At 34.1% G+C, this 119541-nt stretch overlaps 17 protein-coding genes across 19 annotated transcripts; 11 read left to right on the forward strand and 6 right to left on the reverse strand.

Moving 5' to 3' along the window:
* Positions 1-3642: 3642 nt before the first annotated feature.
* Positions 3643-5553, reverse strand: LOC130015598 (uncharacterized). The gene is made up of 2 exons (XM_056106025.1): positions 5470-5553; positions 3643-4741 (listed from the first exon to the last, which is right to left on the reverse strand). Exon 2 carries the CDS (start codon positions 4732-4734, stop codon positions 3691-3693), a length of 1044 nt encoding a protein of 347 aa, XP_055962000.1. The 5' UTR covers positions 4735-4741; positions 5470-5553; the 3' UTR covers positions 3643-3690.
* Positions 5554-11330: 5777 nt separating this feature from the next.
* LOC130015600 (L-type lectin-domain containing receptor kinase S.4-like) lies at positions 11331-13779 on the forward strand. The gene has a single exon (XM_056106027.1). It carries the CDS (start codon positions 11576-11578, stop codon positions 13589-13591), a length of 2016 nt encoding a protein of 671 aa, XP_055962002.1. The 5' UTR covers positions 11331-11575; the 3' UTR covers positions 13592-13779.
* Positions 13780-18705: 4926 nt separating this feature from the next.
* On the reverse strand, positions 18706-20313 carry LOC130014528 (subtilisin inhibitor CLSI-I-like). The gene is made up of 2 exons (XM_050373208.2): positions 20167-20313; positions 18706-19030 (listed from the first exon to the last, which is right to left on the reverse strand). Exons 1-2 carry the CDS (start codon positions 20240-20242, stop codon positions 18801-18803), a joined length of 306 nt encoding a protein of 101 aa, XP_050229165.1. The 5' UTR covers positions 20243-20313; the 3' UTR covers positions 18706-18800.
* A 5745-nt stretch (positions 20314-26058) lies between these two features.
* On the reverse strand, positions 26059-31511 carry LOC126660960 (disease resistance protein RPP2B-like). Its single transcript, XM_050354724.1, has 5 exons — positions 31506-31511; positions 28493-28819; positions 27165-28417; positions 26755-27034; positions 26059-26682 (listed from the first exon to the last, which is right to left on the reverse strand). The coding sequence occupies exons 1-5, from the start codon at positions 31509-31511 to the stop codon at positions 26059-26061; spliced, it is 2490 nt and encodes an 829-aa protein (XP_050210681.1).
* Positions 31512-43175: 11664 nt separating this feature from the next.
* Positions 43176-45401, forward strand: LOC126653779 (L-type lectin-domain containing receptor kinase IV.1). The gene has a single exon (XM_050347716.2). The coding sequence runs from the start codon at positions 43313-43315 to the stop codon at positions 45308-45310; it is 1998 nt and encodes a 665-aa protein (XP_050203673.1). The 5' UTR covers positions 43176-43312; the 3' UTR covers positions 45311-45401.
* A 97-nt stretch (positions 45402-45498) lies between these two features.
* Positions 45499-47725, reverse strand: LOC126653787 (L-type lectin-domain containing receptor kinase V.9-like). Its single transcript, XM_050347728.2, has one exon. The coding sequence runs from the start codon at positions 47590-47592 to the stop codon at positions 45613-45615; it is 1980 nt and encodes a 659-aa protein (XP_050203685.1). The 5' UTR covers positions 47593-47725; the 3' UTR covers positions 45499-45612.
* Positions 47726-47891: 166 nt separating this feature from the next.
* On the forward strand, positions 47892-49993 carry LOC126653798 (uncharacterized). 2 transcript variants are annotated; one of them, XM_050347738.2, is made up of 8 exons: positions 47892-48000; positions 48152-48210; positions 48315-48458; positions 48765-48838; positions 48979-49033; positions 49116-49178; positions 49278-49405; positions 49620-49993. In XM_050347738.2, exons 1-8 carry the CDS (start codon positions 47955-47957, stop codon positions 49696-49698), a joined length of 648 nt encoding a protein of 215 aa, XP_050203695.1. In that variant the 5' UTR covers positions 47892-47954; the 3' UTR covers positions 49699-49993. The 2 variants fall into 2 exon arrangements, with proteins under 2 accessions (XP_050203695.1, XP_050203703.1); XM_050347746.2 differs by having other exon boundaries at positions 49724-49993.
* A 1047-nt stretch (positions 49994-51040) lies between these two features.
* Positions 51041-53793, forward strand: LOC126665195 (putative cyclin-D7-1). Its single transcript, XM_050357918.2, has 6 exons — positions 51041-51507; positions 51753-51839; positions 51926-52024; positions 52275-52488; positions 53134-53270; positions 53355-53793. Exons 1-6 carry the CDS (start codon positions 51268-51270, stop codon positions 53544-53546), a joined length of 969 nt encoding a protein of 322 aa, XP_050213875.1. The 5' UTR covers positions 51041-51267; the 3' UTR covers positions 53547-53793.
* A 3428-nt stretch (positions 53794-57221) lies between these two features.
* On the forward strand, positions 57222-58270 carry LOC126664666 (light-harvesting complex-like protein OHP1, chloroplastic). Its single transcript, XM_050357173.2, has 3 exons — positions 57222-57469; positions 57552-57674; positions 58105-58270. Exons 1-3 carry the CDS (start codon positions 57311-57313, stop codon positions 58171-58173), a joined length of 351 nt encoding a protein of 116 aa, XP_050213130.1. The 5' UTR covers positions 57222-57310; the 3' UTR covers positions 58174-58270.
* Positions 58271-58317: 47 nt separating this feature from the next.
* On the reverse strand, positions 58318-61990 carry LOC126664665 (uncharacterized). The gene is made up of 12 exons (XM_050357172.2): positions 61724-61990; positions 61516-61648; positions 61127-61200; positions 60971-61017; positions 60726-60873; positions 60611-60655; positions 60333-60537; positions 60181-60242; positions 59974-60074; positions 59424-59478; positions 59283-59333; positions 58318-58840 (listed from the first exon to the last, which is right to left on the reverse strand). Exons 1-12 carry the CDS (start codon positions 61872-61874, stop codon positions 58662-58664), a joined length of 1251 nt encoding a protein of 416 aa, XP_050213129.1. The 5' UTR covers positions 61875-61990; the 3' UTR covers positions 58318-58661.
* Positions 61991-65773: 3783 nt separating this feature from the next.
* Positions 65774-66904, forward strand: LOC126664997 (thaumatin-like protein). Its single transcript, XM_050357644.2, has 2 exons — positions 65774-65965; positions 66057-66904. The coding sequence occupies exons 1-2, from the start codon at positions 65902-65904 to the stop codon at positions 66731-66733; spliced, it is 741 nt and encodes a 246-aa protein (XP_050213601.1). The 5' UTR covers positions 65774-65901; the 3' UTR covers positions 66734-66904.
* A 92-nt stretch (positions 66905-66996) lies between these two features.
* On the reverse strand, positions 66997-69424 carry LOC126664996 (uncharacterized). The gene is made up of 6 exons (XM_050357643.2): positions 69176-69424; positions 68867-69009; positions 68693-68743; positions 68115-68336; positions 67867-67969; positions 66997-67716 (listed from the first exon to the last, which is right to left on the reverse strand). The coding sequence occupies exons 1-6, from the start codon at positions 69259-69261 to the stop codon at positions 67206-67208; spliced, it is 1116 nt and encodes a 371-aa protein (XP_050213600.1). The 5' UTR covers positions 69262-69424; the 3' UTR covers positions 66997-67205.
* Positions 69425-77362: 7938 nt separating this feature from the next.
* LOC126654183 (E3 ubiquitin-protein ligase RDUF2-like) lies at positions 77363-79036 on the forward strand. The gene has a single exon (XM_050348250.2). The coding sequence runs from the start codon at positions 77500-77502 to the stop codon at positions 78565-78567; it is 1068 nt and encodes a 355-aa protein (XP_050204207.1). The 5' UTR covers positions 77363-77499; the 3' UTR covers positions 78568-79036.
* Positions 79037-82195: 3159 nt separating this feature from the next.
* Positions 82196-83119, forward strand: LOC126654220 (uncharacterized). Its single transcript, XM_050348253.2, has 2 exons — positions 82196-82569; positions 82778-83119. Exons 1-2 carry the CDS (start codon positions 82292-82294, stop codon positions 82917-82919), a joined length of 420 nt encoding a protein of 139 aa, XP_050204210.1. The 5' UTR covers positions 82196-82291; the 3' UTR covers positions 82920-83119.
* A 1839-nt stretch (positions 83120-84958) lies between these two features.
* On the forward strand, positions 84959-91556 carry LOC126665649 (amino acid transporter AVT1D). Of its 2 annotated transcripts, XM_050358505.2 has the most exons (12): positions 84959-85053; positions 87473-87661; positions 88009-88295; positions 88392-88606; positions 88817-88840; positions 88948-89128; positions 89596-89815; positions 89940-90075; positions 90404-90572; positions 90661-90704; positions 91105-91167; positions 91282-91556. In XM_050358505.2, exons 2-12 carry the CDS (start codon positions 87483-87485, stop codon positions 91375-91377), a joined length of 1614 nt encoding a protein of 537 aa, XP_050214462.1. In that variant the 5' UTR covers positions 84959-85053; positions 87473-87482; the 3' UTR covers positions 91378-91556. The 2 variants fall into 2 exon arrangements, with proteins under 2 accessions (XP_050214462.1, XP_050214461.1); XM_050358504.2 differs by lacking the exon at positions 84959-85053 and having other exon boundaries at positions 86930-87661.
* A 5567-nt stretch (positions 91557-97123) lies between these two features.
* Positions 97124-98887, forward strand: LOC126665650 (aspartic proteinase PCS1). Its single transcript, XM_050358506.2, has one exon. It carries the CDS (start codon positions 97208-97210, stop codon positions 98534-98536), a length of 1329 nt encoding a protein of 442 aa, XP_050214463.1. The 5' UTR covers positions 97124-97207; the 3' UTR covers positions 98537-98887.
* A 9400-nt stretch (positions 98888-108287) lies between these two features.
* Positions 108288-113675, forward strand: LOC126661119 (uncharacterized). Its single transcript, XM_050354946.1, has 2 exons — positions 108288-112922; positions 113034-113675. Exons 1-2 carry the CDS (start codon positions 108288-108290, stop codon positions 113673-113675), a joined length of 5277 nt encoding a protein of 1758 aa, XP_050210903.1.
* The last annotated feature ends 5866 nt before the right edge of the window (positions 113676-119541 follow it).

Below are 119541 nucleotides of genomic sequence, written 5' to 3' on the forward strand. Positions count from 1 at the left end.
ATTATCCTTCATGTATTTCGCAGATGGCGCATTCCAATATTATGAACATGTTTTCTAAATGTTGCTGTAGGAAGTGCCTTCGTGAAGAGATCAGATGAATTGTTATTTGATTGAACATACTGGATGTCAATTTCTTGATTCTTTATGAGTTCTTGAGTGTATGAAAAGAATTTTGGAGGTATATGTTTGGTTCTGTCACTCTTGACGTATCCTTCCTTGATTTGTGCTATACATGCAGCATTATCTTCGTATAGAATAGTTGGACTCATATGGACTGGAAAACCACAAGATTCTTGAATGTGTTGTGTTATTGATCTAAGCCACACACATTCCCTACTTGCTTCATGTAATGCAATAAGTTCAGCATGATTTGAGGAAGTGGCTACAATTGTTTGTTTCTGTGACCGCCAAGAAATTGCAGTACCTCCACTTGTAAATACATATCCAGTTTGAGACTTAACCTTATGAGGATCAGACAAATAACCTGCATCTGCATAACCAATCAATTCTAGATTTGAATCGTTAGAATAAAATAAACCAAGATCAGTGCTTCCACGAAGATAACGTAATATATGTTTGATTCCATTCCAATGTCTCTTCGTGGGAGCTGAACTGAATCTTGCCAATAAATTGACAGAAAAGGATATGTCAGGACGAGTGCAATTAGCGAGATACATAAGTGCTCCAATTGCACTGAGATATGGTACTTCAGGACCAAGAATATCCTCATTTTCTCCACAAGGACGAAATGGATCAGTTTCAACATTCAGTGATCGATTAACCATAGGAGTACTTAAAGGATTTGCTTTATCCATACCAAAACGTTTTAAGATCTTTTCTATATAATTTGACTGATGCACTAATACACCATTGTGCATATGTTCAATTTGTAAACCAAGACAATATTTGGTTTTTCCAAGATCTTTCATTTCAAATTCTTCCTTTAAGTTCACACTTGCTTCATTGATCTCACTGTCTGTTCCAATAATATTTAAATCGTCAACATAAACAGCTATAATCACAAATCCGGATGTTGATTTCTTGATAAAAACACATGGGCAAATAAGGTTATTCACATAGCCTTTATTTATCAAATAATCGCTTAAACGATTATACCACATGCGTCCTGATTGTTTTAACCCATACAAAGATCTTTGCAATTTGATTGAATACATTTCTTTGGGTTTTCTATTTAATGCTTCAGGCATTTTAAATCCTTCAGGGACCTTAATATAAATATCGCTATCTAGCGATCCATACAAGTATGCTGTTACAACATCCATGAGACGCATTTCTAATTTCTTAGAAACTGCAAGACTGATCAAATATCGAAATGTAATTGCATCCATGACAGGAGAATATGTTTCATCATAATCAATTCCAGGTCTTTGAGAAAAGCCTTGAGCAACAAGTCTAGCTTTATATCTTGTGATTTCATTTTTCTCATTTCGTTTTCGTACAAAGACCCATTTGTAACCTACCGGGTTCACATCTTTAGGTGTGAGGACAACAGGTCCAAACACACTTCTCTTGTTAAGAGATTCTAATTCAACTTGCATAGCGTCTTTCCATTTATCCCAATCATGTCTATTTTGACATTCAATAACCGATCTCGGTTCGGGATCCTCATTTCCATTTATGATATCACATGCAACAGCATAAGAGAAAATTTCGTCAATATTTTCCATTGTGTCTCGATTCCACACAATCTTTGAATTATTGTAATTAATTGAGATTTCTTCTTTATTCTCATTTGTATCCTCTTCTGGGGTACTGTCTTGATTAATTACATTCATATCCTCTTCTGGGGCATTGCCTTGGTTAACCTCATTTATTTCCTCTTCTGGAGTATTTTCTTTATCTTGTGTTTCTTCAGGAACACCTTTCTTTTTGCTAGCATGATCGAGATTGTCTGCTCCTTTTCTTTTCCGAGGATTTTTATTTTTTGAACCGATCGGTCTTCCACGCTTCTGGCGTGTCTTTGATTCATGAGCGACTTTATTTTCAGAATTCTCTTTTGGAATCTCAACTCTAGCAGGGGCATTAACTGCTGGTATATATGATTTAGTCACTCTTTTTGTATCTGTAAATGCATCAGGTAATTGATTTGCAACAGCTTGCAAATGCACAATCTTTTGAACTTCTGTTTCACATTGTTTTGTGCAAGGATCAAGATGCAATAATGAAGGTTCACACCATGCAATATTTTTATCTGATTGTTTATTTTCTCCCCCTAGTGGTGGGAACTCTTCTTCATTAAAATGACAATCGGCGAAACGTGCTGTAAAAACATCACCTGTTAAAGGTTCAAGATACCTAATTATGGATGCAGACACATAACCAACGTATATTCCCAATCTTCTTTGAGGACCCATTTTTGTGCGTTGTGGTGGTGCAATTGGCACGTATACAGCACAACCAAAAATTCTAAGATGGGCAATATTTGGTTCTTGACCAAATGCTAATTGTAATGGGGAGTATTTATGATATGCACTAGGTCTAACACGAATTAATGATGCAGCATGTAATATAGCATGTCCCCATATAGAGATAGGTAGCTTAGTTCTCATCATTAATGGTCTAGCAATAAGCTGAAGGCGCTTAATTAGAGATTCAGCTAAACCATTTTGTGTATGTACGTGTGCAACAGGATGCTCAACTGTGATTCCAATAGACATGCAATAATCATTGAATGTTTGAGATGTGAATTCACCAGCATTATCAAGTCTTACCCTTTTAATTGTGTAATCAGGAAATTGAACACGCAATTTAATAATTTGAGCAAGAAATCTTGCAAATGCAACATTGCGAGTTGATAATAAACAAACATGTGACCATCTGCTGGATGCGTCAATCAATACCATAAAGTATCTGAATGGTCCACATGGTGGATGAATTGGCCCACATATATCACCTTGAATTCTTTCAAGAAATAAAGGTGATTCATTTTCAATTTTAGCCGGTGAAGGTCTCACAATTAATTTTCCAATAGAACAAGCTGTACATGACATATTACTTACTTGGGGAATTTTTTCACCTTTCAATGGATGTCCTTGTGCACTGTCAATTATTCTCCGCATCATTATTGATCCTGGATGACCCAATCTTTCATGCCATAATTTTAGTATTGAAGCATCGCAATACTTTTTCTTTTCAGCCATATGTGACTCGACCACATTTATATATGTATAATATAAACCAGAAGAAAATGTGGGTAATTTTTCAATTACATGTTTCTTACCTGAAACATTTGTTGTAATATGAAGATATTCCATATTATCATCATTTTCTGTCTCAATATGAAATTTATTCAGACGAATATCTTTAAAACTTAACAAGTTTCTTTGAGACTTGGGGGAAAATAATGCTTCATTAATGGTAAGTATAGTTCCCCCTTGTAATAGAATAATAGCTCTTCCGGAGCCTTCAATTAATTTTACCTTACCAGATATTGTACTGACATTTGTCTGACATCTTTTAAGATTTGAAAAATATTTTTGGTGTTTGAGTATAGTGTGGGTTGTCGCACTATCCACAAGGCATATGTCTTCATTACTGAACTTGGACGAAACAATATGCTGAGAATTATCCATATGCTTCTTAATTCAAACAAAGAAAAATTCACCATAAGAAATTATAGAATAACATAACAATACATAAGTAAATAAAAACATTACAATACATGCTGGATTAGTTTTCATTATTATTGTTCTCAAGAAAATCAGAAACATCTAAATGTGTCATGTCTATAGAGTCATTATGCATCAGACTGTGGTCAAAATCATCATCAGAAACAAAATTTGTTTCTATATTCTTTCCATTTTCCTTGAGGGAAGCTTGGTAAAGCTCAACAAGATGTTTGGGCGTACGACAGGTACGCGACCAATGCCCAGTCATGCCACATCGATAACATTTACTATCGACATTTTTCACTTGATGTTTGTATTGTCCACTGTTCTTGTTTTCTTGTTTCTCCTCTTTCTTATCCCACTTCTGGTGGTGAATCTTATGCTTAAAGGAGTTATTATGACCGATATGGTTGTAATTATTTCCACCTCGACCATAACCATGACCACGACCACGACCATGGCCACGACCACGACCACGACCACGAGGAGATCTATATGCGCTCGCATTTACTTCAGGAAATGGAGCAGAACCAGTGGGTCGTGCCGCATGATTTTTCATTAACAGCTCGTTATTCTGCTCAGCCACTAGAAGGCAAGAAATCAGCTCTGAATATTTCTTAAAGCCTTTCTCACGATACTGCTGCTGGAGTACCACATTAGATGCATGAAAAGTGGAAAATGTTTTTTCTAATAAATCTTCATCAGTAATTGTTTCTCCACACAATTTTAGCTTTGAGCTAATTCGGAATATTGCAGAATTGTATTCACTAACACTTTTAAAATCCTGCAATCTTAAATGCATCCAGTCATAATGAGCTTTTGGAAGAATTACAGTCTTTTGATGGTCGAAGCGTTCTTTTAAACTATTCCAGAGAACAAGTGGATTATCTTCACTGAGATATTCATTTTTTAATCCTTCATCAAGATGATGGCGAAGGAAGATCATTGCTTTTGCACGATCTTGAGTAGAGGCATTATTTCCCTCTTTAATAGTGTCCTCATGACCTGAGGCTTGCAGATGTATTTTTGCATCTAGTATCCATGACAGATAATTTTTTCCAGATACATCAAGTGCCGTAAATTCAAGCTTTGTAAGGTTTGACATGATTAAACTATCACATGAAAAATAAATATAATTAGAAGTAATATTTATTTATGCGATAAAAACATAGAAATAATAATCATTTATTTTCAAGATTAAACAAACAAGTACAACCATCATATTTTGGCTTATAAATATGCATAATCAACAATTATTGCAGCAACTAATAAAGGTAGAACAATAAATACAAAAATACCTAAATATAAATAAAATTCTTCCCACGGAAGATTAAATATACCAATGAGTATTAAACTAAGTAACATAATAATAATAATCCAAAATAGCTTCATTTTTGAATTTTTGAAGATTAAGAGATGAAAAATTGTGTAGTGAAAATAAATAGTAAAGTGAGTATATATAGAGAAAAATATAGCCGTTTTATTACCGTTATATAGCCGTTTGTTACCGTTATGTAGCCGTTAGGTTATTTTTTTTTTGAATAAAATTATTTAGATGAAGACAACAATGAATTAAATTAATTATGATATAAAAATATGTATATTTATACTAATAGTGCCAACTAAATAAAATCGTTTATAGCAAGGGGATTACCACTCAAGCATCAACGATTAAAATTAAAGTATCAAATGATTATTTATAGGAGGCTTAGCCTTCCATATAAAAATTAATAACATAGATATAAACATAATAAATTAAATATTAAGCAAATAAAATTTGTAGGAGGTATAACCTTCCATTAATTAAATAATTAGACAAGTATTAAGGTTAGAGATTTACCTTTGAAATACTTTACCGAATTTTCTTGGATTAGGGAATCGTAAACTAATAGAACGATCGTGCTGATAACGTGTTATAAACTTAACGATAATATAGATAATGTTTATAGACTAAACTAATTAATAATTAGTGATCACTCAATAATGCAACAAGAGAGCAAATATTTAGGAGGAATTTTACTTCTTTTATGAGTATTTTCAATTGTGAAATTTACATGGATGGAAACCTATTTATAGGCAATTTCACCCACCATGTAATTAATGCATTTACATACATGTCAAAAATGGAGGGTTGAAATTTTTTCACCTAATTGGATAGGTAATTTTGTCATACACCATATTCACATTATATTCATAACAAGTTCACCATTATCTTATATTTAGAGTACATTTGGTTCAATTTTGTATAAAATTTTTGACTTATACTTTTTGAAAAAATCTATTTAAACATTCAGTGAAGTACTTTTTTTAAAATGGAATTTTTTAAACTTCCAACGTCTGCAGTTGGAAAAATTCTATTTTGTAGTTTTTCGCCAATAGCTAATACATATTTAATATACATAATTATTTAGACAAAATATTCTCTAATAAAATATATTGTTTTTATAATATATAGAATTATTATTCATCAAAAAATATATAAAATTATTTAAATTAGTTTGAAATATTTTAATCATTTATAAACTATATAAAATTATTTTATTTATATTAGAGTAGCTATATACAATTCATTATTTTTTTTAAATAAATTATAAATTTATCAAAAAATAAGTAATTTTAAATTAAATGTACCATTGAGTTATAACTCAAATGATATAAGCGCTAACTAGCAAACTGCTAAGTCGCGGGTTCGATTTCTCCAACAAACTCTCCCCTCTCCCCAAATTATCAAAAAAAAATTAAATTAAATGTTGTTTCTCATTGAAAAATTAATTTTTATTGTTTTTATTAAATATAATATAATATAACCTATTTATAATTTAATAAATAAAAATAAAAAATAATATCTTTTAAAGTCATTTTATATATAAATAGTAGAAGTTAATCAAATTTCACCAAATACGTATAGTCGATCAGCTACCAGCTATGAGCTAACAGCTATCATCAGCAACTAATAGCTATCAGTTATTAAAAAAACAACTGAACCAAATAGAGATATCTCCACCTCTATACTGGACTATAATATTTTGTGTCAAAGACAGAAGCTTTTGAGAATTACTGTCATAAATTCCATCCAACAGTAATTAGTGCTATAAATGTAACCGATCTGAATAACTATTGAGTTATTTGATATTGACTTTAAAATATTTAAAATAGATTTTACATTAATTGGTTCGAGTTTGAATTTTAACTATTAATGCCAACAACGACTGCACGATTCAACTGATTGATCAAGTTTAAACATCAAAAAAATTTGTTCGACAAGCTTATAATCTAATTAAACTTTGCTTAATTTACCTTTTTTATCTTTTCTAATAACACTTATTTATGATGCAATCATTGTTTTTACAATAATGTTATATAAACAAGGCCTTAATTCAAACCTTTAAAATTTGTTGTAATTTAATTCATATTTTTATAATTTTTATGATAATAGTCAAATTGTTTCTTTTCGTTGCAATAATAGTCAAATTGTATTTTTTGTGCAAAAGCTTTTGAGTAATTTTGAGTTTTTTTGCCACTTTTTGTAGTTTTTAATATATCGTTATTCATCAAATAATAATAATATAATTAAAATTAGCAAGTTTGCCATCAATCTAGCTATTATTGCAACCGGAAAATACAATTTGGCTATTATTATAAAAGTCAAAAATATTGAATTAAATTGCAAAAAGTCGTAAAGGTTTGAATTTTTTTCACCATTAAACCTATAAATAATCAAATTAAGTTTAATTTTTAATTATTTTTACTAATTTTGAATTCTATCTCTTAAATAAAAGTCGATCAAATTTACTTATAATTTATATTCAATCACATAGCTACTAAATGCAATGTGCTTGGTTAACATGCTTCCTAAATGTTTCCAAATCATTGCCTTATAAGATAACTTTAAGAATAAAAGGAAAACACAATTTAATTAAAGAATAAAAGGTATGAAATATCATATCTTCTTTATTTTTTTTTAATATTGCTTTTGTGAGTGATTGGAGAAAATGTTCGATGGATGAGCATCTTACTCCACTGGTTAGTGTTTTGTATAAACAATGAGCACGCATATTGACTTAGCTCTTTTTTGTGTGTGTTTAAATCATAAGCTTTCCTTTTTCTTTATGAGGAATTCTTTTCAGAAAACAAAGAATATTATACTACACAATAATATGAACAAAGCCAAATCCGTACTAAAATTCTTATACTTTACACATTTTTTTCGGTTGGTTCTTAACGTTCAACTTTACTTTATCTGGTCCTTGTACTTAGTATTTTCTTCGTCAAAATGTTCTTTTATGAATGCAATTTGCAGAATTACAAAAATGTCATTACACCATTTTGTGCTCCCTTTTCTCTATGTAGGCGAATTCTACTTCTACAACCGCATCACAAACATTACTTTATTTTAACATAAAAGTTGAATCATTGAGTTAAGCAGAGAATATTTAATATATAAATTTAATGTATAATTTTTGGTAAATAAATTCATTTTGCATTTCCTATAATTAATAAGATATTTTTGACTTACACTTCTATTTGAGAAAATTAATTTTTCAGTTAAAACTATACCAATTACATACAATACATTTACTATTTATGCACCATTTAAATGCATATTTATTAGAGAAAATAAGGATAAATATTCCTTTTTTATAAATAATTTAATTTTCTATCTCAATAAGAAAAAGTTAGAAAAATTATCTCATCATTTTAATGCTTTAATTTTTTTACTTTAAAACATGTTTATTTATATTATATATAAAAGCACGGATGGGAGGAGGAGGGGGGGAGGGGGGGGGGGGGGGGGACGGGCAAATTTACTGAATAATCCTTTTCAGTTTACTACTAAATAAAAGTTTTATAGTCATTAACTAATTAGTTATTTAATTAATCAATATTGTAATTAAAGTTCTAATTAGAATATGTAGCTAAATTATCTCCAATTTAATTTTTAGTATGTAAAAAATAACTAAATTATCTCCAAATTAGTAGGAATACCTATCTTTTAGTTTGATTGAACTACAAAATTAAAATAATATATTTGGTCAATATATTATTATTTAAATTTTTATCTTATATTTTTAAAGATATTATTAATAAAATTAAATTAATTATTTAATTATGGTTATTATAAAACTAAAAGAAGAATAAATTTAATATGGAAAAAAATTTAATAACCGAATATATTATATTTACTTTTACTATTAATTATAAATAAAAAATTGATATAATTATAATAAATTTAGTAATTTGTTCATTGATGAGTTACGTTACGAGCCACGTGCATAGCACGTAATGCGAAACTAGTATTATAGGTATATCTATTTTTTATTAATTTTTTTACTCTAATTATATATTTTTTTACTCTTATCATATCTTATGGCAACTGTCATTTTTAATATTTTCCTCTTTTTTTCTTTCTTTCTCCTCTCGCCTCTACTTCTTCATCTTCTTCTTTTTCTTCGTTTTCTTCTTCTCTATTCTCTTTTCTTCGCCAATTTTCTTCTTCTTTTTTATTTCTTATTTTCTTCTCCATTTTTTTCTTTCTTCTTTTTTGTTCCTTCATCGCTCCACCGTCGATGCACTGTTCTTTTTTTAGCAAATTTTTCTTTAATTCATGGTGATTATTGCGATTTTTTTAATATTCAGATCTAAATAAATTACTCTTGAATTTGTTTTTTAATTTTAGATTAATTGCATGAAAAACGAAGTTATGATTAAAAAAAACGATTTTCTGCAAAAAAACAAAATAACATATGATTATCATAACACTGCAGATCAAATAATTTTTTCATAAAAAAACAGCGTCTGGTTATCATATGGTTATCATATGAGTATCACTGTATTATTATGTTGTTATCATAACACTGCAGAAAAAAAAATTCTACATTGAAAAAAAATTAATTATCATATTATTCTCACTGTATTATCATCTCGTTATAGTACCTAAATAATAATGTTATGATAACGACATGATAATATCTATGATAATGTTATGATAAAACAGTTTCTGATTATCATGTCAGTATCATTATATTATCATGTTGTTATCATAACACTTTAGTGTGATAATGTTATGATAATGGAGTATGATAAGGTTATGATAACGTACGTAAAAAAAATTTATAGAAGGATTTCGTGATAGCAGAACGATAATGTTATGATAACTAAATCAGTTTCTGATTATTATGTTAGTATCACTATAATAATGTATGATAAAATAGTGTTTGATTATTATGTTAATATCACTACATTATCATGTCGTTATCATAACACTGCAGTATGATAACTAGATGAAAATGAAATATGACAATTGAATGATAACGTACGTGAAAATATAATTACAAAAAAATTCATGATATCAGTGATAACCTGATGATAATATAAAAATAAAGTTACGATAATATTATGATAATATGATACCTATACGGAAAAAAAATTACAAAAAAAATATGATAACGAGATGATAATGTGAAGATAATAGTATGATAATATGAAATATTGACAAAAAAGTATGATAACGAGATGATAATATGAAAATAATAGTATGATAAAGTTTTATGATAATAAAAATGATAATATGATACATGCATGAAAAAAATTACAAAAACATTATAATAACGAGATGATAACGTGATGATATCTACATAATTATATTAATGATATTGTTATGATAAGGTCATGATACCACGATAGTGTTTTGATTATGATAGGAAGGATGTTAAAAATATATAAAAAAAAATTAAGATATAATTATAAAATAAAAAAATTGAATATTTTTGATACTAAATATATTCAAATATTTTATAGGAACTTATTTTTTTATTATTAATATTCTTTTAAAGTAATTTAAAAAATTAAAAAATAAACTGTTTTATTTTTTTTTATGAAAATATTATGTTAATATTATTATAAAAATAACATATTATTTTAAAAAGTTAAAGAGATAAAAAAAACATCAAATATATATGAGAAAAAAAGAAAAAAGAAAGAAAAAAAAAGGTGCAGGTCATGTTTATATGATTGGAGTAAAATCATTAATTTATGGACACGGAGAGTAAAAACATAAAATGGCTAAATCATGGAGTATTTTTGTTGATTTTTCCGTGTTGAGGTAGAAACTCAAATTATTTTCTTTTTTTAGGTAAATTCATAAATCTCTCTATTTATTAAAGGTGTAATCCATTATTGGATCTCTCTGCTTTTCACTTTTTATTTATTTAATCCCTGGTCCATTTTGATTTTTTTAATTAGTTTTTATATTTTTTACTTTTTATTTACTTGGACTCTCTACAATCAAATTTAATTAATTTCAAAATAAAATGAAATTTATAATGTGAAACATCTAATATAGAAAGGGTTAATTACATATAAAATCACCACCTTTATACGATTTTTCAAAAATAACTCGACTTTTATAATGTGTCAATTCAGGGCATCACCTTTTATTTCTATTCAAAAACAATATGGGCACATTTGTAGGTAAAATTTCGCTAACTTCGACACTCGATGGGTCTGCCACGTCAGCAAAAACGCTACTAAAAATTGCCGATGTAGTTTTTGAAAAAAAAAACAAAAACTGGTGTCCTAAATTGACATATTTTAAAATTCGAGTTATTTTTAAAAATTTATGTAAAAATGGTGATTTTAACCCATATAGAAATCAGCCTATTAGTTATTTAGAGATGGAGTACTACTAAGAAATTGGTCTTAGACAAGAATATATGGTCTGCCGCATACCAACAATAACACATAAAGGTTCTGCATTTAATTCATTCTCCGTCACCCCATGTGACTCCTTTCATTTCACTTTCTTGTTCTTGCCCAGACACTCACCTCTTCCTTTCTCATAATCTTTCTTCTTCTTCTTTTCACCAACCGCTTTCACTTTCACTCAACACTTAAAATCTCACCAACCTCTTCAAAATATCAATGAATTGACTCTGTTTTCTCTGTCAATGGCCAATTCTCTTAGTTTTATCTTCTTTACCTTCCTCTTTGTTCATGCTTCTTCCCAACAAAATGAACTCTACTACCCTGGTTTTAAAAATCTTGATCCCAACATCACACTCACAGGCAATGCACAGATTCAAAAAAATGGTCTTCTTCGTTTAACTAATGAAACCAGCAGATTGTTGGGCCAAGCTTTTTATCCCACTCCATTTCAGTTCAAGAACTCAACTACCAACAAATCTTTCTCCTTCTCAACTTCTTTTGCTTTAGCTATAGTTCCTGAGTATCCGAAACTCGGTGGGCATGGCCTCGCGTTCGCAATCTCAGCTTCGAAGGTTCTATACGCTCTCCCGAGTCAGTATCTAGGTCTTCTCAATGCAACCGATTTTGGTAACTGGACGAATCATCTTCTCGCGGTTGAATTCGACACGGTTCAAGATTTCGAATTCGGGGACATTAATGATAACCATGTTGGTGTTGATATTAACAGCTTGAGGTCTAATGCCTCTGCTGTTGCTGCTTATTATACTGAGAGTTCTTCAAAGGTGGATTTGAATCTCAAGAGTGGTAAACCAATTCAGGTTTGGATTGATTATGATTCAACTCAGAATCTTCTCAATGTAACGATTTCACCAACTTCCAAGAAACCAAGATTGCCAATCTTGTCATATTCTGTAAATCTTTCACCAATTGTTCAAGATTATATGTATGTTGGATTCTCTGCTTCGACTGGTTTGCTTGCTAGCTCACATTATATCTTGGGATGGAGCTTTAAAATGAACGGAGAAGCTAAACCTTTGGATCTTTCTTCACTGCCTTCATTACCAGCAACTTCAAGAAACAAGCATTCAGGTTTAACAATTTTAATCATAGTCTCATCGGTTATTTTCGCGGCTATTGCGCTATCTTTCGCTGTCGTTTACGTGGTTAAAAAGATCAAAAATGCTGATGTTATTGAAGATTGGGAGCTTGAAATTGGGCCTCATAGATACTCCTATCAAGAACTGAAGCAGGCGACGAGTAATTTCAGCGAAAAACAGGTGCTGGGGCATGGCGGATTTGGTAAAGTGTATAAAGGTATTTTACCGGATACAAAGCTTCAAGTCGCAGTAAAGCGAATTTCGAACGAGTCGAAACAAGGCATACGCGAATTCGTCTCAGAAATCGCAAGTATTGGCAGACTTCGTCACCGAAATTTAGTTCAATTACTCGGTTGGTGTCGTCGAAAAGAGGATTTTCTTTTAGTTTATGAGTACATGGCTAATGCAAGTTTAGATAGATTCTTGTTTGATGAACCAAAGTTTATATTAAACTGGGATCAAAGATTCAAGATTATCAAAGATATTGCTTCTGGGCTGCTTTATTTACACGAAGGCTACGAACAAGTGGTAATTCACAGAGATATTAAGGCCAGCAATGTTCTACTAGACACTGAACTAACCGGCAAACTTGGTGATTTCGGGTTAGCAAGATTATATGAGCACGGGTCTAACCCGAATACAACTCGGGTCGTTGGGACACTAGGTTATCTAGCCCCGGAGATGCCTAGGACGGGAAAGGCAACGGCTAGTTCAGATGTGTATGCATTTGGTGCGGTTCTACTAGAGGTGGCTTGTGGGCGGAGGCCCATTGAACCTAAGTTGTCTGCGGAGGAGATGGTGTTGGTGGATCGGGTATGGGAAATGGTTAGGCAAGGGAAAGCGGGTGATGTGGTGGATCCAAGGCTAAATGGGGTGTTTAATGAGAGTGAAGTGATGATGGTGTTGAAATTAGGGTTAATGTGTTCGAATAATGGGCCCATGGGTAGGCCAACCATGAGAGAGGTGGTGAAGTATTTGGATGGTGAAGTCGGGTTGCCTGAGGATGTGACGGGTCGTGACGGTGATGGTGACGGCGGAAAGGGAATTATTAGTGGCGGATTTGATGAATTTGTAGAGTCGTTTGCTTCTTCTTCGTTTGATAAAACGACAAGGTCGTTTTCTCCGCTTTCACTTCTGCATGTTAGTGGAGAAACGAGGTAGTAGAGTAGTAGACTAGATATTGAATGGGAGATGAGGTGACATAAATTCTCTAGTGTCATGCTCTGTTTTGATAGGCGCATTAGCACTCATGAAATATCATGGGTTATAGTGAAATTTATTTCTCTTTTATTTTTTTTTCTTTTTGACCTTCTCAATGATTAATGATATGGCCAAATATTATGGACTAATTTGTTTATTTGAATTGTATATTTCTTAAATATATTAACGGTTCGTTGTTTTGTTTTGTTTTTTTTATTTTGATTGAACTATCCCGTAACCTACCATCATAATTAAGTTAATCGTTTTGATCGCAAAAAAGATTCAATGAATCGAGGATTAGGGTTTCAATCGGAAGTTATATTCGGATGCATATAAATGAATGAATTGTAGCATTGTTTTGTTTTATAGAATATTCACTTGTAAATTATGAACTCATTCAGTTTTGACTGACCCTGTTGTTTTAACCATTTTCAGTAAATAGTCTTTTGATATGACAGACTTCTATCCTTGCTTCAGAAGTTTGTGTTTAGAAGTATGTACAAAGAAGATTTTGATCGATAGCGCTGCAGTAGTCTAGTCCTAGATGTCTATGTGATTTTTGGTCAAAAGATTTTATGTATTACTTATACTATGATATTTTGTAAATTCATATAGTTTATCTGCGCTTTAAACCGTTTGTTTTTTATGTGCGAAACGGAAAAATGCATTATGTGGCATCGCATTGTAAGACCCTAGTTTATATGTATAGTTTTCAGAATGTGAGTAGATGTTTGCAATCGTATCGTTTAAAAGCCTTTCTGAAAACGTTTTGCATGATTGCTTATCTGATTAAATCGCGAAATGTTTATAGTTATTTTAGGCTTGTTACGGGTTTCGGAGCTATCACTCCCTTTCCCTAGCGCCAGTCTCGACTCGAGATTTCGAGTCATGACAATATCAGATGATATGGATGTGTTTTTTTTTAGTTTTTATGAGCCATATCATCACCTGTTAACGATATTATTCAAAATTTGGACAGAAAGAGCTCACTGGCTTTTAAATCAAAACTCAAAAGGTTTACATACCGAAAATGATTTTTAGAAACGTTAGTGCTAAAAAGCTTGAAAGTCAGAGGTGACGGTTGAAATTAAGTCATTTTAGTGTGAAAGATAGGGTAATGAATTGGAGTGAAAACACTATATAAAACCTCAAAAATAGAATTCCATACTATTTTAAATTTTTAGGTTGGAGATGCTTTTTTTTTAAATTGGTTGGAGATGCTTTTTTTTTTGAAACTGGTTGGAGATGCTCTTAATACAACTCAATACCTTTATTTCAATTGTTTTTCATAAAATTATATATTTAAATGAATTTTTAGGGAAAGCAAGTAATATGACCTAAACATAAGTAAAATTAAATTCTAATATCAAAGTATATTACATAAAAAAATATAAAAAACCTGTGGACAATACATTAAATTAATTATAGGAGTATTTGTTTTATTTTATATTTTTTCATGTTGTGAAAAAGTCAATTTTTTTGAACTTTTCAATAATTTATCAAGATTTTTTAAAAATTCTAAATCTATCATAATTTGATTAATTCGTTGAAAGTATATCCAATTGCTTTAAAATTGATTCATTTGTATTTACATGACATGTCAAGTTGGATTTAAATACGAAATTATAATTTATATGATAGCGTAGCATCTCAATTGTTAACTTTTTTTCCATTTTAAAAAAAAATTACACATTCATATGACCATGTAGGCACAACTAAATTAGTTTTAAAAAATTCGATAAAGTTCCAACAAATTTGCCGAATTAGGATACACTTATAATTTCTAAACAAAAAAAATTAAAATTTAAAAGATAAAAAATACTAGTATATTTTTAGTACCATTAAACCTTTTTAAATTGAAAAATATTATCTTGTAATATCAATTGTGTATTGTTTTTCTTTTGCTTAAGTGGTGGAAACTATTAGGTGGCAATCACCAAATTTGGGCGATTATTGGTGATGCTGTCCTCTTTATAGTGTGTCAAAGAGATCTTTATGAAAAGAAATACCAAAACAGTTTTAATAATGGAATTTTCTTTTTAACACATTTAATGAGTAATGCAAATTTCTCAATGCGAATGTGGAAAGGATGCCATAAAATGAGCGAGTTGTTAAAGTGAAGGGACTACATTTTCAACTTATGCCATCATCAAGAGCCACAGTTCCTATTTCTGTTTTGCAAATGCCAACTACACTGTCCATAAATTATCATCAATTTTGTTTCCCAATCTGAAATTCTATCCATCACTCCACTCGTAATCTATTCAAATTAATATAAAAAATATTTAAAACCGACGAAATATTAATTGAATCTAATTCAAATATGAGCCACTCGAATCAACTATCAAGTTTGTAAGTTAATTACCGATGAGCTATAACTCAAATATTATAAACGCTGAATAACAAACTGTCAAAGTTGTGAGATTATTTCCTTTCACAAGCGCTCTCTCCTTCTCAATTATCAATAAAAAAAATTATAAATTAATTAAATATTTAACCGTTTCAGATTCTTAAATTTGATTAATTTATTTTATATCTTTTATTATTATGCATATCAATTATAATATATCTTTACTTTTACATAAAATCTTTTATACAAATTATTAAGTAGCGGACCCGAAATCGGTTTTAATAATGTTTTAGTTTGATTAAAGTCGATCATGAACGTGCTATCAATTATACAAGCAAAAAATACATAATCAGTTACTGAATTCAAATGGCTTATAAAATGTTATTGAGTTCAGCTCGCGTATACTAAATTGGAATTTTTTGAAAAATATCCATGAAATGGCAAAATATTCTAAAAAATATGCTTTCACCAAAATTATTGCAAAAATACGATTTGACCAAAAATTATTGCAAAAATACAGTTTGCCAAAAAATTCACAATTTAAGTTTACTAACAATAGGGGTGAGTAACGGCCGGTTCGGTCACCAAAACGCACCTAAATTACAAACCGTTCGGTTATTAAAAAATTCGGTGATTGAAACAAATTAAGCAAAATTATACTAAAACTGAATTTGACCAAACCGAAATATTTCGGTTCGCCATGGTTGATGACCGAATTTTACATATACATGTATTATATTACACAAAAATCAATTTACTTACAATTTTTTTGTACCTGCGCACATTTTCAAGTTCAAGAATTTTCATCTAAATATCAATTTTAAAATACAAGAAGAATAAATATAAAAAAAGGAGAGAAAGATCTAGAATTGAAGCTACTGTTGGCTATAAATTTAGCAAGTGAAATTAATAATTAGGACGAGAAAAGAAGATAATAAAAAAAAGGCCTAATCACTCAAAAACCCCTCACCTTTAATTTTTTTTTCAATTCTACCCCGACGTTGAAAATTTGTCAATTTTACCCACTTTTGAATTTTCCGTTTTCAATTGTACCCCAATATTTTAATTTTTGTTAATTTTTTTACTTAAATGATGAAATCATTCAATTAATTAAGTCTAAACATAAAATTAAATTATTTTTTATTCAAAAAAATACAAATAAATCCTTTATTTTTAAAAACTAACTAAAAACTATAATCAAATTAACACTAATTTAAATTCTTAATTAATTTAACTAAATTTAAATAAATTTTAAAAATATACAATTAATATATGCGAGACATGTAGAATGTTTTAAACAAATTTCCAAACGCAAAAGACGTTAATTTAATTTTTCAGGGTACAATTGAAACACAAAAATGCAAAATAGGGTAAAATTGACAAATTTTCAACGTCAGGGTATGATTGAAAAGGGGCTAAAAGGTCGGGGTTTTTTAAGACATTATACCTAAAAAAAATGAAAGGAATGAATATAGATTTAGAAAGTGAAATTAGGGCTAGCACAGAGAAAAAAAATAAAGAAAAGGAGGAAAACAGTAAAGACTTTACAAAGTGGAAATATGTGACTAGTGAGAGATTTTTTTCTTAGGATTTGAGTAATTTAAAGTGTATATTTACAACAAAACTACGTCGTTTTGAATTTTTTCGTTTTGGTTATTAAGGTTATTTTTTAGTTGTGAGCGAAAACCAAACCGAATAATTGAAGTTTTAAAAGTTCTAACCGTAACCGAATCGAATTTTCAAATTATATTTCGGTTTGATTAACTCAGTTCTGTTCGGTATGGTTAATTGTTTTAAACGTTTAATGTGCACCCCTAACTGATGGTTTACTAGTATATTTACTAAAATTAAGTTCAACACTGTCTGTTTACTTTACAAACTAATTTACTATTAATTTATCTTTTACACTATAAAATTAAAATAAATTATTGCTTAATTTACTATTAGTATTATACAAAATATACGAAAATTAGTTTCAATTTGTTTACTTTTAGATTACTAAAAAACAAATTTACTATTGATTACTAACAGTTTACTATTAATTTATTATTGGTTTACCACGTTTACTTATTTTTTTTCAAAATCTGCAAATATGAAGTAACGGTTTGGTTAGAAATTTTATCAAACAGCTTATGTTCATTATCTTGCACATCAAACATTCAAAGTATGAAATACATGAAAAACCATATTTATAAGCAATTAGAAGAAATCAGAAAAGCAATTAATAAAAAATAAAAAATACCCATTAAATCAAAATTTAAAGGTTTAAATGCATCAAAAATCACCAAGTTTCGCGTGTTTTGCATATTTAACATAAATTTTTAATTTTGGCTACATGAACTTTCCAATTTTTACAATTAAATATGGGCTTTTATGTCGGTTTGGGATTGTGGGCAATGCTTGGTATTAGTTGGACTTAGTGACGTTTAAATTTTTTGAGGTTGTTTGACCCCTAATATGTTATCAGTTGCTTTTGATGATTGGGAAAGGCGTAAGTATTTTATATATCTACATTTTTGATCAAAATGTCAAATGTATTTTTAAAAAAATTGTGACGATCTGATGTGTCAATTTTGTAATTTGTGACAAATATATCAAACTCTATATTTTTGAGATTTATTTTTATAATTGATGATTCAATTTTGATTGCATGGGTGATTACAAAATAATTTTTGTTAAGTAGATTACATAAAATTGTTTTACCTAAACAAAGTACTACCACGTATGCATACAATTTATAAAATGATTATTCAGATTACAGATTTAGTGCCCAATCTTAATTATTATAATTTTCAATTTAATATCGAAATTGCAGAGATATCAGCCAATTATGGGGGGTTTTGCAACTTTTCCTGATGAATCAATGAACAGCCTGACTCTCCCTACCTTGAAATCCATGGTAATAAAGCAATCAGGAGGAACTACTTGAACTTCAGCTCCGGCCATGTCTTCCTTTATCTTTCTTTCCGCTTCCTCCGCCGTCACGCCGACTAGATCAGGCCATGTCCTTCTTCCAGTTGAAATAGGGCCAAGTAAATTCCCACAGGTCCCTGGAATTCTCTCCAACAGCAAATTGTGAACTTAAGAATTCAATTATTCATCTGTTGTGGGTTAAAACTTAAAAGTGTACGTGGTACTGTAAGCAAATTACTAAAAAGTTCCTCACATTTATTATAATTTCCATTTTAGTTTTTCTTATTGAAAATCAAACAATATGGTCCTTCATTTTTGTTTCTGTCAACGATTTAGTTCTTCCATCCATTTTTCGTGTTAACGAGTCAATGAAACTATATGGTCCTCCACTTTTATTTCTATCAACGATTTTGTCTATCAATTTTGTTTCTGTCAACAATTTCGTCCCTCACTTTTATTTCTGTCAATGATTTCATCCATCATGTTTGAAAATTAACTTACTCCTAAGTTTTTCGACTCCGGTGACTATCACCGAAAATGGACGGGTGGACTAAACTGTAGACGAAAACAAAAATGATGGAAAGTTTTCTTTTCACTAATCCGGACTGAAATAAGCCGGTTAAATAGGGAAAGAACTGGATTGATCATTTAATTTTAAACAGGAAGGACTAAAGTGCGAATTATGATAAATGTGAGGGACCTCATAATAACTTGCTCTTATATTAAGTTTATATCAAAACTTTAATTCGTACCTTAGTGTTATCTATATTTTTATTTTCATTTCAGGCGATAATATTTTATTACTTTCCGATCTAATATAATACTGGTGGAACATATTCTTATAATATATTGTTGTATAGGCGGAACCAAAACTCCAATATAAAGAGGGTCGAAATTTTTACATTCGGCTATTTAAAAAAAATGGTCTGTTAATTTATAGCTCTAACCGCCCCTACAAGGAAAGAAAACTGCCCCTAATACATGCAGGGGCGGTTCTTGAGGGTGGTTATACTAAAAAATCCCAAAAATTTTGTTTTTTTTTTAATTATTTTCCGTCGAGGAGGGTCGGCCGACCCTCCTCGACCCTCCCTAGTTCCGCCCCTGGCTGTATACATCTTGTCATGCCAATCGTTATATCACAGAGTTATATGACGGGCCTCCTTACATATCATTTTGATACGAAACAAAACAAAGTTTTAATACGAAATCGAAACATGAGATAAAGTTTGGTATATACATATATTTTTAACCCTCTGTTGTGTTATAAACTTACTTGGCAATAAGGGTGGTGTTGATTGGGCAGTTTCTTCTTCTTGAGAGGATTTAACGATCTCTTCTTTCTCTGCCATTTCAAAGATCAAAGATAGTATATGTTAATTTGGGAGAAGATAGTTTTTTTTCTTTTTAACATATTTAGAGTAACGTGTGCTAATATAGCAACTTCAACTTCAACGTCAATTTAATTAATTTCTTGATTTTGCCAATTGAAAAGTATTTGACTGGCTAATTCACAAAAGACCAAGATGATTGAATTGATATTTACGATTATCTTCCATTTGGCATTTGTAACTTTGATTGATGTGGACTTGTATGGAGCTTCTTGGTTTTGGAGACTAATTTGAGAACAAAATACAATAAAGGGGATCTTATTCCAACTCCAAGTTCTTATGCCGTTTTCTTTCATCCGCTACTCTTTCTTGCCGGCAATTATGCTATATGCTTTATTCATCCTAAGCTCATTCACTTGTTTACCATTTCATTTAGGGGGTGTGCACAACCAAAGAAGAAAAAAAATCACTAATCTAATTGAATCGATAAATTCAATTTGATATATTTTTAATAAAATTAGTTTAATTTAATTAATAAGAAGTACGAAAGATTCGGATGGGTTCGATTTGTACTTAATGCACATTCATTTTAAGTATAATAATCCAAAAAGGTCAAACGCTTAGTAATCTCATTATGTTCAAACGTTTAATCGTTCCGATAATGTCTATAGATAATTGAAAATAATCCAAAAATTCAAAACAATACTTCTCAAGATTCAAATTCGTTTTCAATCATATCACGTAAGTATTTTTTTGCTTGTTTATGTGTTTAATTCGAATTAATTATATGTTTATATTATTTTTGATGTTCTTCGTTCTTAAGTTGTGGAATCACAAAACTGCATATTATATCCATTATTGGATCCAAACTCCAGGATTTCAATGTTGTTTCTTGATTATACAATCATTTTAAAATTTTAATTAAGCTTGATTTGTTTCATTTGCGTGAAAATTAACCAAGAATGAATAATTTTGAATTTTTCTAGAACCAACTCGACCAAGAAGGCGTTGGTGTGATAGGAGTAAAATACTCCTATTTACTCGAGTCATTTCATCACGTTTTAATGTAATTTGTCTTGTATTTTAAGGTGTTTATGTATCTTATTGTGTGCTTGAACTTTTCAGGACATTAGAGCGTTTTGAAGCGTATTTAACCTAAGAAAGCGAAGAAATCGACAAAGAATCATTGCGGCAAAGTCTTAGAGCAAGGAAGCGATGAAGATGCTTAATCAAGGCATGTCACGATCGTGACCCGCAACCAGGGGAAGGTCACGATCCTGACCTATGGAGCAAATTGTACCGACGCTGACTTATTTACAAGAGTCACGGTCGTGACTCCCACTTAAAGAGGAGGTCATGATCGTGACCAGCACAAAAAGGGCTTTTCAGGATTCAAATTTTAAGGCTCAAGACATTAGACTCATTTTCTTATTTAGTCAAATACTATGTCTTTTCTTTTTCTTTTTGAAAAGTATTAAAAAAACAACTTTACTCTTGCTTTTGATCCATTTTTACTCTTGCTTTTAATCCAATAGTTAATTAATCATTTGCTTGATTAAGTAATTTTTAGATTTAGTCTTTGTTTACTTTAGTTGTTTTTATTTAATTATGATCTAAAATTCTTGCTCTTGCGTGCTAAACGAATTGAGTAACAACTAAACTCGTTGTCATCATAACTCCACATTTCTCGTGGGTTCGACGTCCGAATTTAAAGTCCATTATATTACGAGTTGGAATTAATACGCTTATGCCTTTTTATCTACATGTCGCCTTCTGAAAAAGGTGTCACAGCCCATAACTTTCAACATTTAAATTGTTTACTAAAATTGAAGGTGTACACAAATTAGGATGCAAAAAATGATAAAGTGATCTATTAATTTAGAATGGATGAAGTAATAATTTATAAAAATTATAAAAAAATTGTATCATTTAATGTAATTTTAATGATATTATTAATAAGAAAAAAAAGTAGTTGCAAAACAAATTCCAACGTTTCACTTATGTTGCGATTTAATTTTGATGTTTAAAACGTTACGAAATAAATCTCTATTTTTGTTATTTTTGTAATTTGTAGACCCAACCGTTTTCCGACAATTAATCTATATATATATATATATATATATATATATATAGATTATAATCTTAGCTCCAAAAGAGTTTTCACACAATTTCACCAAGTGTCTTTCTATATTTCATCCACGTGTACAACTATATTTAAATTTATTTTAATTTTTATTTATATAATTTAATTAACTTTTTCTTAAATACACAATAAATTTATAGTTATAAAATTCAAAGAGTTTAAATATAAGTTATAAAATTTGAAGAGTTTATTTTATTATTTACTTTTATGAATTATGACATAAAATACATTTTAAAAAAATAATTTTAACTTTTAAAAATGAAAGTTTAAATCCATTGCATTTTAATAAATGATAATTATGAAATTAAAATTTAAAAATCTAATTTATTTCTAATATTTAGTATATAGTATATTTGAATATTTTTAATCTTTACTATATTTTATTAATGTTTAAAAAGTTATATATTTAAAGAGTTTTTTTATGCATCATTAATGTTATAAATTATGAAATCAATTATTATTTTTAATTAATTATAAGTTTTTAAAGTCATTTATTATGAAATCTTAAAAGTCTTTTATATTAGAAATTTTTTTACAAATACCGAAAAAAATAAAAATATTTACAAAGATACTACTTGCATTTTTTTAACAGAAATATAAAAAATAATTATAAAAGTACAAATTTTCAAATAATAATTACAAAAATACAGTTTTTATATAAAAATTCGTATATAAAAATGCAGTTTTGTATATAATCTGTATATAATACGAATTATATATGTTTTTTTTAAAACATCAGATCTGAGAATGAGAATATCTCTGAAAAACGGAGAAGATGAAGATGAAGCCAAATTTTATATATAATCCGTATATAATACATATTGTATACAATTTAAAAAAGAAACAAATTCAGATATAAAAAATTAGATTTGAAATTTCAGATCTGATATTTTGAGATCCGATTTCATATTTAATCGACAAAGGAGGAGCAGAGAAGGATGGAGCGGCGGCAGATAGAGCGGTTGCGGCGAGCCGAGCAGAGCGGCAACGTTGGAGATTGCGTCAAATTCAATGGCGAAGGCGGTGAATGTAGCGAGAACGGAGGCGGAGCGAAGAGGAGAGTCAGGCGGCATGGGAAGAGAGCGGCGGCGGCGTGGGAGTAGAGCGGCGGAAACGTGAGGGAGAGCAGCGGCGAGGAGATAGCGGCGGCGTGAGGTGAAAGCGGCGGTGGCGGTAGAATGATGGTGGATGTGTGTTAATGGAATAAAATAAGAAAATAAATTAGGGTTTTGAGAGATGTAGAAGATGGAGAAGATGAAGTGTAAAATAATTTTTGTTAATAAAAGAAAAAAGGTGGTATATTTGAAAATATGAAAAACACTCTTGTAAAGAGAAAGTATAACACTACTACAAAACAGCGTTTTAGCGACGGATTTTAGTGACGGATCTAAAATCCGTCGCTATTTTTTCGATTAGCGACGGATTTAGCGACGGATCTAAACACCACATTAAATTGGCGGGAATGATCCCGCCAACTTTAGCGACGGATTTTCCGTCGCTAATGTTGGCGGGAGTAGTCCCGCCAATTGTTTTGATAAAATTTAGCGACGGATTTTAAAATCCGTCGCTAATTACTGGCGGGAATACTCCCGCCTTTTATTTTTCGCAATTAGCGACGGATTTTAAAATCCGTCGCTAAATTATGCCTTTTGCGACGGAATTTAGTGACGGATTTCAAATCCGTCGCTAATTTTCAATGTCAAAAAAAATTAAAAGGCATCTAATATTATTTAGGATAGTATTTAATAAAAAATAATTATTAATTTTTTAATTAAATTTATATTATTATAATATAACGTTTTTATTTATAAAATAATAATTAAATATTATTTATGAAATAATAATTATATATTATTTATTTATTTAAAGTATATAAATATTTTAATAAAATTATTAATTATAAAAAAATTATCTTAGAATGCGGGTTTAAATTATGAAAACAAATATTTGTTGTTTTTAGTTAACATTTAAGTATAATATACATAAATATATAACATGAATATGATCTGGTTAAGATGGAGTTGTGCGCGGGAGAACTACAAGGTTAAAGAGTCTTGAGTGGGAGTAACGGAAGGATGGGTGACCTACTGGGAAGTTAGCGAAAATTGACAGGTGGATGCGGGTGGTTGATTTAACTCGGGTGGGTGAGTGACGGAGGGCGCGGATGAGGGATTGATTAAATAAAAAATTTATTTTACGATGTAATTTTTAAATTTTTAAATTTTTTTAAAATTAGTGACGGATTTAAATCCGTCGCTAAATCCGTCGCTAATTAGCGACGGATTTAAAATTCCGTCGCTAAAACGGAGACCAAAATCCGTCGCAATTTTTTTTCCCGTCGTTATCAAACGTTGCGACCAAAAAGGTTGCGACGGACTGTTTCCATCGCAAATCCGTCGCTAAACGTGTTTAGCGACGGATTTTGGTCATTTAGCGACGGAAAAATCCGTCGCTAAATGACTGTTTTCTAGTAGTGTAAGATAGCATGTTTGTAAATATTTTACCTTATTATGGTATAGAGTGTAAATATTCATTTATATTATTAATATTTGTAAGTTTTGTAATACGAAAAGACTATTTTTCTATATATAAATGAGAAACATCAACAAAATTTTATATACATAGTTTCTTATCTTATATACATGTATGCACTTAAACAATAAAAACAAGGTACGTATTTTTCATTTTTTCAAATGACAAAATATATTTACATTTCACAAAAAATAAAATTACTTGATTTTTTTATTGTTTCTGCTCAATTGATGTGTTTTTATTATAAGAGAAAAATACGCACGCAAATTATTAATTTATAGTGAGAAAGCATGTTCGAATGATATTTTTTTTAGGCTTAAATGCACCAAAAATCACCAACTTTCGCGTGTTTTTAGTATTTAACATAATCTTTTAATTTTGGCAAAAAAGTAAACGAACTTTCAAAATTTTGCAATTAAAGACACCAGCACCGTTTTGGACGTAAAACGGCACCGTTTTACATTAAAACGACGCTGTTTTGGATGTAAAATAAAACTATTTTTCAAAATAAAACACACGTGGTCTTAATTGCAAAAAATTTGAAAGTTCATGTTAAATATGTCAAAATTAAAAGATTTAATTTTAAATACCAAAAACATGCGAAAGTTGGTGATTTTTAGTGCATTTAAACTTTTTTTTTATTTGCTTGGTGGTGATATGCATGAATCATATTCTATGTGTCTTAACTTTACAACTATATATGATCATGTAATAAAACAAAATTATTTAACTTTTTTACTGTTTAAATTTTTCATGTATTAAATAAGATAGTATAAGAAAAGATATTTATTGTACATTTTATTATTTAACCCGCGCAACGCGCGGGCATCGACCTAGTTAAGCTGAAATGCCAAAACATTGCTCATCTTGGTCTCTATGGCAGCTTCAAGTACACTACATTTCTTAGCCACCATCGCTTCACCTTTTTCCTTGTTCTTTCAATTCAATTAGAAATTAATATCTTTATATTTAGAGAAATTAGCATCATTCATAATAAAAAAAGTCAATTGTTCAGATATAGTTTTATGAACTTCCGTAGAATTATGTTTAGTACAATGAACAATATTTGATTGCTATGGTTTTAATCATACAATCAGTTAGTATTATGACATACAATTTCTTAAAGTATTCATTTTGTCATCTCCAATGTGATTCATCTGATTTAATTAAAACAATTGTCTTCACTTCTCATTTTCTTGTTAGCGTGAAAATCCATTACATGTTCTCCAAATTCTACATCCTGCATTGGATCATAAGAAGAGCTGGCTTGATCTATTTGATCCAGTCTCTTCTTCTCCTCATCGGCATATACCAGATTAAACCCGCATTTTTTAACTTTGAAACTGTTTGAACCCGGCAGCATTACCTTATAGTCGTCCTGGATGTAAGACTCGAACTCAAATCTAGCAGTGCATGAGTTCTTTCTAAGATGTTCGCATCTTTCCTTTTCAAAAATGTCGAAACAGCTAGTGTTCCAAATAAAAACATGATCCGACTCGAACATGATCTGGTCCCTCCATTCTCCTATCTCCTCGGATGTGAATGCGAGTTCCCCACCGTTTTCATTTTCAATGACACATTTGCATAGAAAAGTGAAACCATTTTCATACCGATGATTCTCCAATTCTATTACAGCACAAAATGTGAATCCCACGAATCTGTTATCGTACCAATTCGTAGATAGCAGGATGGTTATTGAATCCCCTGTAGTTTGATACCTGAACCATCCAGGGATTTCAGTTCCTGGGAAACACACAACCGGAGAAACCAAAATTTCTTCATCAGTCTGCAAAATCAGAATTTCTTTTGATGAGCATTGGTGTTTATGAGTATTAGAAGAGCGAAGAGTGATGCCTACCGCGAAATGTTGAAGTAGTGCAGTTGCCAAATGGTGGATTTTGAGCTTTACATTTTCGACAATGTAGTTAAGCGCATTCTTCTCCAGGCTCACGCAATTAGCAAATGTGAATCCGTATTTGGCATCCGGAGATTGTCCGTGTGAATCTTGAAATTGAATGAATGGACTTGAAACTGTCTTCAGAGATATACAGTTTAGTGCTATTACAGCTCTTATACGCTGAGGAAGCTCTGGTAAGGCCTTGAGTCTCTTGCAATATGATACGTCAATCACTTCCAACCTATGATGTTGCACGAAACATTAAACATCGAAAGGATACTTTTTAAATAAGCATTGGTTATAAATATAAACTTTCAGAATTTTAAAAACACCGAAACATAAAAGTAGACAAGTTTGTTTGCAATACAAACCATGTAAGATGTTTAATACTTGAAGGAATTCTCATGAAATTATTTCCCTTTAGAAGCAGAACCTGCAATGATGATAAGTCGCCTAGGCTGCGCGGGAGTTTCACTATTCCTGTGTAGCTTAGAACGAGATCTCTTACGGAACCGAGACCAGATAAAGAAGGCAATTTACTGAGCTTTGTACAGTGATTAAGATAAAGATCTTGCAGGAGTTTTAGTTCACAAATGCTGCTTCGAATACTCCTTAGTTTTCTATTACCGCAAAGATAAAACTTTTCAAGGCATTTCAGCTCACCAATGCTGCTAGGAAGTCTCTCAAGATTAGGACATTGGCTCAACTTCAACTCAACAAGTGAAGAGAGAGATCCAATTGATTGAGGTAATTCTTTTATCTCTGTAAATGCCAAATTCAGCTTAACAAGTGAAGCTAGGCATCCAATTGATGAAGGCAATGCTGTTAATGGAGTGTTCTTAAGATTCAATTCAACAAGCGAAGAGAGTTCTCCAATCGACGAGGGCAACTTTTTAATACGACAAAAAGCCTTATTCAGTTTCATCAGTGAAGAAAGACACCCAATTGATGATGGCAGTTCATCTATTGAACATTCTTTGAGATTCAACTCAACGAGTGAAGACAAATTTCCAATTGATGAAGGCAATTTTTTTATATCTGTCTCTCGCAGGTTCAAGTTGGCAAGCGAAGTGAGTGACCCTATTGATGATGGCAATTCTTCTAATGCAGTGTGTCCTACATTCAAGTTCTTGATATTCTTCCCCACAATGTCTGGAAAATTCTCGAGACTCGAGCACCAAGAGAGGTCAAGATTTTCCAGAGCATTCAAATGAATGCTGCTGGGCAGAGTCTTAAGCTCTTCACAATGATTTGTAGATAAGAATCTTAGCTTGTCAAGAAATGGAATAGAGGTTGGCCATTCTTCCAGTCCAGTCCCATCTAGATGCAGCTCTTCTATATCCCCTGAAACTTCTGGAAACTTCCTCAAACTCGAGCAGGTAGAGAGATTAAGGGTCCTTAGAGATTTCAAAAGACTCAGGCTTGGAACACTCTGCAGCATCTTGCAATTAGAAAAACTCAGATAAACAAGCCTGTTGAGGCATTGAATGGACAATGGAATTTCAACCAAGCTTGTGCAATTATCAAGAATTATTCTTTCCAAATTCAAAGCTGAAGAAAGGTCCGGAAGACTTGTCAGGTGATCGGAATCATGAAGATCAAGCAGCTTTAACTTCGGAACATGCTGCAAAAAAAGGAAGTAGATACAAGAACATGAGTAATTTGCTAATTTTGTCAGAAATGAAAAATGAGCATGTACCTTGACTCCATTCCAGAGTTCTTTAACTTGGCTGAACGGCAAGCTAAGTTCGACAAGATTCTCCATTGAAAAGTTAGAAGGCAATGATTCCCAAGGATATCCATGCCAATGGAGATAACATAGCTTATTAGGAAGAGATTGAAGACCATCACATGAAACCGTCGTAGTTTCTGATATAAAGCCAGTAGGATTTTTCCATGACATATAGGTGTTATGATAGAATTTGAGCAATCTCAGATTGTACATTCGTGAAAAGGCTGCAGGACTTAGGTTTATTTTTTCAATTTCGGAGATTTCCAGGAATATGCCTTCAGTTGCAATGGTCCCCTAAGAGAGAGGATAGAAGAAATTAAATGATTACGATGAAGAGAATATGAAGAATAACCTTAACTTATATTGCACAAATTCTATGCTGGAACTTTATTTTTAGAAGCTATTATTGTAAAAGAAATATGTTATGTTTGTTTTCTATTGTAGATCTATGATTTTTTTGTTTATAAAATTGTTTTATTATTTATATAATTATTTTGTGTTTCTTTTATTTATATATTTGTTTATTTATTTTAATGCTACTGATTTTATAAATAACGAATTGATTTATGGTGTATTTGCAGTGTTTTTATAATATATTTACGTTATAGTGTATTTTTGGTGTATTTATAATGTATTTTGGTGTTTTTCGGTAAATCTATGTTTTTTTAGTATATTTCTGCCCTTTTTTTATTATATATATGGTGCATTTGCAGTATTTATGGTGTATTTGCAGTGTTTTTATGAAACATCATAAAAACGCTACAAATATGCTATAAATATATTATATATACACTATAAAAACAACATAATTACACTAAAAAACATTATAATACACCATAATTACACTAAAAACACGATAAAAAAATAAAAAGTACCAAAAAAAATCTATAAAAAAAATATGTGAAATTAAAAAAGAAAAAGGTATTTTTTGTAAAAGAAAAAAAGTTAGAAAAATAAAGACAAAAAAAAAATATAGTTATAAATAAATTAGGAAATGGTGTAGTGTATGAAATTCCTTCAATTGTAAATAGATTAATTTATTAAAGACAATAATTTAATAGAATTGACACCAAACATTACAATTGACTTAGGCTGAAGACTTTTATTTTTATTTTATTGTATGATGTATGTTAATGCTTACTCTATCACCGATGTGTATATTTCATAATTAACTTATGATTAATAATATAATTAGTTCAAATTGACCTAATTTTAATTCAATTTATTAACATAAACATTAGAATTAATAATATATAATCGGTGGTTGTATAACTTAATTAAGATAGTTAAATTTAAAACAAACTTTTACATAGACTTATTAGGATTAGTTAACAGGCAACATTAACACAAATAAACTTAACATGGACATAGGAATAAATATGTCTTTAGAGGACAGTAATACTGCTGTGCAAATGGTATGATTACATGATTTACATTTTTTTAAACCGCATGCTATGTATTATTCTTCCATCCTAAAAAGATAAGCCATTTTTCTATTTTGTGCTTCTCAAATTATAAACTACCTTCTATTTTAAAGTTAAAAATCTTCTCTATTCATAATAATAATTGTTGGAAATCGACTTTCAGCATAAATAATGTGGAACCGTGTCGTACAAAATCTACTTTTCCGAGTAAATCGCAGGATTCACCTAAGGCGAAAACCTAACAATATTAGTACCTGAGTCCATGAGACTCGCCATGTCTAAAGACTAAAGAGGAATTCGCCAAAATCTCCAGCAAGACTGACTCCTTGAAAATTTGGTCAATATTTAGAATCTATTTCAAAACGCGTCGCCAGAGACCTGATTATGCGGAAAAGGAATAATATTAAAAGACCAGATTTACAGAATCATTTTTCTATTCTGAAACAAACTCTCAACTAGGAAGATAAGCCTATTCAAAAAGACATTTATGAGTAGGACTCTTTTTGAGTAAGGAATCGTTTTCCTATTCAAACACAAGCTATTAAATAGAAATTACATTTCTATTTGGATTCTATAAGGTTCCCTCACTACTATATAAAGAGCTTGAGTTATGTCTAAACACACAATTACATTCAATACGCAAAACGCTCCTAAAAGGCTAAACTTGTTGGACCTTAATTGATTCAATCTCTTCTATTTTGACCATGACAATTAACACCAAAGGTTCTAACACTCTAATTAAGTGTGTAGGAACCCCCCGGAACACTCGGAAAGCAAATCGGACATCTCTAGCGACAATCGAATTTTTCGATCACCAAGCTGTCCAGAGGAAGTTGGCGGGCACCAACATTAGTTCGCGGGAGCGAACTTAATCAGACATGAATAGGGGCTGAAGCTCGCGAGTGCCAGATTCAACAAGTGTTGAGAGCGAACTTAAGTTCGCGGATGCGAAGTGTACCTCGCGGGCGCGAAGTGTACCTCGCGGGCGCGAAGTTTAAATCTTAAAATGTTGAGTTGCAACGGTCATTTATTACACCCAACGAGGTGCTGGCACTTCAGCAGAGGACCGTTGAGGACTTTTCCCAAGGAGCCGTTCGCGGGCACGAACTGGAGTTGGCGGGCGCGAACTCCGTCTGGCAAGTCTTTTTCAAAAAGCTGATTTGTTACTCTTTTTCTTCACACAAAAAGAGTAACGGGAAGAATTGTTTGGAGGCCTATATATATCATACTGTTGTGTATGGAAAAGGGTTGACAACCAAAGCATTCAAACCTCTCAAGCAATCTTCAAATCTTGTGTGAAAAACCTTTGTAATTTGTTGGTTTAAGAGTGAACCCTAGAAACTCTTGTTGTTGTTTGGTTTGTAGTTTTGCCTAGAAAAACTATAGGTTGTTGTTGTTAGTTGTTGGTTTGGGTTGAGCCTTTGAAAACCTAAGTTGGGAGTGAACTTGTAAAAACTCCAAGTTTAGTGGAAACCTCTAGTTTGAGGGAAGTGGATGTAGGTGAGTGTGTTAATCACCGAACCACTATAAATCTTGTGTGTTCTTCCTTCTCAAACCTCCATTAGTTTAGTTTTAATCAAATCCTTAATCCGCAAAAGTTTTTAGTGGCAACTATTCAACCCCCCCCCCTTCTAGTTGCTATTGGGTTACAAGTGGTATCAGAGCTTGGTGCTCTAGTTGTGCTTAATTGCAAGAGTTTGAAGATCCAAAAGCAATGGAAGGGTTTCTCAACAATTCCATAAGACCATACTTTGATGGTACCGATTATGCGTATTGGAAGCAAAAGATGGAGAAGTATCTTGATAGTGAAAATGTGAATCTATGGCAATGCATAAGGAAGCCATGGGTTTGTCCTACAAATCTTGTTGATGGTGTTGAGGTGAATAAGCCAAGAGATGCTTGGACTCCCCTTGAGGAAATTGCCTACTTGAAAAACAATAAGTGCATGTCCACTCTCTATCATGCACTCTCTAGAGAAGAAGGAGGAAAAATTCTTCATTGTCAAACCGCAAAGGAGATATGGGTTACTCTTGAGAATCATCATGAAGGAACTAGTGAAGTGAAGTTCAAGAAGATTCAACTCCTAACTCAAGAATATGAGATGTTCTTCCACAAGGCCGGAGAGAAGGTGACCGAGATGACCAACCGACTTCTCAAGATTGTTGAGGCATTAAGGAAGTATGGGAAGCACTACTCCAAGGCGGATATCAATAGCAAAATCTTGAGGTCTTTGCCAAGGAGTCTCTATGAGTCAAAAGTCACCTCCATTAAGGAAGCAAATGATCTCACAAATCTCAACACCGATGAGCTAATTGGTAAGCTTCTTACCTTTGAAATGTACATTGAAAGGGAAGAGCCTAAAGAAGAAAAGAAAAAGGTGCTAGCTTTGAAGGCTAAGGAGACCAAGGTCAAAGAAACTAAGGCAAAGGAAGCTAAAGAGTCAAGCTACTCTAGTGATGATGAGTTTCTTGAATTGGACTCGGATGATGGGAGTGACAAAGAAATGGCTTTGTTCACCAAGAGATACAACAACTACATCAAGAGGAAGCAAGACAAAAGCAAGAGAGAATTTCACAAAAGACCCTTCAAGAAGGAAGATGTGAAATGCTATGAGTGTGGCAAGAAAGGCCATATGAAAAATGAGTGCAACAACAATGAGAAGAATCCACAAAGATCACATAGGAAAGATAAAGAAGTCAAGAAAAGGGCTTACAAAGTGACATGGGATGACTCTAGTGAAGAGGATGAGGACTATGAAAGTGAAAAAGCCAACATTTGTTTCATGGCCAATATAGAGGAAGCCTCTTCCACTAAGGTACACAATGACTCCTCTATTTCCTCTTCTTCTATTGATGATCTCTCTACCCATGATCATGAAAGTGATAGTGGGGATGAGAAGGTGGAAATGATGAAAACTATGGCTAAGAAAGTCAATAGCTATAAGAGAAAAATTGTGAAAAACAAAGAAGATTTTTCCTTACTTGAGGCTAAAATTAATGATTTTCAAAAACAAATTGTTAATTTGAATTTACAAAATGAATCCTTAAAAAATTCAATTTCTCTACTTAATACTTCCAATCTCACTTCTCTCAACTCTTTGAAAGAAGAGAATGAGAAATTAAAGAAGGAAGTGATTGAGTACAAAACTTCTTTGACTAAGTTTCAAAAGGGAAAACAATCTTTAGATGAGATGTTGACTTTTCAAAGACCTTCTTCTTCTAAGGAAGGATTGGGTTTTGTGGCTAGTTGCTCATCATCTCAATCCTCTAGAACCACCTTCAAGAGAGCTAGAATGATACAATCTTCTTCCATAGATGTGGAGTTCACAAAGGAGACAACACCCTCTAGTCCTTCTATGACTAAGATGGATGTTGATCCTCCACAAGCTAAGGCCAACACATCTAAGGATGATAAGCCTAAAGTTACCAAGTCAAGCATTCCAACAAATGCTAAGGCTAAGGACACTAGACCAAGCATTCCCAAGAATGCTAAGCCTAGAGGTCCCAACCCCAAGGGACAACCACCCAAGGGTAAGAATGCTCACACCAACCCAAGACAACCTCACACATGTTGCTCTTGTGGTAAGGATGCTCCTTCAACTCATTCTAAAACATGGAGACCTAAGCCCAAAAAGGCTAAGTCAACCATTAGATGTTTCTATTGCATGAAGGTTGGGCATACAAATGGAAGGTGCTATGTGAGGAAAATCCACTTGAACTTGATTCACTTGGATGATTCCAAGACTAACCCTCAAGGACCCAAGTACATTTGGGTACCTAAGAGTTCTTAATTTCCTTGTGTGTTTTAGGGCAAAGGAGTAGCCATCAAGGAAAATCGACCTTGGATTGTGGATAGTGGGTGCTCAAGGCACATGACCGGAACTTCAAAGCTATTCACAACCCTTCAATCAAAAGATGGTGGCTATGTAACCTTTGGTGACAATGCAAAAGGAAAAGTGGTTGGTATTGGTAAGATTGGTAAGACTTCAAACTCATCTTCTTGTATTAGAAATGTTCTATTAGTTGATGGTTTGAAGCATAACTTGATGAGTGTAAGTCAATTATGCGATAGTGGCTTAAGAGTCACTTTTGACTCTAAGGCTTGTTACATTACTCAAGTTAGTGATAACAAGACCATCCTTAGAGGAGAAAGGAGTGAAAATATTTACATAATTGACTTAGACTCAACTTCTAACAAGAATCTCAAGTGTCTTATGTCCACAAAGAACGAGCCTTGGCTTTGGCATAGAAGGCTTGCCCATGCTAACATGGAGTTGATAGACAACTTGAGAAAAGGAGAACTTGTGATTGGACTTCCAGATATTAAATTTGAGAAGGACAAAGTTTGTGCTTCATGTCAAATGGGGAAACAACACAAGTCATCCTTCAAATCCAAAAAGGTGGTAAGTACATCCAAACCTCTTCAATTGATTCATATGGATTTATTTGGACCATCTAGAGTTGCTAGTTTGGGTAGTAAGCACTATACCTATGTCCTTGTTGATGATTACTCTAGATATACTTGGGTTATTTTCATGGCTCATAAGGATGACACTTTTGATGCTTTTAAAAGTTTTTCAAAACTTGTTCAAAACAAAATGGGATATTATATTATGAGTATAAGAAGTGACAATGGTGGTGAATTTAAAAATCATCTTTTTGAAAGCTATTGTGAAGACCTTGGTATTTCTCATGAGTTCTCGTGTCCTAGAACTCCCCAACAAAATGGGGTAGTGGAAAGAAAGAATAGATCTCTTATAGAAATGGCAAGGACTATGCTAAATGAATTTAAATTACCAAGCTATTTTTGGGCGGAAGCCGTCAATACTTCTTGTTATGTGCAAAATCGTGTTTTGAAAAGATCCATTTTGAATAAAACACCTTATGAGTTATGGATGGGAAGAAAACCCAACATTTCATATCTAAGAGTTTTTGGGTGTAAATGCTTCATATTAAATACAAAGGATAACCTAGATAAATTTGCTTCTAAATCCAATGAAGGCATATTTTTAGGTTACTCTACATGTAGAAAAGCCTATAGAGTATTCAATAAGTCCACTTTGCTTGTTGAAGAATCTATGCATGTTGTTTTTGATAAAAACAATACACTTGATGGGAAAGGTATGAATTTTGTAGATCATTTTGGATCACTAGACATTGGAGAGGTTGATCCCACATTCAACAAGATGGATGATGAAGAGAAACCTCAAGAAAGTGCACCAATGCAAACAACACTTGAGGAAGACTTTCCACAAGAGGAAGATCCGCACCCGGAACTCCCTAAAGCGACAAGAACAACGAAGAAGCACCCAAGAGAGAAAGTACTTGATGGATTCCAAAGAGGTATATTCACTAGATCTCAAGCCTCTAACAACCTTGCATTTCTCTCTCAAATTGAGCCAAGGACCATTGAAGAGGCTATCAATGATGAGTGTTGGGTGATTGCAATGCAAGATGAACTCAACCAATTTGAGAGGAGTAATGTTTGGGAATTAGTCCCTAGGCCTAGCTTTGGTTCTATTATTGGCACAAAATGGGTCTTTAGAAATAAACTTGATGAGGATGGAGTCATTACTAGAAACAAAGCTAGACTTGTTGCCAAAGGATATAGCCAAGAGGAAGGTATCGATTATGATGAGACCTTTGCCCCCGTGGCTAGATTAGAGGCTATTAGAATTTTGCTTGCATTTGCATGTCATATGAATTTTAAACTTTATCAAATGGATGTAAAGAGTGCTTTCCTAAATGGTTTTATTCAAGAAGAAGTTTTTGTCTCTCAACCTCCGGGTTTTGAAAACTTTGAATTTCCTAACCATGTTTTTAAACTTAACAAGGCTCTCTACGGTTTGAAACAAGCACCTAAAGCTTGGTATGATAGGCTTAGCACATTCCTCATCATAAACGGTTTTACTAAGGGTAAAGTGGATACCACTCTTTTCATCAAAAGAAGTTTTAAAGACATTCTTGTTGTGCAAATTTATGTTGATGACATAATCTTTGGTGCTACTAATGAGTTGCTTTGTGAAGATTTTTCAAAGTGCATGACAAATGAATTTGAAATGAGTTTAATGGGAGAACTTAAGTTCTTCTTGGGGCTTCAAATCAAGCAAAGTAATGAGGGAATATTCATCAATCAAGCCAAATACACTAAAGAATTACTCAAGAGATTTGGCATGGATGGATGTAAGACAAGCAAAACCCCAATGCCCACCAATGTTAAAATTGACAAGGATGAAAGTGGTAAGAACTTTGATGAAAAGAAATATCGAGGTATGATTGGTTCCTTACTCTATCTTACCGCTAGTAGACCGGATATAATGTTTAGTGTTTGCCTTTGTGCTCGTTTTCAATCTTGTCCGAAAGAGTCTCATTATTTTCATGTCAAAAGAATTTTCAAATATCTCATGGGCACACAACACTTAGGTCTTTGGTATCCTAGGAATAACTCCTTTGACCTTATTTCTTATTCGGATGCGGACTATGCCGGTAGTGTCATAGATAGAAAAAGTACATCGGGAACTTGTCAATTCCTAGGCAATTGCCTTGTTTCTTGGCATAGTAAGAAACAAGTGTCGGTTGCCTTGTCCACGGCCGAAGCCAAATATGTAGCCGCGGGAAGTTGTTGTACCCAAGTTCTTTGGATTCGACAACATCTCAAGGACTATGGAATTGTGGTTGATCATATTCCTTTGAAATGTGACAATACTAGTGCGATCAATTTGTCCAAGAACCCGATCCAACACTCTAGATCCAAGCACATAGATATTAGACACCATTTTATGCGTGATCATGTCCAATTGGGAGATGTTGTATTAGAATTCATTAATACAAACAATCAATTGGCGGATATTTTCACAAAACCCTTAAATGAGGAAAGGATGTCTTTTATCTTAAGAGAAATTGGTATGATTGATGGGTCTACCTTATTGTGATTTGTTTGCTATGTATTTTAAGCATCCGAATTTATGTTTTCTTTGGTTATATGGTTGTTATTTTTCATGCTATTTATTGTTCTCTTATTGTGATAACATGATTAAATGATTGGACCTTAGCTAGTTGATTCTACTCATGAATTAAACTGAATAGTCCCTCATTTCACATCAAATGTGTTCCAACTTTTAAAAATCAAGGCTTAATTCCTTTTAATTGAAAATTTCAATTTTGTCAATTTTTTGTGTCCAGACAAACCTCGCGGGCGCTAACTCTTGTTCGCCCCCCGCGAAGTTTGATCTTCAAAAAGGAAATTTTCAGCAGTGAGAGTTCGTGGTCGCGAACCCTAGTTCGCGGGCGCGAACTCCTTCGAATTTTCAAAAAAAAATTAGTCGTTTGGTAACGGTTTTCAATGCATTTAATGGGTCAAACTAGCCGTTAACTAGCCGTTGGAGTCGTTTTTCATGCCTATAAATACTCCCCTTTAGTAGTTCTCTTGTTTACAACTTTCTACAACATTTCTAACACCTTTTGCTACCAAAATCACTCATTTTTCTCATCAAATACTCTTGTTCATCATCATTTTTCACTTGCATCATGGATTTCCCCCTTCGCTCATTGAGAAGAAAGACACAAAGTAAGAAATCTCAAGGCCCTTCTACTAGCCAAAGAGAAACAATTCCACCACAAGTGGAAATTCCAACACATGATCAAGAGACCTTGAACTTAAGGATTAGTAAGTTCCATGAGAGGCCCGTTTTGCCTAGTCGCTACATAGATTTTACGGGTTTAGAAGCAAGCAATGTGAAAAGAGATGTTTTGGAACTAATTGACAATCTCGGGTGGAGGAAATTTGTCTACTCTCATCACCATGATGGGTATGAAAATTTGACTCGCGAAGTACTCTCTTCACTCTACATCATTCGCAAGGAAGATGGAGAAGTTGGTTATTTTGGGGTCTCCTTTCGAGTTCAAGGAAGGCTTTACCGGCTATCAAGAGAAGAAGTTGATGATGCGTTTGGCTTTGAATGGGGGCATCCTACATGTCCTTCTCATGTTCGGTTCAACTTTGAGGATTTTTGGGGCGAAATTAGCACCATCACACCATATCGTTCCAATTCCGCAACCGCCAAGACATTGAAGACCCTACCATTATTCATCCTTCATCGCATCATCACTCACTCCATTCATGCAAGAAGTGAGGGCAATGAGAAAATTTCCAAGAAGGATGTGTTTTTCCTCTATCTTGCAACAAAAGGTATTAAATTTTCTTGTGGCTTCTACTTTATGAATTACCTTTTTGATCTTGATAAGAGAGGGGGTCACCTAAGGGTTGCCTCCTTTGTGACGTGCCTAGTCAAAAAGGCCAAAGCCCTCACTTCTCAAGTCAAGAATGCTAATCCTCAACCTTTTCATTGGAAATGTGCTCCCTTGGACCAAGAGCATTTTGAGCATTCTTCTAAAGCCATCTTGGTTCGTGACAACTCCATTCAATATTTGTTTGGTGAGAATGCCATTGGTGGTGAAATTGAAAGGCTAGCAAGAAAAAGAAGGATCTCCTCTACTAATATTGAGGAAGATGTTGAGGAAGCCGCAAGGGCAATGAGGCAAGAAGAGCGTGAATCATGGCCACATATAGATCCCCATGCCTCATCAAGTAACCCTCCACCTCCTTTTGCAACCATGTCTCAAGCTCAAATGTTTGAAACTATTTATGGACAAAATGTTCATATGATGTCAAGGATGACAGTGCTTGAGGGGGAGGTCAATACTATCAAGGAAGGGATGACATATCTCAAGAACAAATTTGACTCTCATTGGTCATTTTCACCCTCCACTTCACCTCCTCACAATGAAGACCCCGATGACGATGAAGATTGAACCTACCCATTGCATACTTTCACTTGCATGTCATGTTTTCTTTTCATAGTCTTTTTGTGTTGCTTGTTTTTCTAAGTGTGGTTGGAACACACATGTGTTTTCTTATGTTTATCATAATGTCATTGTGATTTTCATGTCGTATTCAAACTCGTGCAATTTATGCTTACGTCGTGTCTATTTTTGCTTTTTGATTTTGCCAAAGGGGGAGATATCTCAACTTGACTTAACTTTTCTCTTTTTGTATTATATGCATCAATTGAGGGGGAGACAAAGTTTAGTCTAAGTTGAGTCTTCAAGTTATTTTTTTGTGTTAATTGTCAAAGTCAAAAAGGGGGAGAATGTTGGACCTTAATTGATTCAATCTCTTCTATTTTGACCATGACAATTAACACCAAAGGTTCTAACACTCTAATTAAGTGTGTAGGAACCCCCCGGAACACTCGGAAAGCAAATCGGACATCTCTAGCGACAATCGAATTTTTCGATCACCAAGCTGTCCAGAGGAAGTTGGCGGGCGCCAACATTAGTTCGCGGGAGCGAACTTAATCAGACATGAATAGGGGCTGAAGCTCGCGAGTGCCAGATTCAACAAGTGTTGAGAGCGAACTTAAGTTCGTGGACGCGAAGTGTACCTCGCGGGCGCGAAGTTTAAATCTTAAAATGTTGAGTTGCAACGGTCATTTATTACACCCAACGAGGTGCTGACACTTCAGCAGAGGACCGTTGAGGACTTTGCCCAAGGAGCCGTTCGCGGGCGCGAACTGGAGTTGGCGGGCGCGAACTCCGTCTGGCAAGTCTTTTTCAAAAAGCTGATTTGTTACTCTTTTACTTCACACAAAAAGAGTAACGGGAAGAATTGTTTGGAGGCCTATATATATATCATATTGTTGTGTATGGAAAAGGGTTGACAACCAAAGCATTCAAACCTCTCAAGCAATCTTCAAATCTTGTGTGAAAAACCTTTGTAATTTGTTGGTTTAAGAGTGAACCCTAGAAACTCTTGTTGTTGTTTGGTTTGTAGTTTTGCCTAGAAAAACTATAGGTTGTTGTTGTTAGTTGTTGGTTTGGGTTGAGCCTTTGAAAACCTAAGTTGGGAGTGAACTTGTAAAAACTCCAAGTTTAGTGGAAACCTCTAGTTTGAGGGAAGTGGATGTAGGTGAGTGTGTTAATCACCGAACCACTATAAATCTTGTGTGTTCTTCCTTCTCAAACCTCCATTAGTTTAGTTTTAATCAAATCCTTAATCCGCAAAAGTTTTTAGTGGCAACTATTCAACCCCCCCCCCCTTCTAGTTGCTATTGGGTTACAAAACTAACTTTTATATTGGAATTGATAGCTGTATATAGCCATCAAAATTTCATAACATGCATCTCCTTTATTGTGTAATAAAGGAGACATGTTATAAAAATTAAATTGGCAAGTTACAAAATTTAAATTGACAAGTTAAAAAAAAATTAAACCGGGTGTTATATAATTTGAAAAAAAAATTAAAAACACAAAAATAAAACTTGCACGAAACTAGATTTGTCATGGCATTCGATGCAAAAATTAAATGCACATCCATTGTCTCTTAAAATTGGTTGATTGAATTGTGAGCACTTAAACTCACTAGCTTGTAACTAAGCTAATGGACAATTTAATATAAACCACATCAAGTGAAGTTTTCCAACCAATGTGAAATGGATAATTTTTTTTAAATTCATTTTTCAAAATATGACTTTTGAGCACCAATTTACATTCACCTTTTAACTATTTTGAGCATATAAATATACGGTTTTAATCTACTGACAGTAGAGAAAATAAAACCACCAAAATCTGATACTTTCGGATAGTGCCTACTCAAAATTAAACATCAAAATAAACAAATAATCATGTCATTTTAACACCCATGTTTAACATTTTCTAACAAAAAGTTCATGAAACAAACCAATCAAATATTAGAAATTTATCATGTTTTTCTCTCAATTCACATTTTGATAACATTTGATTGTTTTGGTCCATGAATTTATCATAAACCTGGTCTAGGTAAAAAAATTCCGTAATACATAGTATAAAAATATTAATTTTCCTAGATACAGCGAGTAATTTTGAAAATTAGTAGATTAAGATATCGAATGATTAATTCAAATAATCAATTTATATAAAAGTTAAACTTACAACAGTATAAGAAATTCTGTATTTGCTAACAATACTTTTGCAGCTAATTTTTTTTTGCTGCTAAAAGACATTTTGCAGCAATAATTTTAAAAAATTGCTGCCATTAGTTAAGTTATAGCAGCATTTTACAGTAAATTTTACTATTAATTACTTAAGACAAAATTTTATTAGCATCAACATGCCAGAATTTTTTTTTATATATAAGTTTATACTAACAACTTTAGCACTATTAGCAGCAAAAATATTTGCTGATAATTCTATTATTTTTATAGTGCAAAGGGAGGTTCAAATAATAAATATCATTTTCTTTAATAAAAACAATTATTCAATATTTGATTACAGTTAAAATCTAAAAAATATAAATTCTTTTATAGGTAAAAATATTTTTTAACAATATGAAACAAATTTTAAACGAAAAATATGAAATATTTTGAGATTTATATTGGTGTATAAGTCATAAGTCAAGGGTGGGCATACATGTTGACTTACATACTAGCTGCCATTTAGATTTTAAACTGTGTGGCGGCAGACGTGGCTCATGTTCTTCTCTTGCCAGTGGGGCATTACTCTAGAAGAATGACTTGACTTGTAGTTGATGCCAAAATCTGACTGCCTTTACTTCTTTTCCTCTAATTAACATTCTAATTTATCATCAACATACTTGACCGGAGTAGATAATTACAAAATCCAATATCATGTGGACAAAGACTAATCTAAATTATTAATATTAAAAAAAAACTATAAGATATAAGGACTAACTATATTTTAATTCATTACATGAAATATATGATTATAAAAGCATAAGTTTTGCTTTGTAAGTTAAAATACATATTTAACATAAGGATTTAATAGGAGAACAAGTTTGAAAGATAAACTTTAAAATCATCTAGGTATAGTAATTTAAAAAGGTTAATCGTTTCTAGATAGACAATTAAAACAATAGAATAATTAACCTTTTTAATTAGCTCAACTTTCATTTATAAATTCAAATTATTTGTGTGAAAGTTGGATTTCCCATGTTAATATATTTATATATTTTCACCGTACTATTTTAAAATTCTCATTGCATTATAAATAAAAAATTGAAAAAATATTTATTATTATATGTTTTGTATATTTTATCTTTATCAAGGATAGTACTCTAATTTTTGATAGGAATTTTTTAAGGTGACTAGAAGAATAAAAAACTAATATAAATTACTCTAGAAATAAAAATAAAATTTTAAAATAAAACATCTCAAAATGAGAAGCGAGATTTCTAAACTAGGACCGGAAATGTATTAATAATATGACAAATTTATATACATGTGTCATATCATTTATTATGTCACTAAAACAATTTCAATTGATTATCGTGGAATATGATGTGAAATCTGATCTAAACTCAATATACGAGCAAATTATTCTCTGGTCTTTTATATATGTAAGAATTTACATTTTCGTCTTTCTTATTTGAAAATCAAACGATATAATCTATTAATTATTATTTCGATAACATTTTAGTTCTTTCATTCAGTTCTGGTGTTAGTCAATTAAGTCAAAAGATTTAATTAAGAAAAATTAAGTTCAATAAAAAATTTCAACATATATTTTTAATATGTATAAATGAAAAGTAAATTCTATGAAATTTAATAACTATGACTTCAATTTAATTTTTTAATATTTATTAAAGTTTTAAATTTTTGAAAAAAATAATCAATTTAATTATTATTTGATTTTAGAAAGTCAATGAAGTAAGAAAATTAAAAATTTAATAAAAAAAACAAATTCAATTGAATTTATTTAATCATTAAATCTCAAAAATATAATTTTATTTATATTTATATTAAAACTAAGTTTAAGGATTAAATTGAAATATATTTTTTATTTAAGTTTTTTGACTTAGTTGACTAACACAAAATATAAACGAGATAACTAAAATGTTAACGAAAATAAAAATGGAAGATCATATTATTTGATTCTCAAACAAAGAGAATAAAATGTGAATTATGACACATAGAGAACCGAAAAATAATTCACTCTAAGTATAATAAAAAAATTAGGTTATTTAAACTATATAAATTAAGATTGAGATATAGAATTGGATACAACGTGTAAACTTGCGGTACTAGGCAGGAAGAATCTATTTATGTAAGCTCTAACCTCTCGTTGTCAACCAAGTTTGAAAAATATAAACAATTTGATGCATATTTGAATCTTCAAAGTTAGTACATAGCACCGTCACATGCGTTGAAAAATCAGTAAACTCCTTCAATAATTCATTCTTAAGCAAGAATGTCATGGTCAGGATTACATTCTTATGGACGGCTTGGATTAGATGACATTACATGTGGAGCGGTGCTTACTTAATCCTACCAAATTCAATAAAAGAAAACAGTTGAAAGAGAGAAGAAAAAATGTTATGCAAGCTTATAATTCTGCTCTCTCTGCTACTAAACTTAGCAGAATCCCAAGATCTTAACTTCACCTTCAATGGCTTCCGTTCAACTAATTTGAGCCTTGATGGTCTAGCTGAGATCACCTCTAAAGGCCTTTTAAGACTCACCAACGACACCAAACAACAAAAAGGCCACGCATTCTTTCCAAATCCCGTAGCCTTCAAAAGCTCATCAAACGCCTCTGCTTTCAGTTTCTCAACCACTTTCGTCTTCGCTATTTTATCAGAAAATCCCGATCTTAGCGGCCACGGGATTGCTTTTGTGATTGCACCAACGAGAGGACTACCGGACTCTCTTCCAAGTCAGTTTCTTGGTCTTTTTAATGATAAAAATAACGGTAATGAGACTAACCATGTTGTTGCAGTAGAGCTTGACACCATTCTTAGCAGCGAATTTGGCGACATCAACGATAACCATGTCGGGATTGATATTAATGGGCTACGGTCCCTTCAGTCTTCGGCAGCCGGATACTATGCCGACAGTCGTAGCAACAGGATGACAAATTTGAGCCTTTATAGCGGCCTACCGATGCAGCTTTGGGTGGATTATGATGGTTTAAAGAAGCAACTTAATGTCACTCTAGCTCCATTCAAGTTCGTTAAACCAAGTGTTCCACTCTTGTCTCTAACTCGTGATTTGTCGCCAGTTTTGCAAGAAACTATGTACGTTGGCTTCTCATCGTCTACTGGTTCTGTTCTAACATCTCATTATGTATTGGGTTGGAGCTTTATGATGAATGGTCAAGCTCAGCCTCTTGTTCTTTCTAATCTTCCTAAGCTTCCACGGATTGGACCCAAAAAGAAATCCAAGTTTTTAACAATTGGGGTGCCTGTTATTTCTATAAGTGTTGTTTTGTTAGCTATTTCAGGTTTGGTTTATTTCATAAGAAGGAGAAGGAAATATGCAGAAGTGCTTGAAGATTGGGAGCTTGATTACTGGCCTCATAGATTCAAATTCAAGGATTTGTACATAGGGACCAAAGGTTTCAAGGAGAAAGAATTACTGGGGAGCGGCGGATTTGGCCGGGTTTATAAATGTGTTTTACCAACTACAAAAATGGAGGTTGCTGTCAAAAAGGTGTCACATGAAACTAGACAGGGAATGAAGGTTTTCGTAGCGGAAATTGTTAGTATCGGGCGGCTTCGTCACCGGAATTTAGTCACTCTTTTAGGGTATTGCAGGCGTAAAGGAGAATTACTGCTTGTTTATGATTACATGCCGAATGGAAGTTTAGACAAGTATTTGTTTGATCAACCTAAGGTTACTCTAAATTGGAGCCAAAGATTTAAGGTGATCAAAGGTGTCGCTTCAGGGCTGCATTATCTTCACGAAGAATGGGAGCAAATTGTGATCCATAGAGACGTAAAGGCGAGCAATGTGTTGGTTGATGGCGAAATGAACGGAAGATTAGGCGATTTTGGTCTGGCAAGATTATATGACCATGGATCAGATCCTCAGACAACTCACATTGTCGGCACTTTAGGCTATCTTGCGCCTGAGCACACCCGAACAGGGAAGGCCACGACGAAGACTGATGTGTTCAGTTTTGGTGCATTTTTACTTGAGGTTGCTACTGGTAGAAGGCCAATAATGGAGGACTTAATATTGGTTGATTGGGTGTTTTCTTTTTGGACTAAAGGTGAAATTCTTCAGGCGAAGGATCCGAATATGGGTACAGATTATATAGTTGAAGAAGTTGAGTTGGTGTTGAAACTTGGCTTGTTATGTTCTCATTCAGAACCTGAAGGTAGGCCAAGCATGCGACAAGTCGTTCAGTTCTTAAATCGAGAGATGGAATTACCGGAGTTATCATCAATCGGGCTTTCTGCAAGTGGATTAACGTTTGCATATCGTGAAGGTTTCGATGATTTTGTCATGTCTTGTCCCTCTTCTATGGATAAGGCTTTCTCTCATGGTTCTTCTATAGCAGACTCTCTTCTTTCAGGAGGTCGCTGATTTTGTTTTTTCGCAGAAATACTTCTGAAACTCTCTATCCAATAACATATTCTTGTAAAACGGATAGTTTCAATCGTTTCCTGTTTCAGTATTTTCCATTTGAACGTTTTCATTTCCATGCAACATAGAACATACCTCATGGCACATCGTACAATTACTTTGCGATGATAAACTTGTACAATTACTACTTGGAAATAAAACTGTTCATATGATCAGCTTGTAAAAAAATTATTTTAACATATTTTATGATTATAATTTCATTTAAATTAGCTTGCAAGTACAGGGAGTGGTACTAGCTATATTCATCGACCAACAGATCTGAGAGATTCAGTGACTGTAAATGAAGCTATACTGTAATCCAAAATGGCAGGATTATAAGACTGTCCTTTCTGATCCGGTCCCGGAATTTGAAAATCAAAATTTTCAGGGATAGAAGCAATACCCTTAAGATACAATAGAACTTGTGATATTCTTGGCCTAACTTCTGCAACAGGGTGCGAGCAGAGTAGTCCAAGCTTCAAAACAAGTTCAACCTCTTCGACTTCGAAATCCATCTGCAATTTAGAATCCGCTGTACTTAAAATCTTTCCTTCCTTCCAACGCCTGTATACCCAATCCACCAAATTCGCCTCTTCCGGAGATGCTCGAGATTCAACAGGCCTTCTACCGCAAGCAACCTCCAGGCAAAAGACCCCGTATGCATAAATATCTGTGCTTGGGGTTGCTTTGCCATTTTTCGCCAGCTCTGGTGCAATGTATCCTAATGTTCCAGCTAGGTGAGTAGTTTCAGGATCCTGCGCACGTTTACAGCTTCTTGCAAGCCCGAAATCACCAAGTTTTCCATTAAATTCGCCATCTAATAGCACATTGCTCGGTTTGATATCTCTGTGAACAATAGTTTCTACCCATTCTTCATGAAGATAAGCTAATCCAGAAGCAACATCTTTAATAATTTTAAATCTTTGATTCCAACTCAGAGTTACCTCTGTCTTATATATGAACTTATCAAGACTGGCATTAGGCATATAGTCATAGACCAAAATGAGCTCGCCTTTACCGCGACAATAGCCAAGAAGTCGAACCAAGTTCGGGTGTCGGAGGCGCCCAATTGTAGCGATCTCAGCTACAAATTCTTTCATTCCTTGCTTCGAATTATGAGAAACTTTCTTCACCGCAACTTGGATTTTCGAAACGGGAAGAACACCTCGATAAACCTCGCCGAAACCCCCTTTTCCAAGCAACTCCTTCTCAGTAAAACCTTTGGTGGCCGCAAACAGATCTTTGTATGCGAATCTATGAGGTCCGTATTGAACCTCCCAATCTTCTAAAACCTCGTCGAATTTATCTTTTTCTTTCTTTTTCTTGAAAACAAGAATCAAAGAGACTATAATTACCGCTAATAATACAACTCCACTGACAGATAATCCGATTGCCAAATCCCTGTTCTTATTACTTTTGGACTGTTCTTCTTCACTAGAAAGCGATGGAAGTTTGGAAAGATCAAGCTGAGCTTTTCCGGCTACCTGAAAGCTCCAACCGAGAACATAATGAGACTGTACTAGCCGGCCGGTGGAAGAAGAAAATCCAACATACATCTGGTCTAAGATTATGGGAGAAATATCAATATCCAAAGATAAAAGTGGCAGATTAGGCTTGCTAACAAAAATCGGAGATAAACTAACATTAAGTTGGTTTCTTGCAGCATCATAATCTACCCAAACCTGTATTCTTTCGCCACTAGCAAGACTGATATTCTTGAACTCGCCCGTTTCATCTACGAAATAGCCTGCAGGTTCAGCTTTCACTGATCTTAAGCTATTTACGTCGATGCCGACATGGTTACCATTAATATCATGGAACTCTTGGTTTCGGAAATTGTCAAACTCTACGGCGATTATATGATTGTTTGGATCTCCATCATTTGTACTGTTGAACAAGCCCAGATGTTGAGCTGACGCTCCAGATATATTCTTCGACGGAGCTATCACAAACGCCATTCCATGGCCGTTAAAGCTTGACTTATCCACAACTATGGCTATTACAAAAGTTGTGGAGAAGGATAAAGCTTTACCGGTTGACGAATTCTTGAAGATGAGTGGCTGAGCATAAAACACGTGGCCGACTGCATAAGCTGTGGTGTTTGTTAGCCTGAAAAGACCATTGGTGGAGACCTCTGCCACTCCTTGCAGTTCTATATTGCCATTGAAGGTAAAACCGCCGGTAGTGGCTCCGGAGGCAACTCTGATCAGAAAAATAAGAGCTACGTACAAATTTAACATCATTTTCTTGTAATGGGAGATTGCATATCAGAAAAATGTTATCATTTCTATAAAATTGTTTAAGAATCAATCGTTGGACTAACTTCATTGGCAACTTGAATTTTCCAAGTTGAGTGTTTTGACCAACTTCATTGGCAAATTGGTTTGACAAGTGATAGCTGTTCTTTTCAATAATGCACTTTTGGTAAAAAGAAAACAACAGGGACCAAAATGCATATTAGAGTACGCTTCAGCACCTTTTAGTAATTTAATGTTAATCATCACCAAACGCAGCGTTTCAATTAGGAAAATACATATATAAATTAGAAATTCTTCAAGTGGGGAAATGGAAGTAAAAAAAAAATCAATTCATCAAGAAAGAAAAAATGCCAGTGAGAGTTGCAGAGACTTCTGCACCTTCTCAACATCCAGGTATTATTCTCTACTTTTTACCATTTCCAATTAGGGTTTTTGATTCTGTCAATTAATTTATTTTTATTTTGATGTGAACATATTTGAATAAATCCAATTTAATTTCATTTGATTTGATTCTGAAATAAAATACTTTTAAAATTTGGTAAAGGTGGTGCAAATTCTGGGCAGACTCCACAGCAATTTTGTTCTCTGTTGAGTGTTGGACAGGTTCCATATTAATAGTAGTAATTAATTAAAATCTTCTATTTTGCTTGTGAAATGTTGTTTTTTGTTGTGTTTTAATTGGAACTGTGAATCTGTAATTTTATCAGGGCTTTTCTGGTACCCAGAATGTGTCTAATATGCAGAAGGAGGAAGCTTGGAGAGTTAATGTTCGTATTCAAGGATGTGATCGCGATCATGGTTACTTATGTGGCACTATGGAAGCTCTCAATGTTCCTATGGCTGATACACCAGTAAGCTTTCTTCTTTCTCTCGAATTTAATTTTTGCTCGGAAATGGGGTGATGTTATTATTAGAAATGTGTTTTTGCTTTTTGTTATGTTCTTTCATCAGAGTCCATTTTGGTTGTCTAATAGGTATGTGGTTTTTTTATGTTTTTTCCCATTGAACTTGCTAGCATGGTAAAGGTGGGATCATAATTTCCATAGAATTTTTCAAAGGGATATAGGGCTTTTTAAAAGTTCAATTAAATATTTTCTCAGTAGATATGATTTTGTTTTCCGATTGAAATTTACTTCGGTTACATGTATGCACGCCAGGTAGTAACCTTCTGGGAAGGGGAGATTGTCGATGGCAAGAATTATACGTTTTTCACCGGAAAATGGGAAGCATCGTATGTGTCTTCTTTTGTTTCTGAGTTTAGATCATATTTCTATTTTATTGATGGTTAATGCTGATAGTGATGATTACTATATTATATGGATTTGAAATGGCATTTTTCCTTCTAAAAAATTTACAATATGCTCAACACAGACCGGAAGATGATATAAGGCATTGGACAAAGTTTTCATCTTTTTCCCCATTTTCGGTAAGTCGTGACCTATATCCATATGCATATGCAAAAGTATCTGCTCAATAGATTGACCTTGTCCCACCCTGTGTGATTTTAGGGCCAAGTGGAGGCTGATGGTGGCAAATCTTTGGAGTTGAGTAATTATCCTTACACATTTATGGTAATCACTCTCCATTCTTTGATCACTTGATGGGAATGAGAAAATCTTAATGTTTGGTATGCTAATGACATTACAATTTTTTATGTGATTCTCTTATAGAGATGGAAAGAGCAATATTTTGTGAATGTTGGAACAGACTGTGGCTTAACCATAGCTGGATTTTATTATGTTTGCTTCTCTTCCTCTGATGGCTCCATCAATGGCTTCTATTATGATCCGAATAGCAGGTAATTCAGGCCTTTTTTCCCTTGCTTCTGTAGCATTTTACATAGTATACTTCTCAGCCATCAGAAAGTAAAATGTCAATGTTTGTGATCATAAGCTCTTTGAAAAGTTTGGATATGTTTCCAGTCAGTAAATTGGTCTTGATACTAGGCTGCCATTTTCTATTTGTGTGGCCTTTGAAAGAAACTAATGAAATGCACGTAAATTAACCTGCAGCCCGTATCAGAAGCTTGAACTGAAATCCACCAATGAGGGTCGATCAGGATTTAGTTTTTCGACATATGAGTTACAGTAAATGAAAGACCGTTACCTGATTTCAGGATTTGCTCCCATCTTTAGCGAATAGGTTTGCTGGAGACTCGTGTACAGAACTACGTCTCTGAAAACCTGAAGAATTTGCTGGCAGAGACGGGTTCTATTTGAAAGATTGGAGAAGATATTCAGATAACATGGAACTGCTTCTTATCCTGTCAAGATTATACTGGTCTTAGTGAAAAAATGTGAACTGGTTACAAATATTTATTTCTGAAGAACATGTACTATTTGTACTATGTTGCTAATCTTAGATATCTGTTGGGGTTCTTGCTCAAGATCTTGTATTATCTAGATTTTGTTTGTTTTTGTCTGTTTTGTTCTTTAATGGTTTCTTATTTTGATCTTTATTCTATCGTTTGGAAAACAACATCATTTTCTGCTAAGTATCTGTAAGCCTGGAATGGCTAATAATCACTAATAACCCCTGATTTTAGGGCCATTTTATAAGAAGCCCCCTAAAATTTAAAAACGGTCACAAAACCCCTCAAATTGTGCATCACCGCTTACAAAATCTCTTCCGTCCAAAAACTGACCAAGCATTGTTAACTTTACTAAGCTTCCACTTTAAAAAAAAAAACACATACACAACTCCACATCAGGTTACATCTCACCAAAATATTCTAAAAACCCAAAATACCTCTAAAATTCTTAAAATTTTAGATTATTGTTATATTAGAACAATTATGTAATTTAAATTTTACTATTATAACACGCTCTGCATATAATGCTCTAAATATAATTATTTAAGCATTTTTTTCTAAATTATTAACTAAAAATAATTTTTAACTTTTTATGCTTACAATTGCTTCAAATTTATAAAAAATAAATATATCGTCAAATTGTTTTTTAACAAAATTGGAGAAATCAGTTAGACTCAGTTCATCACGTTATCCGTGTACTAAGCCTATCACATTATGACACCTCATTAAAATAGTGACACTATCGTAATATTACTATTCAAATGTGTAAAAAAAAAGAACAAATAAAATTACGGTAATACCACTATTTTAATGGTATATCATTAGGCGATATGCTTAGTCCACACATAACGTGATATATTGAGTCTACCTAAAAATATCACAAAATTATCATCATGAGCAAATATTGCCATTTAAATAATTTAACTCTAATTAGACCCTAATTTGACTCTATGTGAAATGAAAAAGGATTATTATTGGCAATGAGCAGTAAAAGCAGTTTGCTGAGGTGTCAACGTGGGTCCATGACCAGCTAAGAAAATGGGCAACAAATTACGTGAAATAAAGGGGTCCACAAATAACTTGGCTGTACTGTGTTGGCCAACTCAACTGCTTCTCCTACAATTACAACTACAATAAAACAGTGGTCATTCCCGACACTGAAAACTACCTATTTACTCCCCCATCATCCTCGTGCATTCACGCAATTGGTTACTGCTGCAGTCAAATTAGCATTTACCCCTTTTCATGAGCCTGCTCTCTTCTTTTTTAATTCTCTTTTATTCTCCATTTTCATGTCTCTTGGTTTATATATAGTTGTACAGCTTTGTAACTGTTAAGTTTCTTTTTTTATGGATAGTTTGCTTTGTGATGAGGTTTTGCTGTCCACTGATTGCTGCTGTAATAATAATCATGATAATGATAATGGCGATGGTTTTTCTTATACTGCCAAAGAAGATTGTGAGGAAGCTTTTTGTTTATGCTTGAAAAAGGAGTTCACTTACATGCCTTCACAAGGGTACTTTGTTCATCTTGATCAGTCTCAGGATTTGTTGTTTGCTAGAATCGAAGCGATTCGATGGCTTATTAAGGTTGGTGTTCTTGAGTATTGTTCATGTGATTTTATGTATCCCCTCTTCTATTAGCACGAACACTTCATTCAATCAAACGTATTCCGTTTTGAATATATTTCGGACACTTGACATTTCGGACTAGAAACTTCATCTTTTACATAAGAAACCTTAAAATCACAGTGTTTCGCCGTGTCTGTGTCTAAGTGTCCTATTTTTACATAATTATTTGATGATTCTGTTTCTGAAGATTCATTTTTTGCCAGTCTCGGAGTCGGTTGAATCTCTCATTTGAGACGATTTTCAATGCAGCTAACTATCTTGATCGGTTTCTATCGCGGAATCACTCACTTGTAAGGAATATATACCATCACTGGATTAGAATTCGTTTTCTGCTTATTTTTATCAGATTTTGATCAAAATTTGCATATATATATAGGGTTGGAAGAAGTGGATGGTTGAATTGTTGTCTGTGGCGTGTTTATCTGTTGCCTCAAAGTTTAATGAGACATCTGCTCCTTCCTTGCACGAAATCCAGGTGACAAATATATGACTAGTAATTATTTTACACCATGTTGTACTGAAACTTCTCGAGTCTTATATTTTTACATTTCCTTTCCATTTATAAAAATACTTTTAAAACACCAAAGTTGATTTATTTTTGTAAAAGATATCTTTTTATACTTTTTATCTCTATACATTTTCATTTCTACGTTTCCGTTTCCGTTTCCGTGTATCATTAAATGAGTTACTTACATGTGTGCATATGTTGTGGTGGATAAATGAAGATGGAGGAGATGGATCATATATTTCAGTCGATTACAGTTCAGCGGATGGAATTGACGGTGTTACAGGAACTAGACTGGCGCCTTGCTTCTACTACTGCTTATTCCTATTTAGAGATGACGGCGGTGATAATGAGCAATGACTTGCTGAAATCTCACTTGCAAAAGGATTCATTAGTTGCCCGAGTCACTGAGCTGCTTCTTGGAACTATGCTAGGTATGTGAAATGATATTAATAAATAAAAGTATAGTTTGAAAAATAAAAATTGTGTTGTATTATTTAATGCTATAATTAACTAAATACTATATTTTATAGTCTCTAAACAGTAAGTAATGACAATAGAAAAAATAAAAAAAATGTATCCAAAATATCTTAAATTAATGAAATAAATCTTTAATGATCCAAAAAGCCGAGAAATTCTTGTGTGAACCAAGTTCGCCAAGTAGGATTATGAACCGTCGACTCATCGTGTAACACGTGACAATAATAAATGTGATAAACAATGATTAAATATCACATTACTTATAGTTAAAATATGATTAATTAATATAGTATTTGATGATTGGTTATCATATATTATTATCACGTCTTACACAATGAATGGATAGTTCATAATCCTACATGCCGAACTTGGTTTACACAAGTATTTCAAGTGCCATAACGATGAAATATGAAAGAAATAAACCTAATAATTCATGTAACTCGCTTGATCAGGTTCTATTTGATATTTTATGATGCCCCCTTAATTTTAATTCAATTAAAAGTTATCGCCTATTTAAAATTATTGCTCGGTATCATATCAATTCCCTGTAAATAAATTGGAATATTGTGAAGGTTAAAAGATGATGAAATTACATGTAGATTGCAGTTTTGTGGAATATCGACCAAGTATAGTTGCTGTTTCTGCTATCTGGTGTGCACTTGAAGAGTTAGTTCCATCAAACATGTTGAGCACCAACCTCTCCTATATTACAGGATTTTTCAATCAACATCACAAGGTAATTATAAAACATACTAAAATATTAATTAGATGAGTATTATATTATAGGTCAAAGTACTGATATTTTTTGAATATATTATAGGATGATATTATGAAATGCCATACCATTATGAAAGAGAAGCTAGTTCCCAACTTGGGAAAATCTAATGGCTGCAGTCCTTCAAGTCCAGTGACGGTATTGTTGACGGAACGGGTTGATGTTTACGATTGCCATGTCGATCTGTCTCTCTTTAAGGTAGTCGAATCAACGGAGAAAAGAAGAAAGTTTGATTGAAAGAATTACCGAGATGATGATCTAACAATTTATTTGTACTTGTTAATTTTATAAGGGTGATTCATCAAAAAACAAAATTCTATAAGGGTGATAATGTATGACCCATGTAAACTGCAGCAGAATATTAATTTGCAGCCACAAAGTGGCAGTTTCTGTTGCAGCAGATTAACTTGTTATGCAATTTGCATTCATGTTTCGATACATTTACGCAAGATTGTTCAATTGCAACGAAAAGCAGCTAAATTTTTACCTGCCATATTTATTTTTGAATACAGTATTTTTACTTTTAGAATATATGAACATACTATTCTATTATTTCTTTGAATATATCATAATGTAAACTAAATTTACCATATCTTTTAAATAATCATTAGTTGAAATGTTCCCTTTTCAAAGAATATACATTTTTTAACAATACAAATTGAGCTATTTTTGGTTTAGTGTCTTAAGTTTTGGCTTAATCTCCATGATATGCCGGTTATTGGGTAGGTAAAAGACCTGACGGCTCGATAAAAGCTCGTCTCGATCCTCTTTGTTAGTCTAAAGAAACGAGTTCGAAATCTAGTTTGTATATGTTCATTTATTAAAGCAAATTAATTTTGACTTTACATTAATGAACATTCCAAACATGAACTTGCAAGAAGACTCGATTATAACTTCACAAACTAATTCATATATGAGCTCGCAAACAAACACGTACATGAGCTCAATTATAAATTTGTGAATTGTCTCATATATGAACTCGATTAAAAGCTCTTAAACTCGCTCGTATATAATTAAGTAAAACTATGTAATTTTAATAAAAAAAGACTATAAATTTTTAGTTAATTGGAAGCTCGAACTTGTTTAGATGCTAAACCAGATGAAATGGGTAAGTTTAGCACCTTAATAAACGAGCCACTACTAAAAAACAGCCATTTAGCGACGGATTTTTCCGTCGCTAAATGGCTAAATTACGTCGCTAAACGAGTTTAGCGACGGATTAGCGACGGACAACGTCCGTCGCTAAATATCCGGTCGCCAATTTTGCAGCAACCGAATAAATTTTTTTGCGACGGATTTTAAAAAATTTATAAAAAAAAATTATTTTTTAATTAAAATCGTAAAATGAAATATTATTTAAACGGTCAACCACCGTCACACACCCACCGGCTATACAACACACACCCGCACTGACCCGCAAATATTGCAAATTTTTCAACTTCCTAGTAGGTCACCCATCCTTCACATTACTCCCATCCACTCCTCTTTAACTTTGTAGTTCCACCGCGCGTGACTCCAGCTTATCCAGCTCAGATTCTTGTTTTATATCTATGTATATTATATTTAAATATAACAAAAAGGTACTCCCGCAATTTACTCCTGTATTATATAAAATAATTATTATTTCATACTAATTATTTTTAAATAAAATAAATTATTTTTTAATAATTATTTTAAATAAAAACAACAATTTATTACTATTACACTTTACTCCCACATTCTAATATAATAATTTTGTTACAAATAATTATTTTTAAATAAATAATTATTATTAATAAATAATTAAAATAAATAATTAAAATAAATAATTAATTATTTTTAAATAAATAATTATAATAAATAAATAATTATAATAAATAAATAATTATTTTATTAATAAATAATTATAATAAATAATTTTTTAATAAATTGTTTTATAATTAATATTGTTTTTATTAATAAATATTTTTTTTAATAAATATATTTTTTAATTATAATTTTTTTAATAAAAATAATACTTTTAGCGACGGATTTAGTAATCTGTCGCTAAAAGTAAGCATTTAGCGAAGGATGTGGTATTTTGTCGCTAAATGTATTACGTTTAGCGACGGATTACAAAATCTGTCGCTAAAAGTGAAAAACAAATTGTCGGGATTCATCCCGCCAATTTTCTTTAGGATTTAGCGACGGATTCAAAATCCGTCGCTAAATCCGTCGCAAAAATTGATTTTAGCGACTCGCTAAAATCTGTCGCAAATCGACTGTTTTCTAGTAGTGGAGGCCAAACTCGGCTCATTAAGCTTCTAGAGAATATCAACTAACCCGAGCCAAAACGTAAATACTATATAAAAATTAAATAAATTGAATATGAGCTCAGTATTCGAAGCTCGAATCGAGTTCGAGAAGTATATTATTAACCACTTTAGTCCTATATAACAAGTTAAATTTGAACTTAAATTTTGATTGGGTTTATTTACAGTTATATCAGTCACATATAAAACTAATAATAGTTATAGAATTTTTAATTATTTTCTCTTAGATATATATTATGTCTTATGGTTTCAACCAATTATAAGTCATAGTTGTCAAAAGATTGCTAAGTGTCACTTAACCCAAAAAATTAAGGGATTATGATAAAAATATCTAAAATTTTAAAAATATTTACAAAAGTATCTGTAAACTTTGTTTATTTACAAAAATATCGACTGATTTAAAATTATTTATAAAACTACCAAAAGATGAAAATTATATACAAAAATATGATGTGTATAATGTCGATATAATTATGATATAATTTTGGTATATTAAAACTATAAACCATAGAATTTAAAAATAGTATTCGGTTTATTATTGGTATAATTTCAGTATACTTTCGGTATATCGATAATAATTTTTTAATATATTTTATAATTGATAACATGTACATTTTTTTTTATATGTATTTACTATAGTTGGTAATGAACTAGATAATTTATATATTGTTAGTATAATTTTAGTATATTGTTAGTCTAATTTTTAGTATGCGATGTGGTATAATGTTGGTATAATTTTTATCTAACATTAATAAAATTTCAGTATATTTTGATGTGTATACTCTTAGTATACTATTAGTATAATTTTGGTATATTATTAGTCTACTTTTTAGTATACGATTTGATGTAATTTTAGTAATTTTTTTATTTAATATTAATAAATTTAAGTATGTTCTGATGTGTATAATGTTGGTATAATGTTAGTTTACTTTTAGTTTATTAGTATACTGACATTATATCAACAGTATACATCGTATGTTTGTGATTATTTTTTATTTTTTGGTATTTTTATAAATATTATTAAATCAACTAGGATTTTTGTAAATGAAAAAAATCAACATATATTTTTGTAATTATTTTCATTTAGTTGGTTAAATGGTTTAATTTCCTCAGAAAATAACTTTTGAAGCGTTTTCTTTTTTTGGCCCACATGTATGCAAAGTTTTTAAGATTTAGAAAAAAAAAAACACAAGTTTTTAATTTATTTCTTTCTCATGTAGCCCCTTAAAGTTTTTAGTTATTTATACAATTTTTGTTAAACATGGAAATTTATTTGCACTATTTAAAAATATTAAGACCCTAAAGGACAAAAAAAATTAAAAGAATTTATGTGTTTTTATAAACTTGGAGAATTTTTTTATACCTTTTACCTTTTTTATTTGGCTATTAATTTAGAGGTATTTCCGTTTGAAATGCCCGCATTTTATAATAAAAATATTAATAAACGATAAAAATGAAAAGTGAAAAGAAAAGAGGAGCAAGGAGCACCAAAACTTACAAGTTGGAGAAAATGACAATAATGATGAAGTTACTCTATTAACCGGTAATTGTATGGAAAGGTAAGCACCAAAGTGTATATAATAGAGTCATATTCATATCCTCCACAAAACTATTGTGGACCAACAGCAGGATGCGTAGGATAATCTAAACAAAGAAATAGAAGCAAGTGTGAGGTAGAAGAGAATTGTGAGAGCTCAAGTTACTCTAAAAATGGCGACTATGCCTTCCATTTCTTCATCTTTACTTCCTACCAAACCTCTAACATTTAACCCTCAAAACCGCCAAGTTTCGCTCTACAAGAATTCTGCTCAACGTACCAGAATAATCCCCACCAAGCCATTTGTTCGAGCTGCCAAGCTTCCTCCTGGGGTTCGTTCTTTAAATTTTTCTTGATTAAGAATCAGAAAATTATGGATTTTCTTGATTTGATGTGTTTGTTTGGTTTTTGCAGGTGGAACTGCCAAAAGTGCAGCCCAAATTTGAAGCACCATTTCTTGGATTTACAAAGACTGCTGAAGTATGGAATTCCAGGGCTTGTATGATTGGCCTCATCGGGACTTTCATTGTAGAGCTGGTCAGTTCTTTCTTTCTTTCCGTTTCAACTAAAAAACGAATTAGGATCATGTTCAATCAATTAATCTACACCAATCGTTATAAAATAAATAATAAAAAATCACATATTTTTTACAAAATGCATAGGTGTAGATTGATTAAACATGTCGTATCACGTTCGATCAAATTTGAGAGCATTCTAGACTTAAAACTAGTAAGGGTCATTGATATCATTAATGTAAAACTTACTATTTTTTCCTCTATATTTCTATAATAATTGTTTTTTTTCCTTATATTTTAATTTTGTTTAATTGATACCCTTGGGAATTTTAGTTATGTAAGATAATAATTTTGATTCAATATGAGGGAACAATAGTGATTATTTCAAATAATAAAGGGGTTAAGTTGGGTTAGAAATGTTTTCTCAGTAAAATTTAACTGTGATTTTGCAGATATTGAACAAAGGGATACTGCAATTGATTGGAGTGGAAATAGGGAAAGGCCTTGATCTTCCTCTCTGAAACATTAACCCTGCTTATGTATATCTCTTTGTTTATTTGTGACAGCAACACTTTTACTTCATTCAAATTCAAATATTTCTGAAATTTTTGTTTAAAACTCCGACTCTCTTGGTGCCGAAAAACATACTAGAAACATTTTCAGGATGCAAGAAAACATTTTTATTGCAAAATCTACAATCTTGCAGCCAATGTAAGTTATTTGTGAGTGTAAGAGATTCTGCAACAACCGGGTGTATATATTACAAAACTCTGGAGTTTGCACTTAACTTACAGAAGGTAAAACAGACCATATCAAGCATTAAATACCATGGCTGTATGCTTTTAGGCCTCTGGTGCAACCTCTCGCATAAACTTGTTCCGTACGTCAAATCCACAACTGATCGTCTTTGCCACCTTCAAAAAGGAATCGCGTTCAGCATATTCCATCACATCCTCTCAAGGTATTGTATATCGATGCTGTAACTGCTGTCGCCCCTTAGACAGAGAAACTACATGGCTCTACCAATTCGAGCATCTATAACTGGCAACTTGTTGGAGGATTCTGATAGTTTCAGCGCATCGGCCAATGAATAGTGGCTGTTCCTCCATGCCACGTCTGCCCACCTTTTCATCTTTTCTCCTTCGCTCTTCCTGCTCTGTTGAACACAAAGTGCTTCAGCATACCCACCTGTATGGTATCAGCATAAACCTCAAAGATTAGCACAAACCGCACATTTTGTAACACTTGAAAGTACGTACACTCGAGTAAATTCAAGTCAGTCTTGCTTGCAAGTTGCAACCACCTAGGCAAAGGGTAAAAATAATGGCAGATAAACTAACGCAAGTTCATGGGCTACCCCGCATCAAGGGAATACATAAAGGAGTAATAAGATTTGATAAATTGGCTAAGTAGGAGTAATTGGTTCAACTTTCAGATGTTTAAACAAATCTAATTTCAAAAGGCAATAGAACAGGCTGTGAATGCTTAATCATACCTCTTTTCAGGGGTAAATGATGCAAATCCATTAATGTAAAAAGTTTTTATCTAGGACTAAGTGATCCAAATATTCAATGTCAATACAAGACTATTCACAAAAAGAATTAGAAAACCCGGGAATACTAAACCATACCTCTTGCAAGGGCAATAACATCTCTCCATGGACTTCCCATCATTACATTGACTAGAAATCAGAAAAGAGAAAAACAGAAGCAGTAAATTATAACAATACTAGTTGAACAGGAGATCTACGACATTCAAAAATTTCTAGTACCTTCAGAGTCCAGTGGTGGAGCTTTCAACAAATCTATTGCTCTCCGATAAAGTCCCTGCAACAATACAAAGTTATAGCCATTTTAAAGCAGAGAAAGCATTACGTGACATGTAATACACCATAAACACAACTCATTGATAGTTATGAAACACCACACTTAATTGATAGTTTGTGTCAATAAATTGGCATTCTAGTATAACCCATAAAAAAACAGGAGACAGAAAGACAGAAGCATGTTTCACAGACCCAGGGTGTAACGTTCGACATTCTTCTGTAATTGGGTGAGGGCCTATAAGCTTATTCAAACATACTAGCATCATCAGAAGATAACATTCTGCAGCACTAGTTCCTTTAAACAAGATATGCAGGCTTAGTCATAAGACTCGATTAATAAACCTAAAACATGCATCCTTAATCTAAAGACACATTTCATAAACCCAATGAACAAAATCTAATATAGCAACAAAAGAAGATGGTAATGCAGTAAAGAATAGTAACACAAATCAGGATTTCCAAATTCTTACCAAGGGACAATTTTTGAAGTACTAACCTCTTGTATTAACAGAGAGCTTGAATGCTCTTGTACAGCTTTATGTCGAAACATGAGAGCCAGACAGGTCAAAACTATACCAACTTTTGGATGCCGAGAACCTACATGATATGAATAAAACCAGACACTTATTGACATACCATCCATAAATTGACTTCAATATTTCCAGGTTAATTAAAATAAATAAGAAATTACAAAGGAACCCACCGAAAAGCTGCTCTGCTATATTAAGTGCCTTTGTCAATGTTTCCTCGGCATTACTAAATTTCCTGAAACAGAAGTTGGGCAAATAGTAGGTATGGCATCAGAAGACCAAATTAGCAGAAATTACAAACAAATATGAACAACTCTAAGATTACCCTGTATGCGTCTCAAGCTGCCCCAAGGCACAGATGGCAGCTAGCCGAACTTCTTCTGCAGCCATATTACAAGCTGCTAAGGTATGCATATCAGTGAACTCTTTCTTTTCAGCTAACTCATTGATAACTTTTTGATAAAAGTCCTTGGCCAGTGAAAAGTTCCGTGTGGCATGCAAGAATTCTCCATATGATAAAGCAGCAGGTGCTGTATATGAACTGAACATTAGCATATTCTATAACAGCATACCCTGGAACTGAAGAACAAAAGAGATACTCACCAACACAACTTTCACTTCCCTGGAATTCTTGGTATATTGACTCAGCTGCACAGAAGCAGAAAATATTCAATAAATTTACAACCAGCAAGTAAAATCAGCAAGCGTTTAGCTGTACCTGATTCAAGGTTTCCACGAACAAGTTCAACTAGCCCTTTAACTGCTTTTGCACGAGCATTAGCAATGTCAACACCTTCAACAGTATCATGTTCATCTTTTTCCAAGAGTTCTAAGCATTTATCTGCGAGCACTGATGAAGCATCATCCTATATAAGGAGAACAATCTCCAGATAAATTTTAGATTCCATAAACAAACAATGTAAAGCTTAAAATCCTTCAGAATGAACACTTGTAAGAGCTTACATTCCCCAACTCTACATTGAGTCCAACAAGAGCTTCCATGGCGGCAACTGCAACAAAAATCAAAACTCTAAAAGATACCCTTTTGCCAAGTCGACCTAAACACCCTAGTACGACCAATGAAGGAACAAATTTGAATTAAAAACATCAAAATCCTACCTCTAACTCCCAAAGACGAACGCGCTAAATCCTCTATTCTCTTCAGCTTTTCCATAGCTTCATCATAATTTTCTCTACAACAATATAGTTCAATATCAACACACAACAATCCCATCTCAGTAATACCTAAATTCAGTGGCGGACCGAGAATTTTTTTATAAGATGGGCAAGATTGTACCGAAAGTTATAAAGTGAGAAAATTTGGCAAAATATAAATTTTAAAGTGGACAAATTATAAATATTGATGTGATAATCATAAAACTATAGTGTTCGATTCTACACTGATATTTTGCAAACGATTCGAAATTATAAAGTGGGCAACTATCCACCATAAGCTCTCTTCCTAGGTCGGCCTCTGCCAAAATTGAACTAATTAGTAAAGGGAAAACCTTTGATACAATAAGTTCGACATCGCGAGTAGGACCATTCCTTTGGAATTTTGGGTGATAATATCTTGAACTTCACTTGACTGAGAGGATAAGCATTGCTCTAAAACCAGCATAGCTTGACCATATGATTCCTCTGCTTATACATAATAAATTGTAAGCAATTTATACATGCCAATTACTGATAAATAACGGAAACCCTAAACAAAACCTGAATTCTGAGACTTGTGTAAGGACAGAGCATAATCAATCATCTGAAGAGCAACTGGGCTTGCATACGGACCGTTGATTCCCTCATGAATCAATCTCAGCGGTGAAACTTTCAATGCCGGTATTGAAAACTTGAGCAAGGACTGGATCATTGGTACTGGTGTTGGTTGAGATTGAAAAATGTTGTGAATTTGAAACCCTAATAACAGTGAAATGAAGAGTCATTTTGTTAGTTAGAATTGAGCATATAGCAGTTTGTACGGGTGACAGGAAGTACATACGTGTAAGCTTTCTAAAGCAAATGTAAAACTCTGAGGCTAAAATGGTGCCTTTTCTTTTCCCAAATATTCAATTGTATCCCTATTGATTTTTTTTTTAACTCGATTGATTTTTTAATAGGGGAGCTGAGAAGAAAGCAAACCGACCGAAAAATCATGCTTTAAAATAATATTATTTTATTAATATATACTCCCTTAGTTCAAAAATAATAAATCATTTAATTAAACACATTAATTATGAAAAATATAATTAAATTTGTTAAATTTGTTATTTTATAAATATTTTTATCCTTTTATAATTTTTAGAAGAATGAATAATATGTAAATCGTCTAGTTTTTTATTGGTTCATTTCACATTGATATTAAAAATGGCATTTATTTCATGTTCAAAAATAGCGTGTTTTTGGTATTTAACATAATTTTTTTTTCTTGGCATAAAAAATCATCAACTTTCAAATTTTGGCATATTTGTCCACGGGATGTGGAACGGCGCCGTTTTGAATGTAAAACGGCGCCGTTTTGTACTAAAACGGCGTCGTTTTGCGCTTAATTTTTCAAAGAAAACGGTTATGTGGACGAATATGTCAAAAAATGAAATTTGATGATTTTTTATGCCAAGAAAAAAATATTATGTTAAATACCAAAAACACGCGAAAGTTGTTGATTTTTGGTGCAATTAAGCCTTAGAAATATCACTAGGAATGAATAAGACCTTTAATATAAAATTATATAATAACAATAAAAAGGGGATATCATTTGAGACGGAAAAAAAAAACAGCCTGTTAATTAGAAAGAGAGTGAGTATGTATATATATATGTATGTGTGTGTGTTTTTTTTTAATATGTTATAATTTAAGTATTATATGTAATTTTTATCTACATATATATTATTCAATGAAACCGAAATTGTAAGCAGAGGATGGGTCCAACAGGAAAGCCTGATTCGCTTAGACTTATGACGATCTTTTGATTTTTCCTGAGAATAGAGTTGTCACCTAACTAAACTAAGAATGCCTTTTCACCGACTAAACGTCTCACTAACTTATGGATGTATAAGATGTCGTGCATTTAAATCGGGCTTGTGAACACAATTAACTCTTGTACTTGGTTTATTAATCATATCGATTTAACAGGCATATCTCAAGTAGATTAATTCAAGTTATAAATGAAATAACAATCTCATCAAATATGACGTCTTGACATAAGTGATGGATTGTAAATGACTGGAAATAAGTGAAAAAATAAATGTAAACGTACATTACAATCATAACTGGTATATGAATAGGTCTGGACCGATATGGCGAGTAAAAAGCAAATACTTCTAAATAAGCATTTAACCTTACAGGTTATTAACGCATAGCAGACAAAAGTAAAATTTTATTTTAATTATATGCACAAAGTTTAAACCGGATGTAAAAGTGAAATTGATTCTATTATTTTCTGTCTTAAATACCTACACACCCACTAATTACAAATCCTCTGATTAGTTTTAAACTAAATTAATATGATTATCTAATTAATCATGTTAATGTTGAATTTGAATATACATTTAGAGCTATACAATCTTTTTACATTTTCAATACAACAATTGATATATAAGGTTTGAAATATTTTTAAATCTTATTTATAGAGTTCTCTTTCGGTTATCTGTCATTACAGTTATATTCATGATCTGATCAAAACATGAAAGTTATTCCTCTGGCCGACACGAGTTCATTGATCCAAATGGGGGTTAATTTGGAGTCCTAACAAAGCGGAAAACACCAAAAAAATTATTGGACTGAAGATCTAGTTTCGTGACCCATGATATCATTGCTGACGTGGCATCACGCCGCCATCGCTAATGCGGCGACGACATGCTGACTGAAAATGTTTGCAAAAATAGATAAACACATTCTATAACTAATGACTCAAACAGTGAGTGATTTCAAGTTTAGATGAGCCTCTAAACACGAAAATAAGATTTGGGATCGGAATCGATAACTTGAAAATGTCGAAGGCTACAAGATCACGGAACCAACCAGAGTAGTAATATCGTGACATGAAGATGTGGCGCCGAGGCCACATCATTGTGACGACGGTGCCGCAACTCCTCCGCTAGAAACTGAGTTTTTGACCCGAAAATATGCAAAAACGACCAAAAATTAACATTTCATCCTCGACATGGAGAGATAGGTAAAAGTTTTAGAAGCAATTTTGAGAATCAACCCCAAACAAAGAAAAACAAGAAAACACACCACGAGAATCGACTGAACCAATCAACGATTCGTTCATCATTATATCCTGATAAATTATATGCGGCTGGCTTTTATCAAGGCATAAGAAGAAAATTAATGACGCGAGAGTCTCTCGATCATCTTTAGTTAGTATTAGAGCCCAGCTCAAAATTAAACTCAAGTAGCTCGAAGTCGATTCAAATTTTTAAAGATCAATCTCGAGTTTGTTGGAATCTACAGCGAGTAGTCCAATTTGTTCACGCTCCTAATTCTAAGTCCAAAGTTATATATGTTGATTGTCCACCCTGGTCCCTGATCAATATAAGGATCAAATAGAGTTTAAATGAAAGAGATTCATCTTAATCTCGTAGCGTGCTTCCAAAACACAAAAGAATTAAAGAACTATGCTAAAAGAACAAAGTAAGAGGTATGATTATGTTTCCTTGATAATCTTTTTTTATTTAATTGTTCATCATGTACCTTATCTAAATTGATGGATATATTTTAGATAAATTAAAAAAAAAAGCCAATTAACTTGATAGTTTGATATAATTATGTTTCCTTTTATAAAGAAATAGAGAAAACAAAAGCTAATAGATGTAAATTTTATTCTCAAATCACATGATTACCTTGATCTTGTTTAAGGTTCTCATGTGCAAGATGCTATATCAATTCTATTAGCATAACAAAGTTGGTGATTTTTTATATGGGAAATAGAGATAGTAGATCAAAATTTAGACTAAAGATTAATGGGTAATTAACTTGATAATTTGATCCAATCAAGGAATAAGATACTCATTTTGTTAGTTGTTCTTCTTTTTTTTCGTTTTTGGAGCATAAAATATACATAGATGAGTAGCCACTAGCTAGAAGAAATGATTGTTGGGTTTATAGCAATTTGGTTCTTTTTGCTTTTGGTTAAACAAAAAATAGTGATAGAGAAAAGAAACCCTACTTCCAAGCAATGCATATATACTATTTCTTTCTCATCAAAGTGAAAAGTGTTTAAAACAATAAAAATACCAAAAGAAAACCAAACATGGGTCACTAAACTACTCACTCGCTACTCACTAACCGTTTTTTATCAGAATAATTACACAAATACCTTCTGTATTCATTCCAATTTGCAAATTTGTATCCTAACTTCTTTTTTTGACCCAATTCCAATTATTGAACTTTCAAAAATTATACCAATATATGCCATTCATGGACTATTTAGCTTGACAAAAAACTAACATTACAAAATCAAACTCCAGAATAATTTGATTCATTTTTTAAATATACAAATTGAATTTATATTAAAAAAAAATAGAATATAGTCTTGCACGATTAACATTTCAATGAGATATTTTGAAACTCAATTTATACAACCAACTTTCTTGTGAAGGCAAATATCAGATAAAAACACCATATTTTATACAATTAATTAAAATTCAACAACTGATTTGACTAAAATATAGTTTAGGCACTAAATTGGTCAATTACAAAGAGTTCAAACACCAATAACACAATTGGCAGTTCCTTCCTTCCTTTATGGCGATATATTTGGAAGCTCTTTCTCACTAACTCACACACGCCCTCCACTCTTACCACAAACCTCCATTTCCATTAAGACTCCAAATAATACAAATTAAGCTTTTAATTTCCATATCTTTGAAATTAAACAACAAAAAACAATCACCACCATGCAGTCTTCTTCAGCTCTTTTTTCTCTTCTCATCTTCATTTCAACCTCATTTTTACCTATAAGTACTTGGTTTTATAGTTATATAATTTCATGTTTTCTTCGTATAATATATAGTTTTTATTCATTTGATTTATAATATTTTGTTGGTTGCAGATGGAGAACAGCTTATCATCGTTAACAACTGCAATGAAAACATATGGCCAGGTTTACTCGGAGGAGCCGGTCATCCGACGCTAAAGGACGGCGGGTTTCATCTCGGAAGCGGAGAGGAAGTCGTCGTTGATTTACCAGATAAGTGGTCAGGAAGATTATGGGGTAGACAAGGATGTTCGTTCGACGCCAATGGAAAAGGCTCATGTGATACCGGAGATTGTTCGGGATTACTTCACTGCCAAGGCACTGGAGGTGCACCACCAGCTACAGTGGTTGAAATGACACTCGGCTCTCCTACTTCTCCGTTACACTTCTACGACGTTAGTTTGGTCGACGGGTTTAATTTGCCTGTTTCGATGAAACCCGTTGGTGGCGGAATTGGATGCGGAGAAGCTTCGTGCGACGTTGATTTAAACATTTGTTGTCCTTCTGCTCTTGAAGTGAGAAAAAATGGAAAAATTGTTGGGTGTAAAAGTGCTTGTTTGGCTATGCAATCAGCAAAATATTGTTGCACAGGAGAATTTGGTAATCCGAAGAGTTGCAAGCCTACACTTTTTGCTAATTTGTTTAAGGCAATTTGTCCTAAGGCTTATAGCTATGCATTTGATGACTCTACTAGTCTTAATAAGTGTAGGGCTTCTCGGTATGTCATCACTTTTTGCCCTCCTAAATTGTGAATCAAAGCATTTGATTTCTTGATCATATTATATGGAATTAGGGTATGTTAGTAGTTTTGATGTTCTATTTTTAATGTCTATTTGTTGTTTTATTTTGATGTTTTTGTAATTATGTTCAATTTTATAAATAGAAGCGATGAAGCTATGGTTGAGAAAATATAATTTCTTTTAGTCTATTCGTTTCACATACTCTAACTTAAATCTAATTTGAGACTTATAATTATGGTGCTTTTGGAAAAACTATACATAACAAATCTCAAAAATAAAAAAAAATTGTAAAGATTTTCTTAACTATTTAGAAAGTGAAAAGGAAGCCCAAAACATGAAGCATTCCAAAATTTGAAACGTAACATACAATACAAGATATCTCTGGTACTCAAATCTGCTTAAACCTTTCTAACAGGAGCAGCCTGAGTTAACATGAACTACTTTATCCCAGATGCGCATCTGGTGCTGTCCGAGAGTTGGCAGCCTATGGTGCAGGTCCCAAACCAAGTAATAAAGGAGATTGTTTCTTGTCAGTTTTGTTGTCTTGGGTAGTATTCGGATTTGCTGCCGATGCTCTAAGAGGAGGTTCGAAATGTTCGCTAGCAACGTCAGGCGGTAAGGATAAGGAATCTTCTCCAGGGAGAACAAGAAGACCTTTCTCACCTAAGGACGATGGTTCGTTGTAGTAGACGTTCCAGAGGGAATCGATGAGCTGCCTTTCCTCTCTTGCTGCCCCAAGATCCTCGGGCGACATCAAACTGATACCCTTTATTCGTTCTTCAAGTACTTGCTTCAGTTTCTCATCTTCTTCTCCTAATTTACTGCCATTTGTCACTCTAGCTAGATCAAGAAGACTTCGAAGGGCAGCCTCTCGCACTTCACCGTCTTCACTCGATGCAAGGTGTAACATAATGCGTGGGAATCCTAGTTCACTAACTATGTTCCAATCTGACCTATTCTCGTGCACAAGGTAATTGATCAAGTTGAGAGCTTTCCTGGAAAGAAAACATAAACTAGTTAAACACAAAATATAACTTTACCATTTAAATTCACAAGCACCAATTCAGTCCTTCCCCGTAAGGATACTATACAATTAACAACATCCAAATTAGAAAGCATAGAAAAAATTTATCTCAAACCAATACCTTTGGAATCTAACACTCTCTGAGCTCAAAGCATCTCTCAAGACTGCATAACCATTAGCCAAACGAAATGCAGCAATACCTGGCTTGTTATGCTGGATTAAAGCTGAAAATCACCAAAACCATAAAGCAATTAAATTTTATTTGTTCCAAACTAGTAACATAGGACGCACAAAATCATTCTCAAGCTGGCAAAAGCAGATAATAATAACCATCACCAACATACAACTAAAACTAACTGCAGTACTTACATGATATTGCACCAAGTGATTTGGTTCGAACATTCACATCTGTGTCTGATGAGAAATTTGTAAGAAGGGGTTCTAAGCCATTTGCTTCCATAACTAATTGCTGACTGCGAGGATTATTCTGGACAATAGTGGTTACAACCTCAGCAGCCTTCGCCCTGATATTGGCATGGGAACTCTTCAGGTAACCAAGGAGAGGAACTAGACCACCAATAGAGTGCAGGTCTGTCAAAGAAGATAAGGAAAATGAAAACCTAATTAGACAAAGAGCCTATAAAAAACTCTTCTATTATCACAATGTTGAACTAGCAGATTGAACAACACATTTCAAAGCATATAACCCAACTGCCGTGATAATATTACAACCAAATTGCCTACCTAATAAGGACTTCATCAGAAGCATATAAATATCTAACAGCTCAAGATGAGAGCACATGTTCAATAATTTCAATGTGCGAAGGACTACTACATACTAAATGACCAAAGTATTAAGGACATGAATACTTCAAAAATTCAATATGCGAACATTACTAGCAATTACGTCATCTAAACATAAGCTAATATGAATTGGGAAAACTAACCATTTGCCATGTCAATAGACTCAACATGCTCCTGTAATTCTTCCAACATATCTGTCAAAAGAATCAAAAATGAACACAATCAGATAACTAAAGCAAGCACTCGAATTTTCATTTAATATAGAATAAGATTGCACAAATACTAATCAAAAACTCGAAGACCAAGATGAATATTACCTTCAATATCAGAAGGAGTAACACCTTGAGCCTCCAGTACATGCTCAGGAGCTTGCATAACCAGAGTAATCTCCTTCATTCTCTGAATAACATCCACATTTTGGGCTTGCATAGCTTCCATAAACCATTTTCTATCCTCCTCTCTGTCACATACCAAATCAATTTTACTCCTCAATCAAACACTTTACACTCACCAATTCAAACGAATTAATTCAAATACCAAATTTACATATTACATAGATTTTTAGAATACCCAATAATACAATTCGTCAAAAGCTTCAAACTTTACAAAATTAAGAGCATATATACCTAAGAGTGCGTGCGGAGGCAGTTCCATCGGAGTGAGCAAGGCTCCACTTTAACAATCCTTCCCAGTTGGGTCCGTCTTTAGCCATGTTTCTGTTTGATGCCGAGTAATTTGGAGAAGAATATCCAACAACGCTGAATAAAGACAATAAATTGAAGAGGTTTTAAGAAGAAGCTATGGAGACGGAGATTTAGTATAAATAAGAAAGTTATAATTAAAAAAAGTGTTGGAATGAGAGAAAAGGAATTCGGGAATTTTCTCCATGATTCGAGTACCTTTTAGAAGAAAAAGAAGAAATAACATTATGGACCTCTCTAAGGCCTCTCTAATTACAAGGGCCTGGCCTGCTTTCATTAGTTAGTCTATAGAAGGGAATATTTATATTTTTTATCTCAACATAAAAAAATTAAAAAAAATATCTCACGTTTTTTTTAAAATTTATCTGTCTATTCTCGATATTTGAAATAATACGATTTTACTCCGGTATTATATAAGTATCATAAAAATTATGATATCGGTATCATAATTTTTCTATAAAATTAGTTTACGTGCTTTACCATATTATTATCATAAACGTATAATATAAAAATAGTTTACATGCTTTATTATTATTACTGGCCTTTTTCGTTTGTAACAACAAGTGTGTGAAATGTGGGCGTGTCAGGAACAGATTCCAATTTGTAAACTGAACTTTTTAATCAAACAACTGGGGCTTGGTCAACCTTATTACAAGTACTCCAAAAAAGTAATGCTGAGAACTTGAATGAAAGCAAAAAAATTCAATCGTAAAGTTCTTTACTGATTGAAAATTGAGAATACAAGTGTTTGTGTGATTTTGCCTTTGGGCTGGTTTTTTGGATGATTGATCGCGCGTTTAAACTGTACTGCTGCTTTCCTATTTATAACCTTTGGAAAATTGCTGCTTCATTTTTACTTCTCAACTGCCCACTATCTCCATCACGATGCTTTCCACCTTCAGAAGTTCCAGAAGCTACTTCTTCAACTGCTTCTAAAAAAGGCATGTGGGTTTCTAGCTTCTGAGCTTTTAATTTCTGACATCAATATTGCGGGCTTCTGTGCTTTTAATCTTGGACATCAATATTGTGGACTTTTAACCTCTAGGATTTATGAGATTCAGCTTCTAAGTTAGCTTCCCAAGTTAAGTTGTTTGAACCTTTAAAATTTAACCTCTGAAATCATCTTCTGGTCAAAGGTCAAATTTTTGTCAAAGCCTCCGAAGTTAACCTCTAAAATTAGTCTTTTAGGTGTCAAACCTCTGAAATTACAATTATTGGTCAAACCCCTAAAATCAAAGGTCAAACCTCTAAAATCAAAAGTCAAACCTCTGAAATTAATGGTCAAACCTCAAAAGTCAAATCTTGGTCAAACCTTTGAAATTAATGGTCAAACCTTTGCAATTAATGGTCAAACCATTGAAATTAATGGTCAAACCTCTGAAATCAACCTCTGAAATTATCTTTGGCCAAATCTTGGTCTAAACCTCTGAAATCAACCTCTGAAATTATCTTTGATCAAATCTTGGTCAAAACCTCTCAAAATCAATCTCTGAAATTATCTTTGGTCAAACTTTAGCCAATTATTCACGGCAGCTTTGAAAAAATATAGGCTTTTATGGCCTTTTGGCCATATTTTTAATTTTGGTACAAACAATTATAAACTTACATAAAAAAATATTATTATATTATGATGTTAGGATACTGGTATGATAATGTTATTGATACTAATATAACAATCAATCACTATTTTCTACATAAAATTATTTTTTCTACAGTGTTATGATACTGATATGATAATATAAGTAATAGCGATATGATAACCGAGCACTGTTTTCTGTATAACATTGTTTTCTTTTACAAATTTTTAGATCTGAAACTGAAAAACTTCATAAGTAATTTTTTTAGATCTAAAAGTTAAATAAATCGTAATAATCACTACGAGTAAGGAAAAAAAATCACTAAAATTAAATAGGGTTAATTGCAAATTAATACACAAACTTTACCCTAATTTGCAATTACAACACGAACTTTAAAACTTGGCAAATTGGTACACCGATTTTCATTTTTTGGCGAATTGATACACCGAACTGGAAAAACACTAACGTGGACATTGTCATATACAGCCACGTGTTGTTGTATGATTGGTCGGTGTACTAATTTGCCAAAAAAATGAAAGGTGGTGTATTAATTTGCCAAGTTTCAAAGTTCGTGTTGTAATTGCAAATTAGGGTAAAGTTTGTGCATTATTTTGCAATTAACCCAATTAAATATGAAAGAACGATGGAGAGATGGTGGAGCGACGGCGGAGAAATGATGAAAAAGAAAAGAAAAAAATGGAAAAAAGGAGAGAAAATCTGGAGAGAGGGGGAGAGGGAGGGAGATAAATAGGGGGTACAAATGTTAGAGTAAAAATAAAAGTGTTTAGAGTAAAGAAAAATAAAAAAATAAAAATTATTATAATAAAAACAAGTCTTAGGGTAAAAAAATAAAAATGATAAAAAAATGAGGTATTTTCTTAATCTTTTTTTCGTTGAGATAAAAATTACAAAAATGGAATCTTTTCATCAATTTTTCTTATTCTATTACTAATTGGGAATTTATAAAAAAAATTATGTTTTTAACTTTATCTGCAAAAAATATTCTAATTCTAATTTTTTAACTATTGTGTTATTCCATAAGTTTATTAAATGTTTTGTTTTTTAGAAACTGTTTTAAAAACAGTTGAAAATGTATTTGTAGACACCATTTGAAACCATTAACAAATTATGTTTTTATAAACCATTTAAACAATTTGAAATCCTTTTAGAAACAATTTCTTAAAAACGATTGCAGATTATGTCTTTACAAATTGTTTGAAAATGTGATGCACAATGAAGTAAAAATAAAATAAAACGTGAGATGGTAGAAGACATGACTAAAAACTTGAGGTTTTGAAGTTACATTTTTGTAATTTTTTTTTTGGTCAATTTACCAACAGATTTTTAGATTGTTTCAAAACAAGCGATTTCATTAAACATCATCTTACAAGCTGTTAAAAACCACACAATAAAAAGGCTTCTAAACTTTAACTATTTCCAATTACATAAACTCAAGTTCCTATTGTTTATTTTTTTGCTAAACTATAGTAGAACAATATAATTTCATTTTTTAAATAACATCAGAAATTATACAAGGTTTGTTTTAGAACTGACATAGATTTCTTGTAAAAGATAATAGATAACACTAGTAAATGTCATTCTCCTTACTCTAGATTGCAAAGACTTTCCACAAGCTTTTTTTGTAAATCAAGCAACCTCTCTTCTCTAGCAAAGAGTTTTTTTTTTAATGTTGCAACACTTCAAAATATCCTTCTAGACCCCAGAACGGAAGTTACAATCAAAGAACATATATTGCGCATTTTCAATACCATTGTTACATAGACAACAAACTTCTTTGTCAATAATCTCCCATTGATTAATCTGCTCTTCATAACTAATCTGTTTCTAATAGCCATCCAACTCTCAAAATTGTGTCTATGGATGTTAGAATCAGTGTTTTAAAAACCGGACCGGAGTTCGGAAAATATGGGAATCAATCGGATCAGAGATGATCACAGCGCCAATGTCAGTGCCGGCTGTGACACTACATAGTGACGACAGCGTCACTATGGTCTGGCAAAGGGAGGGGCGGCGGTTCGTCGTTTTGGCTTGGAAAATATGCAAAACAGCTCAAAAACACGTCAAACGCATAAGAAAACACTCTGGAACGTACATGAATTGAAATATGATGTCTAAAACTAAATTAAACACCCTAAAACATGAGTTTATAAGCTGATTTCATGGTCACCATAGCAAAACATATAAGAACACATAGACATGGCAATTATGGAAATTTGAACCTAACATGCATTCTAAGCACCGAAATTGAATGAAATCTGGCTATGATATATAGAATACGTGAAAACAACCTAATAATATGTTTCCAATCAATTTTTATGGCAATCATGACAAAAATATTAAAATTAACATTTATGGCAATTATATTGGAAGTAAATCTAAGCATGTATCTTAGATTTATGAGATCTAATAAATCTAAAATATTAAATTGGAAAAAGTGATAAAAAGCTGAATATTCGGTTCTCAGAAGTACCATTATGAGTCCATGAGTTGTTTTCTACTGATCCGGATGTGGAATCTAGCTTCAGATCAATGTGCAGCACTGCGTTTTAAAGTAATTGAAGCGTCTTACCTTCTTTTCGAGAAAGGAATTAAGTATGATGTGTGTATGGTATGGTGTTTGGTTCGATCAATAATAGGTTCATAGGTTGCTTTTTGTCTTTGTAGTCTGACTAATTTTCCGACCTTTAACTAGGTTGTTCTAGGTACCTATTTATAGAGATTTAGGTTGACCTAGAATTTACTAGGTGTTCATGTTGATCAGGAATGTGCGTGTGTGGAGTGATAGGTTTAGAAGTTTAATTAGGATTAAAATTAAATTTAACATTTATCTTTAGGAGTTTATCAATTAAATTCGAATTAAATCTTGCATGTTAAGAAATAGGGGTGTAAAAGTTTATTTTTGGTGTCCGAAAGTGTTAAAGAAAGACTTATAGTACCCTATGAGCTTGAAAATGGTCAATTTTAGTCCGTTAAACTTGCAAATTGGCTCATAAATTTTTAAGATATTGCAATTAGTCCAATTTTTTTAAATTTAGACTATAATCTCCTTGGATATTTATTGGATATTTACGGCTAATTACATTTTAATCCATAAAATTCGCAGATGTGCACTAATCACGGTTGCTTGAAGTCAAACAAACGAATCGATAACTTGTCACCTGACGAATTTCTCTAGCAGTCATCATTGAACGCTATAGTCCCTTATCATATTTTATCAATCAGAAAAATAAGTGTTTACAGTATCTATTGCTAAGACGATCTCGATTGTTATTGGTATCGCTCTAAGAAAAAGTCTATTTAGTATGGTATGTGTTCACATTTGATTGTTCATTTTTTGAGTTGACGATTTATCCAAATGCTTCAAATAATCAGGACCACCGACAACAATGAAAACCCGAAGTTGGAACGTTTAGGATCTGGGTTCCCTTAAAACGTTCGAAAAATCTAGATTTAATTATTAGATCTAGTTATTTTAGCCTATATAATTTGGTGACACTTGGTGCTTAGTTAGCCCTAGTCGATGACTATATTTTTAGAACTCTCATCATATTTTCTAAAATAGTTGACTCAATGTGCTGAAAAACCGTTTATGTAATTTTCGTTATTATTAATGGGGCCTTTAAAGAATAAAATAAAAAAATAAACTATAACGAGCTATCTTGCTAAGACTTAATTGTCAATGATATTCTTGACACCAAATAAATAGAGAAGATAACAAAAATATTCAAAAAATGGAAGAAAATAACAAAAATGCTAAGTTTGTTGAAATATTACATGAGCACCTCAAAAAACTGAAACTTTACATTTAATACCTTTCCAATGAGGATGCAACACATGGCACACACAAAACAAGTCAAAAAAAGTCAAAAACGCGTCAGAATAGGTCAAAAACGCGTCAGAGTCTGACATGTGTCTGCCACGCGCATCAGAGCTGTGCACCAATCACGCGTCAGTTTGTCAAAACTATTCAAACATGTATCATTTATGTATCGGTTATGTATCAGATATGTATTAAGGACATATTTGATTATTTTTTTTTCATTTTTCATTAATAAAAATAAATAAATAAATAAATAAATATATTATTAATATGTATTATTTATGTGTCTCGAAGGTGTATGTATAATATATTTTAAATTAAAAGATATATGTATCACATATTTTAATTAAAATTCACGCATTAAATAATATCAATAGCCTCTTATAATAATCCATCAATTTTAATATAAAAATTACAATGTATAAATTATACATCAAACATGTATCTATAATGTATGATAACTTAACATTTATGTTATAACAAAATTACAGTTTTAAAAAAATTTAGTCTGCAATGTATCATAAGAGGGAATGCTTTACTCATGGTCTCATTTTCTAACACTCTCTCGAGCATAATAATTAAATTGACTTGTGATCAAAGATGAACTAGCGTTAACATATAATTATCACTTGTATGGGCTACTCCACTAGTTTAAAAATCGATTGATGTATCTACGATGTATCAAAGATGCATTGGTAATGTATTATTGATGTATTTATGATGTATCAATAATGTATCTATAATGTACCGGTGGTACATCTATGACGTATCAGGTGATGTATCTATAATGTATCATTGATGTATCCAGTATGTATATACATGATATATAAATAAAAAATACTAATAATAATATAATGTCGTCATAAGAAATGTATCGTATATGTATAGTATTTGTATTTGAGTTGTATATTTAACGCATTGAATATATAATTTACGGGTAGTTGAAATGTATCTATAACATATATAAAAATAAAAATATGCCACATGCTCTGTAAATTGTATAAATTATTTATTAATAATACATAGTAAGGATATACTTATTATATTTTAATTGTATATGAAAGATGTATCTAACAAATACATCTAAAAGACATATATTAAGGATGTACATATTATGTATAAATTATATATCAACGATGTATCTGTTTAATACATTTTAAAAATATATCTATCATATATATAAATTATTTATCAGAGATATATTAAATATGTATACAAAATCTATATGTAATACATGTAATAAAATTTTCGATAAGTCTTTGAGATGTATTAAAATATTAGTAATAAAACTTAAAAAGAGAAAATAAGAAAAAGGTTCCGAACAACGAATATGTATCAAATATGTATTGCAAATGTATTGGATATGTATTCGAGGTGTATCGTATATGTATCGTAGATGTATCAAATATTTTTTTCAAATATCTTTTGTATGTATTAAATATTCATCGGTTGATTCAATTAAATCGATAAAAATAACAAATAACAAATTAAAACATACCACAAAATACATAAATCATACATCTCTTAAATAATATAAATACATGTTATATACATTTCAAATACATAAATAATACATCATTTTCTCATTCGCAGTGCCACCATATTTTTTAAAAAAATGCGATGTTATTTTTTAAAATACAAATAAACTGAATTAATTAAATAAAAATTTGAAAAATATATACATGAATTGTTAACGAATATTCAAATGCATTCTTATTTTTACTTTTGAACAATGTTATAGCATCTAAAGTTATACATGTGTGGTCCTTACCAGAGTACAAATTCGTAAAAACAAAAATATTAAAATTGGACCCGCCCACTTTCACCACTATCTTCGGCTTCTTCATCTAGAGTCTTCCCTATTCCGGCTACTATTCATTAGTCCAATTTATTCTCACCATTACTAGAGATCTACATCACTACCGTGTGTTTATTTGCGTGGTCCGCCGCCGCCGCCACTTGCTCCGCTCCTTCGTTTTTCTTTTGAGCATCCGACCTCTCCTAATTTTCCATAACATCGCCGGTCAGAAAACCTTCTAGAAATCCGCCGGTCAGAAAACCTTCTAGAAATCCGCCGATCAAGGAGACCACTTTTCACCGTCATATATATGAATCTTACTTCCAGCCATGCTCTGAAACAACAGCCTTCTTCCACGATTTGATGCATAGATCCATGATCCATCATACTCGAGAGGATATTAGTTTCGCCGGAGACCACCGGTTGATTTGTATAGGAGCCGAAAAAGCCTAAACGGCACTGCAAATGTTAGGAGAGAGAATATTTGAAAGAGGATGAGAGAGAAATAAAACATATGATTTAACTTTACACATGGTGATAAATGTTGACAAAAAAATTTAATAGGACTGACATATTACTTAATATATTACACGTGTAGGCTCAAAATAAAGTATGTAAACAGTGTAAAGAATCACCATGAATAGCTTTTAAATGTAAAGCAAAAATTAGCATTGATGTAAATAATTGAGAAGGTTAGCATTTTTGTAATAAATACGCGTTATTGGCTTATTTTTGTTATTTTCTCAAATAAATACTATCTAATTGTAAGAAAATTGTGATTGAGGATGATGTTTGTAATTATATTTGACCGTATATAACTGAATATTATTTAGAATTTTTAGAATTTAATCTTTTTTTAAGTAAAACAAAAACTTTACTTTCTAGCAATAAAGAAAACAAATTAGAACGCACGCTTAACAAATGAGTCGATTCAATCGTAAGCGCTGTCCTCCATTTTAACACCTCCCGCAAATATATACTTTTCTCACTTGTTCTTACATCTTTATTTTAATTCAGTTCAACCTCATCTTAAATGGCTGCTGCTTCACTTGAATCGCCGCCCTCCTCATCCTTCTGGTGCTACACATGCAATCATCTCTTCACGCTCCGCCTTCTAAATCCACCACTCTCTTGCCCCGATTGCGCCGCTGGATTTATCGAACAAATCACCACTCCGACCAACACTTCCGTTCAATCCACTTCTCCAACACTACCTCGCCGCACCAACAACCGACGTAGTACTACCACACCCGATCGCTCCCCTTTTAATCCCGTCATCGTCCTCCGCGGACCTCCAGACGGAGGCGCCGCTGCAAACGACGCAACCTCCAGTAATTTCGAGCTTTATTACGACGACGGTTCCGGATCCGGCATCCGTCCTTTACCGTCGAGTATGTCGGAGTTTTTGATGGGGTCTGGGTTTGACCGCCTTGTTGATCAGTTGACTCAACTGGAAAGCACCGGACTAAGCCGATTCGAACAGCCGCCGGCTTCCAAAGCGGCAATTGAGTCTATGCCTGTGGTTAAAATTATGTCTAATCATGTTTGTATTGAATCTCATTGTGCAGTTTGTAAAGAGGCGTTTGAGATTGATACCGAGGCGCGTGAATTGCCGTGTAAGCATATTTATCACACTGATTGCATCGTTCCGTGGCTCTCATTGCGTAATTCGTGTCCGGTTTGTAGACATGAGTTAGCCACGGATGCGCAGAGTGGGGGGGATTCGCAGGAATCGAATGAGGAGAGTGTGGGGCTGACTATTTGGAGACTGCCAGGTGGAGGGTTTGCTGTTGGGAGGTTCAGTGGAGGGAGGAGAGCAGCAGAGAGGCAGTTTCCGGTTGTGTTTACCGAGGTTGATGGCGGGTTTAATAATAATACTGGTGGGGTGCCTCGGAGGATTTCGTGGGTACCTAGTGGAAGGAGACCGAGACAGAGAGGGTTTGGTCGTGCTTTTAGAAGTTTGTTTTCCTTTCTAGGAAGGATTGGAAGGAGGGTTGATGATGAATCGGGTTTAAGTCGAAGAAGTAGAGCAAATTCTATGGCGGATAGGTCTTCGAGGAGGGATAATTCGAATTGGATTATGCATGGTTACAGACGGTAAACTGAATTGGTCGATTATAATGTCTTTAGGTTGGCTATTTAATTACTGATATCACTCATTGTTCGTCATAAGAAAAGGGATTATATGTTTAATGTACTATGATTAAGTCTATGTAAATAACAAGAAGCAAGGAAGATATTGGGAATTACCAAGGTTAAAATATGTCAAGAACAGAAGTTTTGTATTGTTAGGAGATTAGTTTTTTTATTCATAGCAAAAGATGGAAAGAGGAAGATGAAGAAAGAAAGCTCCCCAGTTAATATGGGCCATTTTAAAAGTTAATGAGGTACAAATCCTTGTTTGTAATTGTGCCTCTTATGTGTTTAAAGCCGGTTAAGTTTTCTGCTAACTGTTTTTGCAAAAATGTTTAATGCATACCGTTTTACTCACTTGTAGCTTGTTGTCTGTAGTGTTGCTATGTTTAAATGTATTTTATATATAAAGATTGAGTAATATTATTCATTTGACATTGGTTCTTGTCTCTCTGCGATATCGTCATTTTTGTTAGACTTCAACTGAAAATTTTATTTGATGCCGTTTGTGTTCAGTTTTCTCAGATTATGTCCCTTTATATTCTTTGGACCATGTGATTGGTCCTGAGATATGTAAATTCTATCCAATAAATCTAAATCATTACAGAACCTTATTGTTGGAATGGGACCGAGGTTAGTTGCTTGAACATGGTGCATGTTTGCAAGACTGGGCACAAGCAGGACAAGTTTTTTGAATGTAATTATTGCAATTCAAAATATTATCTCAATCCATGGGACACTAAACTATGCAGTTTTTGTCTGTTTGGCTTTATATATCTCTTGGGGTTAGGTTATCTTGTATAATTGTTGTCACAGTACAATTATTATTAGCTTATGAGTTATGACAAGTCCTATCTAATGCCCGACTAAATATGATTAGTTACATAATCTGTTTCAGCTAGTCACAACTTAAATAATTTTCCATGAGATTGCAAATTCATAGAGTCTCATGTGATTGTTTCAGATAATCATCTAATATATGGTATAAAGTATAAGTCTGTATTTCCAAATGCCTTTTACTTTGAAGATGGTATTTTGATGTTTTCTCGGTGTTATTTTTTCAAAAAAGTCAAGTTAAACTTGCTGAAATTAGCAAACTGAATCATGTAGTTGAGGGTTGCTTCTGTATCATGGGTTTCTTATGCTGTTATGCATTCCTTCTATCGCTCTAGAAGAGAAATGGAGATGAAAAACATGTCTTGTCCTTTTTTTCCTTTTAAAGTTTTCTTTGGATGAAAAGGCATTTTTTTATTATAATAGTTCACTTTTTGCTAGTAATTCCTTGTTACTGATAGCATAATTGATCTACTGCTATTGAAGTATCCTTTTGTCAAACTGCATAGTATTTTTTTTCTTTACTTCATGCTTCCCCGTGCGTGTTTGTGGATGTGATGATCTGCTGTCTTATTATCAATCAAATGTCTCTGCTGGTAACTATTTTCTTGAAGAAATTAAAACATTTTCGGCACCGCGGGAGGTGAAAACTGATTTGTCCATATGATTATTGCCATAAAGGCATTCATTTATTTTTCTGGCTACTGAATTGGATGGTATTTTTAGTTCCATAAACCATTTTTTATCTTACAGTCTATAGAATTCACCGCCTGCTTGAGTGAGTATGGCTTTAGATATTACATAGTATTCAACATTTGAAAAATTAACTTGCCTTTATGATGGATGGTTACTGTTGGATTTAATATTACCTTTTCCCCTTTAATTATTACTTACATATATGCTTATAATGTTATTAGTCTCAATGCTTTCATTATTCTCCACTCTTCTCCTATGTTCAATTGCTAGAGGATTCTATGTATGAAAATCTAACTAGAAAGCATTGGATTAAGCTTCTGAAGACGGAGGAAGTCGAGAAAAGTAGCTGATTCTATTCATGAGAATCTCATAAGAGAATGTTGCATTATGCATGGCATGATGTAGGAAATGGAGACAAGTTACTAAGGTGCTGCTGAGCTTCTTTCCTTTCTTGTTGTTAGTGGTCTTCAAACTTTCCAATGAGTTCATTATGGAAGGTTAAGAACCTCAATCGGCACTAACCTCCAATCTTCAAGTGCTCAAATTTCGTGTAGACACTTACTATAATGTACTATAAATATAAATCTAGGGAGCTTATGTGAGTTGGATAATTGGTTAGTGATGACGTCCGCTGTTAACTTAGATTTTCATTTTGAACTGAATTGTTGGTGGACATTGTGTTGATGGATGTCTGTTTAGAGAAGTACTGGAATTTCTTAACCTATTATATACGTTTATGTTGGAAGTTATCTGTTCGTCATTCAGTTCCTTGGTTGTTTCATTGTTTATAGCTAAGTCAGTTCTCTTGATCTTGAAAAGCTAGTTTTTATCTCAGCTGGGAATGTTCTTGGTAGCAACTTGATTTGCCTTTGTGTTGCACCTTGGCACCTGCTATATATGTGGAAGATGTTGAATGCAAGTTGCTAATTTCTAGTTTATTATTCACCATTATTTATGCTAGCTGTTAAACCGGATTAGGTTGCATTTGCCAAGATGCTACTATTTGTTGATGGAGAAAGCCTCAAGGACACAGATGTGCACATAGAGCGGCAGACATCCAGTCTTGATGGGAACATAATTGGAATTGACAGGTATCAGATAGAATCTATGGAATTCCAACAAAGAGGTCTCTATTGCATGAATTATTTACCAGTATGTCTTCATATTTTTTTGTTAGAAATGAAGAAACCAAGAACAAGTTAGTTGTATTTGCTCTGTGACTTGTCTACGTTATCGGTATTTCAAAGTATACTAGTTATTCTAGTCCGCTTTTATGCATTCCGATGAGGTTTTACTAGTGCCTCTTTTAGGTTGTTTCGGATTTTGCATAGATAATTAGCTCTTTTTATCGGGCTTACCTAGGTCTGAGCAAATGGTCGGTTTGGTTAAACACCAACCAAAACTGAATTACTTTATTTTTTTAACCGAAAGAATCAATCGAATTAACTGAAACCTCAGTAAATTAACTAATCGAAACTGAATGAACTGAATCAACCGAAATCTTAAGAATACACAACCAAAAATCGATAAAATTAATATGTAAATTCAGCTATATCAATAAAATTATTAGAAACTAATGGAAATAGAAAAATCCGGTTAACCGAATTTTTAAAACTCTTATATGTAACCGAACTGAAGTATTTTATTATTAAAATTGAACCGACCAAACTAACAATATTAACCGAAATAGATCGGTAAATTTGGTCAATTTGGTTGAACCGAGTTTTTGCTCACTCTTATGCTTGCTTCTGGAATAATCCTTGCTGTGTTTGTACTTTGTGAGGTAATTAGATAGTAAATGAAGGATGGGCAAGAATGTGTGTTTGACAGCCTGAGAATTTTTAATTTTGTCATAAACCTGAAAAAAACTTTAGGAGATTTAAGAAGCTGAATAGGAGAAGTGCCCTTGATTGTTGATTGTACCTTGGCTTTCTTTGGTTGAGCAAGCTTCTGGGACCACCCTTATCCATTGACCAGCATGAATCTTGAGGTATGATGACGTGGCCTTATCCATTTACTTGCATCTAAATCCATATATGCCAGCCAGATAGCATTAAATCTTCTGCCTATAATATATTTATATTTTTTCTATAATCTAATTGCATTTCTTTAGCTCAAGAATTTAGTTTCATAGCTATTAGCAGAAAACCTTCTAGTGGTGAATGATGGCAACTTTATCTCCTCTGCAGACTACTTTTTCAGGAAATTCAGCCAAGATTTGCGCAGTCTCAGGCTCTGGCTCATTCGCTCTATCGAAACCTGCGGGCTCAAGAGTGGCATCGTGGAATTGTAGCCAGAAGAAAAAGAACAAGAGATCATTGACAGTAGTTGCAGCAGTTGGAGATGTATCAGCTGATGGCACAACTTATCTAATTGCAGGTGCAGCTGCTATTGCCCTAATCGGAACTGCCTTTCCCATCCTGTTCTCCCGCAAGGATCTGTAATTACTCATCTCTAAACTCGATAATTCTTATATTCCGATTCAGTAATTTGTTTGAGAACCGATAATATTAAAAATTGAATGTGGTATTTGAATTTTATACCGAATAATGAATATGTTTTTTTCCTAGTCTTAGTGCTGCATCAGAGAACAAATGTCTTATGTTCGATTCCAAGTTTTGATGGTTATGTTTAATCGGAAATGACAGGTGCCCGGTGTGTGACGGAGCGGGTTTTGTGAGGAAGGCAGGAGGAGGGGTGTTGAGGGCGAATGCTGCTAGGAAAGACCAGGCTCAGATTGTTTGTACCAACTGCAATGGCCTTGGCAAGCTCAACCAAGTTGACAAATAAGTATCAATTACAATTGCATTCTACTGTATCTGTAATTCAGTATTCTTACATCCTGTGTAATAGATTTGTTACTGTAATCAAGCCTCATTCTCTCTCCTTTGTCCTTTCTTTCTTACTAATAGAGTGATCATGGCTTGAGAGACTTTTTTTTAAGAGGTGGCTTGAGAGACTTAAATATGTGACGACTTATATTTTGTTAATCATTTAATTTTATTTTTACAGTATTATTAATACCAAATGATGGGTAAGACCAGGCTCAGATTGTTTGATCTGCTGTTCACAATCTTCATCTTGCTACGTATAGACAGTTTGGCCTCTTCACAACGTTGTCCTTGTGCTGAGTTCCTTCAACAGATCCATTATTGGAATAACAAAACTGATTTCCTTTTCACAAATGGAATACATAAAACATAACTAAAGTAAATCGTCTTCGAGAGGTATGCAGAGTGGTTGAACTAGTGCGAACTATTGATAACTCCGTTCCATTTCTGATCATCATGTTATCACCCATTCTGTATGGATTGGTGTAATAACCCTCACTTTAGTGACGTAACTTTCCGGTTATATTGTCGTTTATTCCTAAGCGTTTCCGGTATGGTTTTCGATATGTTTGAATCTGAGGAGTTCTATTAATGTTTTGAATGTTCTATATGCTGAATATGCGTTTGGTTTTGTTTCGGGTGTTGTTAACCCCATGGTCTTTTTCGGAAAATTGAAATTTCATGTGTTTTGGGATAGTCACAATATAGTATGTTCTGTTTTGACGATGGCCAATTTTGTCCATTTTGAAATAGAAAAGTTTACAATAGCATTGACTATCGTAGGATTGCAGTTGGTGATCGCTAGGCATGTATTTTCTATATAAGTAATAAGTAAATGTTTATTTCAAATTTAAAAAGGAGGTAATTTTTTTTTATCTTTTTCATCAACTTGTCTCTCTTTGAACTGATTATCTCTCACTAAAACCTTTGTAATTCATGACAATTTGAACACTTGATCAAACACTTAAAAAACTTAAAATCACATACAGGAAATGGAAGGTTTAAATGATTTTTAAGAATGATACAAATTGTCCAAGGTTGCGTAATTTGGCGGTGTCAGCAAATTCATTTGGTAGAGCATCTATAACGTATTTAGAACAAACATTTTTCGCTGTTTTTCATTTAAACTTCGTCCCATCAATTTCCGACAAAAAGCATCTTTGGTAATTTGTGATTTTCACAAAAAATTGCTGAATTCTTACTTTGCACATTATTCTCCATGCATTGTACGAGCATCGCTATGTTATCAATAATGTTAACTCAGGTTGATTGATTATAGCTCCGGACTAATTCTATAAATTTTTGAATAACTATTGAATTATGACATATTTTCGGATCAATTGAATTATTGATAGCGAGTTGATTAAAAAATCCAATCATGTAGTTGTAACTTGTAATATAATTTTGAGTTTTATTGTGAACATTCCTGATTGTTGAATGTTGATACATTGTGAAAATCTAGCCTTGAGTTGAGTTACTACTCGGCTGATCATTTTAACACATGGTAATTTTAATTAAATAAATACATTGCATATTATTTTAATTCAAAAAATTGAATGGTTTATTAAATTTAAACTAATATTTTGTAGATTTTTGTTTTTGATAATTGGGGAGGGCGAGCGTTTATAGGAGAAAATGAAGCGTTTATATCATTTGAGTTACAGCTCCTTGGTATATTTTGTATATTTGTGTATGTATTGGAGATGCACTAACATGATATTCCCCGCCAATTAACTAAAATATGAATCAATTTGCATCATGGAACACCACCTTCTACTACACCACAATTGCACCTCGCCACTTACACAATCACACGCCAAGCAATTCCAGTCCCACCTTATAACATCCGGCCACTTCCATTTCAGGATATTTGTCGCTGTTGCTTTGTTAGGTACTGCTACTTTGCTACATTTGTATGCAAAGAATGGCGATTTTGATAGTACACAGAAGGTGTTTGATGAAATGCTTGTGAGAGATATTGTGTCTTGGAATGCTTTGATTTCTGGGAGAATGTGGGTGGGGTTCAAGCCTAGTGAACTTACTGTTCTTGCTGCTTTTGTCGGCTTGTTCGCTATTGGGCGCTTTTCATAAAGGTAAGAACTAAGAACTAAGAAGGTTCATATCAACGTATTAAATGAATGGTTCATAATCCTATGTGATAGACCTGTTCACCTAAAAAAAATTCAGGTTCATGATTAGGAATGAAAATTTCTCAGGTTCATGATTAGGAATGAGAAGTTTGATACAGACGGCTGATTAGTTAATTTTTCCTTTTTTGATACAATTATTGTTATAATATTAATTAAAAAAACTAATTCACACGTCATTGATTAGTTTTTTTTTTTTGACAATCGAATAATCTTTCATTAAAAATAAAGAGCAGTTACAGATGTAAGAATTCAGAAAGAGTATAACCGTTTCTAATGACCTGACATGGAACAAGATATAAACCTTGATTCGCATATCGTCATTGATTAGTTAGAAGACACTTTAGTTAACGGTAATTGGTTATTTAAATTAGACTTAAATGCATCTAAATCACCAATTTTCGCGTGTTTTTGATATTTTCTATAAACTTTTAATTTTGACATATTTAACGTGAACTTTCCAATTTTGTAATTATGTATTACGTTTTCATTTAAAATGATGTCGTTTTTATATCCAAAACGGTGCCGTTTTACATCCAAAATGGCGCCGTCTTATACACAAAACAGTGTCGTGTTATTATTGCAAAATTTTGAAAGTTCATGTATTTGTATGCCAAAATTAAAAATTCATTTTAAATACTAAAAACACGCAAAAATTGGTGATTTTCTGTGCATTTAAATCTTTAAACTATTTCTATAACTTTAAAGGCTGATCGGTTTGGTCATTTAACCGAATTAACAACTTCACCGAATAGTCAAAACCAAACCGACAAAACAAAAAATTGTAACCAAAAACCAAACCAACTGAATAGAAAAAAAATTCAAAATCGGAATGACCCAATATGTCGGGTGATTCGGTTGAGTCAGTTAAAACCGACAAAAATATGAGGAAAAAAACTTCAAAACAATCAATTTTTTTGTTAATTCTACTGGTCCGGTTAATTTGAATAATTTTAATTTCAAACCCAACCAATAAGAACTTTTTTTATATCAAAACTGAACCTAGCAGACTTAAACTTACAACCGAATCAACCAAATAGAAAAGAAAATATTCAAAACCAAACCTATCGAATTACATGTAATTTGGCTGGGTCGGTTAAGATCGACAAATATATGAGTAAAAGAAAAACAAATTCAATTTTTCGTTAATTCTTTTGATTCGGTTAATTTGGATAATTTTGATTTTAAACCGAACCGATAACCAAAAACTGAATATCAAATCAGAATCGACTGAACTTAAACTTAAAATCGAACTAAACTTAATCGACCGAAAGTTATCGGTTCGGTCAATTAATTTGGCCTACTTATATTTTTTCTCACCCTTAGGCTGTACAATACATTAGGGACATAAATATTCTTAATTCAAGAATTTAAGGATTTATATGTATCTTTATCCTTTCTAGAAAATTACTGTTTTTTCTGATTTTTAATTTTCGGATAGTATTTTTGGGCAAATTATTATGAGGCACTCCACATATGTCATAATGCACAATTCCGTCCCTCTCATTTGAAAATTAAATGATGTGTTCCTCTATTTTCATTTTTATCAACAATTTAATTATCCTAGCCAATTTTTGTGTAAATCAACTGAATTAAAGAATTAAACAAAAAAAAATTCAATTTAATTCTTAATTTATACTTTTAGTATGTCTCATGAAATTTAGTAAGTTAATGGCTTCAACTTAAATTTCAATATTTATTAATGTTTAATTTTTTTTGAAAGAAATAATTTTTTAGTTAAAAGTTTTTTTAGATTTAAAACCTAAATAAAGTAAAAAAATTCAAAGTAATAGAAATAAAAATTAAATAAGTTGAATTTATTGAGATTAATTCGAGTTTAGGTACCTTTCATTTCAATTAATTTTGGATTCAAATTATTTTGATATTAGTTTAGGTCCATATATTTAATTTTCAATACAAAATGAGACTTAATTGAAGGGATTAATTTTTAATAAGATTGGATCAAATTTCTGATTTCAAGACAACTTTTGCCATTTTTTAGTTGTATGATTCTTACATTAAAGATGTCTAATGTCAAATTGCTGTGAATCTTTACAGAAAAAATTATATCTATGCAACACAAGGAAAAACAGTTGAGTGGAGCAATTACTTTGAATGAAAAAGAGCCATAAGTTTGCACCAAAACGGCATCTCTCTTAATTTAGTTTCAAAGTTGCTATAAATAGTGTGATTATGTCCAATTAATATAAAAAGTTTCCCAGTTTTCTGGCTACTAATATAGACAAGTGTACAGCAACACAACAATTGCTCTGTTCATTCTTTTCTGTAATATTTTGGCTTCCTGAAAAAATGGAGAGAGCAAATTATGTTATCTGTATATGATTTTGGCTTATTTTCATTATAGAAGAAGGCAAATGATGATTAGAGATGAGGATCTTGGGCATGATTTTGGAGATGACTTCCAAACAGATGATGAAGAGAATCAGGCAGAGAGGTCCTTTGTAGGATATGATACAGATACTGATAATACACTTAACTTATCTACTAATAGCATGGACCTTAATAATATTCCATCATGGCCTCAGAGTTACAGGTATTTGTTCTTCTCTCCTTTTCTATATTGCACGACTAGGTAGCACGGATATGGACACGCGGAAACAGAATACTTGGACACGGACAGGGCGAAAGAATGTTATTTTAATGTTTTCTATGTTAAAAATGATGTTTCGTGTCCGTAACGTCAAGTTTCTGACACGTTTTTGGAAAAAGACGTTGGTTGAATGAAGTGTCCGTAGCTAATCCACGTTAACAAAAAAAGAGATTACAAAATATATAGTTTAAGTATATATATTATAAGGCTCGCTTAGTTGTTGTGCTGCTATCATTCAAGTTTGGAATATTATTATAAGAAGATCTCTAACTTAAAATGACTTTGTGCAGGGGTTCAATAGACATGCTTACTAGCCCATCAATCAGCTCATTGAAACTGAGTAATGTAGCGGGCATAACTAATCCCTTAACTTCATTTTGCAAGAGACGACCAAGTTCTGAATCTTCTTCTTCTCTACTAACTAAACCCCTCATTCACCACCAAGTTCCTGAAAAAGAAGAAGTTCCTATCTCAACATTGCCATCAAAGTTATCTGCATCAACTCAATCAAAATTCTCCTGTAATGAATTGCCTCCACCAACCAAACAAAGTTCCTTCGCCCAAGCAGTTCTAAATGGTAAGTTTTAAATCATGATTAAACCCCGTCTTTACGAAGCTCATCAATGTTTAATTTTGTAAAGTTGATTGGCTTGTTTATGTTTGTGGTGTGAAGGAATAAATATTCTATGTGGCATAGGACTCCTTACAACACCTTATGCAGTAAAAGAAGGAGGATGGTTGAGTCTATTAGTCCTCTTCCTGTTTGGCGTTCTCTGTTGCTATACCGGTACGTTACTCAAGGAATGTTTAGAAACCTCACCTCAACTCACAACTTACCCTGACATTGCCCAGGCTGCTTTTGGATTCGGTGGTCGTCTAACAATATCCGTAAGTTAAACAATAGTTGCACGAAAACTTCTCGATTCTTTTTGTTTGGCTATTCGTGTATGTTTTCGGAAATGCTTCTAAAACTATATATTTATAGCTTTCACAAAAAATACGGTTTTTGGCATTTACAGTTTCAGCATTTCCATTTCGTGCTGCATAACAAGTTGTATTGTATCAATGAACTGACAATTGGGTTGTGGCCAAATGCAGATATTGCTGTACTTTGAATTATATGTAAGTGCAAAGAATTCTTCATTGCGTGCTAACTTCAATTCTGTGCATAGAATGTAATTTGTTTTTGTGGTAGACTGAAAGGTCGATAGGTGTTTTGTGGCGTGTAGGCAGCTTGTGTGGAGTATGTGATTATGATGAGTGATAATCTGTCAACATTGTTCCCAGACACTTTCATGAGTTTCGCCGGCAGGAATCTTAATTCTCATCAAATATTTCCGCTTATAGCGACCATTATTGTTCTTCCCACTGTCTGGCTTCGAGACCTTAGTTTGCTCTCTTACCTATCAGGTTCACTGTTATAAGTTATAACCTTCTGTTTTATTCTATATTTTGCTTCCAGTTTCTCTTCATTTTCTAGAATTAAAATCCTGAGTGGTACCAAATATTTGTTTTATATTTCGATTTGGTATAACAACTTCAGCTCGTATTAAAAATTTATCAAAATTTTTATTTTATTTCAAGATAAAGTAATATGACAATCGGTGGCAGCATATTCTAAAGCTATGCTGTTATATAAGGCGCTATGTCCGATGGTGACTGATGTAGCAACATATTCTAAAAACATGCTTCATTAAGTCGCTAGTCAAATCGAAAAGTAATAGTACTATCACCGAAATTAAAATTTTGATACTACTTCGATACAAGTTGAAGTTTGTACCAAATCAGAACACAAGGAAAATGTTTAATACCGGTCATATTTTTAACATAGACAAAGTGAGGTTATAGTTGATAATCTTTGAAGCCGTTGTGTTCAGTTGGAGGAGTTGGCGCGACAATTTTGATGTCCGTCTGCTTGTTATGGGTTGGGACAGTGGACAAAGTTGGGTTTCATCACAACGGAATAGCTCTTGATCTTGCAAAACTACCATTTGCTGTTGGTATATACAGTTATGGTTTTTCAGGGCATGCAGTGTTTCCAAATATTTACTCCTCCATGAAAGATCCATCCGCCTTTACATCAGTTCTAATTATCAGGTTAACACAGAGTTAACATTCTGTTTTTCTTTCTTATAATCTATGTGGTACGGAAACTCGTTTAGTCCTATGTTTCGGTGTTCTATTTTTTCATTTCCTGATCATGCTTCAGCTATTTTTGCAGCTTCATATTTTGTTGGTTTATGTACACTGGAGTAGCTATATGTGGGTTTCTGATGTTTGGTGACACCATCAAATCCCAGTTTACATTGAACATGCCCACACAACTTGTGGCTTCTAAGATTGCAACCTGGACAGCAGTATGATCATTTATTTCCAATTAATAATCTTTCTCTATATTTTAGAGTTTTTAAACGGTCATGTTACAGACGATCAAAACAATAGCTGGAATGCAGCTTGAATTTTTAGGTGAATTAGTCATTTGATAAGGTATTAAAGTATTTATGATTGAAAGAATTAGAGTTTCGATCCTTGGCAACGCTATTTGAGCACAAGATAAATTGTATTTGTGCTTGTTTACAACTCAATGTGCATTCGAAATAATAAAAAACCACCAAAGAACTTAAACTTTTAGGTGAATTGGTTATTTGACAGATAGACTAAGGTTTTAGGGTGCGGATTTTGCAGGTTGTGAACCCGTTGACAAAGTATGCATTAACAATAACACCTGTTGCATTGAGTTTAGAAGAACTTATGCCTTCATCAAATCGGTTTAAATATTGCAATGCATCGTTGATTATCAGAACAAGTTTAGTGATTTCGACTTTAGTTGTGGCGCAGACATTTCCATTCTTCGGTAACAAATTTCTGCCTTGACAGATTTTCTATTTCTCTGTATCCATCCCTCAAAGTTTCAGCTAAAATTGCAATTTATGAGACTGCAGGTTTTGTGATGGCATTTGTAGGATCTTCACTTGCAATGCTTGCTGTAAGTTTTTTTTATCATACACAATCCTCCTTTAACTTGTTTTAATTATTTGGGCCATCTTCAACTCAAAATACTTAAAATAGCGTAAATTACGCTAAAATAATGTAGTTATAAATATTTTTATTTTCAACCATTAACTCTATCTCTAATGTTAAATAGAATACACCTGTATTTTCTTTTGAATTTATTTTTATACCATTATGTGTATATTAAACAAAAATTTAGGATTATTTTATAAAAAGACAGCGCTTCTATAATTTAGCGCTATCCTATAGATTTACACCATTTTAGTATGAACCCGGACACCAACTTTACACGCGTAATGGCGTTTAACGCATTTTGGGGTTGGTTGAATATGTCGTAATGGATTGATTTCTGTGATGAATCAATTTTATGGCAGGCTGTTATATTCCCATGTGCATGTTATCTCCGGATACTCCGTGGAAGATTAACCAAGTTTCAGGTGAAAATTCTTCACTTCACTCTAATTATGAATTTCAAACATAGTAAGTTATAGTTGTAAGGATAATTAATTTGTGAATTTTTGAGTATCAATAGATTTTTGTGTTATTATCAGGTAGCAGCTTGTATTTTTACCATTAGCGTGGGACTGCTTACAGCTTGCTTTGGTACATATTCATCAGTTAAAAGAATGGCTGATAGAGCTCTTTGATGGAAACAATTTCTCACATCTATATGTAACCGGAAAAATTCAAGTCTAGTAGTAGTAGTGATTTATATAGTATATAGAGTGTATTTTACAATTTTAGAATAGTAAATTTGGCTCACAGGAACTCCAACCAGGCAAAAGTTTATGTTAAATTATTTTTGGTTGATCGATAATTTCCGAAATTTTCTTTTATTGTGTACGGTTATGAAGAATTCCCCCCGCCCTACCTTTCTTTCGCACCTGCTCGTGGCTAAAAATAGTGTCAAAATATAATACTGCTAATTTAGCAATGAGTTTGTAAGAAGATGATTATCATCAGGATAGCAATTTGTGTCATTGTTTCATAAACATGTTTTGTGTCCGTAATAAAAAAAATGTTTTTTTCAATTTAAATATTGTCGTTTAATTAATCGTGTCAAAATGTCAAACTCATACACGGCATATTTATTTAACGGGTTAACACGTGTCAAACATCAAACTTGTTTCTTAAAAAAATATCATAATAGATATTATCTGTTTAACTTGTTTAATACATTTATTAATAACATATTCAACTCATTTAACTCATTTATTTTATTAACTGAGTATAACCGAATAATAAACTTCTAAAACAACCATATAATTTGATACAACAAACAACAATTTTTTTTCGATATTTACAATAAACAACAATTAATAAATTTTATAGGTTATATGAGTACATTTGGTCTCATATAATAATTTAATTAATTAACATAATTAACAAATAGGTTTAAAAATATTTTAAACGGGTTAGACTAATTTAACCTCATATAAGTGGCTAATAATCACCTACGGCCCCTGACTTTAGGGATACCTTACGACAACCCCCTGATCTAAAAAAACGATCAGTAAACCCCCTGATCTTTGTGGCGGCGCCACCTAAACCCCAAATATGATGAAAATACCCCTGACGCCGTCTTTTTCAGTCAACTGTCATTTTTTTTGAAAAAAAAAAACAAATCTGACGGCGCCACGTCAGCAAAACACCATAAAAATTTCAAACACCCAAAATACCCTTAATTTAATTTAGAAAAAGACAAAAATAAAATAAATCAACCCAATGTAAACCATTTGATTAACCGACCCAACCACCGCCACCCGACCACCGCCGGAAAATTTTCCGATCATCTTAGATGACCGGAAAATTTTTCGGCGGTGGTCAGGCGGCGGATTGGTCGGGTGGCGGTGGTTGGATCGTTTGTGGTTGGGTTGATTGAATTGTTTGGGTTAGATAGAGTTGGGTTAAGTTATTTTATTTATTTTTTAATTAAATATGGGGGTATTTTAGGTGTTTTAATTTTTTATGAATTTTTGATGACGTGTCAGCTGACGTGGCGCCGTCAGTTTTTTTTTTTGAAAGTCAGTTGACCAAAAAAGACGGCGACAAGGGTATTTTCGTCCAATAGGGGTTTAGCGAGCGCCGCCATAAAGATTAGGGGGTTTACTGATTGTTTTTTTTTATCAGGGGGTTTGTCGTAAGGTACCCCTAAAGTCAGGGGTCGTGGGTGATTATTAGCCCATATAAGTTCTATCTGAATCCGCTTAATTTTGTGTCATATCGTAACTTGTTATGATTAATTTATTTAAAATAAATAGCTAAGTTAACTATTTAATGAATTAAAGAATTTGTGTCTTTTTTTTTTGATAATTGGGGAGGGGGGGCGTTTGTGGGAGGAATCGAACCCACGACCTAACAGTTTGCTGCTTAGCACTTATACCATTTGAGGTATAGCTCATTGGTAAAGAATTTGTGTCTTAATCTTATTTATAAAAAGAAAAATGCTTTATAATCTAATATTTTAATCCACTTCTTTTAACCTTCTTTACGTGATAATATTTTATTCATCTATTTTTTTTAAAAGTGTATATCTCAATTTTTTTTTTAAATTTATCTAATTTTTTTATCGCCACAAAAAGTGGCGCAATAAGACGAGATAAAAATGATGGATTAAATAGCTAACACTCTCATAAAAATCTAACATTGGGATGGGAAACATAAAATGGGCGTACAATTTTAGGGACCCAACCGGGATCCAATGTCCTAAAATGAAAAGGCGAAGCATGTGCAACCACCTTATTGTTTAACCTTACTCGCCCATTTATATAAACTTTGGGATACTACTGAGCCATGATTGTCGCACCATGCGGTTGATTGGGTTAGCACACCAATCTAGTACAAACCATCATGTGACTTGTTTACCTTATGTTTGGTTTTTTGTTTATATCAACACATCAAAAATTCAATCAATATTTAATCTATGATTTACACTTTCAATCTTTCGGTTTCTTGTCCCTTTCCACTAATTAATACATTTGACATGATTTTCCATGCTAATTTAGTCACATTCTTTCACCACTAATTAATGCATTTGACATGATTTTCCATGCTAATTTAATCACATTCTCTCATTTCTTCACATTTATATATGTTAGGGAATGGCTTTTCCATTATTTGAATAATGAATTCGAGAAGATTAATTTTTAATTACTATTAAATATTTCAACAAAATAGATTTTATGTTATTGAAAATATAAATATCAAGTTGATTCTTGATTGTTAAAATAACAAAATGTAATTTGACGGTATATTGCTGGAGAGATAGAAATAGAGCCGCCGATTTTGTTGCGGAATATCAAGCTACAATTTTAATGTATCCAAAAAACCTCTACTTAATTTTTAATATTTTTCGAGAAGGCCCATTAGGGAAGACCTATTAGAAAGATCTATTTTGACATCCTCGTCCAATGTCAAGTACTGATTGCCACATACATATACGTTAGCTTAAATTTTTTAAAAAAATTTAAATTTAAATTTAGTCACCAATATGAATCAATTCAAAGTTTCATAGCTAAAAAGAATTAACCTGAAAGTTTATTGAGTAAAAATCAGTTACCCTCCAATATTCTTGACTCTTGATCAATTTTTCCACTGCGCCGCATGCATGCATGCATGTTTCTTTCTCACTGATTAATTATTTGATTAAGTGGGCACCAAAATTTGATGGTGAATGAAATTAAGAGGTTGAATTTAGTATAATCCTTATAAGTAGGCAGGGAGGCCCTTAGTTTCTAAATCAGTAGGCATTTATAATTGCTTCTTAAATTACCAACTACTAAACCAACTAATTTGATAGAATTTTAGTAAGCTACAACAATCATACAAAGGAATAACATGAATAATTATAGTGTTAATTCCTAAAAAAATTATGAACTTTGCATCAAATTTCATTTTAATCATGATTTGTAAAAACTGCCATTTAAAGGCAAGAACTTTCATATTGTTTCAAATTCATCATTTCAGTGTATTTTTATTGACTAAATTCTTCACTAAACCATTAATGAAAGACCCAAATTATTAATTAACATCAAATCTTATTATCTTTCAGGTAGAGTATCTATGATTAGAAATTTTTAATCAGATAAAATACACCGAATTTTACTTTGGTGATAGATTTGAAATAAAATGAAAGTTCGTGCCTTTAAATGACAACTTTTAAAGGTCATGATTAAAATGAAAATTCGTGTAAAATTCGTGATTTTTTTAAAAATTAACCCATAACTATATAAATATATATAGTTGATGTTTTTCTATTCAAACTCATCATATACATAAATTATCAATATTTTGTTTATTTATTTAAATGTAGCAAGTTATTACAGCAATTAAGTTTTATCACTAATCCAGTTGAATTCAGAAAACGCATTTAGTGTTTAAATTTGGTAAAACCTATGCGGAGGCCCTTCTACATTGCCGGTTTTGTTCGAGAGGCCCCTATCTCAAACTTTGTCACGTTCGGATCCCTGTACTTGACAAAATCCCGATTATAACACCCTTTTGTGGACGGAAAATAGCAAGTGTAACTCACTTGCGTTATGTGAGAGGGTGAAAACAAAAATTAGTCTAATTTTGTAACTTTTAGTCCCTATAAAATTATGTACAATACATATAAATTAAAGCACCTCAAAAGAACTTTTCCTTTCTTCTCTACATTTCTAATATACAGAAACCATGGATGGTTACATTTTCTCACTACCCTCTTCGTCGATTCCAACTCAACCACCACTTTCGATCTTCAAATTCCTTTTCGATAAAGATGGAAATCAATATCAGCTAATTAAAATAGAAAAATTAAAATCAATAAAATATTTCTCAAAGAAATAATAATATCAACAAATTAATATCCACCACATCATGCCGTCCAACCCAACATATACGTAATTGATACAACCACCGCATACCACTGACTTATAACTACATCTTATAATCAAACTGAACTCTTATTACTTGAAATTTAAGAACAAATTTTCAACAAGATTTGATTTAAGAACATCACTTACAGCGTTGGGCATTGAAAAAGTTGAGAGCTTTTATGGAGGGCGAGAGTGTAATTATCCATCGGCGGTTTGAGTGGTGGTGACGGGGAACTGTTTTAACGATGAGGGCAATCAAACCGGCGACTAGGAGAGTCCCCACCGTTACGGCTGACAGTAATGCACCTAAGATCTACGTATTTCTTCTTTTTCTTTTGCTCTGCTGGTCCTAATAGCCAAGTTTGTTGAGTTTCGTCTAAGGATCTGGATAGTGTAGCTCAGTTGAGTTCGTTGAAGTTTCTGCTCCGGTCATCGTCTATGGCGAGTCTGCCATGTTGGTCTCTAGTGGGCCTCTCCATCTGCCGTACATGGTGATGGTTGAATGGTAATGATGGAGGAATTAGACTGTTTTACTCAAAAATAAAGCAACTGAGTTTTGAATTAGAAAAGACGATTGCAAAGAAGATGGAAAAATAATGATTTTGCCATCAAATTTGTTTTGGTTTACATTTTTTTATTAAATTGTGATTTTATGTGATATAAGTACTAAAAATTAGTGCCACGTGGACCTCAATACATGAGAAGGACCGCCACATCACCTTTTTCTGTTAACTAACGGAGAGTGAGTTACACATTCCATTTTCCGTCCACATAAGGGTTTTAAAATTAAATTATTGACAAGTATAGGGACCTGGACGTGACAAACTTTAAAAGAGGGACCTTTCAAACAAAACAAGTAAAGTACAGGGGCTTCCGCATGGGTTTTGCCTTTAAATTTTAGAAAGACTAATAAATTGAAAACTTGAAAAAAGACAGCACTATTCATCATTTTGAATTTTAATATTTTTCGTACTAGTACCATTGTACGTACTTCGCTCGTGGCTTGTAAGGTTACTCGATTTAATACAAAAGATATACTTTGAGTTTAATCATATCATTATAACTAAGATAATTAATTATTTATACCAGTATATTGTAATAATTTAATATATAAATAGAGATAATTGATTTTACCTACATTATTCGTAATGTACATTATATGTAATAGTTTTCGTGTTTTAGCTAAAAATAGTAATAGCAGATTTTATATCATAATAATATTTTATTTTATACAAACTAAGTATAACTTTTTTAATAAATAAAATTATGACTTTCGGAAAGTACTTCTCTTTTTTGTTTCCTCACAGATTTGTCATTTTAATTAAAAGAATAAAAAATGGTGTAACACATGGGTCAGCAAGCCAATTAAATTAATAGTTGGTCAAAATATCACCAAAACGACCTCGTTTGGAGTATTAACGGTTTAATATATGTTTGGACTATTCTGTCTGACGAGGCAAATACGGCACCGTTTGCTTCATTGCAGTATCCCTGTTTCTGTAGATCTATCTCCCTCGTAAAAATGAATTACCAGACAGAAAATAGAACTTTCTCACGATAATAAAATTCTCATCTGTCTCCAAACTCCACTACACATGTAACTCCGTAACCTCATTACACTATGAACACTCTTCTTCTTCTTCTTCTTCTTCACATTCCTTTCTTTAAACCCTCATTTAGCGGGTTTTTGCCACCACCACCGCCGCCACCGCAAACACTCATTTTGCCGCTCACAATCCAAGAAATCCCCGCCAACTCACTCCCCAGATCTCCATCCAAACTCCCGTTCCACCACAACATCAGCCTCACCGTCTCCCTCTCTGTCGGCACACCTCCCCAAAACGTCTCCATGGTTCTCGACACCGGCAGTGAACTCAGCTGGCTTCACTGCAACAAAACCACCACCTCTTACCCCACCACGTTCGACCCGACCCGATCAATCTCCTACCGTCCCATTCCTTGCTCTTCCTCCACCTGCACTAACCAGACCCGTGACTTCACTATACCCGCTTCTTGCGACTCTAACAACCTCTGCCACGCCACTCTTGCTTACGCTGATGCCTCCTCCTCTGAAGGAAATCTCGCCTCTGATGATTTTCGTATGGGTAGTTCGGAAATTTCGGATATGGTATTCGGGTGCATGGACAGTGTCTTCAGTTCGAATTCTGAAGAGGATAGTAAGAATACCGGGTTAATGGGTATGAACCGTGGGTCGTTGTCTTTTGTTTCTCAAATGGGTTTTCCGAAATTTTCTTATTGTATTTCGGGTTCGGATTTTTCTGGTGTTTTACTTCTTGGGGAATCCAATTTGACGTGGGCTTTGCCTTTGAATTACACTCCATTGATCCAAATGTCGACTCCCTTACCGTATTTTGATCGGGTTGCGTATACGGTTCAGCTTGAAGGAATTAAAGTATCGGATAAATTACTTGCGATACCCAAATCGGTCTTCGAACCGGATCACACTGGGGCAGGTCAAACCATGGTCGATTCGGGTACTCAGTTCACATTTTTACTCGGGCCGGCTTATACCGCGCTTCGAACCGAATTCTTGAACCAAACAGCTGGGATTTTAAGGGTTTTAGAGGATCCAGATTTTGTATTTCAAGGAGCCATGGATTTATGTTACCGGGTCTCGACTACTCAACGGGTTTTACCGCGGTTACCAACTGTGAGTTTGGTTTTTAATGGAGCCGAAATGACTATCTCGGGTGAGCGGTTACTGTATCCGGTTCCGGGTGAAATAAGGGGAAATGATTCGGTGCATTGCTTATCATTTGGGAACTCAGATTTATTAGGCGTGGAAGCTTATGTGATTGGGCATCATCATCAGCAAAACGTGTGGATGGAATTTGATCTTGAAAGATCAAGGATTGGACTGGCGCAGGTACGGTGTGATTTGGCTGGTAAGAGATTCGGTCTGGGCCTACAAAGGGCCCAACACGTATAGCTTAATTAATGAGTTTTTTTGGAGTTATTTTTGATTGGAGCATGAGATAACACGTGTGATAGATCTTTATTGAGTTTTAGAATCATGGATGGGTATGGTAATGTACTGCGAGGTTCATGGTAAGTAACACGGCTCCGCATGTTGATAGTGTCCATTCTCAGGTCCGTACTAGATTTGGAAGGTGTAATGTTGTAATCAAAGAAGCGACCATGGCAATAATTGATTCAAAATGGTTGAAGCCTATGAGATAGAAAATTGAAATTAGGTAATTATTTTCCTTCTAATTGTATATTATTTTGGTTGTAAAATTATTAGTGAAAATTATTTTTTTTCCAAGTAATCAAAATGGGAATTGATGATTCTCCTAAAAATCACCTAAATATGAGAAATTCTTACGTAGATTCAGTCTACCAGGTTATTCATGGACTAAACCTATAATATTATAACACGTCATTAAAATAATGGCACTATCGTAATATTACTATTTAAAAGTGTAAATAAGCAATAAACAAAATTACGATAGTGCTATTATTTTAATGACGTGTCATAATGTGATAGACTAGTTCACGGACGACGTGATAGACTAAATCTATTCTCTAAATATATTTAGTTCTCTCATCAGAAATGGTAAAAATTTTATTTTTTGAATAAAATATTACAGTTAAATATAATTTAATACTTATAATTTGTAGTTATATTTAATTAATTACTTAATGATTAAATAATTATAACTTAGTTTTACACGTTATAATATTAAAATATATTAATCATTTACTATCCATGATAAAAATAATTATAGACTAGTTTTATCATAGTTATTATAAGAATTGACTTATGTTATCATTAGTTTTAATTTTTATGTTGCGTTAATTTAAATAAATTAATAAATGGTTATTTTAGATTTTTTATTGTATTAATTTAAATAAATTAATGTGATGTTTATTTTAAGTAATTTAAAAATAAATGAAGTTTTAAATGATATAAGATTTTATAATTAAAAAAATTAACAGCCTTTTTATGATATAAATAATACTATATATAAAATTAGGACGAATATGAATACAAATAAGTTTGTGGGTGTAATTGGTAAAAAGTGTATAAAATATTAAGAATTTAAAATGATTAAAATATTAAAAAAATGAAAAGTATGTTTTTTTGGTGAAAAATTTGACGACTCTCATTGGAGCCAAATTAAGAAATGGTGTACAAAATTAAGATAATTTTCACCAACCGTCTCTGAATTTTCATCTCTCTTCTCCAACCGTCCCTGAACTTTAATTCGTATCCCAAGTGTTCCTAAACTTTAATTTCATATCTCAAAGGTCCCTAACATCATTTTTATGGTAACTCTGTGCAATATGTTGACCTGTAAACGTGAATAAGCGCTTAGGTGGTGCAAATTAAAAATGGTGAGATGACGGTTATATGGAGAAATAAAAAAAAAATAAAGACGTCTAGTCATATTTTAAGATCAGCATAAGACTGAGTCATTATAAAAGTGACGTTGGGGACCTTTTGGATATGAAATTAAAGTTAAGGAACAGTTGGGGTACGAATTAAAGTTAAGAGACTGTTGGGGGAGAAAGACGAAAGTTTAGGGACAATTGGTGAAAATTACTCATAAAATTAAGGAACAAAGGATCAATTCACCCCCTCAACTTGGCACGAAATATCAAATGAGTCATTCCCGTCGCTTTTGGTACAAACAGACCCAAAACTTGCGTTTTCGTATCGAATCAGCCCCTTTTTTATTCTTGCCCACTCTCAACCTGTGTTTGAAACACACTCTCCTGGTTAAAAGTCTAGAATAGTGCTTATTATTTTTAAAAATTACAAAATAATACCTGAATTTAAAATAAAAACTAAATTTTTTAAAAAAAAATTGAAGGAGGAGCAGCTCAGCTGCTCCTCCTCAGCTCCTCCGGCTGCCGGAGGAGCATTGCTCCATCGGAGGAGCAGACCCATCTGGGTCTGCTCCTCCATCGGAAGAGCAGACCCAGATGGGTCTGCTCTTCCCCGTGGAGCAGACCCATCTGGGTCTGCTCCTCCATCGTGGAGGAGCAGATCCAGATGGATCTGCTCCGGCGAAGAGCAGACCCGATGGGTCTGCTCTTCACTGTGGAGCAGACATCTGGGTCTGCTCCTCCATCGTGGAGGAGCAGACCCAGATGGGTCTGCTCCGGCGACGGGTCTGCTCTTCCACGATGGAGGAGCAGACCCGCTGAGATTGCGAAAAAAAAAACGCGATGAAATTTTTTTTTTCGAAAAAAGCGATGAATTAGAGTTAATTGTGTTTTATTAGAGTGAATTAGGGTATAATTAAGAGTTTTGATTAAGTAAAATATAATTTTTTTTAATAAATTTAAATAAAATGTAATTAATTCGAGTTAAATGTGTTTAATTAAGATATAATTATAGTTTTAATTAGTTAGGATATGATTAATTAAGTTAATTAAATAAAATTAACAAACTCACTCTCTCAATGGCTCTTTTGATACGAAAACGCAAGTTTTGGGTCTGTTTTTACCAAAAGCGACGAGAATGACTCATTTGATATTTCGTGCCAAGTTGAGGGGGTGAATTGATCCTTTGTTCTAAAATTAAGTGTCTCCTCTTGGAGATGTCCTTAGAATGAGTGAATTATTTGTTTGATTAACTGTATGGATATTTTGAAATTATCGCAATCGTTTATTATTTTAAGTCTATTTATTAATTAGGTTTGAATCATCTTTTTTCTCTTTTATATTTGTTGTAATATTAATACCGATTGTTGAATATTTGATATTAATTGTCGTGATCGGCTCATAACCGGATTGGTATGCGCAGCGGAATCGAAAATATTTTGTAGGTATTTAATTATGGATTGATAAATATTTTAAGGTAATTAAGTCGTGCCACGTGTCGTGATTTCCGATAAATTAAATTAAGGAGAATTTAATTTAATTATATCGGAAATTCAGGATAAAAATTTAATGAGTCAATTAGCGGAATTTAAGGAGTTAATTTTAAAAATTTGGATGTGGAGACATTTTAGGGCTAAATTGTAAATTTTGAAAAGTTTAGGGGCTAAAGTGCAAATTAGCCAATTAAGCCCCGAAATTAGAAATTTGAGGATTTTCGATGGAAATATATATTTTGAGTTAGTATTTTTATTCGGATATAAATAATACGTATATGAAGTAATAGAAAGATTAATTGAATAGGTTTTGGATTAAATTGAAACTTTTGAAAAGTTTCAAGGACCAAATGACAAGTTAGCCATTACATATATATAATCCAAACCTTCAGTGCGAAGGTTACAGAAACATCATCTTCATCTCTTTTTCTTTAACAAACGGCGATACCGTATCGTTCCGTCGCTCGATCTCGTTTCTCGCCCATTTCTGACGTTCTATAACTCCAAACGATCGTATTTTGACGGGTAATCACGGTAAGCTTGACGTTTTATCGTTTAAACGGATATATTTTGAGTTATATCGATTCAAAGTTTTAGGCCACGAAACGATTTTATCGTTTTATCGAGTATAAAATTGATATATAGCGTTTTGAGCTTAGAATACGCGTTTTGGTTGAGTTTGGAGCGTTTTTACGTATATAGCCGGTCGGAAACCCCGGAAATCGATTCCGGGGGATCGTGCACGACAGTACACGATCGTGCACTTGTGGTACACAAACGTGTACCATCAATGGTGCACGAACGTGTACCAAAGTACACGAACGTGTACCAATATATGGTACACGACCGTGTACCAAGGTACACGACCGTGTACCAAGGTACACGACCGTGTACCATCAAGGTACACGATCGTGTACCCCCATACACGAACGTGCACCCTCCGATTCTCGCACCCCGATTCTTCGTACCTCGATTGAATTAATTGAATATCATTTAATATGTATAGTTAACCTAATGAGGTTAAACGGGAGTTGAATTAGAAGTGATTTACGATCCGTAAACGAGTTTGATACCGTTTATCGAAGTATACGTGAGAAGCACGACGATTAATGAAAGTAAAACGTGTCGAGTCTTGAGTCTAGAGTCAATCTTAGAATATGATTCTAATACAAATCAAATGTTTTAAAAATTATTTTAGATCCGGCGAGGCAAGAAGCAGCCGGACCAGTAGTTCGGGAAGTTTGACGTATCTAAGCCCCGACGTATTTTTTGGATAAGCGTTTTCTGTGAGTTTATACTATTTGCTTTTAAAGTATTTATTTAAGCAAATATTTTATATTGCTTTATATTGTTTTGCATGATTGCGATGCGAATCCTTTTTATGAATTGCATATGCTTGATTTGAAACCAGTATTGATCCGATGGAACGTGCTACCTATTGGGCGACAATAGGACTGTGTGATCACCAGTTTTGATATGACTCTGCTGGGAGCTGATGATGAATATGAAATTTACGATTGGGTTTATGATTTTGATACGAGAGAGCACTCGGCTACGGTGTAGTCTGGAGTCCCCGTATCTAGTGGCTGGGCCACCAGCGAGTTGGACTCGCAATTGATATTTATGATTGGGTTGCTCGATTGATTATTAGTATGTTTGAGGATTAAGGTTTCATTCGGATCCTGTACTTGGCTGCATACGATTGAATATCGTTTTATGTTATATATGAATACTTATTAGTAAATGTATGAACTCACTCAGTATATCCCAATATACTGACCCCTCACAGATTTCCTTACAGGATAAAGACGCTTTGAAGCAACGGACTTCTATCCTACTTCCAGAAGTCTGTATTTTTTAGTATGTAAAGAAACAGTACTTTACTCTTAGAGCTGCAGTAGATAAGTATTTTGCCAGTCAGCTTGTATGTATAGTTTTTTGTAAATATAACTTTAATGTTTTAAAGTTTTAAACGTTTTACGCTTGCTGCGTTGTGATATTTGTATTTGCCAGAGGATATGTATGCCTGGCATGTGTGCTTCTGCATGACACGTGTTTATGTATGTCATGCATGACGTATATGTTTCGAGAAAAATTATTTTACGTTTTTAGGCTTGCTACGGGTTTCGGAGCAACCACTCCCATTCCCTAGCGCCGGTCTCGGCCCTGAGATTGGGTCGTGACAAGCTTGAACTTGGTTATCTCTGAACGATTTCTTGGGTTTGCTTCAGTGGGCGAATCTCTTGGGGCTCGACCCATTATATTATTTTGGTATTGAGTTTCCATCGTTAAATCTTGGCCAAATGTCGTAAAAAGGCCAAACCTTTCATAAAAGTTTCACAAAAGTCATGACCTTTTAATTTTGTCAATTTTGGCCAAAAACAGATTATTTAGTTTCAATTGTGGCCAACTCTCAATTTGATTTCAATTTGTCTATATGGCGTCTACGTGGCATGCACATATATTGAAAGGTCGGGACTTTTGTGAAACCAAATAATCCATTTTTGTCCAAAATCGACAAAATTGAAAGGTCAGGACCTTTGTGAAACCAAATAGTCAGTTTTTGGCCAAAATCGACAAAATTAAAAGGTCAGGACTTTTGTGATACTTTTGTGAAAGGTTTGTCCTTTTTACGACATTTGCCCTTAAATCTTCCATAAGTAAACTAATATCATGGTATTTATGCCTTGTTTGATTTTTAGCTTCATTTGGCGAAACTCTTCACTTTTTCGGCGAGTCTTTTCAATTTTTTTTATCCTTTGGCACATGTCCATCATGGTTCAAGGATCTTGAACATGTATCATCATAGTCTCCACGTGTCTTTCATCCTAAATGTGTTGTAGCATTTCAACCCTTTGATTTCTCAACCGTCATTATTATTTTCTTGGGATGCGTGCGTATTACATACTTCATCATCTTCTTCTTCATTTTCATTTTCTACTTAAAAACCTTATTTTCTCAAGCTTGAAATTTATGTTCTGAATTTTTTCTTGCTATTGCTTTTCTTCAAGATTCCTCGTTTACGAGAAGAGTCTAACTTTGCCTCTAAATTGTTGTCGAAGTGTAAGGCAGATAATCCTAAATTTTCTGATTTAGTTTTATCTCAGCCATCGGGTTTTGCCTTTTGCGTATCCTCGTGTCGACCTTGAAGGTATTTTGTCTAACTTTATTTATTTTTATTTTACTTGTAGGATATTACTACCTCACTTGATTATCTTCATTCTGATTTTGATGTAGACATGTCTACTCTAATGGGTGAAGCGAGTTACCTCCCTTCGGTGCACGTTGATTCGGTCACCAATGATGCTCTTCTGGAAGATCTAGAAGTTTCTCCTACTTCAGAGGTGCCATAAGAGGTTCTGGAAACCGATCATGGTGAGCCTCTTCCTCTTGGCCTGGGTTATAGCTTGGTTCATTCTACCTCTGAGCATGCGGCAGACCCTCCTGCTCGAAAGAGGAAGAGGAAGCTTATGAAGAAATCATAAAAGGAGTCCTCCTCGGAAGGGATGTGAAGGTTCAAATTGAATTTATTTAATAAATTTAAAGTTACTTAAAATAAGTAGGGAACAATTATAGTTGATTTATTATAACGACAAGGTCTGCAGTTCGAAGTGGTAAATTGTTTAAACAATTTACGAAATGACATAATAACGAGAAAATGAATTAATTAAATGTATATTGTCGAAATTATTTAATAAGTGTGTGTATTATGTCTAGAGTCAACTCTAGAGTTAAGGGTTCATTATTTGAATTGTGTTTTGATAATTGAATCCTAACTAGTTCTGACGAGTTATCGAACTACCGGGTCGGGGGACCACAAGAATCTAGCAGGATTGACAAATTTTGAGATTTTCTTTTGGAAAATAACAGTTTCTGTGAGTTTGCATTTTACTTTTGAATATTAATTTAAAAATATTTTATTATTCCAATTATTATTGTAATAGTATATGACATACATATAGTATTGCTCTAAAAAGTGATATTGATCCGATGGAACTTGCTTCCTATTGGGCCTCAATAGGACTATGTGGGCACCAGTACTAAATATAGAATACACATGTAATATAAAGATCGATCATGTTATAGGTCTAAGGCGACAGTACATAGCTCACGCCCTATACCTCGATACAGATCTGAGGTGACGGTACATGGTTCACGACCCAAATACCGTAGTAAGTGAAACTCTGCGACGATGGTCCAATATGCACGATCCAGACTTATTGAATTATGTTGTGGTTTATGAATTATGGCAGGTTTCAATATATGTGGATCGAGATTTAGGGTTTCATTCGGATCGAGTATCTGGTTATATTTTCACATGATTTTACATACAATATTTTTTTTAATTAATACTCATTTGTAACTATGTGAACTCACTCAGTTTAAACTGGCCCGTTGATATTTCTCCCTTTCACGTAATTAGCAATTTTGGTGAGACCAGGCTTGCATTCTTTATTCTGGAAGTCACTCTGAAAACTACTTTTAATTCGAGAGCTGCAGTAGTTGGGTATTTTAACTCAACTATCATTAGATTATTTTATTTTAATGCAATTATAATATGGAACTATTGTATTTATATAAATTGATGGCTGCGTGGTTTATATTATATGAATGACTTTCTCGGTTGCTTATATACTAAACTGGTTTACATAATAAAGATATGGAGTTTTAAATGGCGATTATATTAATGAGACAAGTGACGAATGCCTTAGTTTCTAGTGTTACAATACCGGTTTTTGAGAATATGTTTTCGAATGATAAAAAAAACGTATTGCATATATTATATTGCTTTCAAAAGCAAAAAATTTATGGTGATCTCAGGTTTGCTACGGGTTTTAGAGCTAACACTTCCATTTTTCATCGTCGCTCTCGATCCGAAATTTCAGATCGTGACACTCCATTTCTTTCAAAACTAACCAGACTGAGGTCATCCATAAGTCTGGGCGAGCGCCCCTGAAACCCACTTCAATCACACCGATTGAATGATAAATTTTTGAGCAAATTACGCTGAGATCCCTGAGGTATACCATAATTAACAGTTTGATACCCTTTATTTCAAAAGTTTACTTAATAGTCTCTCAGTTTCAATTTCGTTAACTATTAGGCCCCTCTGTTAATTTAGACATTTACTTTCAAACGATTTGGTACCCCGCTTTTAATTTCGTGAACGATTTGGTCCCTCACTTTTAATTTCGTGAAACGATTTGATACCTCACTTTTAAACGTTTTGGTACCTCAGTTTGAATTCCGTCAAATGATTTGGTCCCCAAAATTAACGGAAGGGTCTCTCAGTTAACAAAATTAAAACTAAAGAATCATTAAGTAAACTTTTAAAATAAGGGGTATCAACTATGGTATATTTTAAGAAATTTAGCGTAATTTGCTCTAAATTTTAATCAAAACCTAACTGACTAAATAAAAAAAGAAAAAAAAGTTCAAAATTTAGCCGATCGTGTAGGTCATTCGGTTGGTTCAATTAAAATTGACAAAAAATACTAAAAACAATACAAAAGAAAAATTAAAATTTGAATTTTTGAGTAGGTTCGACTAATTTAAATAATTAAATTTCAAAGCGAATCCACAAGTGATAATCAATTTTTTTTTATTAAAATCAAATCGAACGAACTTAAACTAAAAACCAAAACGACCGAATTAACACGCAGCCCCCCCTAGATTTGAGTAAAAAGTAGACACCTCTCAGTTTGTATTGTATTATTTGATCCTGCCTACCCAGAAAATAACCAATCAAAAACAATTTTGGCCTATGATAAATGTTTTTTGCTGTTGGGACATATAGTTGGTACAACTAAATTTAACCTCATGTGAACTTTAGGGTTAATGAACATATAAAATGCATGGTTGGGCATGAGATTGCCTCTATTTTAATCAAATTTGAAACTCAATTAAGTTTGCATCACTCTTTAATTAAATTAATCATCCAATTAGTTCATTGCTTATAAATTCCTTCAAGCACAACTTCTCAACTAACCAGAGTTTCGTATCTAATTTTTCTTTCATGAACTTTGCACATCTTGATAGTAATACATGTCTAATTTCAAAAAGAAAAAAAATATTTTATAGCCCTATCAATTTGTACCACCTTTCATTTTTATTATTATTAAATTTCCATTTGCTCTATTCTTTTTAAAAAGTGTAAAACTCAAAAAGAATTAATATCTTCACCCATTTATTGCAACGTCAAACGGTACAATAAAATCAGTTGAAAAAGTGAGGTAAATAGCATTATTTTTTCAAAAAATTTATCTGCAAATTCTCGATTCATTCAATGTCATAAATTTTTAGTCTATGCCGACTTAATAGTTGATACCGCCCTAATAATATCAGAACTCCAAGCATCGCCTAACGAATGCTATGCTCGCCCAACGGGTCTCCAAACCTCCCATCGCCCAGTCTGTCTCGGGCGGACTCATCCAGGTCTACCATCTAGGCGACCTCATCCACTCTGTTCCCTGAGACCCACTACCCGGGATAATCGGGAACGTGCCTTCACCATTATCAGTAATCGTGGGACAAACCCACGATTTACCAGATAACAACCGCCATAAACTCATTATAAAAGGAAGCCACCGAATGCTGAGAAGGGTAAGCACAAATCAGACTTAAATACTCTTACACTCATTTACCTACCAAAAAACCCTCTCTGACTTAAGCATCGGAGTGGCTTTCAGGCTGAGCAAGCCTGAGGTCCTTTGAGCTTATATTTGTTACTTGTGCAGGAAAAACAGTACGGGCGACCCTTTGAAGATCGACCTGTATCATTTGGTGCGGTGAGCGTGGAACTTATCAGTTTCGTCGTTCCTTTTAGATACTTTTTCAGAATTTGCTTTTTCAAGAATGGATCCCCTACAAGATAACACTCTACCAGCTACCAACAGAGAAGACAGGGAAACAGAACCACCGGCCCTAAATCTATTCCCCCCAACCAGCGAAGAAGGAGAAACCAGCGACCCCCTGACGACAAGACAGACGATACCTCCGATAGCCATAGCACCTGAGGAAGAGCCAATCAACAACCAAGCAATGTTCAAGGCTTTCCTAGAAATCACCAGTCTACTCAAAGACATCAAACAGAGTATCTCGTTAAAGCCGCCGGAGCAGGGATCAGCGAAATCACCAGTACAGAAGTCAACGTCAACTATGGACAAAGGAAAAGAACCGATGCAAGAGGAAGGTGCCCCGGAAAACTCCGCAAAGAAACAAAACGCCCCAATAGTAATTCCAGACGAAGAACGTTGGATGGATGAACAACACACCCTCAAAGGCGGAGAAGAGCATCTGGAGGAAAAAGTCCGCCAAGTCATGAGCAGGCTTGGAATAAGATGTGAAGACGTAGACATCTCTCTGCGAAGTGACTCACCACTTGCAGATTTCATCATCTCTCACGATTTCCCTACAAAGTTCAGATACCCTCCAAATTTAGAATCATACGATGGAACAGGCTGTCCCAAGAGCCATATTCACAAATTCCAAGCAGTGATCAATGTTCAGACAAACTTAGATCACGTACTATGCAAACTTTTTCCTACTACCTTAAAAGGTCTGGCGCAGGAATGGTACCAGAGTTTAAAGCCAGGATCAGTGCTGACGTTCAAACAATTCTCAGGACTTTTCCAGGCTAGATTCGTAGCATGCATCCCTCAAAAGAAGCTGTCCACAGACCTGCTGGCCATCATGCAATGGGAAGGAGAGACACTCAGGAAGTATGTAGAAAGATTCAATAAGGAGGCGATGCAGATAGAAGACCTCAGCCAGGAGATCGCCTACACAGCATTACTCAATGGAACTACCAACTCCGACCTACGAAAGGAATTGTTGGCTAAATCACCAAAATCATTTACCACACTGATGACCATCGCACATACACAGATCAGAGTAGATGATGGCCAGAGAGAGATAGAGAATCGCCTCGGACGGGTAGAAGAACGAACATTTGCAGAAAGAAGAAATGGGGACAGATCGCCCACAGGAAGGAGGTTCGGAGAAAAAGGCAACGACCATTTCAGAAACAAAAGGAAAAAAGACGAAGATAGGCGATATACACCCCTGAACACAACCAGAACCAACGTACTGTTTTGGGTAAAAGACAGCCGAGAAAAGGTCAGATGGCCAAGGAAGATGAACGCTGCATCAGCCAGCAAAAGAGACAACAGCAAATACTGTGAATTTCACAGAGACAACGGCCACACCACAGATGAATGCTGGCACCTGAAGGAAGAGATAGAGAAGCTGATAGAAAGGGGATCCCTTTCCCAGTTCATAAAAAGGGATACCGAAGCCAGAGAGACAGAGTCGGAAAGAAAGAAAGAGCGGAAAGAAGAAACCGCCAGAAGACCCAGACCAGAGCCAACAGGCGTGGTTAACGTAATAATGGGTGGATCGACCGGAGGAGACAGCAATACTACAAGAAAGAAAGCTGCAAGAACAGTCTACTCAGTTAGCCCGGGTGCACCAAATGCTAAGAAATTCAGAAGCGTATCTTTTTCGGAGGGCGATAGTCATGGCTTATCAGTTCCCCATGAGGACGCCCTAGTTGTCAAGGGGCGACTCAACAATTTCGAGGTATCTCGGATGCTGGTAGACACGGGAAGTTCGGTAAACATGATCACAATGGAGGTGTTCGGCAGAATTGGACTCAAGAAAGAAAATTTGACACATGTCTCTACTCCACTGGTGGGGCTAGGAGGCAAATCTGTACAGGTGGAAGGATCACTGGAGATAAACATCCAACTGGGAGATGGAGAGATCTACAAAGAGATCCGAGCAGAATTCATGGTGGTCAATATGGACTTCGCATACAACGCAATTCTCGGAAGGCCACTTTTGCACGATACGTGCGCATCCATTTGTATGAGGTACCTACTGATGAAAATCCCAACCAGAGAAGGCGACGCCGAAGTCAGAGGATGCCAAAAGTCAGCCAGAGAAGCATACTTTACAGCTCTCAGGAAAGTACATATAACCTTGCCAGTACTAACAATGGAACCTCCAGAGAAGAAAGAAAGGGCGGAGCATTATGGGCGAACCGCGAAAATCGAATTATCCCCAGGAAAGGAGATAGAAGTGGGAGATGAGCTAGAAGAAGAAATCAAACGATCTCTGACAGAAAATCTCAGATCGCTTGGAGACTCCTTTGCCTGGACAACAGACGAACTGATCGGAGTAGACCCGGACGTCATATGTCATCGGTTAAACATAGCGACCGACGCGAAGGCAGTGATACAGAAGAAAAGAAGGCACTCGCCCGAAAAACAACTCGCCATCGCAGAAGAGGTCGCCCGGTTAAAAGCAGCAAACGTGATCAAAGACGCCTATTACCCCAAGTGGGTAGCAAATGTGGTGATGGTAAAAAAGTCCAATGGCACTTACCGAATGTGTGTGGACTTCACAGATCTAAATAAAGCATGTCCCAAAGATAGTTTCCCGCTCCCACACATTGATCAGTTAGTAGACTCCACAGCAGGTCACGCCCTCTATACATTCCTAGATGCCAAGGCGGGATATCATCAGATACCCATGGCACCTGAAGACCAGGAGAAGACGGCCTTCATAACGGACCAGGGATTATTTTGTTACAAGATGATGCCCTTCGGTCTGAAGAACGCAGGAGCCACATATCAGCGACTGGTGAACTCAATATTCAGAGATCAGATCGGAAAACACATGGAAGTTTATGTGGACGACATGATCATCAAAAGCATCCGAGCTGAAGACCACCCAACAGATGTGAAGATAGTCCTAGAGACGCTAAAGAGGTACCAGCTAAAACTCAATCCGGAAAAGTGCGTATTCGGAGTACCGGCGGGCAAGTTCTTGGGATACATGGTCTCTCAGCGAGGTATTGAGGCTAACCCAGATAAAATCGAAGCGGTCTTAAAAATGATGCCGCCACGAAGCATACATGAAGTCCAGAAGCTCAACGGCCGGATCACGGCTCTAGGTCGGTTCATGTCCTGCTCGGCAAAACGATGTCTACCTTTCTTCAAAACCCTGAAACAGATCAAGAACTTCGCATGGACAGCAGAATGCCAGCAGGCGTTTGAGGAATTGAAAAGCTTCCTATCCTCGCCCCCACTTTTGGCGAGACCAGATCCGGGCGACATGTTATATTTATACATCTCTTGCTCTGACGAAACAATAGCAGGAGTATTGGTATCGGAAAAAGGAGGAGAACAATACCCGATCTACTACATCAGCAAAGTACTCAGAGATGCGGAGCTGAGATACCCGAAGTTGGAAAAGCTGGCACTGTGCGTATACACCGCCACCATCAAGCTCCGACATTACTTCGAAGGGCACCAAGTCATTGTACGAACCGACCAACCATTACGAAAAATCCTCCAGAAGGCAGAGACAAGTGGACGCATAGCAGAATGGGCCGTCAAAATAGGAAGCCTGGGCGTTATCTATGAAGCTCGAAAAGCACTGAAAGCTCAAGCACTAGCCGACTTCTTCGCAGAGTTAACATTCAAAGAACCCATGGAGGACAAAACGACTCCTTGGGAGATACACGTCGATGGGGCAGTTTGCGGAGAAGGAGCGGGGATCGGAGTCGTGCTTAAAGGACCAGGAAGGATCCAAATGGAATACTCAGCAAGACTCGAATTTCCAGCTTCCAACAATGTTGCGGAATATGAGGCGCTGATAACAGGGTTGCAATTATGCGAAGAGCTCAATATCTCCGAAGTCCAGATCTATAGTGATTCGCAACTGGTCGTGAACCAAGTCTCAGGGAACTTCGAAGTGAAGGAAGTTACATTGAAGAAATACGCCAAGCAAGCCAAAACCTTCTTTGCCGATAATGGGCGATCCTGGTCGTTACAGCAAATACCCAGAGCAATGAATGGAAGATCAGACGAATTGGCAAAGTGGGCAGCAACAAAGAATTACGACTCAATGAGAAACATCCCTCATGAAATCAAACGACAGCCTAGCTTTCAAGAAGAAATTGAAGAAGGCGAAGTACTGATGGTAGAAGGGAAAGAAACCTGGATGACCCCCCTCACAGCATACCTGGCTAATGGAATACTCCCCGAGGATAAGAAGGAATCCAAAAGAATAGTGGTACTCTCATCAAAGTTCGGAATATACAACGGCCAGCTGTACAAACGGTCATTCACCCATCCCTGGCTAAGATGTGTGAACAAAGAAGAAGGAGAGTACATCATGAAAGAATTACATGAGGGGACCTGCGGAGCACATGACGGAGCATCAACACTGGTCAGAAAAGCACTGCTACAAGGCTATTATTGGCCCACGATGAAAGAACAAGCTACAAATCTAGTAAGGGGATGCGGGCCTTGCCAGCAACATGCCTTGGTACCGAGAAAGCAAGCTTCAGAAATGAAACCCATCGGCAGTGCATGGCCGTTCGCCCAGTGGGGTATGGACATCCTGGGACCTCTCCCTTTGGCCACAGGACAACGGAAGTTCCTGGTAGTGGCAATCGACCACTTCACCAAGTGGATAGAGGCAGAACCACTGGCAAAAATCACCCAACAACGCATAACTAACTTTTTCTTTAGATCTATCTTGTGCAGGTTTGGAATACCGAAGGTGCTGATCACAGACAACGGAAAGCAGTTCGACTCAGCAAAGTTTAGAAAGTTTTGTGCCGAGTATCAGATCGACCTAAGGTTCACTTCGGTTTACCATCCACAATCAAATGGGCAAACCGAAGTGGCCAACAGAATCCTACTGGCCGGACTAAAAAGAAGACTAGACGAGTGCAAAGGAAGATGGGTAGAAGAACTCTACAGCGTCCTATGGAACTACCGTACCACCCCTAGAGAATCAACGGGCGAAACTCCATTCGCCCTAGCCTATGGAACGGAGGCTGTAATTCCTGTAGAGATCGGCGCACCCACGCCAAGGACAGAAGACAACCAGCTAAACCTAGAAGAAAACGAAGAAGAGCTCAGGAACAATCTGGATCTCCTGGTTGAAAAAATCAACAGATCAGACATCAGGATGGAAGCCTACAGACAAAAGATGGCCAAACATTTCAACAGCCATGTAAAGAAAAGAAAATTCAAATTGGGCGACCTCGTCATGCGAAAAACCGAAGTCAAAAAAGGAGAAGCAGGAAGTGGAAAACTGCAGCCAAACTGGGAAGGACCTTACACCATCAGCGAGGTCATTAAAGAAGGAACATTTAAACTCACTAACTCCATGGGAAGAATCATACCAAGGACATGGAACGCCAACAACTTGAGGAAAATTTAGTGACAATGGATCACCATCCGACATGATTAGTTATTCCTTAAGAATCAACATGATTAGTCAAGCGATGTTTAGTTTCAATATTGTATTTCAATTCCTCCAAGTGATGTTTAATCACAGCATTGTGTTTCAATTTCTACAAGTGATATTTCATCACGCTACTGTATTTGAATTTATGCAAGTATTTTAATTTACCCTTGCTCGGACAAGGAATTTCCACAGATATCGTCTCTTTACCATAATTACTGATTACTTAAAATATTTCCAAAGAGGAGAACTGACGAGTTCATTCCCAAAAAAGGAAAATACACAGTCAAAATATATATATCGCCTGGAATAAAGAGAACATAGAAACTAGCTATCTCAAAAATAAAGAAGGCAAAAAAGATATATATTAAGAAGAGGGCAAATGCCCCACAAAAAAAAAAAAAAAAATACAAAGGAAAATAAAATTCCTAACAAAAGAAAATATACAAATGTACAAAGTACATAACAAAAAAAAAAGAAAGGAAAATTCTTCCTATACAAAAACTAAAAAGAGGAATCTAAAGCTTGATGATCTCTGGCTCAACCTTCTCCGGGGCAGCCTCTTTGTTCCCCTCCAAAATATTTGGGACAGATAGCCCCTCCTGCGAATCCCGCCTGGCTGAAGAAGAAGCATCGACATGAATGTTGCCAGAACGGGTGGGAGAAGGGACATCGGCAAGACTAAGAGGATCGGACCCTGGAAGGATAGACTCCAGATCAGAAGGCCGATCCAATAAGTCCAGAGCAGCAAAAGGCCGCTCCGAAGATATAAGCAAGCCGAAGTCCTTCTCCTCAGGACTACCTCCCAAACCGGGAACAAGAGGCTTCTCGCCAGCCTTGGCAGGTTCCTGGACCCCTTGGGCAGACTGTTCGGCAACCTCAGCAGCACCTCCACCATTTTCAGACTTGATGGAGACAAACAAGTCTTGGGGAGAATCTGGCTCACTCTCACTGTTAACCCCCTCGGGAAAGCCATATAAGAATTCAACGTCCCCATCAGGATGACGCTCCAAGTAGGTACCCACGATGGCTTCAGTGAAGTCAGTCAGATCATTGGCTAGCTGGGCGGTGTTACGGCGACGCCTCTCCTTCTCACGAATCAGCCTGCCCCGCTTCAAATAAAGCCTCTTCTCAGCAACTGAGACTTTATCGTTAAGGGCCGTGACGGTGGTGTCGAACTCCTTCTTGAGATCGTCATAATCAGTACTTTTCAACACCACCTCTGCCGCCAGATTTTTATTTTCCTTCTTAAGGCGGGCGACCTCCTCAGACAGCACACGCTGCTGCTTCACAGCACTCTCCCTCTCTCTGGATAATCTATCCACATCAGCACGAAGAGAGTCCAGCTTCTGAGTGCACCCGCCATGTTCGCTGCGAAGGGAGTCATACTTTCCCTTCAGCAGCTTGTACTCCGTCTTTAACTTCACCTGCATCTCATCGTCGTTAAGACGGTTGGAGCGGTATTGACGGATGGCATAGGCAACCTAAACATAAAATAAAACTGAGTTAGAAAATAACCATAACAGGAAGAAAAAGGCAAAATGATAAAGTTAGAAAATAATCACCTTTGCCAGGTTGGAAAAACAATCGTCCATCAGTACGTTGTCCGGCCTCTTCAAATAATAGTCAACGTCCGAAGGGCAGCAGGAACCCCGGAAGATGTCGTGGGCAACGGCAGGACAACGCACAGTAGCATCGGCCCCATACTTTTGAAGGAGCAGGTCGACCTGAGTCACCATCACATCCCTCTTAGGCCTTTTCATAGAGGGTCCCTCCCCCTCAGTATCTTCGCCCCCTGAAGAAGGAGCTCGCCTTTTGCTGCCGGTCGAAGCAGCCGGGGCAGTTTGGGGAGCAGAAGGAAGGGATCTGGCATGCTTCTCCTTCGCAGGAACCTCCATCTTATCCTTCCCCTTACCGGTGTAAGAGGGAACAGCAGGAGGAGTAGAGCTGGTGACAGGTTCCTTTATCTGGAAGCCTGGCAGCACCACCCTAGGAGTAGGGGCAGATTCATCACCCTTCTGAGAAGAAGGGGGTTTGCTTCCAGTCGTAGAAGGAACATCGCCTCCTTTCTTGGCAGGCGCCTTCTTAGCCTCAGAAGTCGGCTTGGGAGCAGCTTGGGGAAGGGCCTCCCTCTCTCGAGCCTCCCGGCGAGCTCTCCTATCCTCCATGACCTTCTGCTGGAGCTCCTTGAAGTTCGGCACTGAAAAGTCAAAGGAAACAAAATTCAGAAAACGCCTCACAAAAATTAAAAGGGAATAAAAGCTTCATGGCACAAACAAGGTACCAGAAGGACTAAGAGGCATAGAAGAAATATTAAGAGGGGAAGAAAGAAGTGGTTCGCCCATGTCAGGGAACTCGTCTCCATTATCAGGCGATGTCTCCCTCTTATCCTCACTCTTCTTCCTCTTCCCCCTTTTTTCACCCTGCACTCTCTTGTTTCTCTTGGAGGCAACACTTTGGTCCCAGCCAAAGTAGGAATTTATCAGATTCACTACGTGCACCTTAGCGCCACCTCGAAGCAGACGCAGCGTCTCTTGATCAGCCTCGCTCAGGTTCGCCTTTTCCAATTTTAGGGGCCCTTCCACAAAAACATTCGGAATGGAACCCCAACCCCCTTCCTTCTTGGCGATGACAAAGGAACCTTTCCACCGCTTCAAAGAATTGGGAAGACCAGTGAAGGGAGATCTTCCGGGTTGCAAGTAGAAGAACTCATCGCTTTTCTTCCTCCCCAAAGAATAGATCGCCCTAACAATCTCGTAGCCCACCTGTCTCTTCAGTTGGAGTCCACGAATAAAAACTCCGGTCAGGTGGCGGTGGGCGTTAGGATGGAGTTGACCTAAGGGGATCTTAAAATTATCAAACACTTCTTGGGTGAAGAGATCGAGTGGTAGCCTTAAACCCGCCTCAAAATCTTCGACAAAAAGCAACTGTTCATCACCCTCTAAGACCTGGCTAACAGCCGAACCCTCAGATGGAATCCGAAGGCCAATGAAGGAAGGAATTTCGTACCTCGCCCTAATCCACACAAGGGCTTCTTGACCCAGACTGATGGTCCACTCAGACAAGGGTTTTTTATTACTAGAAGATGTCCCAGAAGACCATTTACGTCTCTTAAAAACAAAATCCTCCTCATCTCCTTCGTCATCACCCAGTCCACCATCTCCGACCTCATCTTCACCAGCATCCTCAAGGGGAGCCTCGCCCTCTGGCTCTCTGTCATCAACACCCTCCTCACTGTCAGGGATCACCTTCTGAGACAACCCTTCCTCGTCAGATGACAACTCAACGAGGGTAGCAAGAGGAACAGGGTAGGTTGGGTCACTGGCAGAACTCTCAGAGGAAGAGGAAGAAGAAGGGGAAGACACAGAAACCCTTAATGTAGACATCCTGAAAATATACTATCTGAAAGCAAACAAGAAGAAGGAAGCAAGAAGACAAACAAAAATAGCTAAGCCACTTACTGATTGAGAGAGAAAGTCTGGTGCTATGTAACTCGAAGAAAGCCTGGCTGAGAAATAAATCAACAGAAGTAGAGAATCAGATAGAAAAAATCAAGAGTAAAAGATTTCATATTAAAGAACAAGTACCTCTTTTATACGCCAAGTTAGACACTCGAATGCCTGACAGCAGGAAACTCCTCGAAATAATCAATGAAAAACCAAAAGTCGCGTTCTTTTATAGTCAGAAAACGCTTCAAATTCGTAACCGTTGAAGGAAACGTTTGAAATTCAAACCATCTCGAAAATTTCGGAAATTCGAATTTTGAAATTTGGCGCTTCAAGTCTTTGACTTAGCAAGATTACAGGGGGGGACATCTGATACCGCCCTAATAATATCAGAACTCCAAGCATCGCCTAACGAATGCTATGCTCGCCCAACGGGTCTCCAAACCTCCCATCGCCCAGTCTGTCTCGGGCGGACTCATCCAGGTCTACCATCTAGGCGACCTCATCCACTCTGTTCCCTGAGACCCACTACCCGGGATAATCGGGAACGTGCCTTCACCATTATCAGTAATCGTGGGACAAACCCACGATTTACCAGATAACAACCGCCATAAACTCATTATAAAAGGAAGCCACCGAATGCTGAGAAGGGTAAGCACAAATCAGACTTAAATACTCTTACACTCATTTACCTACCAAAAAACCCTCTCTGACTTAAGCATCGGAGTGGCTTTCAGGCTGAGCAAGCCTGAGGTCCTTTGAGCTTATATTTGTTACTTGTGCAGGAAAAACAGTACGGGCGACCCTTTGAAGATCGACCTGTATCAATAGTTATTGAGATTTACTTATCAAGGGTAAATGTACGTGGTGCAAAGTTCGTAATTTTATATTTGATTAACTTTTTTTATTTGCATGTGGTATCTAATAATATTAAAAATGACAAAATTGAACCTTTTTAATAATTTTTTTTGTTGTTACCTATTTTGACGTATATGCGCGACATGCACGTGGCATTTGATAGAGAGAGTCCATCTAATATTTTTTGTAACATTAAGTTCCAAATTGAAATAAAACATTTATATTTTTATTGAATAAATTGCCACATGTATGATATATATCGCCCACATAGTCATTTTTAATAACATTGGGTTCCATTTAAAAAATTACAAAGGTTTAGAATGAAATTGAATCTAATACGAGGATCAAAATGATACATTTGTCCTATTTTCAACAACAACAATGAAATGCATTTATAACACTAATTTTTGAAATTTTTATCCCTTGTAGAACAAATACATACAAGTGTAAAACAAAGATAGAGTGCTTGAAAATGCAATAAAATTGATTAACACTTGGCTTTAAAGTGTAGACAGACAGTAAGTAGACCGTATAAACAAATTTATTTGTTTACTTAAGTAGAAAGTAATTAAGTAAGAAATTAGACCAACCCTATCACAGTAATGTTGATTGTTACAATAAGTACGTAACTGTACACCTAAAATAGAATAGAAAGATCTTGTCTTGTGCATCCTTAAGGAATTTATGTCAAGCCTAAGCTCCTAGTTTAGTGGAAGCTAGAGGAACTAATTATATATTCTTTTTTTTTGACCAATCATGATTTCATTTAAGAGAGATCACCATACAAAAGAGTTTGTAGTTTAGCAGGGGGGTTCGTGAACCAGCCCTCATTATACAAAATATTGGGTTCTTTACTAACCCAGTCAGCTACTTGGTTCTGCTCTCTATATACATGGTTAAAAGAGCAAGAAGTTAGCTTTTTTGCAAGGGAGGTAATCTCATCTATTACAGGCTTAACATCCCAAGGGACATCTTCATTGTTCTGATTGCAGTAGTCAATTAGAACGGAAGAGTCAGCTTCGCAATCTACTTGGTGCCAATTGAAGAGGATTGCGCATCTGACTGCGTCTCTGAGAGCTAAGGCTTCTGCTGAGAGTGCTGACCTGCAGAAATACTTAGTAGCTTTTCCAAAAATTAGGTTACCCTGATGGTCCCTACAAACAAAGGCTGCCGTGCAAATATTACGCTCACTGTCAAAAGAAGCGTCGCTATTGAGCTTGAGCTTGCCTGGGGGAGGAAGCAGCCATTTCCTCCTTGCACGAACTGATAAATTATGAAGGTGAGTCTGCGGCCTGCAATCAATTTGAAGACAGTAGTCCTTCCATGCTTCGTTAGCTGACAATCTTGGGAATATTGCTTTTTGCTGGAAGATGAAAGAGTTTCTGGCACACCAGATACGCCAACAAAGATTTGCCACCAGTAGAATCTTATCCTTCGATCCAGCAGCTGAAAGAGAATCAATCATATAAATCCACCAATCACAAAATGATGAGAAATGCATATGATGCGTGTTAAATCCTAGAGTGGATGAGAACCAG

Source organism: Mercurialis annua, linkage group LG1-X, assembly GCF_937616625.2.
Source record: "Mercurialis annua linkage group LG1-X, ddMerAnnu1.2, whole genome shotgun sequence".
Taxonomy (NCBI): domain Eukaryota; kingdom Viridiplantae; phylum Streptophyta; class Magnoliopsida; order Malpighiales; family Euphorbiaceae; genus Mercurialis; species Mercurialis annua.

Coding starts and splice junctions, on each gene's coding strand:
- LOC130015598 (XM_056106025.1), bottom strand. CDS start 4,734: ATGTCAAACCTTACAAAGCTTGAATTTACGGCACTTGATGTATCTGGA.
- LOC130015600 (XM_056106027.1), top strand. CDS start 11,576: ATGGCCAATTCTCTTAGTTTTATCTTCTTTACCTTCCTCTTTGTTCAT.
- LOC130014528 (XM_050373208.2), bottom strand. CDS start 20,242: ATGGCAGAGAAAGAAGAGATCGTTAAATCCTCTCAAGAAGAAGAAACT. Junction 19,031..20,166: donor AACACCACCCTTATTGCCAA/GTAAGTTTATAA, acceptor AGAGAATTCCAG/GGACCTGTGGGAATTTACTT.
- LOC126660960 (XM_050354724.1), bottom strand. Junction 27,035..27,164: donor AGTATTAAACATCTTACATG/GTTTGTATTGCA, acceptor GCAACATCATAG/GTTGGAAGTGATTGACGTAT. Junction 26,683..26,754: donor CACTACTTCAACATTTCGCG/GTAGGCATCACT, acceptor CTGATTTTGCAG/ACTGATGAAGAAATTTTGGT.
- LOC126653779 (XM_050347716.2), top strand. CDS start 43,313: ATGTTATGCAAGCTTATAATTCTGCTCTCTCTGCTACTAAACTTAGCA.
- LOC126653787 (XM_050347728.2), bottom strand. CDS start 47,592: ATGATGTTAAATTTGTACGTAGCTCTTATTTTTCTGATCAGAGTTGCC.
- LOC126653798 (XM_050347738.2), top strand. CDS start 47,955: ATGCCAGTGAGAGTTGCAGAGACTTCTGCACCTTCTCAACATCCAG. Junction 48,211..48,314: donor CTCTGTTGAGTGTTGGACAG/GTTCCATATTAA, acceptor TAATTTTATCAG/GGCTTTTCTGGTACCCAGAA. Junction 48,839..48,978: donor ACCGGAAAATGGGAAGCATC/GTATGTGTCTTC, acceptor TGCTCAACACAG/ACCGGAAGATGATATAAGGC.
- LOC126665195 (XM_050357918.2), top strand. CDS start 51,268: ATGGATAGTTTGCTTTGTGATGAGGTTTTGCTGTCCACTGATTGCTGC. Junction 52,025..52,274: donor CTTCCTTGCACGAAATCCAG/GTGACAAATATA, acceptor GGATAAATGAAG/ATGGAGGAGATGGATCATAT. Junction 52,489..53,133: donor GCTTCTTGGAACTATGCTAG/GTATGTGAAATG, acceptor AATTACATGTAG/ATTGCAGTTTTGTGGAATAT.
- LOC126664666 (XM_050357173.2), top strand. CDS start 57,311: ATGGCGACTATGCCTTCCATTTCTTCATCTTTACTTCCTACCAAACCT. Junction 57,470..57,551: donor CTGCCAAGCTTCCTCCTGGG/GTTCGTTCTTTA, acceptor TGGTTTTTGCAG/GTGGAACTGCCAAAAGTGCA. Junction 57,675..58,104: donor GGACTTTCATTGTAGAGCTG/GTCAGTTCTTTC, acceptor GTGATTTTGCAG/ATATTGAACAAAGGGATACT.
- LOC126664665 (XM_050357172.2), bottom strand. CDS start 61,874: ATGATCCAGTCCTTGCTCAAGTTTTCAATACCGGCATTGAAAGTTTCA. Junction 61,018..61,126: donor TTCGTCTTTGGGAGTTAGAG/GTAGGATTTTGA, acceptor TTTTTGTTGCAG/TTGCCGCCATGGAAGCTCTT. Junction 60,538..60,610: donor GGGAAGTGAAAGTTGTGTTG/GTGAGTATCTCT, acceptor GTTCATATACAG/CACCTGCTGCTTTATCATAT.
- LOC126664997 (XM_050357644.2), top strand. CDS start 65,902: ATGCAGTCTTCTTCAGCTCTTTTTTCTCTTCTCATCTTCATTTCAACC. Junction 65,966..66,056: donor AACCTCATTTTTACCTATAA/GTACTTGGTTTT, acceptor TGTTGGTTGCAG/ATGGAGAACAGCTTATCATC.
- LOC126664996 (XM_050357643.2), bottom strand. CDS start 69,261: ATGGCTAAAGACGGACCCAACTGGGAAGGATTGTTAAAGTGGAGCCTT. Junction 69,010..69,175: donor GCCTCCGCACGCACTCTTAG/GTATATATGCTC, acceptor GGTATGTGACAG/AGAGGAGGATAGAAAATGGT. Junction 67,970..68,114: donor ATCACTTGGTGCAATATCAT/GTAAGTACTGCA, acceptor GGTGATTTTCAG/CTTTAATCCAGCATAACAAG.
- LOC126654183 (XM_050348250.2), top strand. CDS start 77,500: ATGGCTGCTGCTTCACTTGAATCGCCGCCCTCCTCATCCTTCTGGTGC.
- LOC126654220 (XM_050348253.2), top strand. CDS start 82,292: ATGATGGCAACTTTATCTCCTCTGCAGACTACTTTTTCAGGAAATTCA. Junction 82,570..82,777: donor CTGTTCTCCCGCAAGGATCT/GTAATTACTCAT, acceptor CGGAAATGACAG/GTGCCCGGTGTGTGACGGAG.
- LOC126665649 (XM_050358504.2), top strand. CDS start 87,447: ATGATTTTGGCTTATTTTCATTATAGAAGAAGGCAAATGATGATTAGA. Junction 88,841..88,947: donor TGCTGTACTTTGAATTATAT/GTAAGTGCAAAG, acceptor TGTGGCGTGTAG/GCAGCTTGTGTGGAGTATGT. Junction 91,168..91,281: donor GAAGATTAACCAAGTTTCAG/GTGAAAATTCTT, acceptor TGTTATTATCAG/GTAGCAGCTTGTATTTTTAC.
- LOC126665650 (XM_050358506.2), top strand. CDS start 97,208: ATGAACACTCTTCTTCTTCTTCTTCTTCTTCACATTCCTTTCTTTAAA.
- LOC126661119 (XM_050354946.1), top strand. CDS start 108,288: ATGGATCCCCTACAAGATAACACTCTACCAGCTACCAACAGAGAAGAC. Junction 112,923..113,033: donor ACTTCACCAAGTGGATAGAG/GCAGAACCACTG, acceptor AACGGAAAGCAG/TTCGACTCAGCAAAGTTTAG.